Genomic DNA, 124,850 nt, shown 5'->3' with positions numbered 1-124,850 from the left:
GGTAAAATCCAAAGTAGAAACAAATATAAGACTAAAATGAGGGAATAAACAAACCTATTTTTATGTTATTTTTATACATATGTTGTTGGATGAATTAGAGGCCAATTTTTCTTTTTCTTGTTATAGCAGCATATTCTACCAAGTGAGGTCTATTTCCACGCCCTAATTTATGAGGTCCCAATTTTGCTTTTTTATATATAGATTTTTTAATAAAATACAATATTTTTTGAAATAATATCATTTATACTGTGAGTATTTTTTTTCTTTTAAATATATATTGGTCTCTTTTTAAAAAAATTATTGTAAACTCTTTTTTTTTCTTTCTTTTTTTTACGGTTTATATAATGATCTAACTTTATTCTTTTATTATTATTATTATTCTTCTTCGTTATCATCTTATTCCTCTTATTCTACTCAAAACTACTCTTTTTAGTTACTTTTTTCTCTTTCTTACTTTTTTTTTCTCTCTCATTGGTAATAGACTGATAAGTAGGCTACTTCTTTTGTTTTCTCCACTTCTTTTTAAATTTCTCCCAAATAGAATAGCTACAAACTAATGGTTAAATCTTATCCAGATAAAGAGGATAAAAATGTTGAGTTGAAACTAAGAACATTCAGATTTCATCATCAAAACTCAGTTGTTTTTGTTGTGGCCAATGCATGCACAAGCTTAAGGACTATGCAAACAATGTTATAAAGCTCTTAACGCTCTTGTGATTTCAAAATAAATGTCAAATGAATAGTGGGGTTGACATTTTATGATTAGAAAGATTAAAAGAAAGATAGATGAAATAATGATATATATGAATATGTTGGAAGAGTAATGGGTTCTTCATTTTTTGCTTTCTTATAGTTGACTATAGCTTTTTTTTTTTTTTTACTATCTTTCAAGAAAATGGTGAGTCATGTATTATGGGTGTTTGACAGACTAATTTTATTTGAATAATTATTGTTGTATGTATTAATTAGAAGAAATTTGTGAGGATACGATTTGTTGATTTGTAATAAAAAAAATAGATGATTGCAACTGATATTTTGAATATGTACTTAAGGTGTTTGATGAATTTTTTAAATGAATTTTGTTTTACTCTTGGTGATAGTTTTAATGGTTGTGATGTTGATGGATTTGATATTATACTCGAAATAGTATATATATACTTTATATATATGAAGAGATATCAAAATATGTATATAAATACTAATTTGATATGCTAGAAATTTTAATGTATATTGTTCATGCATTATTGTTTCTTTTTATTTCTATGTTTAGAAATATATAGTGAAGAATGAGAGGAAGGATAATGAGTTTATAGAACGATTAAAGAAAGAGTAAGTGGATTATTATAAAATTAACAAAGAAATGAGATGGCATGAGGCATTAATTCAAGACTTGTTGGCTAGTTATTTAGTTTAATTCGCTTTTTTTTTTCTTGTAATGGTGCTACCTATATATGGACAAGTAATGAAATGACCATTTGAGTTGGCCAATGAATTGGATTAAATATGATTATTATACATTGTGATGTTTATAATATACTTGTTCTAAAAAATTGGCTAAATTTTTAAATAACGGTCCAACTTATAATTGTGTAGATTCCAAATATATAAAACATAAATTAAATAACAGTTTTAGATACCATTTATATATCATACGCATACCAAATATATATGAAACATATACCACAGTCTATGAAATTTATACTATTTACTGTAACTTTTATTTATGTTTTTGTAAAGATATAAATATAGTAAGTATACCATATATAAGAAGCATCTATTAACATAAATTAAAGATATTCCATCACATTAATGAATATTGGTATTATATCTATTACTACTGAAAAAAAAAATCGAAATGAAAATATATTAAATAAATTGAAATTTTGATTAAAAAATTATAACACCCGGAATTTTTTTTTATATATTTAATAGTGAGTTTTTATTTAAGCTAATTTTAGCTTTATTTTTATTCAAGTAAATTATTTGAGAAATGATTATATTTTGGTTATTCAAAATTTTCCCAAATGCATATTTATATAAGTAAAATTATATATTGGAAAATTATAGTAGAATTGTAAAGGATGTTTATAAAAGAATTTTGGAAAAATTGGTATTATAATTTATTAGTAGTATTAAATTTTAAGTTGGAAATTGATTATTTAATTTAATCGTGTGTTAGGACTAAATTGAAAATTTATTTTGGAATAAGGATTGAAAGTATAATGTTATTTTTATGGGGTTTTAATGGAAATTTGTGAGCTTGGTATTTTTGTAAATAAATATGTCGGTCAGGGGTATTTTTGTAATTGTGTATTTTCAATAATTCGGATTTGGCCCAAATTAAATAGTTAGGGGCTTAATTGAAAGGCTAAAAAGAAGTTTGGGGGTCAAATTGGAATTCTGCAGGATGAAATTGTAAGTAATTAAAAAAGTTGAGGGACCAAGTTGTAATAAGAAAACGTTTGGGGGCCTAATGTCGATATTGAAAGGAAAGAAATCGGGGAAGAAGAAAGGAGGAGAGAGAGAGAGTCGGGAAGAGAGTGAGGGGGGCGCTGAGCGGCGTCTTGTTGGCCGGCAATGACGACGGCAGCCAGCTGGGCAGCGGCTTCCGTGTGGCGGCTGGCCGTTCCGGCCTTCCGGCAGATCTTGGTGGCGATCGGCTCCCCTTGGAGAGCTTCCTTTTGGCGGTAGCGGCCGGTTTTGGTGGAGGAGAGAGTTCCGAAGTGGAGTGGCGGTCGCTTTTTGGGCTTTTCGGCGAGCTCCCGTGAGGATGGATGATCGGAGGACATATCCCGACTCTCCTCAGCTCAAGCTTCGCGATGGCACCGGTTTAGTGGCGATCGGATTTCGTTTGCAAATCGACGGTCGAGATCGTCCGCAAATCTCTCCGGACGATCGGGTGTCAGATCGGAAAATCGGAAGGTGGATCGTCATCGGTAGCGTCGTTGTGATTCCGATGGTGTGTTCGGATCGTCGATCGGACTCCCGGCCGGTAGTCGACCGAGCGATCGAGCGTCTCGGTAATTATCTTTAGCCCGTTAATTTTAGAAATTCTTGGTTTAATTGTGTCTATTGGATTATTTTGAGTATTTGATGATTTTTGTGAGTCAAAAATAATTGTCTGTCGGTTACTGCCTTGTATTTTGTCTTTGTGTGAGGTCGGAAATAGTGAAGTTTGGGGACCCGACTCCCGTTGTTTAAATTGTTGGATATTTGGAGTGTTTTTCCGGCAGTCCCGGACCCGTTTTACGGGGGTAATGTTCGTGTTGTAGGGGAGGTTCTGGGATTTTCTAGAATTCTCCCGAGTCGAGATTCTTAGGAGTCTAGACCTAGGATTAATGATCGATTGTTTCAGCGTTTTGATAAATTGTTTTCCGTGACTAGATTGTCGGTTCGTTCGGCTCGCTCCTACCGAGGCACCGGAGCGAGCTAGGAGGTCGCCAATCCCATGAGTTAAAGTCATTTAATCATTGCACTATTGCTAAGTCCGATTTAATATGCTATTTTGAAAGTTTATGCATAATATGGTTATTAGTATCGCAACGTAAATGATTTCAACTGGACTATTAATTATTGAAAATAATATAAATATTATTATTAGTAACGTTATAATAATACAGGATATTATTATTCGACACGAATTGCACGTTGCCTTATCCTAAACTTTTAATCTTTATTTTGATATGTGTTGAATGATTTCATTAGACAATGATATTTATTAAATGTGGTGATTGCGATTTGGAAAATGTGGCTTGTAGAACATGCCTTTGATGGGTTACAGAATAATCATGGACATGTAATAAGATTTTCATGGGTTTGCCTTGATCGAGCATGGCTCTGGGCTGATTTGTGTAAATTGCCGGGAGGTAAGGTCCCTGGTCGAGCATTGCTCTCGGGGCGGCTTATTTGGATACTTAAGTGACCGGAGGTAAGGTCCCTGGTCGAGCATTGCTCTCGGGGCGCTAGTCTTATTGGATTAAGAGAGCCGAATGACTACTAGATTTCTTATTTGGATACTTAAGTGACGGTGGAGGTAAGGTCCCTGGTCGAGCATTGCTCTCGGGGCGCCAGTCTTATTGGATTAAGAGAGCCGAATGGCTACTAGATTTCTTATTTGGATACTTAAGTGACCGGAGGTAAGGTCCCTGGTCGAGCATTGCTCTCGGGGGCGATCTTATTGGATTAAGAGAGCCGAATGGCTACTAGATTTTGGGGTTTAGGGTTCTACCGAGCCACTCATCCCGTAAAAGTAAAAATATATTTTTATTTATTCATTTATTTATTTATTATGGTATGATTATAATATGGATTGTATTTATGTGCATGGTTGATATTTTGATTCGAATGATTAATATTTTATGTGAAGGAAATAGTAGGGTATGATTATAGTATGGTTTGATATACTGATTTGAATAATCTATGTTTTCTGAGAAGAATGCAATAGTCCCAAGATTATTTGATTTTAACTCACTCTCGAGACTGACAGTCTCATTTTTACTGTTTTTCATATTCGTGACTGTTAGTTCTCCTGCGACTCTTATTCAGTAACCCGACTCCTTCATCATCGGGTGATGTATTTGATTTGGTATGTAAATTGGTAAATCTTAGATTCTCCGCAGTAGTAAATAGTAGATGTATCAGTTGTAAATTTTCTGAGCTTCGGGTCTCGCCTAGTTTTTCTGGTAGACCGAAGTAATTTTGTAAAGTGTAACTATTAAGATAATTTGTGGTTTTAATAATATTAATTTGAGATGAGATTTGTTTAAATTAGTGAGTGTCAGGCTTACTACGGGTTTCGGTGGCCTTAAGTCTACCCATTCCCTAGTGCCGGTCACGGGCCCACGGGTGGGGTCGTGACAAAAATACTTAGCATATGTGTTTTTTTTTTTTGAGAAATACCTAATATATACTTAACATATAGCTAACATACACATTTCATACCTATTTTCTAAGAGTTTCATTTTTTATTTTTATAAATCTGTAATCTATATAAATTAAAAAGTTGCATATATACCATATATTTGTTGAGCGTATACCATTTGCTGTTACTTTATACTTTCTTTAAAAGGGTAAATATTTGAAGTATACTATAAATATATGCAATGGAAACTAAAATAAGTGCAACGTATACCATTTTTTGGGAGTTTTACCTTTCTAATTTTCTATATATATATATATATATATATATATATATATATATATATATATATATATATATATAAATATTTCGGATATCAAATATATATTTAATGTATTTCATATTTGTCGAATTGGTCTAATTTATTTCTACCTTTTTATTATATTATGTTGTATATACAAGACTTTTAATAATTTTATTATATAATAATAAAATAATCATCATAATATCATTTTTTAATTTTTAGAATAGTGAGATTATATATAAATCTTAACTAAATCAATCAATTAAAATTTGATATTATATCTATTACTATTTGAAAAATATTATTGAAATTAAAATATGTTAATTAAATAAATTGAGATTTTGATTAACATATACCTAGAATATACTAACATATATTTTTTACTTTAGATTTATAAAAAAGGTATTTTTATGACATTTTTCATATTTCTTTTTAAAATAAAATTAACTTATACATAAAATAAATTATATTCTTAATAAATTAAATAATAATATAAACTCAATTTGTAATTTAACATTAATGATTCATAAAATATTTCAAAAAAAATTTAAATTTTATAACATATATAAAAGTATACCATTTTCTGCGTTTTTACAGAAAACATATACTATTTTTCTGGGTTTTACATTTACCTGCAATTTTTAATTATGATCTTCAAAATCCAACTTAAAACCCTTTAAACTACTACCAACATCCTATTATGAGATTGATTTATCAATTATAACTCAGTTTCGACCAAAACAATCAAAGATCTACCTAAGAGAAATTGAGACTGTTGTTACTTGATCTATCTTTCAATGAAGAAAAATAAAAATCTCAAATCTAATTATTTTTTATTTAATGATTGACTTTCATTCAAAATCATTATAAAAAGTAATATTAATAAGTAAATCAAAGAAAAAGGATGAGAGTATAGAGTTTGGCTAACGTGAAAAAAGAAAGATAGGAAAACTTTTTGAAAAGATGGAAATGGAAGTATTGAAAGAGTTAGAAATAAGATAGATGTGTTATCCACGTATTTTTTAAGTAAAATCTCTAAGTTCTAGTATTTTTGAAAGAAATATTTTTTATAGTAAAAATAATATATTTAATCTTTTTTTTGAATATTTGTGAAAGAATTCATTTTTTAATTGATTCTCCATGTTGATTGATTAGGTGGTTATTTTTAAAAATCTAACTAAATATATATCTATTTATTAATTTATTAATATCTAACTGTTAATATCAGTTAATTAATTTTTATTGATCGATTTTTTTTATCAATAATCTAGAATCTCATTAACTTCAAACAATATAATTACAAGCATTAAAAGGCAGAATTTGCCTCAATTGTCTAAAGAGTTTGATTGATATTTTTTTCTAACAAGAATGAAGATAATTCAATACTAAACAATTTGATACTTTCAAAGTCTCTAATTAAGGAGGAGATACATTGATTTGATTTACATTAAAGATTAAGAACAAAGAAAGCACAAAAGATCCACCAAGGCGAGGATAATAATTTCCGTAAGAATCCACTGTAAATCCAATTTTCTTCAAGATGATTTTTAATAGAGTTGAACTTCTAATGTTGCTTCTCCAAGCAGCTTTCCAAGAAGTGGCAAAATACCATAATTCTAGAGATGTCGAGGATATAATCAGATTGCTTGACTATTCAAGTTGATTTCTTGTAGAATTAATTCTCTTTTGTAGCTTCTTTTAAGGAGCTTCACATAGGTGGTCGAAACAACATAAGTCTAAGGATTTCAACAAGATCGACTAGATTCTTTGGCTCTGCATCAAGATCAAAACTTGTCATTTGAGATTTTTCAGAGTCATCCTTCCTTGAACTAATCAAAAACTACTTCACCATAATACAGATTGATAAAGGCAGAATGAAATCTATAGCTGGTTTTGAATAATCAATCTCAACTAAGACACTAAAAAGGAAAATAATATCTTTTCAACAACAAAATAGAGCAGTGAAAAGAAAAAAGAATATTATTTTGACGATAATAGAGAAAAGAAGATGAGAAATATTGAAAATAAAAAAAGGTAAAGGGGAGAGCATTTTGCTCAATTTCAACAACAATTTTGCGTTTAACCACTGCAGGAGATCAAAATCCATGTCAATTTTTTTAGATTTCTGATGGATAATGTTTGCTCATAAACCCTAGCTTTAAGATATGCCAAGGCAGATTCGTAAGGATAGAAAGTCCAGCATCGGTTATAAAATTGATAGACCAACTTTAAATGTGCGGACATTTTGGTACATATTCATAAAATGACATGGAACGCACAGGCTTTCTAGAGTTTAGTTCCGAAAAACATTTTTTAACCTTTGAACCAAAACCCCCAACTAGAGATAGAATTCTTTCACTCGCTGAGAAGTGAAACCCTCTGACTAGATCGTCCTGAAAATGGATGGAAGAAATATTTTTGTAAGAACAACATCATCTTTATTGATTAAAACAGTGATTTTCATTAATTTGAGTGTGAAATTAAGTTTCTTTACGTGTTAGCTAATTAGAGTACACATATGTATACCAACCAGGCATTGCCACATGGCAAATCATATAAGGATAAAATTATAACAACACCCAAAGTATATATACTAAATTATTACAATTTGAATATATATATTAAAGTTTATAATAAATGTGTTCCTTAGGCCAAAAATAGTAACATTTCTTAAATCACCAAAAAGGATTGCAAAAGAAATAATAATTACACTCATGTTTTGGACTTAAAACCCAAAACATATTTTAACAACATATAGTAAGTATATTTCTCAAATGGAATAATATTGAGGTTTTGCTTACAATATATTTTTGTCAAATTTAATATTATTCAGGATTCTTTTAGAATAATTTATATTCAAATTGTACATTTTTCAGTGTGGATTACTGTGGTATCATACTAATTAATAGTAACATCAAGATTGGATCAGGAAATTGTCAAGAATTATACATGATATATATAAGATGCTGACGTTACAGCCAACAAGCTGGAATAGCTCAGTTGGTTAGAGCGTGTGGCTGTTAACCACAAGGTCGGAGGTTCAAGCCCTCCTTCTAGCGAAATGAGATTTTATTTTTTCATTTTTTTCCCAAAATAACATAAGACTTATATCCCAATACTATTATTAGACTATGAAATTTCATTTTTCCATATATATATATATAAATTTGAGCACTTATTATAAATATTCTAAAACTTAATTCTATCTTTTCTTCCCATTTTCTTCCTTTTTTTTAAGGGTTTTATGCCTTATAAAGAAAAACTTTTAGAAAACATTATGTTTTAAGTAAATTGATCTTGTAATAAAATTAGATCTCGTCACGCGTCAGATTTACACATAACATGGCTTTGCTTCGAATTAACATTCCAAGAGCTGTTGTCACTGCTCATGTACACTATTATGATGCACTAAAAATTTCCCTTTCTTGCACAAAAACTTAATATATATTTGATGGTGACATGAAGCTTATTACATGGGTTTTGGAAAGAAAGGGACAATTAGAATATTGGGTGGTCGAATGTCTCCCACAAATGCTTAAAATCCTATCAGCTTTGTAGGTTGTATCTTCACTTTGTGGCCAAGAAATAGAGAAGTTTGGATAGGGCTTTCATGGCTGGTTTTTGTGTAACATTTTCCATCTCTTGGGAGCAAATATTTCTTGCCCTTTTGAACACTTGGAAATTTAACAAATTATTGTTTGTAAGATTATACCATATACTCTTTTAATGTAATTCTACTTCATTACACATTAAAAATACCAGTTATTAATGAAAAAGACTGAATCAGACAATGATATAAAAGAAAAATAAAATCGCACTCCAATTTTTTAAAATAAATAAATGATTTAATCAAAATTGCAAAACTCATTTGGATTATGTAATTGATTAGCTCAAAAATAAATACATTATATTTTGTTATTTATCTGAAAAAAATTAAAGAAAGAATTCAAGCTTTTCTCAGGGACAAAGCACCAAATAAATATTACTATCTAAACTTAAACTGAAAATAAAATGATTCTAACAACACAAAAGACATTGTTATTTTTTTATTAAAAAAAGGTGTAGAAAGAGTTGGACCAATGAGAATAACTGAACCAGTAGACAACAGTGAAGCTGGCGCGACGGTGTGACGCCACGTCACCAATTCCCTTCTCAAGCCAGTAGCCACGAAAACACACTGAGTAGGGATAACGAGATCATCATCCACCAATTCAGGACGACGACGACATCACCACCACCACCACCATAATTTTTCCTTTTTTCTTTTTATTTTTTTCTAAAATAAATCTTCAGCCACCAAAAACCCATCTTCCATCACCAGGTACCAAAGCCAAATATTCAAATATAACAAAACAACACAAAGAAGAAAAAGCTTAGAGGCAGAGAGCAAGAAAATGGCAATGGCAATGGCGCTTCGGAGACTATCTTCTTCCATTGACAAGCCTATTCGTCCTCTCTTCAATGCTACATCTCACTATTACATGGTTCTCTTCTTTCTTTGTTGTTATAAGTTCTCTTCTTTCTTTCTTGATATACTTTCTATTCTTTTAAAAAAATATATTTAACTATGGTTTCTTCTTTTTTTTTTTTTTTGTTCTTTTGGCAGTCTTCTTTGCCTAATGAAGCTGTGTACGAGAAGGAGAAATCTGGTGCCACTGTATGTTCAATTGCTTTCCTCTTCTTCTTATTATTATTTTTTTAATATTTTTTTCAAAACTTTTGGTCTTCAATTTTTTTCTTGACTGAGAATTCTTTATTTAAAAGTGGCCAAAGCAACTTAATGCACCACTGGAGGTTGTGGACCCTGAGATTGCTGACATTATTGAGCTCGAGAAAGCCCGTCAATGGAAGGTTTGCATACTCATTCTTTGTATAAACTAATAACCGTTTCTTTAACGATAAATACCAAGTAAGTGAGTAACTAACTATCCACGTCTTTGTTTACTCTGCTAGGTTACTGATATTGAATCATCTTAATATTAATACCTTTTATGACTTGGAACTTTGGAAACGTTACAGTATTCTGTTCATGAATAGTGTTTAATTAGAATTTAATATCTAATTGAAGAATACTTGGTGGATAGGGTCTTGAACTTATACCCTCAGAGAACTTCACTTCTGTATCAGTGATGCAAGCTGTTGGATCTGTCATGACCAACAAGTACAGTGAAGGATATCCTGGTGCAAGATACTATGGAGGAAATGAGTAAGCTTTTTGCTTTTATTTCTTATTTATGCTTATTATACTTTATGTAACATTTTTTTAATTGCAGTTAACAAGCAAGCACATAAATTCCTATAATTATCCCCTGAATCTGTTGTTTCTGAGATGCCCGATTAATTGAGTCACTGGATACGGAATTTCAGGTATATTGACATGGCAGAATCCTTATGTCAGAAGCGTGCATTAGAAGCATTTAGATTGGATCCTGCTAAATGGGGAGGTACATATATATCTCCTTTGCTTTTCTTGGTTAGTCATTTATTAGTACTTGTTGATTTTGAATTACTTACTATTTGATTTTGATGACAAAGACAAAGGGAGAGACATTATCTTCTTGGCTGACTAAGAAGGAAGTTCTGATAAACTGCATGCCTTAAAAGCATTCTGTAAAAATCATTCCTCTTTTGTTTTGCAGTGAATGTGCAGTCTCTATCTGGATCTCCAGCAAATTTCCAAGTCTACACTGCATTGTTAAAACCTCATGACAGAATCATGGCCCTTGATCTTCCTCACGGTGGGCACCTTTCACATGGTTATCAGGTGCTTACAACTCCCCTAATTCTTTTCATTATTGATTTCGTTTCTTTTTAATTAACATTGTAAAATCTGCAAGGAGTTTGAGACCATGAATGGTGTTCATAATTTGTTCTGTTGAGTTTAAGCAGTTTTAGTGCATCTTAAAGATACTTTCTGTTATTTTAATAACAACATCATCATCGCCTTCCTATCATGCAGACGGACACCAAAAAGATATCTGCAGTGTCAATATTTTTTGAGACAATGCCATACAGATTGAATGAGAGCACTGGCTATATTGACTATGATCAGGTAGGTAGTTCCACTCCTTGCTAGAAATTTGTTCTTATTTATTGTATTAATTGTCCTGCTAAGGTCATGAGTGCAGGAAGAAGGCTTCTGCATAATTTATATAAGAAAATGGTGTTCGATTTTTTTTTTTTCAGATGTTGTTGACACCATCTATAGCACTTAAAAAGTGAGAGATTTGTCTCTTTCATCCCAGCCACCTCCACATCGATATGGATCTTGAACATGCTTCCACCATTCAGGCCTTAACCATCAGAACCTTCTAATGTTGTCATGTATTTTTGCATACAGCTGTGTTGTTCATAAATGCAAGTGCTCCAAGTGAAATTGATATAGAGCCAGCAAGGGTTTTATTTGCAAAATATGATAATTAGATGAATTTTACCAGCATATTCTTTTCCCATGGCTGCATCAGAGTATCAACACCGCTCACTTGTACATAGAAGACATGCAGTAGAGATGTACTTCACATAGTTATGAGCATACTTTATGCATTTGCATATTTTTGACAATAAGTAAGAGGAATGTTGTAATCAAAACTGCAGCTGGAGAAAAGTGCCGTCCTCTTCAGACCAAAGTTGATAGTTGCTGGTGCTAGCGCTTATGCTCGTCTATATGATTATGAACGGATTCGCAAGGTAACCTCCTTTAGATAAACTTATAGCATTGTAATTAACAATCAAGATAGCCATGTGTCAGAGCTTGGTTTTTAGTCGCTTGGTAGTTTATAGGGTCTAATTTTATGTCTTTAACAGGTTTGCGACAAACAAAAAGCTATACTGTTGGCAGATATGGCACATATTAGCGGGTTAGTTGCAGCTGGTGTCATCCCATCACCCTTTGACTATGCAGATGTAGTGACCACCACCACTCACAAGTCCCTTCGTGGACCTCGTGGAGCTATGATTTTCTACAGGAAGGGGGTAAAAGAGGTTAACAAACAAGGCAAAGAGGTGAGTACCTGAAGGAAAAGTTACATTTTAATAAAAAATACACATCCTTGTCTTAGTAGCATCTCCTGGATATTTCCTGCTTCTCTCCTTTTGCTGAATTCTCGGATTTTTGAAGTGGAAGTAACATTTGTCTTCTGAGCTCACAATGAAGGTCTTGTATGACTATGAAGACAAAATCAATCAATCTGTTTTTCCTGGACTTCAAGGGGGCCCTCACAACCACACAATTACTGGTTTAGCAGTTGCTCTGAAACAGGTCATTTCTTTTACACTAGTGTTCTTTTGCCAATCACTCTTTGCCAAACAATTTTGAAGGTATATATAATCGCTTTTTTGAACAGAAGAATTAATTCAATAAAGACCCAAGTCTGCAGCATAATGAGATACAAAATATGAAAGCATACATATTAGTGGGAAAAATGGATTAATAATTAGATGGAGAAACAACGGGCCTTTATGGTGTACTAACTTTCAAAGACCATGAAAAGAAAGGGATTTTTAATAATACAAAAAAAGAAACAGGCCGGTCGATTACACTAAGCAAAAGAAGGAGTTCCCTTATAAAATAGAAACTCTTAATTAAGCAACTGTAAAATCACTTTTCTTTTTCCCATTCCGACCCTTCTCTCTTTAATGTCAAATGAGTACTGCATTCACTTTAAGCACTCCATATCTCTTGTTCATATATCCTCATAGTGCTAATGTACTTGTGCAGGCCACAACCTCAGAATACAAAGCTTACCAAGAGCAAGTTCTCAGTAATTGTGCAAAATTTGCACAGGTATGTGGCAATATTTATTACTAAAACATGATTAAATAAGCATAAGTTTGTCTCATTGCTGAGAACTTTTAAGACTGCAATATTCTCTCATCAAAGTAGTTCAAAACTTGATAGCTTGTAATTTTATTATCTTTGCAGACGTTAGCTCAGAAGGGATATGAACTCGTGTCTGGCGGAACTGAGAACCATTTAGTTTTGGTGAATTTGAAGAACAAGGTAGAATGATTTTCTTTTCTCTTATTTGACCACCTGATGGAAATGCTTTTGAATATCAACCAGTAAGGGGTTTAAGGTTGTTTTTACCTGTGCCATAGGCTATGGTGTGTGAGGTTCATGTGATTATTGTGAATTTTATTAGTCTTTATCATGAAAAGAAGGGCGGTGCTAATTCTTTCTTTGTTTCTTCCCCCCAAAATTTGCATGGTATCAGGGTATTGATGGCTCCAGAGTTGAAAAGGTGCTGGAAGCTGTTCACATTGCTGCAAACAAAAACACCGTTCCTGGAGATGTATCTGCCATGGTTCCTGGTGGCATAAGGATGGGTAAAGACCTTTCAACAGAATGTGTCTTAGTTAGTTTGTATTGAATTTCCTTGATGAACCCATCTACATTTCAGGAACCCCTGCTCTTACATCTAGGGGATTTATTGAGGAGGACTTTGCTAAGGTAGCAGAATTCTTTGATGCTGCCGTGAAGTTGGCAGTCAAGATCAAGGGTGAAACCAAAGGTTAGTGAACTGCCAGATATACAGAGTTACATTCTCCCAGACCTACTGTATCGGGGCATTACTGCCTGTGCTCGGCTGCGTATTGCATTTCCTCATAACACATTATGGTTGATTCTGGTTGTAAATCTGCTAAATGTGACTGCCTCCTGTTATTTTATGTGAACCAGGGACAAAGTTGAAGGACTTCTTGGCTACAATTCCTCAGTTCCAATCTGATATCACAAAACTTCGCCATGCTGTTGAAGAATATGCCAAACAATTCCCAACTATTGGATTTGAGAAAGGAACCATGAAGTACAAGAACTGAACATGAAAACTCGACTGCTTTCAGGTACATCTAGCTATAATAGCCTCAGCATTGTCAGAGTTATGGCCTTTGCATTTGTTTAAAGTGGGATCAAATCCTGCAGCAACTTCTCCTTCATTTCTTGGATGCTTGACTATTAACATTGATACAATATACCATATTCATGGTGATTTTAGGAAATTCAAAACAAAAGAATGGCTTTTAAATCTAGAATGTTTGTTATGACAACTTCCTGTATTTTGCAATTAGAGTAAACATACAGTATACTTGAAAATTATTACCTTCTCTCAGACACCATCAGGCGGCATGGCAGAAGGAATAACAATGGAATGGAGATGACAAATAATTAGCTAATAATCCTTGGAGAATAATAAACTACTAACATGCGTACTCTATTAGTGGAAAGAAATGCCACTGTCTATTCTCAATCTGTTAAAGATATGCCTGCAGTTCTATATCTTGTTTGCAACATTCTTCTGTTTAAATAAAGTTGACATCTTTGCTTCATATGTTTGCTGATACTTTATTTATACACGATCAGGTTAGCAGATTCCGAACCGAGTTTTTCTATTTAGTGGGCGAGTGCTGGCATTTAGTTATGGATCATATCAAGGTTGTGAACTAAGGGCATTTTATCCACTTAAATCTTGCAAACCTTGATCTGTATCTGGTTTAAATGTATATACTTACAGATGTTCTGAAGCCAAGTAAAGCAATAAACCCGCGCATTCTAAACTTGACCATCTTTCTACTAATGGTCTAATCTGTTATCGATGCTATTTGCCACTTCAAAAACACATATACCCTATCAATTGGGTTGGCTTGCTTTTCTAAAGATAGAATTGAGTTTTCCAGCAACTATGTTATTGTCCAAACACCAAAACTTGACTAAATAATATTCAATTGAACTGAATATTTGCAATTTAAACTTTTCAAACAGTATGTAACTGATAAAAATCTAAGGTGTCAAAAATATGAAAAACTCATACTAGTGCACATTGAAGTCCTATTATCAGCAAAATCTCTTACCACCATTGCAACAAAAAAACAATATTTGAGTAGTACTAATTTTCTAAACATGAAAGATAATGGAATATGAAAAAGAAAGAGACAAAAGCACCATCTAATAGAGGCAATGACACCAGTACAGGATGACAAAAGCTTAGCTATGAAATCCCTGTCAAATCATCAACTTCTGTTTTAATTTCCCATAATATCTCTTCCTTGTACTCCTCAAACGAGCCAGGAAATTTCCTGACAGTCCCATTTTCTGCGATCCAGATTTCACTCCTTTCTTCATCGTTGCAAACACGAGATATAAGCCTAGAATCACCAACACAACTCCACCAATTAATTCATCTATTGCATCGGCCAATGCATCAATACTCTGCATGTCTAGATGGTTTGTTGGCTCATCCAACATCAAAATGTGTGGCCTCGACATGGAAATTGATGTAAATACAACCCGTGCTTTCTGCCCTCCTGATAGGTGTGCAATTTGAGTATGATGATTGTTTTTATTCAGTCCAAATTTACCGAGCTTGGCACTAACAGCCTCCTCCCCGGAAGGTCCCTCTTGATCTGGATGGAGTCGAAGAAGATATTCAACAGGTGATTCATGCATTGTTAATTGGTTCACGAAGTGCTGAGAGTACCTCCCAATGCGCAACTTGTGACTTCTTCTTACTTCACCCTCAGTTGGAACCAAATCACCAGTAAGAAGATTAAGCAGAGTAGATTTCCCAACTCCATTGGCCCCAACAATGGAGACCCTAGTTCCCATATCAATGCCAAGGTCGATATCTGAAAGCCTGAAACCCTCCCGTTTGGGATAGCTGAAGCTCACATCAATCAGCTGCAAAAGTGGTGGTGTCAGTTCTGTAGGTTCAGGGAAGTTGAACTCCACTCTATAATCCTTCCATTTCTTGGGAGCCTCTCGCAAGGGTTCATCATCATCAACCTTGCGTTTGCTCTTGTTCTTTAATGCTTCTTTGGCAGCAAATTTCCCACGAACCTTTTCCTGCTGATCAAGATTTCCTCTTCTTTTAGCAGCTTTTGTTTCCTTCTCATACATCTCAAACTTCTTGTTCATCCCTTTGCGACGATTCTCACAACTACTTTCAAAATCATCAAAATTTCAACGGTAAATATGAAGCTCCAAGTCATGAGGATGAATAATTTCCTTGCACACAGTGTTAAGGAAATCTCTATCATGAGAAACAACAAGAAGAGTCTTTTTCCATCTACGAAGGTACTCCTCTAGCCAAAAGACAGCCCTGAGGTCAAGATGGTTAGTGGGTTCATCCAATAGTAGAAGGGTTGTCTGTAAAAAAAGTGCCCTAGCCAATGAAATTCTCATCCTCCAGCCGCCGCTAAATAACCGGGTAGCACGGCACTGCATTTCCTTGTTGAATCCCAACCATGCCAAAATCTTTGAAGCCTGAGCCTCAGCAGCATCAGACCCAAAGATCTGCAATTTCTCATATAACTCGGAAAGCTTCTCCCCAACATCACGTCCGTATAAATCGTCTCCATCATCAGAGATTGAATCATGCAAAGAAGCAACTTCTTGCCTAATTTTGAGCAGCTCCACATTAGCTTCAACAACAGATTGGACTGCAGTTTTATCATCACCAATCACTTCTTGTTCAACCAGAAGGACATCAATATTCTTAGGTACCGGAATCTTCCCCCAAGCAAGGAGCTTAAGCAACGTAGTCTTTCCCATTCCATTGGGACCGATCAAACCATATTTGTTTCCATGTGATATCTTGAATGACGTATTCTTTAACAATTGGTTCCTTCCTGCTGCCACAGAGAAACTACCTACCGTTATATCTTTGACATTAGCATGTGCTTCGTTTAGGCATTCAAGAACTGAAACCGGCTGCCAATAACAACTATGAAAGCGTCGCGGTCATCGTCAAGGGCCTCTTTCTTGGCATGACAAGTTCGCAGATCATTCTTTTCTCGCGTTTTGAGTTGTTTGAAGGTTACAGATAGTCCGAGTGGCTTCACTGCATAATCCTTTTGCTGTGAATTCAACCGTGAATTCAACCGTGGTGGTCTTGCCACAGCCTGATGTTGTTGGTCTTCTTGAGATTCAGAATCATTGTCTTCGTCAAGAGGAGCGAGATCAGTCTCATCAATATAACTTGAAACTCTCGAAGTGGGTCTTTTAGTTGATCCCATATGATCTAAGTGAAAAAAAAACAATATGAACAATTAGGTTAGATACGGGATAATTAGCTCAGCTCGTACCAATTCCTCGCACTATATATTAATTTGATATTAAAATTTTAATTTGAATCGATTTGATGACAAATGTACATAAAACTATTTTAATTTAGTCCCAACGGTCAAATTTCGACAACCGGTGGTGATGTGGCATGCTGAGTAGGAATATTCCGGGTGTTTTACCCGCTCAGCGTGTACCATGTCAATTAATGACGCTGACTCACCAAATTCCCAAATTAAACTCCAATTCCCTTAATTTTCCCATAATTAAACCCTAATTCTATTTCCCTCTCTTATATTCCCCTTTCCTCTCCTATTCCCCTCTCTTCTTCCCCGCTCCTCTTCCCCATAACTCCCGTAACTTCTGTTACCCCCACTGTCACAGCATTTTCGCATTCGAAAATCTCTCATTCTTTTTTAGTTTGTTGTCGATTGTTTTACATTGTAGAGTGTGTTTTACATTATACATTGTTGATCGCATCGCATAATGTCTCTTCAATGAAGGCGAAGGGAAGAAAGCGAAAGGCAGTCCGTATACTGTAAGTGATATAACTTGCATTTTGTATTTTAGTTTAGCTTCAGTTAAAATAATGATAACTTGCATTTTGTTTTGTGCTCTATATATTGTATGTTGATAGCTGTACTTGGTTTTTGGTAACTTGCAAAGAATGATCTTTTATTCTGTGTTTTGTTGTGGGAGAATGGCATTGATTTGTTTTATCCATTTTACTATATGCAGTGCCTCATATAGAGTACTTTAGTATAGAATGGCATTGTTTTGGGGTAGATGGTAGGGGTAGGCCAGAAACTAGAGATGTTGGGAGCATAGATTTTTGTTCTGCTGATATGATGTCAAGATTAGAGATAGATGCAATGGCTAGAGAATTGGGTCTGGTACCTGCATCATTTTCTATGTTCTGGAAGCATCCAAAGAAAAGTGACACAGATGGTTTGAGAAATTTAGATAATGACAGTGATAGTATTGAGATGTCTTTAAGTGTCGATGACTCAAGAGTGATTCATGTTTATGCTAGGGATAAGGTAAATATGCAACAAGATCATTTAGAACCAACTGAGAATGTTGTGCATGCTGATAACCATGATGAGATTGATCAACTCCATAATGATCAACTCCCTAATGACCCTATTGACCAACTCCCCAATGCCCAATACTTAGAAAATGATCCAATTGGGACTGTACAGGTAATAAGTTCATTTACTTAACTAAATGTATTTATAATAACCTAATGTACATTTACTTTAACTTATGCAGGTGCAAAATATAACTCCTTCACTGTCAAGCCAAACTGAGTTTGACATACCTGGTCATCTAGTAGATCTAGATGATTTTAATCTTTATTGGACAAGTTTGTCCCAAATTATTGCAGGAACACAAAGACCTCATCAAAATACAAGAAGCACCAATGAGTTGCTAAGTGATATTCCAACTCAATCAAGTGGCCTGAATGAAGACTCCCAGCAGAGTAATATGAACACAGTTAAGAAGAAGGGCAAGGGCAAGACAGTGAAGAACAAGGGCAACAAGCCATTTCTGCCTCCTAGATCTGCATCTCTTTCAACAGCATCAAAGAAAGCTTCTGGATCTAATCCTACTCCAAATGAAAGTTTGGGAAAGGGAAAAGATAAAGTGCAAGCAATAACTCAGGAGGCTAAGAGGAAAGAAAATGTTGAGACTGCAACCTCAAAAGACAGATTTTTGCTAACTCCATAAGATAGATTTTTGCTAACTCCTCTGTCGTTGTCTCCAGTTGAGACTTTTAGTTTAATGAAAGTATATAACCACAAAACAACTTCAACCACAATGTATACATCCTTCTTCAGCTGCAAAACAGAACCGTACCAACTTCAACTCTACAACCAACAATCCAAGTTTGTCTAAGCTTCAATTCAGTCGGGTCAACTATGCTAACTCAGTCACAACTCCAAGCCTACAACCACAAAACCAAAGATTCATCACACATTCAGAACAGAAGAAAACGCAAATTGATATAAAACTCAGAACAACAGAAGAACATCCTTTGCAACTAACATACATAATGGAAGAATAAAATAGAACTTACTAATACTTTAACCGAAGCTAAACTGCCACACTTTGTTAAGGCTTCTGACGAAGCTAAGCAAGTAGAGGATCGAGAACAAACTAGACATAGGACACATTTTCAGTTACAAGAAAAAGAAGAGATTTTCAAATGCGAGAATGCTGTGACAATGGGGGTAACAGGAATTATGGGAGTTACGGGGAAGAGGAGCGGGGAAGAAGAGAGGGGAATAGGAGAGGAGAAGGGAATATAAGAGAGGAAAATATAATTAGGGTTTAATTATGGGAAAATTAGGGAAATTGGGGTTTAATTTGGGGATTTGGTGAGTCACTGTCATTAATTGATGTAGCACACGCTGAGCCGGCAAAACACCCAGAATATTCCTACTCAGCATGCCATGTCACCCCCGGTTGTCGGAATTTGACTGTTGGGACTAAATTTAAATAGTTTTATGTACGTTTGTCATCAAATCGATTCAAATTAAAGTCTTGATATCAAATTGATATATAGTGCCAAGGATTGGTACCAGCTGGGCTAATTACCGTTAGATTAGCTTTCTTTTGATTTTTATTTGACCCTATTTCATAGGAGTTTTTAAGGTTTTGGAAACTCTAATCCTCGTTTGGAAGGATATCCTGATTAGAGTAGGTTTTTGGAGAATCTAAATACCTTTGTAGCCTAAAACCTTGATTTTTGTTAAAGTGAATTTTATTTTCTTAATTGTTATAATATTTTATTATTTCCAAATTAAAAAACCTACGGAAACCCTAAAAGTATCTAAGGATCCTTGTTTAAAAACCAAACATCCTAATGGCAATGGCAATGGGCGGAGCAACTCAATCTCTTTGCCTACCTCTATGTAATCTTGTCATCAGGTGGTATCTGTCGTGTCCTGCTTCTCAATTGGAGGAAGCATGCACGCATGCATGTCCATTGAATCTTTCGGGTTAAAAAGTGCTTCTCTTTAATGCTGTTTCTTAACCTAATAACAAAATTATTGGGTGCAAATCATTCTGTGTTATTCTTAGCATTTTCCTAAGGGCAGTAAATTTTATTGAATTATTCTGTATATCGGAAACACTTTTGTTGGTTTAGTTGGGTTCGCTGCAAATTCTTGAACGGGTAGACTACTAGTAGCTTCTTCTGGTTTCAGCTTTTAATTTTTATTCACCACAATTTACTTGCAATGGTTTTAATAATAGAATACTATAATAACAATTGATACATAAATTATTTTATTAATAATATTTTTTTTTAATTTTTATAAAAATTCATATTTAATTGTTTGAATTCCATTATAAGTATATACAATGTGAATAATTCATTAATATCTATAGAATTAGAAATGTATGTAAAATTTTGATAGAATTTAGATTGGATTAGATTAATTACTAATTAAATTTATTAAATTAAAAAAATATATATCACTAATTAATTCTCTTAAAATTAAAAAATTAAATTAATTATCTATAAAATTAGAATAAAATTAACAATGGCACTCTTTAGTCAATTTAAAGATTTTCTTTCATGCTTTACATATATATTATATATTATAGATTATAAATTAATTGTGAAATTAATTTTCGAATGACTTTTCATCTGGAAAATATTGTTTTAAAGAATTGAATAATAATGGCTTTATATTTTTAATTCATGTATTTATATATATTTTTGACAAAACATGTATTCTATAGAATTATAGAATAGTACCTGCGTCACATTAATAGGGTTTTGTATTGCAAATCTAAAATCTTATGGACTGGTAACATTGATCCAAAACTAAACGAGTGTAATTTAGCCCTTATCAAAGACACATTTTTAGACTAAACACACGAACAAAATTAGCCAAGGAAAAATGAAAGCAATACTTCGCATCACAAAAAGAGACCAAATAGCACCAATTCTCCTACTTATCAACATTCTAATGGCGTCGCGTATGTCCTTCTCCCGCTCAATCCACCCAATCCTAAAACGCTCTCCATTTTCCCGTATTACCCCTAAGCATTTCCCAAAATCCCATCCTTGTCCTCTCTGGTCCGCTTCTTTCTCCTTTTGCCTTCAATCTCTCCATAAATCTTCTACTCCTATTATCTCTGCTGCTCCTTCACTCTCTTTTTCACCTTGCTATTCTTCGCTATCTTCAATGGCCGCTGCTACTACTACTGATATTAGTCTTCAAAGCAATCCTCTTTTACAGGACTTTGAATTCCCTCCTTTCGATGTTGTCGAGGCTGATCATGTCCGACCTGGGATTCGAGCTCTTTTAAAGAAACTTGTACGTGGGCTTTTCTTTTTTTACTGTTTTTGGTTACTGGATTTTTTATTTTATTTTTACAGGGTCTTTCTCAAAGTCAAGTTTTTTGAACTGGATTTTATGGTTTCTGATCTTTGTTTCGTTTTTTTAGTTTCTGGGTTTCATCTGTTTCAGTGTTTTGGTTATTGGGTTTGTTTTATCTTGTCTGCTCTTTCTGAAAAGTCAAGTCTTTTTGAACTGGGTGTTATAGTCTCTGATCTTTTGTTCTGTTTTGGTTTTCTAGGTACATCTTTAGTTAAGTTTATTTTATGTATGAAATTTGAAATTTTACTGGCCTTTTTTTATCACTAAACTTGGTTTGATCAGTCTGTTTGGGAGTCGGGCACTTTCGTTGATAAGATTTGACTCTTAATCACTTGGAGCTGTACTGTCTTTGATGTTTGATGATGTCTGTATATGTGCTGTGATTTTATAGGAGAATGATCTGGAGGAATTGGAGAGTACTGTGGAGCCATCATGGCCAAAATTGGTGGAGCCACTGGAAAAGATTGTGGATCACTTGACTGTTGTTTGGGGGATGATCAATCATCTTAAATCTGTTAAGGATACAGCTGAACTCCGTGCTGCAATTGAAGAAGTTCAGGTGAATTGTTATATCACATCTCTCTTACTCACACTACTGTGTCAATATGTTGTGCATGCATTGAACTTAATATGTGTACAGCATTGATAAATTCTTATCTGTTAGGGAATAATTTGAGAATCTAGTATAATGCATGTAAAGAAAGAAATCATCTCAATTGAAGTAACCAGAGCAGAAGTTTCTAATGACTGTTATGTTTCAGTGTATAGTAAAGTCACTAAGCTCTTAGTGACATTTAGATAGTCTATCTTGAATTGTTAAAGTTGCATTGGTACATTCATTTGTGCAGAATTCTCCTTGTTTCTAGCACTTACAGCCATTTGTTTATTTCTGCAGCCAGAAAAGGTAAAGTTTCAGCTTAGATTGGGACAAAGTAAGCCGATTTACAATGCATTTAAGGCTATCCAAGAATCTTCTCAATGGCAATCACTGAGTGATGCTCAGAGACGTATAGTGGAAGGTAAGCATTTTAAACTAATCTTATCAATTAAAACGGTTATGGTTTTATCCATCTTGTTACATCTGGACCCTTAAAATTATTTCTTGTGTTTTTATTATCTCTTTGAGTTGGGACTAAAAGGTATAGTTAAGTTGAGCTAAGCTGAGCTCAGCTGAGTTGTCATCTCATTAGGTTCAGTATGATTTTTATTTTTCTTATGATTCTATCAATCTTCATTTTAAATTGGCTTAGTGATTAGTGAATGATGCAATGTTCTCAGAGTAAGTTGTTGCATGATTACTCTTGATCATTGGCCTTGGTATTATGTGGGTAGGTTTAACATGGTCTATCATGCCTTGAAGAATGAAAAAGAATTCACTTGCAGGGATTCTTTGCACGTTTGAGTTGAAGGCTTCTTGTTTGATTTATGTATTTAATTTTTTCTTAACTGCATATTGATTAATGTTAAGAAAGTTTCTATCACATTTAGTATTAATTAAATTGACCAACAAACTCCCTGGGATTTGCTCTGAAATACATTTAGTCAGAGTTCGTTTGTTTTATTGTTGATTACTTTGGCCCTTCCAGCTGTGAAAGTGCAAGGATGAAGAAGAAGAGAATTTAACATACACTTTACTAAACCCACTTTAGGCTGGATACTAGTTTAATAAAAGGGAGATACTTGATGTGTCTCTATCCTTAGGAAATGAACTGTACTGTTCTATACCTGATGGTTGAGACATCATTTTGTAGATTTGTAAGATTGCATCAAATATGGGGTCGGGATATGGAGAGGAGAAATATGGTCAAATGTAAGACTTGTATGGATGTGGAAAGTACTTTCAAGACCTTAATCGCATGTTGGTCTTGTCGAAATGTTCCTAGCTTAATAATGCTCAATTACTTATCATATGTCCTCTTGTATTGAATTTGAATTACAAATTACAATTGTACATAGGCATATACTCTTATTTTATGTTGCATCAGGAGTTGTTATATCATTTGTAATGTACTGACTTTTTAACATGCCTGACAACTTCTGTATTTATGCCTGCGCAGCCCAAATTAAGGAGGCAGTTCTTAATGGTGTTGCTCTTGAAGATGATAAAAGGGAAGAATTTAACAAAATTGAACAGGTCTGCTTCTAATAAGGATAGGAGTACTCATTTTGTTCTGTGGAGTGTTAGAGGGTGTCAGTTAGGCAAAATTTTTCATTTTGAAAGCCTCAAGTTATCTGCTTTTTCTCCTTTTCATTCTCCTTCATTTTTGGGGTGTCATAGTTTCTTGTTTGCGTATTTCTATTAAACAGCATCAGTGGTGAAAGTAGTAACATATACTATTTAATTATAGCTCTTGTTATGTCTACTTTTCTTGTTCACTGTACTTCAATCATGAGTAAATTTGCAGGAGTTGGAAAGACTGTCTCAAAAGTTTGGGGAGAATGTATTAGATGCCACAAAGAAGTTTGAAAAACTTATTACAGATAAGAAAGAAATTGAAGGATTGCCTGCTACAGCACTTGCATTGGCTGCACAGACAGCAGTGTCTAAGGTATTGCATATTTGTGTGTCTGTGCTCATTTGTTTGATTTTTATCGTAGCTCGAATCATAAAATGTAATACCAAATGGTTTTAATTTTATTCTTATTGTATCAGGGGCATAAAGATGCAACAGCTGAGAATGGACCATGGATGATTACATTGGATGCCCCTAGTTATATGGCTGTCATGCAACATGCTCGAAACCGTGATTTGCGTGAGGAAATCTACCGTGCTTATGTAACACGTGCTTCAAGTGGTGATCTGGATAATACGCCAATTATTGACCAAATATTAAAACTTAGACTGGAAAAGGCCATGCTCCTCAATTACAACAACTATGCTGAGGTATTATTTTATAGTTATGCGCATCAATACCTTTGATATCGTTGCTAACTATTAATAACAGGTAAGTATGGCGACAAAAATGGCAACTGTTGAGAAGGCAGAGGAACTCTTAGAAAAGCTGCGAACAGCTTCCTGGGATGCTGCAGTTCAAGGTAACATATTAAATATATTTGTTAATGTGTGCAAGGGATTGCTCCAATACATTTTGAGCTTAAAGTGAAACTTTGTGCCAGAAATCTTTCAACTTTCTGGAATTGTTTTATTAACCACGTGTATCTTCAAGCACAGTCATATATCCCAACAGATTTATGACTATGCTATATGAGATTATTTTCTATGCAGTATCTTAAAATGGAAATCTAGTCTTGATTGACAGAATCTAGTGTTTTCCTGTTTCTTTTGGTCTGATAGGTCAATGCATTATTTTTATGGCTGGTGTAAATTATAAGGTTATTGTTGGAGATGCCTTGCTTTCTCCAACTTCCCTACACTTGGATACATTAATGCTACCATTTCAGTAAGTTCATTTTAAATTGAAATGAGGTGTTTACAACCAGTATCTTTTACTTTTGCAGATATGGAAGACCTCAAAATTTTCTCCAAAAATCAAGGTGCAGTGGAAGCAAATGATTTAACTCACTGGGACACTGGCTTTTGGGCTGAGAGGCTTCGTGAGTCAAGATATGATATTAGTGAGGTTATCTCTCTCCTCTTTCCAAGGCATATCTCACATTTCAAATGTCAATTATGATGTGCTTGTGTGATTTGGGAAATTATATCCCAAGTGATGTTATTTTTTTGGTCTGTTTATGATGCTTTATTAATGTGTTAATCATCTATCTTGGTACACATTGTTTTGCCGTTGGCTCTTTTTAGTATGATTATAGTAGACAAGTAACTGTGTAAAGGGATATAGGATACAATTCAGTACCCTTTTTCTCAAATTGTCAAAAATAAAATTGAGGTCTTTTTTGTCTACTATTTAGTTAATTGGAGTTTTTCTCTGATAGTGGATATCATTGTTGTTGTTTGGAATGCATTCTTGTCTCACTTTATTAACTTCTTGGAACTAAAGAATGGAAATGATGCCACATGTTTGTGCATATTTTTATTGTACAAAAACTAGTATTTGCATGTTTGCCATGTGTGTATATTTGATCAGAATTGCATATGATTATTTTAGTATTATATCAACTCCTCTCTGTGACTGGCTTACTTCGCTTTTTGTAAAATTTCTATTTCTCATGTAGAAAAGCTCACCTATTTCTCATTTGTATTTTATAGGAGGAACTACGGCCATATTTTTCGTTGCCAAAAGTTATGGATGGCCTTTTCAAGCTTGCCAAGACACTTTTTGGAATTGATATTGAATCAGCTGATGGTTTAGCTCCTGTAATATATTCTATTTGCTCCAGCTTTTTGTATCTGGTTTTCTTCCTCAAACATTGGTTATATGTCTTGCATGCTACTAATGCATGCTTCTGGTTTTATAGGTTTGGAACAATGATGTCAAATTCTACTGTGTCAAAGATTTGTCAGGCAGTCCAATTGCATACTTTTATTTTGATCCATATTCTCGTCCATCAGAGAAAAGGGGAGGTGCATGGATGGATGAGGTAGTTAGTCGAAGTCGCATTCTGTCACGCAATAGTACTGCTCCAAGGTTGCCTGTAGCCCACATGGTGTGCAATCAAACACCTCCTGTTGGGGACAAACCAAGTCTTATGACATTTCGAGAGGTCCGTTTATTTTCATTTGTTTTGGCTCAATGGCTATGATTTAAATTCAGCGACACAAGTGTTTTCTTAGACATGCATTTACCCTATAAAACATAAGCACAAGGAGGCTACCATTTATCTGTGCATTTACCTAAGGGTGCTTCATTTATTTGTTAAATAGATCTAGAAGATAACATCCTTATGACTACTTATTTTAGTTATATGGAAGTGTATTCTCATACAAATTTTTTTCTATGGATCCCAAGGAGCAAAATTATCTTACCATCATATTCTTAGTTTTCACAAAATAAAGAGGATATATCCTTTCTATTACATTAATTGCTTGATTATTATGGTAGTGTATATCATGTATCTAAGAAATAATATTGGGTAATTCTGAATGTGTTGAATGCCATAGTTTGATATTTTGAGTATTTGTAGATGTGAAAATTGACGGCATTTTTGCAGGTTGAGACTGTTTTTCATGAATTTGGCCATGCCCTTCAGCATATGCTAACCAAGCAAGATGAAGGTCTTGTCGCTGGAATTCGGGGAATAGAGTGGGATGCTGTTGAATTACCCTCACAGTTCATGGAAAATTGGTGTTATCACAGGTAGTGTAGCATGAATTTAGTGATTATTGATCATTTACAATGTTTGGCCACACAATGCTTTTAAACGGAATATTGTGAGAAAAATTAAAGACAAAGAAAGGAGGTATCAATTTGCTTAAAAGTATTATAATATAGTAGAATGGTCAATTCTTTTTCTTCTTTTGTAATGTTCTTAGCTTTGATTGTTCCACAAAAATTAATAAGAAAAGAGACATGGACATAGATGTGAATTCCAATGAGTTTCCCCTTGCTTGATTGAACAACTGGAAAGTTTGGGTCAAAGGCAAAAGCTATTTGGTTGTAAGCATTCATATCGGTATATTATTGCTTTCCTTTTCTCTTTATTTTTATTAATATTGTGACACTGTATTTCTCAGTGATATGCTATGAGTCTTTGTATTATTATCATGCTAAGATTGGTTGTATCAAGTTTCTCAAAAATTTCTTACTTCATTCAACAGAATTTGTTTTAAATTTGTGCAACGTGCACATGTTTACATGTGTATTGTGCAGGGACACTTTGATGGGCATTGCAAAACACTATGAAACTGGGGAGACTCTCCCTGAAGATGTGTATGTGAAGCTCCTTGCTGCAAGGACTTTTCGTGCAGGTTCACTGAGTCTTCGCCAGGTTTGTTGATCATGATGGTGTTTTCCTTGTGCTCTTATTTGTTAATTTATTTATATATAGTTGTTTCTGTTCTGATTACATTTTGATTGGGTCTTAATTTCACCAAGTGTAGTGTTTTCTTTTGTCAGGTTGGTAGTTTTCTTTCCGGTTGAGATGCAGATTTCTTCCACCCTGTTTACACTTTATAGTTTATAAGCAGTTGCTAATAGTTAATACTAAATGCATATGCTTTTTCAGGAGAACTAGTTTTTAATTCACATGCTATGCATGTGAATATTAGTAGTCTGACCTGTTATTGTCCACATAAATAGAAATTAAAACAACTACTAAATTTAAAAGGAAACTAAACATTTTTGGTGTTTCAAATTGATATAATATTTAAAATAGAGTATTTATTCAAATTTTAGCTTTTTTTTTATAAAATGGATTAATGCTTTTACGGTTCAAATCCTATTATACCCAAATCTAATTCTAATCCACCTAATTATGTATTTAGTATTTTAATCAAATTGACCTAATTTAAGTAGAAAAATAGAATAAATACTTATATTAAATTAAATGTTAATTAATGCTTGCCAATACTTTTCTTTTTCTTAATTTTTAATAATGACTTAAGTAGTTAATATAAACACAGAATTAAAGTGGTAATTAATTTTTATAAAAATAATTTTGAATTAAATTATGATTGGTCTAAGCATGAACCGTAAATAGGATGGATATGTATGCATATTTACATTTTATATATTTCTGTTTTTTAGTTTTGGAATGAAACTTAATTATACTTAATGATTGAAAATCTTAATATGTGAACTTCTAAAATCAGATTTGAAATTAATGAATTATAAATATTTTTTATTATTAAATTAAATTATGGCCAATTTAAACCACTTAAATAAAGAATTAGTAATGCCCTATTAGTAAATTTATACGCCCCCTCCTTTGCACTTTTATATATATTATGATATTATTATTTTCTAAAGTCTCATAAGTTCTTGAGAATGATGACTGGTATTCAGATTGCTTACATGATCATTTTTGTATTTCAGTTAAGGTTTGCAAGTTTAGATTTGGAGTTACACACGAAGTATACACCTGGTGGGTCAGAGTCCATCTATGATATTGATCAAAGGGTCTCTAAGAGGACACAAGTGATCCCTCCGCTGCCTGAAGATAGATTCCTTTGTAGTTTTAGCCATATCTTTGCAGGTTCCCTTTCCTGTGCAATTACTTGAATTTCTGAACATTTCCTTTTACTTTGTTAGTTGCAGTCTTTCATATTTAACCTGTTAATCAATTTCTTTTTGTGATTATTAGGTGGATATGCAGCTGGATACTATAGTTACAAGGTACATATTCTTTAATTCTAAGGGATAAAATTTTGCACGTTTATCTTGCTACTGGCTTGGGAAGCATTTATGTTCAAAACATTTGAACGTCTCAAATGTTTATTTTCCCTCCCTCACTATGGTCCACTGATCAGAAACCCAAACATTTAGCTTTCTAGAGCAAACACACCTCATCTTGACCTTGTTCTTTAAACTTCCTTTTATATTAAACATTTCCCAAAATTTCAAGAGAAGAACAGGCACCACTTTTTGGTTATCCATTGTTGCATCTGATTGTAAAAGTTGTTTGTTGCAGTGGGCAGAGGTGCTTTCTGCAGATGCATTTTCTGCTTTTGAGGATGCTGGACTGGATGACAGCAAGGTATGCTTGTGGAAAATACTTTCAAGGACTGACTTTAACAACCTTGTTACTGATAATTTTTAATTTATTATCCTTCATTTATGTATGGTCTGATTGATTATTTTATCTGTTCTTGCTTATGATGCCCTCTCTGGTCTCATGAGAGAAATGTTTGAATGCACAATTTTGCCACTGAAAATGAGATATTCATCAGGATGTTTTAAGATGCTATGAAAGCCTTATGGATGAATTGGGTAGGGCATGTTGGTCAGACTACTCTAGATATGCGAATTGGCATATGATCCTTATTTTTTAGATGGTATTCCTTAGGCTTCCTTTCTTCCTTTTTGCTGAAACATTTTTCTTTTTCTCTAGTCTTTGCTGCATCTAGAAAAATTGGTCAACTAAAAATATCTTCCTAGTAAAAGGGATTAGCTATCTTTTAATGTAATTTTCAGAATTATGAATATTAAAACTAACTGATTATCTGTCAATTAATATATCAACTACCGCCAATCACATCTGACTACCACCAGTGGTTACTGGATAGTCATTGGAAAAAAATTTCAGCTTTGATATTTTTGTATAAATTTTCTTTTGTATTTAATTATAAATTGAAAATATGAAATCCTGACGAGTTTAAATATTTCAATACTCTATTTATCAAAAAAAGGTAATATTTTCCAGAATGCTCCAAACACTAGAAAATAATCTCCTTGTGATTTTCCATGTGCAACCAAAGAACTAAAAGTAAGTTATTTATCCTGAAAAATGTTTTTTGTAGAAAACATATTTCAGCAAATTATCTTCCGTGAAACATATGTGGCCTATGTCTTGTTTTATGGCATAACTTTAGAAGCAAAGCTTCTTTGTTGGCAGTCTAGGTTACTATTGCCTGGATAATTGAGCTCTATCATTTCTACAGGCTGTTCAGGAAACAGGGCGAAAATTCCGGGAGACCATTCTTGCTCTTGGAGGTGGAAAAGCCCCACTAGAGGTAAGTCAATATAAACTATAATTTTCTCCTCATATTATTTCTTATTGCTGATGTGAAGTTTGGATGATGCCCTCTTCTCTTTGCCTCTAAAACCTTTTTCCCCTTCATATATATATATATATATATATTTATTGTATATATATATATATTTATTGTTTGTGTTTTATTTTAAGAGTTCATAGGAACCTCAGAGCTTGTCCTTTACACTTTAGTTTTCCATATTCTTCAATTTGACATTCTTGACAATTTATGATGTTGCATCCAGGTTTTTGTGCAATTCCGTGGGCGTGAACCTTCACCAGAGCCACTGCTCCGACATAATGGCTTATTATCAGCTGCAGCTTCTGCATGAATTGTTACTGCACGTCAGTATTCTGTCGGCATACAGCGATCCTAAATGATATGCAGGCTTTCTCTTTAGGCCTTAAAATTATCTTCTGTGTGCACGCGCAGAGTGTAAGTTAAATACAGAGAATTTCCTCTGATCCCCCGTGGGATGTTCAATCAATATACTTTTTGGTGTAAAAGAAACTTTCAAGATGAAATAATGGTTCATTTATGACATACTGTCTCGCTTAGTCCTTGTTGCTTTGCTTTCGCCTGCTGCTGGAAACTTTTCTTATTCCATTTTTCATGTTCCTTTTTGGTGATGTTGAATTGAAATGGTTACCACCCAGCGTTTAAGAGTTGTTATCGGATGAATCTGAAAAATAGTATGGCTACAGAGTGGATCCTGGAACCTGAACAAAGCAACCGTTTGAAACAGACTCAAGAAATACAAAAAATGCAGAGCGTAGTTGAGACAGAATCCAATGCTGTGCGCAGGACGGGATGCACAGTTCCAGGATTCAGAGTCTTGTTTTATAGAATATGGGCAAAATATATCACCAAAACACCTGTATTTCATAGAAATAGTCAACTATCATTCATATTTTACGATTTACCTATTAAACACTTTTTGCTAAATTGATAATATGTAAACATTTAGAGCGTTGATTCAATAAGCTAGTGTAACTCATGCAGACTCAAAATATCAGAAAAAAAAAAAGAAAAAAACTTACGCAGTTTTTATAGTTTTGTAAAATTATCTTTTTCTTTTTAAATTTTTTTAAATATTTTATATTTTCTAAATTATCTTTTTAATCCTTTAAATTTTTCAAATAATATTTTTCTTTACGTATAAATGTAACTCATATTTCGTTTTCTTATTTAGTTTTCTCCAAATAAACATATTATCCAAAATTCTACACCTAAATAAATATACTTTGAGAAAGTTAAAAGAAAAAAATGTTATTTTATAAAAATATAAAAATATTTAAAAACGATTATAGGAGTTAAAAGAAATATTACATATTTTAGAGTAATGAAAGTATTTATAGAGGATCAGAAAATATATTTTAGAAAAAATTGAGGATTAAATTGAAACTTTATTACAATAACGGGCGTCAATTTATTTTTTAATTTTTTAAGTCTGACGTGAGTTACATTTATACCAAATTAGTACTTAGATGTTTATATATAATTAATTTAGCAAGTAGAAGTGTCTCATTGATAAATATTGAAGAATGAGATACTAGTTAACTATTTCTTACAAATATAAATGTCTAGGGATGCATTATTCTCAGAATATGTGTAGATTCTGCTGAAATAATTCTTGCACATAGGCTGGTGAAGTCAAAGAAATACTCGCAGAATATGCATTCTTTTCAGATACAAATTAAAAAGTGCATCTAAAGTTGCTGCTTTTTTTGTTTTAATCCTAGTTACTTCAAATTCATCTTTTTGTTAAAATTAAATCTGTCAAGCAAATTGCTTGATGTATTATTAAAATTTGTTACATTTTTTTTTTAAATTTCATATTATAAATGATTGTGATTATGCTTTATATTTCATAAGAAAATAAATAAAATCTATAAATAAATTATAAATTAATAAGATTAAGAACTAAGAGGAACTTTCATTTTTAAAATATGAAATAGGTAAATTTATCTATAAATATATAAATAATAAAATTTATAGATTGATTTGCAAAAATAATAAAGGTATAATTATAAATTTAGTATCTTAATTTTTTGATTTTTTCTATTTCAGCATTTGAATTATTATTTTTTATCCAGTTAAACGTCGAACCTGCTAATTTATATATATTATGATATTTTTTATATATTTTATAGGTTAAAGTAATAATTCAATTCATTTTTCATATTGAACAATCTAAATACTTTTATTCATCATGATTTACAATTTTTTTTTTTATAAAATCTTCTTAGCACTAAAATAAATTTAGATTAAATATTTTTATTTTTATTTATTTTTTAGATAAATTTATTCATCATCTTTTAATTTCTAAAAATTAATATTTTATAACATTCAATATTTATTTTTCTTATTATTATTTTGAGATAAAAGAATATATTTATTTTTATATTTTTTGAAGTGAATGTACGAAAATAAAAAAAAAAGTAAATGATATTTGATTTTTTAATTTTTATTTGAATGAATAAAAGATAAAATAAATTTTTTTAATTTTATGAGAAATGAATTAATTTTAAAAAATAGTATTGAAAATGAATAAAAAATAAAAAATAAAAAAATTTAATATTATTTTAAAAAAATATTTAAATTAATTTATTATTTAAAATAAATTAAATAAATATGTTAGTTTATAAAATTATTGTACTGAATATTTTTAATAAGTTTAAGTATTTAATTAAAAAGATAATTTTAGCACTAAAATAACAAAAGAAAAAAGTTAAAATATGAAATTTGTAATTATGCCGAAGAAAAAACACGAAGGAAATAATGAGAGCGTGCCTTAACGAAATGGAAAAAGAAGAGGTCACTCGTCCAACTACCAGCTACCTGAAACCAGCTCAAAAGAATCAAAAGAGAGAAAAGAATCGAAGCCAATTTAAAAAAAAAAAAATCTTAGCAGAGACAAAAACTAGGGATTTTGAAGTGGTAGAATGGCAAGAGCAGGAGGAATAACGAACGCAGTAAATGTAGGAATAGCAGTTCAAGCGGATTGGGAAAATCGAGAATTCATTTCTCATATTTCTCTCAATGTCCGTCGCCTCTTTGATTTCCTTCTCCAATTCGGTACCTTTTCTTCTTCTTTATCTCCTGACATCCTGTCGTTTCAGTTTTTTTTTTTTTTTATTCTTCATATTTGTTGTGTTTTTTCAGAGGCAACCACAAAGAGTAAATTGGCATCGCTAAATGAGAAGCTTGACACGCTGGAGCGACGTTTGGAGCTGCTAGAAGTTCAAGTGGGTACTGCTACTGCTAACCCTAATCTTTTTACTACCTGATTGATCACGATAATGCTGTTATTATTTGTACTCAATTCTGATTAATTGAAGCGCTTTTTGTTCTCTGTATTGCTATTTTGAAATCAAGCATGCTTGATCTTGTATACCTTTTGGTCCGTAATATTATATATATGCACGTGTGTTCTTTATTTTGCCTTTTGCTCTTTTATTTGTTTATATGTGTTGCTTAGCATCTGTTAATGGGCCTTTTTGGAAGTAAATGATAAAATGCGAGAACTCAGTTGAAGTGAATTCTTTTTAGCCAAATGCTTGAAGGGTATTATATTAAATGAATTCTAGCACAAGAATCATTCCAGATAGGGATGAAGGATTTGGGTGTAGGTAATGAAAATTTAAATGGAATGGTCCCTTGATGATGTTTTCTGCTTTAGGTTAGCTTGACGAGGAATTGATGCTCAAAAAATATAAGGGTCAAGAACAAAATTCTAGAGAATATTGAAATACTAGCAAGCGATAGCATTCTACACGGCAGAATATTGCATAACCATGTTCTTTGAATGGTTGATGGAAAGAATTTCTGCCACTAACCCCTTCAATTTTCAATTCAATCACTCTCGATGACCTTCATCCAATTCTTGCAAATTGAGCATTCTTGTGCATGGGAGACACTTTATGATCATCACAAATATCTTCCTTCATATTTCATTACAACTTAATTGGCCACTCTATGAAGCAGTCTTCTACTAGCATGAACCCTAACATGCTGGCTAGGATTCGTATAAAGTTTTAATGCAGGACAAGAACATTGGAATAAGGAATTTAAATCTTAATAATGGAAGTAAGAGTTTTTTTTCCTCACTTCTTGGTTAAGAAGTTTATATGTAGTTGTATTTTGGAATCCTAATATCATTAGGAGTATTTAGAAGTTATTTTATTTCTATCCTAGTAATGTTAGGATTAGTTTTTAGTCTATAAATACCTAGGCTTGTAATTTTTTTATTTTCAATTTTCAAAGTTTTGAGTTTAATATTATGGCAGATTTGCTATTATTAGTTGTATGATGCAATTATCCTAACCTAGGTGTGATGCCGAAGGAGCCCTCGGTGGGCGTCCATGTACTTCTAAGTGTGACTTTTAGAAGCTTTCTATCTTTTTTTTTCTCCCTTATGTTTCTACATAAACAGATCTGAATATCTTTCAAAGCCAATATTTTTTCCACAAATTAAATGCAGAACAGTTTTATACTAAAGCTATCCTCCATCAAGTTTGAATGATAAGCCACTTTGTCATAGAGCACCCAGGGCATCCGATTTGGTTATTTCATCATTGATGGAAAATTCTACTTGAAGTTGTCATCCTTTGGGGGATTTGTCACGAAACAATGCACTTGGTGTTTGTGGTGCTGAAAATATGATGGCTCTGGGTTAACTGGTTAGTTATTGCACTGCTGGTATTTTTGTTGCATGACATTTGAAGAAAATGTGGAACTAGAAGTGCTACTGGCACTGTCAAACCATATTTTGATTATCTAAGGGGAAATGACATTCACGATATAATAATAGGTCACCATGTTGTGAATTACCTCAGGTTAAGCTTCTTCTGTACTGAAGCACCGTGAAAATACTTCACAAACAAGTTGTTTAAATTAATCTTCCTTTGTTAAATTCTCGTGGTGCACGTCTCTAATTTTTTTAAAGGCTAGGTTTCTTTTAATGTTTAAGCTTATATATACCTTTTGTAGAATGACTAGGTTAGTTATGGGTTATACTAACAACTTCTGGGCTTTGAAGTATCATTTCCATTAAAGAAATGCAGCTGAGGTTAGGGTGCTTATACATGTTTAGAATTAGAAAAATGAAGTCAAAACTATATAAAGTACGTGAAAGTACATGAGATGAACAAAAGATGTTTACTTGGTTTACTTTTCATCACATGGAGCCAAGATGATCGGTCGTATACTGATAGTGACATGTGTATAGTTTCTGTAAAATCTAACCATGTCTGGCAATCAGTTTCTACACACCATAAAATTGCTAATTCCTAAGAGAAATTCCAAAGCTTCTCCATATTTTTGCATAACAGTTTTGTGTTTCATCAATTATTAGTTTCGATTCGCTACTTAAGTTTTCAATAGAAAATTTGACTTATTTTAGTTTGTGAAGAATAGAAAATCATTTTTCAAATTTCTTGTCTTATTAAATTTTTTCTTCTATAGTTGAGAGTATATTTATTTCTTACTAAAAAATGTTCTGTATAACACTGTAACTAAGTTTTACCAATAAAAAAGTGGAAATAATGTTGCCTTTCTATGGTGAAAATTTTATAACATCTTTTATAATTCTTTTTAATACATTTGTTACAAAATGAGAGACCATAAAAAAAGGCATTAGAAATTAAAAAAGTGTTGTAGTGAATAAAATTGAAAAAAGTTTGCAATTTCATGGAAGATATCTTTTACTTAGTTTAACAGAACATTGTTTTAAAGCATTTTTTATTTTTCTGTCATGTGAAACATTGTAAAGTGGAGAATGAAAAGTTGGACTATTTAGTAGACAAAACAAAAACGAAGTCGTACAGGGGAGTAGATTGGTAAACAAGGCATTTGTGATAAAGGAAAACTATGGATAACATCTTAAACCTGTTTTAGGGTGGTCATTATGCTGTTGGATACCATTTGGATATGTGATTTTTAACTAGAACATTCCCAATGTCGTTTTTTGGTCTTGAGGTACTTGGGGGGAACTAGAAAGGGTAATTCTCAAGTCAGAAAGCAAGTCCTTCAACAGTTCCTTTTTTGGGTTAAAATTAATAAAGATGCTTCAACTACTATTTTTGTGTTGTTGTCCAGATTTAAATTTGTTTCACTATTTTGGCAATTATTCCTAATTCCTATTGTTGTAATCATAATGTAATGGAAGTATGGACAGCATCTATTCATGTCTCTTAGACAGATTGGGGGTGCGGCTATTTCCACCTCGCAAGAAGTAGATTCCTTAATAGTCAGGACAAAAAATGGGCACTTATATATAAAATACAGCATTTGGGACTTATCGTCAATTTTCTCTTATAATTTTGTCACGTGATGAAACAAAACTGATAATAGCTCATTAACATCACATAACCTGTCTACTATCTTGGCTCTGGAGGAGCCAAGGTTTGTGTGTTAATGGGTGATGGTGTTGTTGGTGTTGGTGTGGGTGGTGGTAAAACATTCTTCTTATCTGTGACTATTGAAAAGCGATTTGACCCTCCAAAGCTGTACCCTCCTATGCTGTCTATGGACCTCATATATTCAGATGCATTGTTTTCTATTATCAAAGCATCCTCCAACTCCCTGACAATGTCGGCCATGCATGGTCTATATGCAGAGAAAGGCTCAATGCACGCCAGTGCAGCTTCTACTACTCTCCACATCGCCTCTGCATGATAAGCTCCTTTTATGCTAGGATCCACAATTTCATCAATCTTTGACTCCCTGATATAGGGTTTTGCCTGCAGGAAAAAATTGTCTTCTGTCAGTTTACAATTAAAGTGGGGGCGGGGTGGTGTGTGAGGGGGTGTGGGGTGAGGAGGTGCTTTGCTGGCACTCTAGAGGGATTAACATTACTCCTTTCAGGTTGGAGAAAGCTTGACTTTAAACATACCCATTCAACTAAGCTCCACTCGTTTCGTGGCCTCTTAATGTTGAGAGGCTCCCGACCACTGACTATTTCGAGTAGAACCACCCCAAAGCTAAAGACATCGCTTTTTGCTGATAGGTGCTGCGTTGAATAATACCTGAATGATAAGAGATATTAAATATGACTCAATGTTATGCACTTTTTGCAGTTATATTTTCATTTTGCTAATATGTGACCAGCATTGAGGTCCCGTTCAGCATTATAAGCTTTCTGAACAACTGCAGTTGGTCACTACATAAAGAATATCCAATGTGCATTTGCTTGTGGAGAGGGTTACGTAAGAGACAATTGTGAAATCAAGCAGTTTATATCTTTCTCATGGTACAGGAGTTATGGAAACAAACATGAAACTCATAAAAAACATGTTAAGGAACTCAGGAATCTAGAACTGCATGCTGTAGTCTGTATATATAGGGCTATTTCAGTTGAAATTATCAAGTTCTTGCATCGAGTCGTATGTTGCATTTGGGTGAACCATAAGCAGGTCTGATGTTATATACATTCTGGCTCAGGATCCATGGGATTTAGAGTTTTCAGCTTTGCTTGAGAGCCTGGTTTTAGTATCTTGGATCTATTGGATTTTGATGGGGTATATATATCTGTGTATGTATATCTAACCTCTCAATAACTGACTGATTAGTGAATTGAGAAGATTTTCCAAGTTGCTGTTTGGAGTTGCCTGATGTAATTCTACTTTAGGTATGATATTGATGGAACCTTGGTTGTGATGCATTAGGAATTTTAATGTGAGATTTTAATTTTTTTTTTCTCAGTTTCACAAGTTGTAATGCTAGTAAGATGTTAAAATTCTCTTTATTGCCTTCTAGTGCCCTACATCTGTAACAATTGTTAATTGAATTTCAAAATTGAAACTTGAGATCTGTGAAAGCATACTTACTCTGGATCCAAGTATCCAGCAGTGCCTCTTACTTCCAGAGAAGCACCACTATCCCCTTCCTGAGGAGCATATTTTGAAAAGCCGAAGTCTGCAACTTTGGCATTCATGCTTTGATCTAAAAGTATGTTGCTTGACTTCACATCCCTATGTATCACAGAGCGGCCAGCAAATGTATGAAGATGTGTCAAACCTGAAAAAAGAAAATATTCTTAACATCCTGATATAATTGTTAATTGTGGATAAATAAAGGTAAAAGGGAATAAACTAAAACCAATAAACACTGCTGTAATCAAACTATGCAATTCTGATAAACCCATGTCAGAATTTTTTAGAAACTGGAATTTGATTTTGAAAGACTAACCCATAACTAGTGTATGATGTTAAATTGTAGACTGTAATCCATAACATAGTAAATGCTGTTAAATTGTACTATACTAGTACCCTTTTCATCCTTTACTCCCTACCCATGAGATTGTATTTTCAGGCAACATAGTTGATTCTCACAGAACACCTGATTGTGATTGTTGTCTGACAGAATATTCTCTGATCTTTGATTTGTGGGTCTCCACCCATCTTTTCACCATTAGAACAATTGTTCTTTTTGTGCATGTACTAACTATCCTGACACTTTCTCATGAACAGTTTTCCGCTTTCTGATAGTCATTATCTTACTGAGATCAATTTCTCCTATATGGTGCCTGAGGAATTCACATTCCTTAGCTGATGTAACTTGTTACTCAGGGTAGTTATTTTGATTAGCCAAGTTGCTGATTTAAGTAGATGTCAAAGTAATGGTCTGCCTGTCATGCTCCATCAGCATTTATATTATAGTCAAGCAACAATGATCATACTGTTTGATATTACTTTTGATCTTCATGTAACTGTGGTAATAGTACAGTTGAAAAGACATTTATTTTTCCAAAATCTATCTCAACATTTAGGTTTTCAAAACTATTGTTGAATAAGAGGGTGCATGTGTCACATATGAGTTACAAGGTTTTCAGATTGGCTTTGACTTCTATAAATCAATAGATCGTGGTATCCAGGTCTAGAATAATGGCCTCTGGTTAAGGCCTGTTATTTTGTTTGAACCACCTTAAGCGCTCTAAGTGGCATTTAAGCCATTCAGAAGCTCCATTGGGTCAAAGAGTTCCATTTCATGAATATAAACTACTTTGAGGGACGCTCATCTATTTAAGTGGACGGATAGCATCGGAGCAGCACTGACATGTGCTCAAGTCTCTGTTGACACTGAATAGATGATATCTAACAGTTTTTTTAAATTGCCAGCAATTTGTTGAAAATCTTCAAGATTTAAGTACATCTACTATTTTTTTCCCATTGGAGTTTCAGTGCTCAGGTCCTTGAGGGGCACTTCTAAAAATTGCATAATTCTTTTGAACTGAGACTTTTGTTAGTTTGTTGATACCATAATAACACCAGACTTGGAAAGAAATCCAGCTTCATTTTTCATGTCAGATTTTGGGTTTAGATTGGACAAAACCCATTATTAAGCCCATGAATTTTTCAGTTTTAGTGAGCCCTGAATTTTTATTAAACCATTATAATGCATTTTGCCTTTAGATTGAGCACAACAACAAATAATGCTTAATATACCTATTAGTTACATACCTCGAGCAGCACCAAGAGCAATAGAAAGTCTGGTTGGCCAATCTAGAGTTTTTCTTTTTGCTGCTTCCCCTGTTATGAAAACGGTTGTTAAAAATAGATGAATGTTGAAACGATTTAGTGGGGAATTTAGATGAAAAGTACCATATAGGCGATCTTGAAGAGAGCCATTGGACATAAATGGATAAACAAGGATTTGTTGGTCATTTTCACAGCAAAAACCTAGAAGGGGGACCAAATTCTCATGACGGATGGCAGAAAGCAGGTTTAGCTGTAGCATACATTAACAACAGCTGTCAGTAGGCATTAATACTGAAATCATATTTGTGGAGTTGTGCAGAATAGAGATCTTCTACTGTAATTTTCTTGTAGTTTCTCTGGTAAAAATACACAAAAACTGCTCAGCTATATAAACCAAAATATGTTCAGAAGGCATGTTATTTCATATAATTCAGGATGCATGTTAAGATGTAGAAATTTTTTATTGGACATTAAAGACAAGGACAATAGTGAACTGGAAAGATATAGGATAAGATTCTGTGTATCTATGACAGAGTCTAGCATAATTTATCTGTTTGACACTTTGAATAAAAATTGAGAGCTATTTTGAAGTAGAAAGCAAATTACAATACAAGGCTTTTACCTCATTCTCAAATTCCCGAGTTCCTTGACTCGAGGTGGTCGACCGGACCTTCACGGCTACTTCTTGTCCATCAAGGAGTGTGCCACGGTATACAGATCCAAAGCCTCCTTCACCTATCAAGGTTTTATACTTCTGGGTGGCATTCTCTATGTATTCTAGAGTAAACATTTGAATATTTATCGACTTTAAAGCAACATCATCTGAGCTAGGCATGGAGAAAATGGCATCTGCAGTTTGTAGGAAACTTTAGTTAAGAGATGCGTATTTTGCTGTAAAACATATCGGAAAAGAAGATATAATTGACTAAAACAACCTGGTGATAATTTGTCATAAATTAGAACGAGTAAAATTGTAATACATCGTATACCTATTCACATTTATTTATATGCCATATGCAATGATTTGTCTCTGAATTCATGCATGCATTTGGATATACTTGCTTATTAATCATTGTGAGTGATTTCTGTTCTACATCACAAATGATAATAAGATCTTTGTTTATGCTATGCATGCATCTCTCTTCAAAGTTTTGTTTTAATTTTTTTTATTGCATCGCATCCAAATTTCAGAGAAATTAAAGGAATTTTTGGCAATTATATCCTATAAATGACATGCTTTTGCATGCGCCACATTTGGCTGCAACATACCTGAAAACAAGGTGAATCAACTAACATAATGCATTTGCTATAAACAGAGACTGATATCATCTTATCTTGAAGATGTAACCTAAGAATTAGCTTCCGTAAATTGAAACTCTCAACTAATAGTAAGGGCATTCAGTTACTTACTCTTTGTCATTGGCTGTCGTTTACCATTAAATTTCCCTAGTGCCACAAATTTGTGTCTGTAGATGCAAACCAAACCAAGCCCGATAGCTAATACGAAGGATCCACCAGTTATGGTGCCTATGACAATTCCTTGTATTTTACGAGTTGTTCTCTGTTTACATTCTCCATAGCTGAAATTTTAACAACCTAGTGTAAGATTTTTCATTCTTAGATAGTGGATTGTTATACACTTTAGAGGTATAGATTATAGTTTCGTACTCTGTAGCAATTCTTGAGCTGTTGAAACTGGAAGGAAGCTCGTTGCTGAACTGAGGATTGCAGCCAAAAATTCTAGGGGAGGAAGGGCACAAGTCAATATAAACATTGAACATCGTTTTGGAAGTCCCATCTATATAGATGTTCTTTTTCAACATATGAAAGAAAGGAAAAAAAAAACTATAACTAGTTGGACTTACAGTGTTGTCAAATTTGGAAGTAAGGTCAACCAGTTTGGAAGACTTCCATTCAAATCATTGTGGCTCAGATCCCTGTCAATTGAATGTAAATCAGATTTTCCAGTGTATTACGACATTTGCAACACTGTAAAAATTTCTACTGTGAAACTTAGTTTTTTTTTTTTTAAATGAAACTTAGAAATTTTGTATTAGTACCTTTCTAAATTGATAATCTACTAGTTAATAGCCTCTAATAATTAATGAAAAATTTATTGAAACCGATCACATTCTATATATATAATTGAATATTTCTGCTATCAAATAATTAATACAAATTGATCAAAAAATAATTAATACTAACTATCAAAAATATGTAATCTTTTATTGGAGACACATATTCCAATAATTAATAATCTCTCATATTCTTTGCATTCGATTTTTTTGGATATATGTATCAAACTCATTGGTTACCTAACAAACAATAAATATGTAAGACTCAATTAGCAGGACAAAAACTTTCTCTGGAAGTATGTAGTGACATTATCTATATGAAGTGTTTTTTTCCAAATAGATTTGTGCAAATTAATAATTTCTACTATTAATAAATCATTTTTTTTCTCAAAATCATCTTTATTAATTTAGGGAGGTATTCCGGTAATACATAGTGATTGAAGTATGCATTTTTCTCTATAGGCTCCTTGCAGTTCTCTCTTTTCATTTCTTAGATTCTTCAAAATTTCGATGTACTAAATGTCAACAGAAAACTATTAGATGTCTAATAGCTAAAGGATGGAGAAAAGAAAATTACACTGATGTTAGCATGGAAGATGATTGGAATGGTGGTATGCTGCCAGTGAACTGGTTGTAGCTAACATTCCTACATACCAGAAGCAGGGTATAACTTATGTTTCTATTAAGGAAAACATAAACATAATAAGGGTGCTGATCCAGTAAGCACATGCATGGGGTAAATTGCCTAGCTAGTACCAAATCTTGGGACTGTATATCAATTTGATAACAAGACTTTAATTTGAATCAAAATGGTACCAAAAGTACAGAAAAATATATCAATTTAGTCCAAATGTCCAATTTCTGACAACGGATGGTGACGTGGCAAGTTGAGGAGGTATATTCCGGCTGTTTCCCCCCTCATCATGTGCCACGTCAATTAACTTTGTCTCCTCAGCTTGCCACGTCACCATCCGTTGTCGGAAATTGGACATTTGAACTAAATTGATATACTTTTCTGTACTTTTGGTACCATTTTGATTCAAATTAAAGTCTTGGTATCAAATTGATATACAGTCCCAAGGTTTGGTACCAGCTGGGCAATTTACCTGCACATGCATATTTCTTCCAACTGTCTGATGAAAGTATTTGCTCTCATCAGATGGTTGCAAGCTCTTTTTATGTGCATGAGCTTACTGCAGTATTTCCATATAACAAGTTATAGTGCTAGTAGATAATCATACAATTGTCTTAGGTTGGTCAGCCCAGCAATATCAGGAAGTGGTCCATGAAATTGACTTGAGGAGATGTCCCTGGAAACCATGATAAATATTAGAATATTGTACTAGATAATGAATGGAGAAAGAGGGCCCTTTAGTGGGAATATACAGAAGGGCCTTCCAGTAGAAATATGGTTGTTTCTTTGAAGGAAACTGGAAGTACTTACAGTATGGTGATCACTTGGGACCCACTCATCGGTTGGCATGTCAGACCTTTCCAAGAGAGAGGAAGACATGGGTCTCCCGACCAATCTTTCAACATATCATTATCTTTGTTATGCTGAAGCAATTTATCTCTCATCTGCTTTATTACATCCACTGAGAAGAGATGAAACTTAAGTAACACGCATAACAGACTCCCTGTAGTGCTACAATTAATCAAGTATAAATGAAGTGAAATTTATGATTAATATGTTGCAACTATTGGACTTACCATCTTTCTGGTTGGTTCCTTGAACCCATGGCTGCACTTGTAGGATCTCATAAGCGTTTAAAATGGGTCCAAAGTCATACTTATTTGTGACCTTGACTAGAGTCAAATTTAGAGACCCTTTTGCTGTGACTGTCAGCACAACTTCCTTATAGTTTGATCCACTGGATAATATGTCAATTCCTTCCTGCTTAATCTCATTGTTGATGAAGATGCTAAACAGCCTTTGTGTAGTCTTTACAGTGGAATTGAGCTCTAGAAAGTAGAGGAACAAAGTGTAATTGTAATTTTCTGAATCAAGGTTTTTGTGTAGGAACTCTAATCGATCTCTGTGTGTTAGTGCAGTTTGGAGAACTTCAGTAGGCACTGTTGTGCTGGCGTTGTAGATACCAGTGTTGGATCTAGCTGGCACTGGATCTGGGGATATAGAAACTATACTGGGATCCAGAATTTCCCAGATTCTGTCAAATTTGTCATGTGGGTACCTGAAATTGGCAAGTGTAAAGATAGGTAATATGTCTGAGAACTTGGAAAATCTTGATTATTATAAATACTTACTCTAAGAAAAAAAAAATTTCCTGCTGTAATATGTAAAGGAAGATTCTTATAATTCTCTTACATCGGCTTTAAATTCAGTCAACACATACATTTTTGTTTTGAAGGAAAGTTTATCACTCGAGTGCAGTGTAGAAATGGTTATGGTAGTTGACTTGGCTAAAATAAGTATAGGAAAAAGGGGGATGAGGTTTGAAGCCTGGAAGGTTGTGCAAGTGGAATAACTTGCCTCTTGTCATTTTTAATAATATTAGTAGTTGTGTAAATTTTGCTTACTATTCAACAACTCGCAACATTTAATGTTAGATGGACTGCTGACTTAATCTCTTTGGCTTGAGAATAGCGTTTTTCTTTTATCCTACACAAGGCTGTGAATAGTTTGTGAACCTATGGTGTTCCTGGAAAACAAGCAGTGCCATTGCTCTTATTAGTGGAAAAGGTAAGTGAGCATGGAAAACAACATCCGACAAGCAGCAATAAACATTTTGATACCTTATTGGCTGTTAGAGTTTAATGTGGTTGTAGTTTCAGGTAATGGTAGCCATGACATTGATTGTGTTTTTAAGAAATGGAGAGAGAAGGCAATAATAGAAGTAAGCATGCACTGTTCTGAAAAGAACTAGTGCTACTGGCATGCTGTCATTTAGGTATTCTGAAGAAGTACCTATCATCTGAATTCACCACTCCAAAACTGCTGTGGTTCATTTTAATTTTTCAGATTCCATCAGATGTCAGAATGGCTATTGCTGTCTTTTAGCTTCTAAAACTTCTTTTTGCATCCATTTCAGCAGATTATCCTTATTATTTTTTTCCCGTAAAGGAACTATGGGATATATACCTGATAGCATCTCCTGCATTCCCTACATCATTTCGGCTAATCAATCTGAAAACACTCGAAGCACTTCCTTGTAAATACTTTGAATCTGCCAGAGGCCTGAGTTCAAGCTTTGAAATGTGTGGATGCCCCTTGTTGTGCGCTAAGCAAAAGTCTATATATTCGTTGGTAGCTCTAAAAACGCCCTCAACCTCCAAATCCTCAAATGAGGTCACTTTGCTTATTTTTGTGACCCCAATCAAAACATCAAAGGAAGAGCCCAAAGATCCCAGTAGATCTCCATAAAGGAATGTACCTCTTATCAGATAGTCTTGGTCTTTAGTTGTCTGCAAGTTGTAACATCTCTTGCCTGATTTAATGTTGAAAAGCCGAACTTTATCATAACCTGTATAGTTTGCTGCTGCCCGTGTTATTCTCTGGCAATGTCCATTATCTGGGAGCAGTTTATCATCTGATGTCCAACTTATATTGTTGTTATCTATAGAAAATGATTCAGCACAGCATTTGATGCTTTTGAACCCTGCAAAAAATCCACATATTTTTAGGTCATCAAGATTTTGCTTTTCCTGTGAATGATTTGAACATTGTCAGAAGTTGTGTATGGTCTTGTATCTTGGAACTTCTTCAAATGCTATAAAATATTCAAATCACTCATGAATTGCATTCTTTGTCAGAACAGTTCAAGATCATGTCAGGTACACTTCTATTATACTAAATTTTATTAATTGTTTATTTTAACCGAATGCATTAGATTATGTGTCACATCTGTCAAAGTTCTAGTTTCACTAGTTATCAGGATCATAGGTTCTCTAGCGGATTAGCTGCAAACTCATAGTTTTGCGATGTATTTTTATTGGCTGACTAGAATTGTCATTTTAACTCTAGAGCATAAACATTCATAGGGGTTAGGTTTACCAGTTGAACAGGTAGAACAGATTGTCAGGTCAGTAAAAGTTTTAATAGGATTAATCGTTGGAATTTTGCAATCAGTTCTGCAGAATGATACTCCTCCAGGCAATTCACAGAATGTAGATCTAGATTCCAGGTTTACAGGAAAGCAAGATTCGACATGATTAAAGCTGATCTGAAATTCTATGCAAGTTTTAGCAAAAGACCAGGTTCCATTTTAATATATTTAACAACCATTATACTCAAATTACATGAATACTAACCTTCCTGTGCAAGAGTCGACTGGATGAGTATGAACATGCAAAGGAACAAGCACTCAGCACCTCTTATACTCCAGTTATGCTTGCCTCCCATCATCTTCTCATCTTAAACGCAGCTCGCCCCATATCGGCTCATCAGCCTCATAATCAGACAGCTATTTCCTCAAGTTGTGAGTTTCCCTGAACTCCACTAACTCAAGCATGTCTCACCTGCAGTTTTCTAGCCTAAACCAACATAAACATATACAGCCAGACTTGGCTATTCTCTGCTACTTGAAACTGAATACAACAAGAAGTTGCAACTTGGCCTAGAAACACAATATCATTTGAGCAATAACTCCAGCAGATTTTCACAAAAGAAACATCCTCGAGCCACGACAACAGAAGGGTATCAAAACGAAGGGAAAATCCTGAAGAAAAAGGGGGTTGATAGGATAGGTTTTCGGTTTGACTTGAAATGTGGAAGTTAGAGGGGAAGCATAAGAAGGAAGATGATGAAAGGGAGTTTGAACGGGAAGAATACAAAAATGATTATCAGTTGGTATATTGAATACATTGGCGTTAAATTAATATTAAAACAAAGTCTTGGTTGGTTGGGTCTAAATTATATATGTTTTTTTAATTAATTCAGCTTTAAAATATAATTGGGCGGAGCAACCCTTCAATTTCGTTTCTCTCCTTGTCTGTTACCGTTGATGGAACATCATGACAATGGAATTTGGTGTCTATAATGTAAGACTCCGTCTCGCCGTTAAATGTTAGTTAACAAATTGTTCATGGTGAACATTTGTTTAATGCATAATCTAGCTGATTATTCTGCTTCTGTTTCCCTCCATCTAGCAGTTTTCTGCATCATTGTATTGACTATTTACCAGTAATATACTAATAATTACTTCTATTTGATAAATCTAAATTTATTGATTTCATATTTGGTTCAAATCCCGTATACAGAAAAATTTACTGCAAATTTGGTTGAAAATGATTTTCTTCTTTTTTAAAAATCTATATAGAATTTCTTTAAAAATTGATGTAGAATTTAAAAGCAAAAACAAAGAAAAAGAAAGAGACAAGTGAAAGAAGCAAGAGATGGATGAGAGATGAATAAAGTATTCGAATTAGGGGTGTTTTTTATTATGATATAAAAATATAATCTCATATGCTTCCAATTCATTTGGAATTTATTAAATTTGATAGAATTTGGTTTAGTTATGAATTTAAAATAAATTTTAGAAAAAAATTATGAAATTTATTTACCAAATTTAATATAAATGCTTATTCAATATTGTTTTTGTGTAAAAATGTTGTCTTTTCTTTTTTCTTTTGGGTATGGTGATTTGTTTTGTAGGTTTTGCATTCTAGAAACATTTATGGAATTCATTTTACATCAATTATAATGTAAAATATTTCTTTTATTGTTTTTCTTTCTTTTTAGAGGAAAATATTGGCTTTTTTTAGAATATCATGATCTGTATTTTGTAGATTAGGAACCTTCTTCAAGAAAAATTGACTATTTTATTATTATCTCGATGATATGATAAAGTTGGTTGGTCTAAAAATATGTTAAGAATTGATGAATTAATATTTGTTCTACTGTTAAAGTAAAATTAAAAACTTCAATTTCATTACTTTACAACAAGAACCAATTCACCTCTTAAGAATATATATATTACTTTTTAAAACAAAAAATTTTGATTTGATTGATATAATACTCATAAAATTTTGAACTCAAATCTATTCATTCGACCTATCAATATTCGTAAGAATTTATTCCATTTATAAATAAAATATATAATGAGAAATATATAAGAAAATAACTATTCTATCATATTATATACAATTACGATTCATTAGATTTTTAATAAAATTTTTTTAAAAAAATTATTACATTACATAATATATATATATATATATATATATATATATATATATATGATAATTAAGCATCTTACCTGCCCAGTCCAAAATCATTACCTAGAAGTTATTGTAGAACAGGATTATCAGTAGAAACTAATTGAGTAAAAGACAATACCAATGAGTTGTAATACCATCAGCATTTAGTAGTGGTGGCAGGCAGCTTATTGGGAAGACTGTGTTTGACAGATAGGAAAGATGGAGAAACTTGCCTCTGACATAGACATGTAAATGTTTAACTTGGTCAATTTTACATTGTATCCACCAGTTATTTTCTCTTGTCGCAATCTTTTGACTCTTTTTTTTTTTTTTTTTTCTTTTTCCCAATACGATTTTTATGAAGCTTTATGGCAAACTTCGTTGAAGGTTCTTCCAAGGTTGAAAGACTGCCAATAAACAAGTGTACTAACAGTTGATTTTGGTCTTCCAATTTGATTATAATTATAATTATAAGAGTATTCTTTCTCATTACCTACGTTAATACGAAATAGAAGAACATAAACCAAAATCAAGACTAATCAAATATGATATATATTCGATTGTCAGGTTTTAGGGTGTAATCATGATAATCATTCTGAATCCCACCCTTCCTCTCAAACTCAAGGTGGATTAAGTGGAAGCCACCCTGAGTTTGATGCAGAAATGACGAGGAGAGAGAATCAGCTCATCCAAGATTCTGAATCATGTGCAGGTTTTGTTCCTGAAGTAACAAATAAGCAACAGGAGAAGGAGAAGCTGGACATTCTAATTGTACTGACGTTGAGTAGATGTTACCTTACCTTAGGCCCTGGCGGTCGAGTTGGCCAAGAATATGACCAAGTTCATGACAACAGATGCAACCCAATAGTTGGACAGCTAGCAACATTGTGGCCATTCTGACGACAATTCTTGCAGCACTTGGTTCCTGATTTCGGCTAGTATGGCTTGGAAGAGTATTAAGAAATTTGAATTGATTTGATTAAGGTGGGAGTTAAATGAACGAAAGAGTGTAGGATCTAAATAATAGAATTGGGTTTGAGTCCAACTAATATATAAAATGACTACAACTAGCCACTTGGTTGGTTGGACTTCAATCCTTATAAATTGTTTGTATCTCTTATTCAATAGTGAGGTGGGATCTCTAATAAAAAGTGACAAGAACAACTTTGATATGAAGAGTTCTTATCTAGCCTGAGTCTTGTTTCCTCAAAAATAATTTCTTGAATATCTAATGTCAAAAGGGGATTCTGATGCAATAGAGAGAGGCTTTAACATGTTCATATTCTGTACGAAGAGCCATAAGAACTTGAATGAGGCGGAGATGATCTTAGCTTCAGGCAAGAAAGTCATTTACTGATTAACTTAATTCCTGAAAAGCTGACAATGGTGGGGTAAACTGATTGGCTAGAGTATCAAAATGAGCAGATATGGATCGAAGGAATAGAAGTGTTACAGAATCATATAATGGCCTGGTGATTTTTTACTATTCCAATCTTCAAGTGGGTCTGCAAAACTTGGCATTTCTTATTCATCTTTCACTTGGAAGATAAATAAAAGTAGAAAACTATATTTTTTAATTGAACTAAACTTGAATTTTCAATCAAACTTCCTGCATATCCCTTTCGAATATAAAATCCAGCTACAACCTTCTTTACTAACTAAAATTCAATTGATTACATATAATTTTATTAAAAATTAGGCAGAAACTTCCATTTTAAAATTGGACCATAATCCCATCAAATTCAACAGGACATACATAGCCCCATTTTCGGGCAATATAATCTCCATTTTTCTTTCAAAATCTATCTTCAGAGTCAATATTATAGTTTTTCTTTTTTTATACACACATTACTCATAGAATATATAAATTTACACACACATTATACAACTCAAGTCAATGATTCCTTCTTAACAAACATTCTGCAAACTAGAGGCATTTCAAGAATAAACTAACCTAAAGAAGACCATTTGAACAAGTCCATGGATTAAACCAACACTATTAAGTTCCAATAAAATCAAAAGAGAAAACTCAATACTTTTTTGAAAAGAAAAAAAACTTTTCAACAATAAAATATAATTCCCTGAAAACCTTTATTGATTAAATTAATATTTATTTAGAGAGTGCAACTCACGCTAATTTTTAAATTTGAGCCAAAAATGATAAGTTATAGATGTATTTAGTCCAATAATTTATTTCAACCTGTGTTTGAATTTGTGTTCCAGATTCAGGGATGAAAGTGACCCTTTATCCTTACTTTTTTTTTATTTATTCAAGTCCTGTTGTTCAAGACTATAGGCTATAGCAGCAACATATAAAAAAAAATCTGTGGCTAATTATTAGAACTTTCTTTTGTATTATCAGCCCTCATTAATAAACACAAAGCGTAGAGTTTATTTACACCATGTAGTATACAATTGTATAAAGCATTAGAGGAGAAAATTTATCTAATGGTTTAAGATTTTCTGAGGTAATAAATGGATGAGTGATACATAACTGAATTTTTTATATTCACATGTTGGATGAATGATTTTTTATTAATTGTTTAATGTATTAAACATATATCACTTATCGATTAATTTTATATATAGATGATATATGCATATAACTATATTTTTTAAGGTCAATTACTCTGTTGGTATAAAATTTTTGGATCTTGTATCCAATTGCAATTGATATTTTAATTTTTTTTTTAGGTAAAACGATTGCAAATACCTCATACTTTGATCATTTTCATGAATCTGCCGTCATCTTCAATTTGGTCCACTATCTTTGCGTATTGTATCATATCTACCCACAATCATTTTGGTGTGTGCCACTCATGACATGGCAATGCATACGTGGCTTATTTTTTTGATTATATGGCTTACAACTTAAAGAAGTTCAAAACTCACCGTTTTATGCTTCAATAAAGGACAAGAAAAACCATCTCAACTACCACGATCTTTTACTATTTTTTCAAATATATCCTCACCTTATAATTTTATCTTTTTGGTCCATCATCTTTGTGTTCTATATCAAATCTATCCAAGTTGTTTCAGGCGTGTGCCTATAATGACGTGGCACGCATATGTGTTTTTTTTATTACCAACATACATCAATTTGTTTAAAAGGAAAAGAAAAGGTGGTCGGATCCTATAGGACAATAATACCAAAGACTAATAAGAATGCAACTTTGGTGATTCAAGATGGGTAGCATGTTCTGCCAAAGCCTTCCGAGAAGTTTAAGAAATTGCAAGTGCATATGTGTACTAAAAACAACATTGAAGCATTTGTTTTTATTTAGATTCATTGAGTAGACATATATAATGCATACAATATTGACTCGAATAACTTTTTGTAGTATTTTTATTTGACATTAATATTATATTTGTCTGAATTTATTTAATATCATCATAGGCACATGCTTGAAACAACTTGGATATATTTGATATAGAACGCAAAGATAATGGACCAAAAAGATAAAATTATAAAGTGAGGGTACATTTGAAAAAATGGTGAAATGTCATAGTAGTTAGGATGGTTTTTCCTTTCCTTTATTTAAGCATAAAACGGTGAGTTTTGAGCTTTTTTAAGTTATAAGCCATGTAGTCAAACAAATAAACTATGTGTGCATGCCATGTCATGAGTTGCACATGCCAAAACTATTGTGGGTAGATATGATATAATACGTAAAGATGGTGAACCAAATTGATAAATTTTAAAGCTGAGGGTAGATTCGTAAAAATAATCAAGGATCGGGATATCTAGGATCGTTTTGCCTTTTTTTTTTTTCCAATTTAGGATACCTACAACTTTTATGACTAATTTTTGCTGAGATAGCCATCGAAATGGAATATTCCTAATTCATTCACAACATCAACAGTGTCAACTCACTAATAACTTATCCTACTAAGAACATAGTACCCATATTTAAATGTGTGTAGCTTGAAAAATAAATTTACAGATGTGTTCCACATGCTTAGTAGGATTAATGAGTTGACATTACTAATATGGTAAATCAATTAAGAATATTTTATTTTATGTCAGTAGAAATAGACTGAAAAAATTATAAGTATTCTAAATTGAAATAGAAATAAAAAATATTGGTACTAAAAGAAAAAAAAATTAAAATATTAATACTAATTAGATATTAGATCCAAAGATTTAGTTTCCTACCCCTCTATCTAGGAGAACAGTAACCATGATTATTAATCAGTTAACTGTCATGATCCAAGGGAATGCAACTATTATCCATGATAAGGAGGTTGTGTCAATCATAGAAGAATGTAGTAGTAATAGAAATTCTAGAAGTAATATGGCCATTCAGGAGCAGCCAATGATGGGCGAGAGGTTGAAAGAATATTAGAGCTCGCAGAAAAGTTGTTATCTGTCATTTGTCCTTATTTATTATTATCATTTTATAATAGCTGTCATTCTAGCTGTTATTTTGTCTTTTTGGTTTGCTGGTAACAAAATTTAGAGACAAATTAACCTTGGAGGGAACAAGCCTCCAAGTAATGGAATTCTTCTTAGCCCTGTTGTTAATAACCTCAAAATGCCTGTGGTAGGAGAGTCTAGTCAAACTATATCTAGTACAGGTTGCTACAAAGATGCCTAAGATTGAACTTTCTAATTTTGATGGACAAACTCCTAGAACTTAGGTGACGAAGTGCCAAAAATATTTCTAACTTTACAATATCGTGAGGAATAGAAAATAGACATTGCTAATCTCTATTTGGGAGAGAAGGCAGATGTGTGGTTTTAAGGCTGGTTTATGCAGCAAAGGAAAAAGAGTTAGGAAATGTTTACTGAAGATTGATGTAAAAGATTTGGGGAGCTCACTATGAATGATGTGGTTGAAGAGTTCAATAAGATGAAACAGAGTGGATCGGTGGAGGAATACTTGGAGAAATATGAAGAGCTCAAATCATTAATATTGAAGTATCACCCCCTGGCTGGACGAAACCTATTTTGTCTCTAGCTTTGTTAGTAGGCTCAGTGAAGAGCTAAGAACTATGGTGAAGATCTTTAAACCTACAACCTTGTTATAGGCCTGTGAATAGTCTAGACTGCAAGAGCAGTCCACAGCAGCTATCCTGAAGAAACAGAAAACAACACCAAAGATCAACCAATAAACTATTAACCCTCAAACCACCAATTACACAAGAAATACCAACACCAACTCCACTTACCATTCAAACCAGATAACAAAACAGACTCTATCACAAAGAAACCTGAAACAGTTACCCCAACCATAAAAATGTCTAAAACATTAACCAATAACACCAATTTTAACCCAAACTTAAGGAGGAACCCTGAACAATGTTTTAGGTATGGAGATAGGTACTTCATGGAATATGTCTGTAAGAAAAGACAATTAAATGCTTTGATAACCATTGAAGGGGCTGAGATATTAGAGAGTAAGGTAAAGCAGGAGGTTGATACAGAAGTTGAGGCTAGTGTGGAGTTTTTAATGTATGCCATTGAAGGCACTAAGTCTACCAACACTTCAAAATTAAAGGCCTGTGAATAATAGAAAGATAGTGATTTTGATTGCTAGTGGAAGCACTCACAGCTTTGTTGATGAGAAATTGGTTAAGCAGCTTGGTTGTGCTTTAACTAAAGGAAAAACCTTAAAGGTAACTGTGGCTAATGGTCAGAGTATGAACAAGTTCATTTGTGAATCTTTCAAATGGAATATGCAAGGGCATGATTTTAAGTACAGCTTAGTTAGGAGGGTAGGATATAGTAATAGGGGTGGAATGGATGAAGCATCACAGTCCAATTCAGTTTGATTTCTCTCAGATGAAGCTCTCTTTTATCAAGAATGGCTCTACAGTGGAATTGTATGGTATGACAGAGATAAAAGGTCTTAAAGTGTTATCAGGAAAAGGGTTGCAAAGTTTCCTCAAGAAGAATTGGCACAAGGCCACTGCTATTATTTACTATTACATGCACCAATGAGATTGAACCATTACCAAACTCAATACCTATTCCTGAAGTCCTTCATTTACTCAACCTGTATCAAACAGTGTTTCATGAACCTAAACACCTACCTCTACCAAAAACTCATGATCATACCTTACTCCTAAAGGAAGGATCTCTACCAATAAACATAAGACCCTATAGATACCCACATTTTTTAAAAACTGAAATAAAAAGGCAAATCAAAGAAATGATCCAAACCCCACTTATACAACCAAGCTCAAGCCCTTTTGCCTCTCTTGTGCTCCTTGTCAAAAAGAAAGATGGGACATGGAGATTGTGTGTTGACTATAGGCAACTTAATTTCTTTACCATCAAAGACAAATTTCCTATACCAATAAAGTAGAGTATCACCAAAGACGATGATTGTCCTCACGCAATAAGTGTATAGCAAAGTGTAGTTCCATGATCAACCGGTGTTGATCAGCGCATTCGTTTTTTACTTCTAGAAGTTTGAGACCTCCTGGATAAGTTACAGGGTGCAAAGTATTTTTCAAAGATGGACTTAAGAGCAGGGTATCATCAGATTAGAATGAAGAATTCTGATGTGAATAAAATTGCTTTTAGAAATCATAATGGGCATTATGAGTTCCATGTCATGCCTTTTGGCCTAACTAATGCACCTGCCACTTTTTATTCTCTCATGAATCAAGTTTTTGAAGAGTATTTGAGGAAATTCATTCTAGTATTCTTTGATGACATATTAGTCTATAGTAAGACAATGGAGGAACACTTGCAGCATTTAGAGATCACTCTGCAGTTGTTACAACAACAAAAGTTGTATGTTAAATTTTCAAAGTGCATTTTTGCTCAGCAACAGATTGAATATTTGGGGCATGTCATCTCTAGGAATGGAGTTAGCACAAATGATTCTAAGGTTGTTATTATGAAGTCTTGGCTTAGACCTTTGAATTTGAAGGGGTTAAGGGGATTTTTGGGATTGATAGGTTTTTATAGGAAATTTATTAAGGTATATAGAGTAATCAGTAAGATCTTAACTAACTTGCTCAAAAAAGACTCATTTCATTGGAATGAGGAAGCAGAGGTTGCATTTGTGAAACTGAAGGAGGCAATGTGCAATTCTCCAATGTTGGCACTTCTAGATTTCTCAACCATTCATTTTAGAAACTGATGCATATAGCAAGGGAATATGGGTTGTACTTATGCAAAATCATAGACCCCTAGCTTTTATAAGTAAAGCATTGAGCCCCAGAAATCAAGAACTGTCAATATATGAGGAGTTCTTAGCAATACTCTTTATTATTAGTAAGTGGAGGTATTACTTGGAGAATGCTCACTTAATTATTAAGACAGATCATGAGATCATTAAGCATATGTTGGAGCAAAGAATAACTACTAATGTTCAAAAGAAAGGGTTGACAAAGTTGTTGGGTCTTGTTTATAATATACTATACAGAAAAGGAGTTGAGAACAAGGTGGCAAATACTTTATCAAGAAGGGAGTGGAATTCTGGAGACCAAAGTAACTTGTCTAGTATAGCTTATTTTGTGCTGACATAATGGATGCAGGAAGTAATGGATAGCTATAACAAGGATAGTGGAGCTCAGTAAATTATTCAGGCTTTCATAATTCAGCCAAATGCTAAACCTAATATTACTTATCTCCAAGGTATATTGAGGTATAAGGACATACTATTTATTGGAGACAGTTGGGAGTTAAAGAAGAAAATCATGCACACTGCACATGATTCTTCCTTAGGTGCGCATTATGGTATTATTGGTTCTTATAACAGATTGAAGGCACATTTCTTCTGGTATAGGATGAAGATGGATGTCTACCAGTGGGTAGTTCAGTGTGAGGTTTGTCAAAGGTGTAAGGGAGAGAATGTGCCTTATCCTAGGTTACTTCAGCCCTTACCTGTGCCAACTACTTCTTGGGAATCCATTTCCATGGATTTCATAGAGAAGCTGTCTCGTTCTGAAGGTAAAGATACAATTATGATTTTAGTTGATAGATTTACAAAATATGCACATTTCATTCCTATTGCACACCTTTTTACTGCCTCCAAGATTGCTAAGTTATTTCTGAATTGCATCTATAAATTGCATAGATTTCTAAAGGACATTGTCTCAGACAGAGACAAGGTTTTCACTAGCATCTTTTGGCAAGAATTGTTCAAGCTGATAGAGGTTAAACTTAACTTGAGTACAACATACCACCCCCAATCTGATGGACAGACATAAAGTGTGAACATATGCTTGAAAAACTATCTAAAGTGTATGTGTTTTCAAAGGCCAGGAACTTTGTATAAATGGTTGTCATTAGCTAACTGGTGGTACAATACCAACTTCTATTCCAGCTTGAAAATGACACCTTTCCAGGCTTTATATGGAAAAGTTCCTATTCAGTTTCTAATCCTATCTGGCTTCAACACCTCAATAACAGTTGTGGAGAGTTTACTCCATGAAAGACAGCAAATGGCTCAGTTGTTAAAAGATCAATTGGTTTTAGCACAGAATCGACAAAAACAAATTACAAATGAAAGAAGAACTGAAAGGAGTATTGAGGTGTGAGATTTGGTGTTCTTGAAATTGCAACCTCATAAACAAGGTTCCCTTGCCATCAGAAAGTGTATGAAATTGGCTGCCAAGTATTTTGGACCTTTTAAGGTATCATCCAAGGTGGGACTAGTAGCTTACAAGTTGGAATTACTTGCTAATTCTCAGGTGCACCCTGTATTTCATATTTCTCTCTTAAAGAAACATGTGGGAGACGACGTGCCAGTCACTACTACCTTACCTCCAAACCACAATTCTAGGGAATTCAAGATCGAACCAGTAGCCATTTTGCAGACTAGGTGAAGAAAATATAAATGATGAATTTATTGATATATGATTCTAATTTTTACAATTGATTGAGTTGGTATATATATGTGCATGTCCAACGGTAGCCTATTCTACTTGGTTGCCTTGGTATTTCTGTCCAACGTCCCTTTCTTTTTCTGGGAAAGGTTGGAGCGGCCTTTCCCTGCTACAGGGATGGTTGCTCCCTTTCTCAAGGCCTGTGATGACTTGCCCTGCACAGGCTTTTCTGCCTGTGCAGTGTCTGAGGCCATGCTGCTTTACTTCCTCTTTCAACACTCCCCCTCAAGTTGGGTTCATAGAGGTTGATCGAACCCATCTTGCTTAAAATTGAATGATGCGTCTGTTTGTCAAGTGCCTTTGTAAGGATGTCAGCTAGTTGGTCCTGGCTCTTGATATACGGAGTTTCAATTTCTCCCTTTTGAACCTTTTCCCTGATGAAGTGGCAATCCACTTCAATATGTTTAGTTCATTCATGAAACACAGGGTTTGATGCAATGTGACGGGCGGCTTGGTTATCACAATGCATTGTCATAGGGCCATTAATTTCTACCTTCATATCTCTGAGGACTTGCTTGATCCAAATGAGTTCACTAGCTGTTGATGCCATTGCACAGTACTCAGCTTTTGCGCTAGATCTAGCAACAACGTTTTGCTTCTTGCTTTTCCATGTTACTAAGTTTCCTCCCACAAAAACACAAAAACCAGTGGTTGATTTTCTGTCACAGCTTCCAGCCCAATCTGCATCAGAGAGTCCAACTATAGAATTAGAATGGTTATTTTTCATCCAGATTCCCTGTCCTGGGGTACCCTTTAGGTATCTAAGAATCCTATCTATAGCTTCTAGGTGGCAGGTGCGTGGGGCATGCATAAACTGGCTCACCATACTTACTACGAATGATATGTCAGGTCTAGTGACAGTGAGATATATTAACTTTCCTACCAAACGTTGGTAATGTCCTATGTTGGCTAGAGGTTTTTCATCTTCAAGATTGAGTTTGACTTTGGTTTCCATAGGAGTGTAGGCAGGTTTAGCCCCTAATTTTTCAGTTTCTTTTAATAGATCGAGGATGTATTTTCTTTGACATAGGAATAAACCTTTGGTAGATTTTTCCATTTCTATGCCTAGGAAATATGAGAGCTGCCCGAGGTCCTTAATATCAAACTTTTTCTTTAAACTTTATTTGACATCCTTTATACCTTGATCATCATTTTTTGTTATTATGATATCGTCAACATAGACAAGAATAATGAAAGTGTGTGTGAGATTGTATTTAACAAACATGGAAGAGTCAGAATCACATTTAGTAAAACCAATTTTTAATAAAAAGAGGCTTAGTTTGGGCGTACCATGCTCTCGGAGATTGTTTAAGCCCATAGATAGCCTTTTTTAGCTTACATACCATGGGGGCATCTGTGGCTGATTTGTGACCAAGGGGGAGAGTCATATAAACTTCTTCTTCTAGATTTCCTTGTAAAAAGGCGTTCTTCACGTCCATTTGGAATCGGCTCCATCCTTGATTAGTTGCAACTGAGATAAGGATTATGACCGTGTTCATCTTGGCGACTGGAGCAAATGTCTCTTGGTAATCAACTCCGTAAGTCTGAGTGAAGTCTCTAGCGACGAGTCTGGCCTTGTATCTCTCAATGGTCCCATCACTATTATACTTTATTTTATATATCTATTTGCATCCAACTGGTTTCTTATTTACATGAAGAGGAACAATATCCCAAGTGTCATTTTTTTCTAGCGCTTGAAGTTCGTCTTTAATGGCCTTACACCATTTGGGATTGGTGTTGGCTTCATAAAAGTTGGTTGGCTCAGGATGGGATGAGATCTGGCTTAAGTAGCTATGGTATTGACTTGATATGTTATCATAGGAAATAGAACTTTGGATAGGATACGATACCGAATGAGATACATAATCTCTTAATTTCAGGGGGGCGAGTTTGACGAGTGGACCTTCTCAAGGCGATTGCTTCCTCCTGAGGTTGAGGTTGGCTGTCACTAATTTGAGATTGACTTTCAGAGGTTGTATCTCCAATTGTATTGTCTCCCCCTGAAGGAATCGACCTTGAGACAGTAGACAGCTCCCCCTATATAAATCCTGAGTAGGGCTGCTAAGAGAAAAATAAGAGTTAGGCGGAAATACTAGTGAGCAAGGGGCCCCTGAGGATTATCATGAGTTTGGGTGGTGTAATAAGGAATTGTCTCAAGAAATGAGACATCACGAGAGATGTAGGTTTTATGAGTATAGGGATCATAACATTTATATCCCTTTTTAGTGGAGGAATATCCTAAAAACAGGGTCTTGACAGAACTTTTATCGAGTTTGTGTTGGCGGTTTATGTGAACATAAAAAATACAGCCAAAGACTCGGAGGTGACTTAAATCAATTTTCCGACCTTTGAGAACCTCTAGGGGACTCAAATGTTTTAAAATGGCAATGGGAAGTCTATTGATTAGGTAGGCAGCAGTTAAAAGGGCATCAGACCAAAAAATCGATGGAATATTATTTTGAAAAAGGAGAGTCCAAACGACATTGAGAAGGTGCCTATTTTTTCGTTCAGAAATACCATTTTGTTCAGGGTGTTGATACAAGTGGTTTGATGAACAATCCCTTTTTGATTAAAGAATGTAAAAAAAGTTTTGGTTTATGTATTCTGTGCCATTGTCGGAGCGAAAAATTTTTAAAGTAGCATTATATTGGTTTTGTATGACATTATAGAATTCTTGGAAGCGAGAAAAAACTTCATTTTTTCCTTTTAGTAAATATACCCAGGTAGTACGGGAGTAATCGTCAATGAAAGTGACAAAATATTTAAAGTGATTATAGGAAGTAACAGGGGCAGGTCCCCAAACATCTGAGTGAATTAAATCGAATGCTTTTTCAGATACACTGGAGGATAAAGAGAAAGGCAATCGAGTGTGTTTAGAAAATTTACACACATCGCAATTGCTGGAACTTAAGTTGTGATGAAATAATTTATTTAAAACATTGTCGGATGGATGCCCTAACCGCTGATGCATTAACATGCCTTGGTTAGGGTTTGATGACAAAAAACATTTCTTGGGAGGGGCATGAAGGTAGTAGAGACCATTTTCTAGTCTTCCTTCACCAATCGTCTTCCCGGAGATTTGATCCTGAAAAGTGACTGAGGTAGGTGAGAAGATAACATTGCAATTTAAATCATAAGTAATTTTTCCCACGGATAATAGATTGGATTTAAATGCAGGCAAATATAAAATATTTTCAATATGTGAGTTAAATAAATTTGAAGTGCCATATCCCTGAATTTTGACTTTTTCTCCATTGGCAACAGTCACATGGTGAGAAGGAGAAATCAAATTCAGGTTGGTTAGGTTTTTTGGATCCCAGGTCATATGATCCGTTGCCCGTGAGTCAATAATCCAGAAATTTTGACAAGGTTTTGAAAAATTTTGTAAGGAATTTAAAGCAGTGAGAACTGAACCTGACCCGTCGGGTTGAGTTGACCCAAACCCATTGGGTTGGAGGACCAAGGCCTGCAATTGGGCCAGCATTTCGGCCACTTGGGCCTGATGCTTCTGCTAGGCTTGAAGTGCCTGGTGGGCCTGCTGGACTGGTTGGATCTGGAAGGTCTGTTGGGCCTGCTGGGCTTAGAGGGCCTGCTGGGCCGACTGGCTCTACTGGACCTAGTGGCTTGGGCCGGATTTGGAGGAGTCGGGTCGGGTCCAATGTTGGCCTGGGTCGGGTTGGTGTAACCCTAAAAGGTCGGGTCGGGGCGTCATATAACAATCTGCATATGACGCCCAGCCCCTGAATTCCTTTTTCTCCCTAGGGTTCCCTTCGGGCCTTCTTCTTCCTCCTCTTCTCACCCCTTCGCCGCTCCCCCTTTCCCAACCTCGGGTTGGCTTGAGCTCGGGGTGAAGGTGCCAGCAGGCGGCCGTGACCACTGCTTCGGTCGCTCTCCCTATTTCTTTCGGTGAGATCGGGGCGACGCGATGCGAAGGCTTGGTTTTTCGCGAGTTCAGTAGAGGCCGAGGGATTCATAAGGTTCCTTCGAGTCTTCTCACGCTGGACTGTTGCGATAACAGTGTCGATGCTCGGTAGTTCTGGGGACAGGAGGATTTGAGATCTCAAGCTCTCGTAGCTTGAGTCCAATTCTCCCAGGTAAGTGAATACTAGATCATTGTCGGCTCATTTTTTAATTTCTACCGTGTCTGTTGAAGGAGGTAGGTAAGTCTGAAGTTCTTCCCACCTTGTCAATATTTCTGTGGCATATTGCGATCCTGATTTTGTGCCTTGTGTGATTCTGGCCAATTCCTGTTTGAGATTAAAAATGTGAGCAAAATTTTATTGATGGCCATATAGGCCTTTTACCTTGTCCCATATTGCTTTTGACGATTCCAGCAACATGCAGAGCTTGGAAATTTGGGGCTCCATAGTGCTGGTAAGCAGCGACATGACCAGGTGGTCTGTCGTCTGCCATTCTTCAATTTTTTTCTACTTCTTCTTCTGTCAGGGTTTCTGGTCTAGTAGGTTTGGGTTTGGGTTTAGTCCCAGTGATGAATCCCAATTTCCTTCTGCTACTAAGCCCTATGTAGACAGCTTTTGACCACTCGAAGTAATTTTGATTACCTCTGAGGATTATATTGGTCAATCTGTTATCAGTTTGAGACATGATGAATTTCCAAAAAGGAATTCTGAGAATTTGGATTTTTGTTTGCTTGATTGATACTTCACAGGTTTGAATCCTGCTCTGATATCATGAAGAAAATATAAATGATGAATTTATTGATATATGATTCTAATTTTTACAATTGATTGAGTTGGTATATATATGTGCATGCCCAACGGTAGCCTATTCGACTTGGTTGCCTTGGTATTTCTGTCCAACGTCCCTTTCTTTTTCTAGGAAAGGTTGGAGCGCCTTTCCCTACCACAGGGATGGTTGCTCCCTTTCTCAGGGCCTGTGATGACCTGCCCTGCACAGGCTTTTCTGCCTGTGCAGTGTCTGAGGCCATGCTGCTTTACTTCCTCTTTCAACACTAGGGAAATTCAAAGGAGAAGACAGAAGGTTCTGTAGGTATTGACTCAATGGTTGAATATGACCGAGGAAGAAGCTACTTCGGAAGATATGTCTTATATGAAATCTCAATTTCCTACTTTTTTCCTTGAGGACAAGGAAAAGGTCCAAGGAGAGGGTATTGTCATGATGCAAGGAAATGCAACTACTATCCATGATAAGGAGGTTATATCAATCATAAAAGAATGTAGCAGTAATGGAAATTCTAGAAATAATGTGGTCATTCAGGAACAGTCAATAATGGGTGAGATACTGAAAGAATACTAGAGCTGGCAAAAAGTTGTTATTTGTCATTTGTCCTTATTTATTATTATCATTTTGTATTAGTTGTTATTCTAGCTGTTATTTTGTCTTTTTTGCTTTGCTAGTAACAGAATTGTGTTTATTTGCCAATCATTGGTATATATAGGCAAGACTGTGTAGAAAGATTATCAATGAATTAATACAATTTTCAATTTCCTTCTCATCTATATTCTGTGCTCAACTTCTTTCTTCTTCCTCTCCTTTTCTTCTTCTTCCTTTCTACTTCTTCTTTCTTTTTCCTTACCTTCTTCTTTTGTGATTCTACTCTCTAACGAGCTTACAGCCTACCATTCTATCTATTCCTATTTATGCACAGTACTAACATTGTCCATGAGCTTGGTACATGACATTAACTAGTCTACTTAAATCATATATTCAATAATCTAGTTCAGAATTACTATAAAGATGAGACTTTACAGAACTTAATAAACTTGCTCAGCTTTTAGCTAGAGATTGCTTTGTGGTATCTTAACATATTTTCAGTTCTAGCTATTAGATCATGCTTTTATAGAGAGAAAGATAATTTTTGATCCATTTACAAGAATTTCTTGTTAGTTACTAACATCGGATCCCCTTTATCCTGTGATTTTTAATACTAAATTGGAAAAAGAGAGGAGATTTTAGCATTTTTTCTTTTCTACCTTTTTTGAAGGATTTGATAGAGTAATTAAGAACCATTTGTCAACTAATTTCAGTTGATTACAGAAAATTATATATATCATATGTCAAATGCTACCATATAATAATGCATGGTTCTTTCCATGGCCACTAATATGATTCTATCAATGCTATATTTTAGCACTATGGACACGATAAATTCAAATATAACCAATTAAAAAAATATGAAAGAAGAGTTCTTTTTTTTCTTTCTAATCAACATAAGAAGTTTGGTAAGAGTAAATTAATTCAACATATATTGTCTTAGCTTCCCTTCATGTGATCATTTTCTTCTATGACCTTTGGATCTTAGAGAAGAATCGAAGGATTATGTAGAAAAATATCCTGTAAAGAACTGCCCATCCCAACATCACGAGCACCTTCTCCCATTTCTTCGATTCATTTGTACTAATGTTGAGTGACCCCAAGATGGTGGTGCCATTTATAGGGTCACCAGCAGGTGTGTACCCAAAAACATCTGATGTCTGATACTCATTCATCAAAAGCCCTTCATAAGGATATGACATTGTGGAAATCGTGTTCATCCACTTCCAATATGTGGGTATGTCATGGCTATTCAAGAAGTAGCCACAAAACAAGAAAAATAGAGCAGTGAAGGCAATGACAGCTGCATAACCCAGAATGTAATTTGGCACAACTGAGCTAACAAACACCACAAATGAGTTTGTTGAAAGAAGAGAAACATAGAGAACAAGCAAGAAATAATAGAACGGCCCACGAAGCTTCAAGGCTTTCCAAACAATGGCAGCATAGACACCAGATTGAAGTGCAAGAAAAGGAAGGTAAGTTAAAAGGCCAGCAATAGTGTAGGAAGAAGCTCTATAAGCATTATGAGAAGTTTCGCGGACGAAAATGAAGCGTTCTTGAATAAAGGCAGGAACAGCATCGTTAGATGAAAAGAAGAAGAGACATACTGTGAAAATAAAGAAACTAAGTCGATTAGTGATTCCTTGAGAGTCTTCTTTAGGGTTCATGAACATGGTGGCCATCATGAGTCCCATGATGGTTAGGACCATAAGTCTTGAAAGGAAAAGCTCAGGAGTTCGCCTGATGTTTATGAAATTCCTGCGCATGAGAACCCATGTCTCGGAGAAAAAGGAATTGGAGAATTTCGGACCAAGATGATATGCCATATGATTTGGAGCTATATTTGGTGTCAGGTAGTCATTTTCATTCACTGTGTAGTCACTGCTGTGAGGTGTGGGTGTGCTTGGCAGGATCTCACTTGAGTATGTATAGTATCCAGGAGATGAACTGCATCAAATCATCCATCCAAAGCGTACAGAAAATCAGCCATCCTCAACCTCATGCATATGTAATAGTGATTAAAAATTGTCAATACTTAATCATATCACAATTGTCAATACAAGCACAGGAGTTAAAAATAAGAAATCAACTTTACCTCATTGGATTTTGCAGTTTCTTGTCATTCCTTTGACGAACAGGTGTAAACCTGAGGGTTTGCACAACTCCAACATGACTGCCACTCCAAGAAGGGCTCCTCAAACTATGCTCAAACTCACTAGAATCCTGTGTACTTGTTTGTAATGGAAGGCGCCTCCCATTCCCCGAAGCACCTAATTCCACCTGAGCGCGGTTCTGACGTGAAGGAGGTGGCGTTGGTGCAACCGTGGACACCGACATTTCCTCGTCGGATAACTTAGGCGGTTTCATTCCGGTAAGTGCAAATTCAGCTAATGCCTCAACCCCATGATCAGACTGATCATACTCTTGTATCACATCGATTAGATACTCTATCGAGTTTTCACCTCTGGGGACTTTTCGACCCATTCGGCTAAGATGGAGAGTCACATCTTTAGGCGAGCCTTGAAACATGAGCTGCCCGCGAGCCAGGACAGCGAGATGGTCAAGAAGCAATTGAATTCTTGATGATGGTTGATGAATTGTAAGTATCACAGTGCTGCCTGACCTTGCAATGTGGTGAATCTTTTCAACTACACTATGAGCACTGGTGGAGTCTAGACCTGAAGTCGGCTCGTCAAGGAAGAGTAAGGATGGTCCATGGATTATATCCACACCGATGGACACTCTTCGGCGCTCTCCGCCAGATACTCCTCGTATACCTTCATCTCCTATGTAGGTGTTTCGCGAACTCTATAAAACAAAATTAATTACTACATAATGATAAAATTAAATAATTATCTATCTGTGAGACGTGTTTTATTACGATAATTCTAACTCTTATTGAACAATTATAAAGGAAATTATAACGAAGGTTATATCACTAACCAATAAACCAAGTTGTTCCATAAGCTTCTCCACTCGCTGTTTCTTGTCAGCTGTAGAAATCGGACCCAACCGAAAATCAGCAGCAAACATCAGAGTTTCGTAAACAGTAAGCATAGGAAAAAGCTTATCATCTTGCATAATATATGCAGAGGTTCTCTTGATCAAGCTTGGACTGACTTCTGTGCCATCAAATGACACTCTACCCTTTAAGCTCCCACTGGCAATGCGACCGGCTAATCCATCTAACAAAGTAGATTTTCCTGCACCACTAGGACCCATGACTGCAGTGATGCAACCTTTGGGTGCATACCCAGTAATCGCATGCAGTAAATCAACATCCTGGCTCAACCATTTCCCTTCAATCTTCTTCTTTTTAGTCACTGTATAAGTAAGACTACAGAACTCGAGTCCTCCAGTAAAGCTGACAGGCTTTCCTATGTCGATTAAAGTTTCATGACGATGACCATTTCTCTGTGCCATGGTAAAACTATCAAGAGATGAAAATTTTTATTGCTTTCTTTCTTTCTTGCAGAAAATTCTAAAGCATAGAGATGAATGATTAGCGTTCCTATTCTTCTCTTTTTGTTGGGGTTGTTCCCAATTGGTGATGACGGGACAAAGTGATGTTAAAAAGGAGGGAAAATGTTGAGAAAGGAATTTGAACAGCTAAGAGGCAGATTGAGGAGATAAATCCGAAGTTCTTTATGAGGGTGCCTTCATCGTAGAATCCGGTTTTAATTGTGTGGATCGAAAAGAAGGAAATGCCATCTTGTTATCTTCAGCCTCTTCTTTTAACTTTTATCATCTGCATGTTAGCAATGTACTTTCATGCATCTTCAATCCTACTTCTTTGGACTCTTCATATATGGTTGATTCCAAATTCCTGCAATAATAATTATGAATTGCTTTAACTTAATTAACATATATGTGTAGCTTTAATGTAATCTTATTAAATCATTTTCCCATGAATACGAGGGAGCAGTTTATGTTTGGCCTCTTCATATTTAAGAATATTACACTCTATGTTAACCACTTAAATTATTAAATACGAATATATATATTTGGACTCAAATTTAATATTTAATTTTTTTAAGAAAGACGTAAGAAAGCTAATTGCATTATTTCGCTGCATCTGTCCATTAGTATTAACTTTATCGTACAAGGTTTGGCTGTAATAATCCAAAATTTTGACAACTTTAGCTCAAAGTAACTTGATTAGAGAAGGGATTTTGTGTTTTATTTTTTTTTTTTTTTCCTTTTTTTGGTGCTAGAATTCGTCTTGTTTCTCAGCTTACATTACAATGTGGGTTATCTTCTTTCTGTGAAGTGGTTTTATAAAAATGTTTTGGCTGCATTCTAAGAAGCTTGGTTGTGAACAAAAAGCCAACGGAATTTAAAGAAAAAGAAAGTTGGGAGAATTCAATGGGAATGCAAAAGGTTGCTTCAGTTAGTATGTTTCAGTGTGTGTGTGTATATATATATATATATGGCAGGTAATTTAATTTGTGTTGTGGAAAATAACGATTGTAACAATGGCAGTGTGCAGAGTATATAATTTTCATTCGAGGGATGCTAGTAATATTTTCTTTTCAAACACTCTCTTAAATAATTAATTTTTTTATAAATTTTAAAGTGATATTAAAAAGTCACTCTATTTACGGCATTTAAAATTCACCCAAATTTATATAAAATATTTTATTATATAACTTTTATATACAATTAAATATTAAGTTGCTTTTATTTAGATTTTTCAAGAAAATACTTTTTATGTAAATTAATTTAGAATTTAATAACGTTTTATTGAATAAACACATAAAGATATAAAAAATCGCTATAAACTATGTCACCTTAGAATTTATTTATTTTTCTATTGGTTATTTTTTCCAGTTTTTTAATCTAATAATTTATTACTTATTTAACAAGTAGAACTAATTTTATATTATTTTTTAATTAATGAAAGTAAAATATTTTTTATAAATAAAAATAAAATAAATTTATTTACTAATGAAAAAGTAAATCTCTTTCATATACATAATATATGTTATAACTTAAATAAAAATATTTTTAAAATTTTAAAATATTTTATCACATAAATAACAATATGTTTTAATTTTAAAATTTTAAATAAAAATTTGAAATTATTAAAATAAAAAAAATATTATTTTTACCTAATAAAATATTGTTAAAATTGATTGTTAATAAATAAATTTATTTTAATTTTATTTATTATAAAATATAAAATTAGTTTAATTTGTTAAATAGATATTAAGTTATTATGTCAAAATATTAAATAAAATAAATCAAAAGGAAAGTAATAATCTAAGAGAGTGTTTAAGGGAGAGTGTTGATAGCGTTACTTGTATATATTTATGTTATGTTTGGTTAAAATTTATAAAATATATTTACAAATTTAAAGTTTACGTGCAGTGAAAATTAATTTAAAATTTTATATAATCAAATTTATGTGAAATTAATTATAACAAATTAAATTTTAACAAAATAGATAAAATTTCTAAACAAATTTTATATTAATAAATTAAAATATTTTATAACACTAAAATATCACTTTCAACTTTTAACTTTTTTATTTTTATTTTATTTTTTATATTTTTTTCAAATAAAATAAATTCTTTAATATAAATTCCAGTTAAACATAACATTAAAAATATTAAAAAAAATGGAACTGCAAAATAATTAATTTTGTTTTTCATATAGAATAGCCGTTTTATCTTTCAGAAACCCCTTTTGTCAAAAGGTATATATACAATTGAATAAGGAGGTTGTGTAAAAATGTCCCTTTCTTTTTCTCTTTTGAGCAAGTGAACCATATGATGCAAAATTGCAAATCCTAATTTCAAATTGTTCATTTGATTTATTAAAATAAAAAACTTGAAATTCAAATCACTTCATTCACCATTTACAATCAATATTTATAAAAAATTTAAGAATGCAACAAAAAGAAAAACAGCAGATTCTGGTAATAATAAAGAGAAAAAGATGAGTAGCTAATATTCCAGCACCACTATGAATCATCAAACCACATATGCCATTCTGGAGTCCATATTACAGAAGTATAATTCCTCAAACCACACCCAATTGTTTGATTATTTGTAAAATGCCATAGTTGTCACAAGCAACTAATTTTGAATCTACATTTTCATTCATTTTATTTTATTTTTTTTCAATTCTCAAAAGAACCAGCATACTTAAAAGAAATATTTTGCTTCTTGTTGAACTACTTTTGCTGAAATCATAAATCTAAACCTATTTGTGAATCAAGTTTTTTTCTATGAAAAAAAATAAAGAAAGAACAATTTCTCTACCTGCATTTTAGTGAATTTTTTTTCCAGAAAAGGAAAAGTGAGGGTTTAATTTTCTTAAATAAAAGTTCAGGGACTTATTATTTAAACTTGAAAATTTCATGTATTGTCCGTGCCGTGAGTTTTTGAAGATGCTGAAATTATTTGGCACACGACACCGTTGAAATCATTTTGTTAAAAAATGTCAAAAAGGAACTTGAGGCATTATCTACTTCTGCATTCTGTAGATATTTTCTTTGTATAACAAAAACACCATTTGTTCACATTTCTTCTCCGCTCTGCACCAAAGCAAAGACTAAACCATGAGCAATTGCAGCTTCTTGCAACTTGACCTTTTAACCTCCGTAAGCCAACCTCCTTTCCACTCTTTCAATGAAAAATTTGCCCCTGCGACAATTTTCCGATTCCCCTCTGTATCCTCACCCAACAAACAAAAGACAAAATCTTTAGCTCACTATTTCAACACCAGTAAGTACTCTTTTCCTTGAATTTCCAATCTTGGATTCTTTTCTTTGAGTCTAGAAGTACCCTTTTTCTTGAATTTTCAATCATGAACTTTTCTTTTTTTCTTTTCCTTATGGGGTTTTGTTCAGGTTGTAAAGCAAGTAGCTTGACAAATGTTGAAGTGGAAAAAGAAGAAGAAGTGGAAGTTGTAAAAGGGCACACTATTACTCAAGTTTGTGATAAAATAATTGATGTGTTCTTGAATGAGAAGCGTAGAGTTAAAGAATGGAGAAAGTATTTGGTTTTTAGAGAAGAGTGGAATAAGTACAGGGAAACATTTTATGCTAGGTGTCAAATGAGGGCTGATATGGAGACTGACTCAACTCTGAAGCAGAAATTTGTTTCATTTGCTGCTAAAGTGAAGAGGGTATGATAGCTATGCCTTTCCTTAAGTTTTTGCTGTTGTTAGACTTTTATTTGCTGATACTGGTTTGTTCAATGTCCAGTTTTAGTATCTTAGTCCTTGGAAAGTTTGAAAATGCAAGAGTATAATTAAATTTTATTTACTCACTTCTCTTTGAAAAGGTCTTAGTTGCTAGAAATTCAATTCTCTAGGACAAGGCATTTCACAGCATTTCTTTTTTGGAATAAATCATGTGCAAGAAATCAGTTATGTCACTTGTGGTAAAACTCATTTCATTTAAAATGCATTCACAATGTCTTTTCTTTTTTATTTAAGTTGAAAGAATTGCATCTGTCAACTGTTACCTTTTCAAAAATGAGAACTGATTTAACTATAACTCAATGGAATTAAATCTTGCACTTTTAGACTTTCCAGAACTATTTAAAGGAAATAAAATCATAACACAGGTGTAATTGATTTGCAAGAATTCAATATTGATTCTTGAGCATGAATTAGTCCAAACAAAGCATTTAGGCATTTTTTGAATGGTGAGCTTTTGTGTTTGGTTTGATTTCTAAGAATTAAGAAGGTAACACAATCAAAATTACCAAACTTGAGGGTTGATCACATATAGATGCTCTCTTTTTTGTCTTTAAAACTTCTTTTGATTCTGTGTACTGCAGATTGATGAACAGATGGAAAAACACAGTGAACTTCTTAAGGAAATTCAAGACAACCCAACTGACCTAAATGCAATAGTTACAAAACGGCGCAAGGAATTCACAGGAGATTTCTTCCGTTATCTAACCCTTATTTCAGACACTTTTGATTCTTTGGAGGACCGTGATGGTAATTACTTGAGCATTTGGCTGTCTGATATTTGATTTCTTTGATGGACTGATCACTTCTTATTTCTAAATTGCTTGGTTTGTGCTAATGCTGATTTTTGCTGGACTATTTAGGTTATCATGGTTGAATTATCTTCATTTGGTGAATTTGTTATTACTTCTGGATAAAAGATTGGTATGCATGTATGTGCTTTCTCTATGGTGGATGATATATAAAAGCAATATTCAAGCTTGAAATTATTAAAATTTTAAACATATGCAGAGAGTAGCTCCTTTATAGGTGTGAAAATACCAAGGTGTTTGTCATTTTAAGAACAGAAAGATACCTTGTAAATAGCAATTGTAAAAAGCTATTAAAATAAGATTGGTCATGCATGATAGAAGCTTTTGTGCTAAAGCCAGTGGATGTAGCTCCATGACGAACATTACAATTGACTTATATGATTTGCTAACCTGCATCTACATAATAGTATTATAGTAACGTGTCATATGATAAAATCTATAATATTTAGACACGTTGTAATGAATTTACTGGAAAGAAATGATTACCTATAATGCTAGCTTTCTGTCACTCTCTTATCTGGATGTTTATTTATTTGAACAGCTATAGCCAGGCTAGGGACTAGATGCTTATCTGCTGTCAGTGCTTTCGACAAAACGCTGGAGTATGTTGAGACATTAGATACTGCACAAGCCAAATTTGATGACATTCTTAACTCCCCTTCAATCGATGCAGCGTGTGAAAAAATCAAAAGTTTAGCCAAGGCAAAGGAACTTGACTCTTCGTTAATCTTATTGATAAATAGTGCTTGGGCAGCGGCAAAAGACTCTGCTAATATGAAAAATGAGGTATAATCTGTAAATGTGAACCTTGTATTAAGCACCTGTCCTGCACTGGATCTTGGTTTACATATTTTTTTATTTGTTTTCGGTCTAATTAATCAGCACATCACGTATTTTGCATGAGCAAGGTGGTTGAGAGACTAAAGTAATTTTAATTGTCTGCCTACCATCTCCAAAGCATATTTTCTTTCCTTTTTCCCAGCTAAATTCATTAATCAAGCTACCTAATCTTTTCTATGGGAGATATGAACTATGATGAAATGGTGGTATAATTCATATCATCCTAAGAGAGTGTCAAATTCAACAACTTGCACGAATTAGAAGAGTTAGAAGCATATGTACTGAGACAATCCATGTTATGTCTTAGCTTTTGGAATTCAAAGGATGAAATATTCAGTTAAAAAATATTTAAGAGTCAAATCTTTGTTTCATGCAATTCAGTCCAAACTCCATATTCGGAGCATACTGTTATCTGCAGAGCATTAGCATCTGAGATGTTCTCTTCATTAATATTGCAAACACTGATAAGGAATTGTCATGGATACTTCACTCCTCAAAAAAACCATATATATCTATAGGTCAAGATGATTACAGGGAAATATAAACATCAAATCTGCAACATTTATCAATTTTAAATGCTCTGTAGTGGAGGTTTGACTGCATTTTTTGTTGTGTCTTACATGAACTTTATGTGCTGGTTTTTCTGTTCTCAAGTTATTGACCTTGGACATCTAATTTCAGGTTAAAGAGATAATGTATCAAATATACAAAACCACTAAGAGCAGCCTTAGGAGCATTGCCCCAAAAGAAATAAAGCTACTTAAGCATTTGCTGAACATTGCTGATCCTGAAGAGCGCTTCTCAGCATTAGCAACAGCATTCTGCCCAGGCGATGAACGAGAAGCCAAGGACCCTTATGCGTTATACACGTAAGCAAGCTTCTGACTTCCTCAATAATTTAAGATATTCTGGTGTTCTCTTGCTCTATACTGATTTTGTATTGCTACCTCTTTGTGGTTGGAAGTACACCAAAGGAACTGCATAAGTGGGTCAAGATCATGCTTGATGCATATCAGCTTAACAAGGAGGACTCTGACATTAGGGAAGCCAAACAGATGACTCAACCTGTTGTTATACAAAGACTATACATCCTAAAGGAAACTATTGAAGAGGAATACTTGGATAAAACTACTTTTCGAACACAAACAGAAGAGGACAGCAAATCAGAGGACTGATGAGGTACTGTGCAGTTTTTTTGATACGTCTACTAAGTTCTTTTATTTTTCTGATGCAGAGATGTAGTTTCTAAGATGAAGCCTCAATTTGTGAATTGTCAATCAGTGAACCATAGGCTTTTTAGTATCCTCTTATTCTGAAGGGATATCATCTAGATTTTGTTTCCGACTTTGTAAGTGAGGGCCTAATATTTCTCAACTGTAGGATGCTGCCTTTTTAGGTCTCTTCTTCTTTCCTCTCAAGGATGGGGGTTTATTATTAAAAGAAAAATCTTCTATGTCATGGATGCTTACTGTTGGAGATCTAACATCATAAAAGTTTAGCAGTTGACTATGAAATTAAGTCATCTTTTCTTTAGATGAAATGAAGCTCCCCCATAAGTAAGTTCTTTACATCACAAAAATGTGCTAGTGGCACTCCCTTCTGTCCAGAGTGCTCTCTCCTTATGAACATGCTCACAGTATTGACTCTTTTCGGATAATATTTAACACTTCTATATGCAATCATTGAAGCAATAGGTGAAGATGGAGACAGAAATGGTGTTTGATACTTGTATATGCATGCAGCTCGTGCAAACAAATGAAATTAAGTTTGCAGCAGGGAATTCTCTAAAGAGAAATCAATGCAGAGATTAATCTAAACTCTACTCTACCAATTTACCACGAGAAAAGAATTCCATTGCTGAACTATGATCAATCAAGATGAAAAGCCAAGGAAAATCGATATTCCTATTTGCTTGATACCAGCATACTATATTTGGTTCAAGCTATAGAAATTTCATTTTCTTCCCCTATGATGTTTCAAGTGATGAGAGTTCTATTTCAAATTAATGTAAATAAGAAATAACGGCACATATTAGCTTAATCCTGATTTAGCCAAGTTACACCAATCCCCCACATGTTTTAATCCTTGGACTTTAGGAAGGAATAAGTAAGTTATGCACCATGCATCAATGTAAGATTTGTACCACACCTAGATTCAATATGCAAGTATTTACTAGCAACATAGTAGAGGCTTAACTCCTTGAACCCCTTCTTGTTTCTTTTTGAATAGGCTTAACTTATGACAACACAACTTCTCTGACACAACCATGCATATACAGAACTCATCAAGAGATAGAGACTACTGTTGAAGATTTTGGTGCCTTCCATTGTTGGGTTTTTTTTTTTCTGATCGCTAAAACTTTCAAATGATATAAAGATCCAATAGAAATGAGATTAATTTTTAACTTCTACAAATTTAAGCTGAGTCGTGGTTTCATTTGTTTATGATGTGCACAAAGATTATCGTACACATTGTACATGTTTTAGCGCTGTCATCATTTGTGTTGGCAGTGGAAAATGGTACTACTGCACTTCTTTTTGTACTAACAGACCTCTTTCTATATGCATTTTTATATAACGGATGTTTCGTACAAGTAATTTAAAGAAAGGAGTGTACCATTAAAGAATTACTTGTTATAAGACAATAAGAACAAGCATCTTCTATCATTATGAAAACTCTTTTTACCTGCTTTTATTTATATATCAAATTAATAATTAATAATAATTAAAATTTATTTATTAATTTTAAATAATTTAATATGTATTAATTATTTAATATCAAAATATAAATTATTTTTTTATTTATTGTAGTGTATATATTGGGTAATGTAAATAAGAATTACCTTTATTAGGGAAACACGTTTCTCTCCATTGGTCTGTTTCTAAAATTGTACTGGAGTAGAGATCATTGCCAAAATGACGAAACAAAATTGTACTAGAGATTACAGAATGGGCAAAATGATCTCAGCTAATAGAACTTCTTTCGACTTTTAAGCAGTCGATGGCCGCCCGCCCAACAGAAAAACAGAAAGAACAGATAGTTCTTAGGCCCACTCTGTTTCCATGGAATATTTATTTGGTTTTGGGTGAGGATAAGGCAGTTTTCGAGAGGTCAATTACAATTTTGTACACATAGTTATGGTATTAAGATATTTTTGTTTGTAATAATTGATATTTGTCGGAAGATTTGACTTTTTTTGTTTTGTTTTTCATATGGCGTGTAATAGACTATCAACTATAAAAAGAATTATTGATCATGAAGATGATAATACATTTGGTACGACAGAGAAATTTAAATTTAATTTTTCACCATCCATTGAATCTTAAATTAAAAAAGGAAAATATAATTCACATTATTTTATACTTATAAAATAAAAATTGATATTTCCAAAGAATAAATTCATATTATTAAACTAAAAAATCATGTAGCTGATAAACATAGAAGATGTAAACATAATACAAATAATACAGACATCAATGAGTACCAAGAAAATAATTTGAAATATAATAGCGTGCAAATTAAAATCATACCTTTTGCTTTTTATGTAGCATTCCTTTGTAGATAAGGAAAATTAAATATATATAAATAACTTTTTCTAATGAAATTGAATAATTAAAGAAAATTATCAAAAAAAAAATTTGTTTTGAGCAAGATATATATATATATAAATGAGATGGTTGTCGAAAATAATAATAATAATAATAATAATAAATATTTTACTTTTTATAGTCGGTTTGTCCTTATATAGAAAATAGATTAAACAAAATTGATTAATGATTATACTTTTTCTATACTAATATATTTATTATTAACTTAATTTTCTTAGCTTTCATTTGTAATCATGTGAAAATGCAATTGTCATGAAAATTTAATTAAACATCGTTGTCTTTTAAGGTTTTTAAGCATAAAATTGTCAAAAAAAAAGGTATAAAGAGAACAGTTGTTTGAATTAAAACCTTCAATTTTACTTATTTAGCATAGTGAAAAATAAGATCACTTATATATATACAGGTTTTTTTGGGCTATAAGACAGACGGAAGCAAGCAAAGCTATCACTTGAGAATTTTCATCGCATAATAATTACACGGTCACACTGGTTTGTTTTATTAATATAATATATTATATATATAAAATTATATTTAATAATTATACCTAGAATAAGTAGTTTAAGTTTATTGGCCTCCGCTTTGGCGAATTCGACCCTATGGGTCATAAGCTGTCTACAGTGCGCCCACCAATTCGTGACTCCCTCAGGAATGATGTCGAAATGCTGAAGCATCTCGCCCGGAGGAGCACCTGGAATATAAAGATGAGGAGAAGAAGTACTCTCTCTGGCTGCCATCCATGATAATAATATCTTGCTTATATGGTTGTGTGATTTGGTGCATCTTTCCTCATGAACCAGTTGACAACACACTCTTGCCCTTGGCTAGATCATCGGCGTATCGAGTCGATTGATTGGCTAAGGGACAAAAAAAAGAAGCTTAGTTAATAGAGACCAAAGGACCAGAAGAGGTTATCAAAGGTACAGTGGAAGTGGAAGGCGAGCTATCGAGTTGGCTTTCGGTTCCTTCCTTGGCCTTAGCTTGTGCGAAAAAATTTCGTGTCAAGCGCCTCTCCCTTTAACCGTGGGTGGAAGCCTTTTTCGTCCCACTGTAAGGAATGAGATGCGATCCTAATGCTTGCTTGGGCAAAGGATTTGGCAGCTCCTGGCGTGGGCTTGCCTGCGCGCCTCTACTCATGCGGGACCTAACCACTGGACGAAAGGGAGCAAAAAGCCATTCTTCATATACCTCAGCTATTTATATATATATAATTTTATCACAATATTATTATTAATTTTTTAAATCACAATATTATTATTATAGTAACAAGACATCAATAACAAGTGCAATAAAAATTTTTATCATAATCCAAAGCAATGTTTCCAATTTAGCAATTTTATAATCTGAGAGCTTTTAATATATCCAGTCAGATTTGGTGCAGTATTTTAATCTAGTAGCAAAATATAATTATTTTAAAATTACAAATAAATTAACAAACTTAGTTTTTAATCTAATTATATATAAAAATAAATTTTATATTATAATAAATTATAAATTTATATTTAGTAATGTTTATATAATTATCTTGAAAAAATATATATATTATAATATTATTATGTCTTACTATATTATAATTTTATCTCATCAATTTTATTTACATAACATAAATATATATTATTTTATTTTATTTATCGTCGTTATAATCTAATGAATAAAACTAAATCTTAAGTTAAAAAGAATTTTAGTATGTATAAATTTTTTATAACTATAAATTTTACTTTATTTGATTTTAAATGTGTAACTATGAAAATGTTTTATTATATTCTTAGCTTTATTTTTATAAGATAAAATAATTATTGCTTAATTAAATGTCACTTTCTTTAAGATAAAAAGATTATTCCGAAGGGTAATATGGTCAGTTTATCTAGCTCTATTGTTGCTAGTACTGTACTGCTAATATCTAGCTCAACTATAAATACCTGTCTTGATCATTCCTGTCTTAAAACTGCTACTTGCCCCGAGCCGGAGCATTCGCCGGCGATCTGTGAGCTCTCTCCGGTGACAGATCATTATACATTCTGGTAATGTTCGGTGAAATTGAAGAAAATTTCTGCGTAATTAATTATTTGATGATGAGGAGGATTATTATTATTATTATTATGATGTGCTCTCTTGTAGTTTACTTTACTTTACTTTACTTTCTAGTACAAGCTTCTTAAAGATTTAACTGTGATTATTTGGTAAATCAAATGCAGTGGAACAGTAAAAAAAGAAAAGTTGAAGTTAATTTTGGTTGAAATTTCTTTAGAAACACAAAAATGTTGATTTGACCAGATATAACTTATAATTTGATGAAGCTAAATCAAAAGCCAAGACTTTGAAACTCTCTGTAGAGTTCTGTTTGTATGTTTGTATTGTATAAGGAATCGTATGATTGGCATAAACAGAATGGATTCAAAGAATTAGTGGTGCTTTATTATATTGTGAAATTGGTGAGTTTGGTTAATTTTTTTTTTTTATCCAGTAAGACAAGAATTAAGAGATGGAGAAGGAACAAGAATTGGTGTGGGTTGAAGCACAAAAGATTGGAATAAGTATTGACCTTTTGGCAGCAGCAAAACAGCAGCTTCTGTTCCTCGCTGCTGTTGATAAGAATCGCTGGCTCTATGATGGTCCAACTCTTGACCATGCCATCTATAGGTAAACATCTCTAATCTAATTCCCTTGTTTTGCTGCCTTTCTTTTCCTTCTTTCTTTTTCTTTTCATTTTTAATGTTTCTATGGCCTGGATTTGTCTATTATGTCTATTATTTAATTGAAAGTTACTTGGAAGTTTGTAATATAAATTTTACATCTTTAACTTGGTTATTTGATTTGGTGTTTTACAAAATTCTGAATTTTAGAGATGTTAATTTCAGGTATAATGTTTGTTGGCTTCCCTTGCTTGCCAAACACTCTGAGTCACCAGTTTTTGAAGGACCGCTCGTTATTCCTCTTGATTGTGAATGGGTTTGGCATTGCCACAGGCTCAATCCTGTAGGGTCCTAAAATGATCATTTGTATATATGGATTTACAAATAGCCTTAGCATTTTACAGTAGTATTGAGTTTTTAAATTTCTGTTTTACAATTAGTAGCGAGGTTTTAAATTTCTGTTTCTTTGGCTCTGCGTTCAGGTAAGGTATAAAAATGATTGTGAGGAATTCTATGGACGAATACTGGACTACTCTAACGTTGTATCTTCCCTTAAAGGAATCTGCAGAAAGCATACAGAAGAAATTTGGAGTAGAATGTATCCAGATGAGCCTTATGACTTTGACTTGAGAAAAGTTTATTGTGCAACTAATGAGAAAACTTTGGGAGTTGAAAAATGCACCACATATGATTTAGTTTCAGCAGTTAAAAGGCAGAGTCCTTTCTATTATCAGGTATCCTAAAATTCTTGTCTTCTTAGACCAAAACCTTTGAATATTGTTGACAGGCCGTTTACCTTACATGTCTGTAAGTTCAGATAAAATATGCACTGCTGAAATAGTTATGTGGATATCTAAATTTGTTTGGTTTTCATCATATTTAGAGAAAACCGTTGAATTGATGGTCACTGGACTACCTACTTTATTATGAAAAGATAGATTGATAACTTACATGTTGTATAGTCTTTTGCATCATGGCTGTACATCTCCATGGTTGACTAAAATTGGCTTACTTTAACTTTTATAGAGAAAATTTGGATCAGGATATGTAGTGTTTGATTATCTAATTACCTGTTCTAGAATATTTAATCCAATATAATTTTCTAAAATCTGATTAGATATGTAATTAATACTTTAAGAAAGTATTTAAAAGTGTCCCAATTCTTACTAAAGTTTCTCTATATGTTGATTCCACAAATTTGAACTAAGGCTATATATAATATATAAAAGGGACCATTATTTATGAAAATTTGTTTACTCTTTGTTGGATTGGTGTTGAGACTTGTGAGGATGTCTCAAGGACCGTACTAGGCAATAAAACTTTTGAATAATCTTAAAATCCACTCCCAGTGCAAGTGATGTTGTTTGAAAAGTTAAAAGCATAATGGATTTGTGAATTAATATAGTTGGTTTGAGTGGCAACAACTGTAAGAAAATCCTTGTTATATGCATGATGCTTCACAAGTGCACATACATGTCACATGGTTTTCATCATCCTGATGTTTTCTTTATATTTTCTTTCTACTTGATATTCTTTTACACTTTTGCTCTAATTTTTAACAGGTATCCAGACCCCATGTGAGTAATGATATTTTCCTTGAAGAAGCTGTGAACAGATATAAGGGATTTCTGTATCTAATTAAGAGAAACATAGAACAGTCCGTAAGACGCTTTTGTGTTCCTACTTATGACATTGATCTTATCTGGCACACACACCAGTTGCATCCTATCTCTTACTGTAAAGATTTAAGTGAAGCACTTGGCAAGATATTAGAGCATGATGACATGGATTCAGACAGGACTAAAGGAAAGAAGTTGGATGTTGGATTTTCTGGAACTACCAAGCAGTGGGAAGAGACATTTGGCACAAGGTACTGGAAGGCAGGTGCAATGTACAGAGGCAGTGGGCCATCTCCTCTCACAATCACTTCATTGTTGCCAAATATCTTGAGAAAAGATGTATTAGCACCGAATGAAATCCAGAAGATTATTCAACTTCCGGAGGTGAAAATTGTGGAGGTAATCTTCAATCACCTTTTTATCATCTGTTTCATATGCTCTATGTCTAGATGAATTTAAAAGAACTACCCGAGTTTGTGCTTAACTTGGGTCTTCATTCACATCGTTAGATTGGCTATGAGGAATACTCTTAAAGTATTTTTCCAAGAGACAACGATTTGGAAATTTTCTATTGTCATAGGCTGGATTTACAGCTAAAAGTATCTTAAGAGGAAATTACTGTAGCACAAATGGCAGTTGCTTTCTAGCATCTCTACACCAGTTGATGATTTTTACTGACTAGTTGACATGATTAAAACAGCTGTAATTTTTCTAATATTTTTTTTAATTTGTCTTTACTACATCTGCAGGTCCTTTTGGAGATTGTTGGAATTAAAAACTTGCCAGAGGGGCTCAAGGGAAGCCTCTTTGTCACATTTAGTAAAAAGCAGCCAGATGTGTTCTTTAATGTTAAGCGCAAGTTAACTATTCTGTCTGAATCTGGAGAGAAACAAGTTGCCTCTTTCCAGTGTGAACCCAAGGGAGAGCTGCTTTTTGAACTTGTTACTTGTTCGCCTTCTAACTTACTACTGACCAAGGCATTTAAAACAATGGGTACTTCTTCATTATCTCTGCATGATTTCCTGAATCCTGTATCTAAACTTTCTGTTGAAAAATGGGTGGAATTGCTGCCAAGTTCTGGCAATCTGAGCTCAAAGCCAATCCGCCTACGAATTGCTGTCTCATCTACTGCTCCTGTACAAGCACCACATGTCCTCCACATGGTTCATTCCCGATCACTGTTAAAAAATTCTTGTTTATTCCCTATTCCTGGGAGAGTTCAATATGCTAAGAGCTGGACACACATTGTTGATGAAAATGGTACTGAGATCATCAGCCTGAATATGAGGTATCCTTGTGTCCCTCTCTTATGCTAGTAAACAAGCTTAATCCTATCTTTAGGTCCTTTCATGTTTAGTGAAATCAATGCATATACGAGTCGAATACTACTGTGAAACCTTAAATCTACTAATTAAACAAATATAATGTTCAAAGATTACATCCACAACAGCGTGATAAAACAAGCTAGTAACGATTCTGCAAATGTTCTCCTACTGAAACTTCACATACGGATACTGTAATTCATCATTGTAATCTAGCTGGTTTATTACTTCTGTTGATCTGTATAATTCATATGCACTAGATAAGGAGAATTTGTCCTTTTCTGTTAACATTGCATTGGAATATTTGCAAGATGGGTTCTAATGAATTATCAGAATCATTTGGTACATTGCTATATTGATACATTAATATGTTTTCTGAAAACCATTTATTATCATTTGCTAACTTGGATACATTCCAGGGACTCAACAAAAGAAAAGGCGAAAGACAAGAGCATTCAGAAGAAGCAAGTAATTGGTGCAATGACGTCTGGTGAGACACTTGCACTCGCAGAGTATGTTGGGACTTGGTGGTCTTTGCTGGATTCTCAGTGGTGCCTTCAGCTTATCGCAAAATCCAGCGAAGATGGTCATGTCCTTGAGCTCATGGGCAGTAGGATGGTAATCATCTTTTTCCCACCACATTTTCCCCTTAAAGAGTCATCACTGTTCATTGTAAATGCATTCTTATTCATAATTTTCCTTTTCAACCATAGACAATCTGAACATTTGGTATTACATCATACATTGGGTACTTGACATCATGAAAATCTCTCCAAACGGGAAGTCAAACTGTCCCAGAAGCTTGAGGTTTGCATAATACATAGTATGGTCATCCCTAGTCACATTCTCATCTACATGGAGTATGCTTTCAGTTCATAATATCCTTTATAAGTTTAACTGTGTATGAGCTTTCTTTAAGCTGAGGATAGAACTTGTTAATATTTCAGTCGTGGGGTCGACAAATTATTTATTGTATGCATCTGCTTGGTTCAGATAAGATTGTTCCAGGGCAGAAAGCTGGATTTTGAGCCCAAACAATTAGAGAAGCAGAGAAATGAACAAGATTTTATGACTGCAGTTGAGTTTTCCACAGAGGATCCATATGGCAAAGCAATGGCATTGCTCAACTTAAAGTCTGGAACTGTCAAGGTATATTTATGCTTTATTATTAAACCTGATTAAAATTTCTTGTTAGAGCATCGTTTTGCCCCCTTTTACCGCCTCACCCTTAATTTGAAAACAAATTAACAGGTAAAAGAAGAATGGTTGGTGTTGCCCATGATCATTTCAGCCTTTATACTTGCTAATATTCTGAAGAATGAAGGATATGGAGGCTTCATATTAAGAGGAGGAAGTTTGAAGGAGTTGGATGGTGATGTGGAAAAGGTCAGCGGTCTCCATGAGGAGGCCGAACAAATCAACCAGTCTAACTCGACTGAAGTTATTGCAAGGTTGAATGTGGATGCAGTAAAAAGTGGAGGATGTGGTGGCGGCTGTGGCAGTGGATGTCGCCACATGGTAAAAAGTGGAGGCTGCGGTAGTGGTTGCGGTGGCGGTTGTGGCGGATGTGGAAGCATGGTGAATAGTGGAGGCTGTGGTAGTGGTTGCGGTGGCGGTTGTGGCGGATGTGGAAGCATGGTGAATAGTGGAGGCTGTGGTAGTGGTTGCGGTGGCGGTTGTGGCGGATGTGGAAGCATGGTGAATAGTGGAGGCTGTGGTAGTGGTTGCGGTGGCGGTTGTGGTGGATGTGGAAGCATGGTGAATAGTGGTGGCTGTGGTAGTGGTTGCGGTGGCGGTTGTGGTGGATGTGGAAGCATGGTGAATAGCGGTGGCGGTGGCAGCTTTGCGCTTGGAAATATGGTGGAGAGTGGTGGTTGTGGTGGCTGTGGGGGCAGCTCTAGCAATAACAACCCAACATTTGAAAGCACTGTCGGTAACTCCCCCATTGAAGCTTGCCCAAAAGATTCATCCATCCATGTGACAGAAGCAGTGGTTGTTGCTTGACCCGTAGGGAACTTAAAAATGCATACAACTTGTAGAATACAAGGAATAAAGCATCAGTATTGAACTTATAAATGCCTACAGCATGTAGGGCTACAAGGAATAAAGGAGTTCTAAGAAGGTTTGCTAAGAAATGGAAAAGCTGTATATTGAAAAGAAGAATCCAAATAAGGTTTTCATAATCATGAATGTCATGGAGGAATAAGGATCTTACAGTTATGGACGAGTTAAGGTGTCTGCACATATGGTGTCTCTATTACTCAAAAGTTCTTTCGTTTACCAAAGTCAGTGTATCCTACTGTATACCGGGTGTGGTGATTATTTTAGTTTGTTGTATCTTGTATGTTATGCCTGGATGCTCCTGAAAATTGGCAGTAGAATATGCATATATCTAATTCCTGTACTCAGTGACAAGATCAGTCTGCCTTGGTTTGTAATACATGAAATTCCAAGTATGTTCGAGTGGTTGAGTTTATGTATATTCTACCAAGATTTTTAGCTTTTCATTTCCTCAGTTATTTTAGTTGGCAGCAAAAATTTGTGCTCTGCATTTTGTGCAAAGAACTGTACTTCACTATGCTGGGTCAATAAAAGATATAAAATATTTCAGTGCGTATGAATACGTGTCAGATACTTGTCTAGAGCTTATTAGGCATATGCCCATGTCAGGATAGTACAATAATCAGCCATTTTATACATTTTCTTTTTAGAGAAGCCATTTTATACACTCTTTCCCTTTAATTAATGAGATAACTTGTTTGCATCCTGCCTTAGTGTACGGATTCATTTTACTTCCAAAAATAAACCATTTACCTAACCAAAAAGAAAAATGCATTTATGTGAATATAGATATGTCAGGATATTAATAAAACCCATATATGTGAATACAGAAAAATGCATTTTTGTTATTTTTTAAAACCCATATATCTCAGGATATTAATAATTCAATGTATGTAAATGTATTTCACATCTTTAGAGGGCAAACTAAAATCAAACATAATCCTTCCATCAAACAGAATCATTTTGAAATTAGAAATTACTTGTGTGGCTAAAAGATACCCCCACAACTTTTTTTTTCTTAGAAGAGTTTTGTCATCTTCCAAAGCAAAATTCAAAGTACCTGGGACCCAAATGCCACATTCAAATCTTGACAAGATTTTTGGTCCCATTTTTAGAGCTCGGGACCAAATACTGTTCGCTTTCATTGATAAACCAGGAAACCCCTTCAATGCTTTCAGGTCTTTGGATACAAATAAACATTAAAAGAGAAAAAGAAACAAAATTTCCATCAAGTTATGTGAACTTCCCGAACTTTGCCCTATAATCTATGGAGATAGAAAAGAATCGCAAAGAGTTCCAAAATAAAGAGAGTTTTAGTACTAAGAAACCAATTATAGCAAGAAGTTCAATGGAAATCTAAAAAAAGAAAAAGAATGAGGAAAAAAGAGGGAACACTAAGGATATAAATTGCAGAATATACTGAGAAGTAAACAGACAAAGATCAAAGTAGCTGCATGATAAAATAGTAGAAAATTAGATTGAAATATTCCTAAAGAAACAACACCGCACATGACATTACATTTGTATCAAACAAAGTAGAACTATTTGTGCAGCAAAGTTGCAGCTTTCTTTTCTTTCGTTTTTTTTTTTTTTGGTCATATTCTTTCCTTTTGTTTTGGTTACAAGTTACAGCTTTCTCAGCTAACAAAGATGATGGATGGGTCACAGCAACATTCATCAATAAGGCAACAGCAACACAAAGCTGCAAGGCTGTAACACAACAAAGAATTCAAAACAAAAGCATCAAGAATTACTATTTGTAGTATACCAAATAAACCCACTAAAAAGAAAAAGAAAAGCTAGAGGAAAAATAGAGAAAAAAAGGTGACAAAATCATATAGGTAATAGAGAAACTACCATCCTTCAAGGAAACCAGGCTGTCTTCTGGGTGGAGGAGCAGCATATTGCGGAGGCGCCATCACTGGAGGTCCTTGATAATAACCTGCCAACAAAATCGAACTCCCAAGATATAAGCAGCACAATCTTTTATAAAAAGAAATGAGACAGAAGAACAAGAAGAATCGGAAGAAACTCTGTAATAGTTACATCATACAACAATTAATAAAAGAAAAACCTAAAAGAAAGATCAATTACTCTGGGAAAAAGCAAGAACTACCCAATAGAGAACTCCAAAATTGAAAATAACAGACCAAACAAGAATTAAATAAAAGATCAAGAGAGACCCTTGACACCTCAAAATCTAAAGAAAAAAGAAACTAATAAAAACATGCATGCAAAATCAAGAAAATGTAGTACCTTGAGCAGGGTAAGGATAAGCATACTTTGGGTCACTCATCTTTGCTAAACAAACACCAAAAGAGACAAAAACAAAAAAAAAAAAAAAAAAAAACTTCAGTATCCTGATTAATAAAAGTTCAAAAGACTGTATATAGAGATTAAGGAGACAGAGACAACAAACAAGAAAAATAGACTTGTTTTGGGGGGTGAAGGAAAGAAAGACCTGTTGTGAGAATGTGTCTGTTTTAAATGGTTATATATCAAAACAAAACCCTGTCAGTTGGCACCTTCGTTTCAAGGGCATTACATAGAAACCACCTTCTAGTGTTTTCTAAATTTTTCTTTTTTGTTTTTTGAAAAAAAAAAAAGGTTTGCTTTTCTTCTGCTGTAAAGCTCCTCTCTCGTTCTTTTCTTTCCTTTTTATTTTCTTTCCTTCATTAGTGGGCCAAGTGACAGCTATGGAAATCCCACCATTGGCATGATCTTGACTGATAGTTTAGTGGGTCATGGTCGAAATTTTCCTCAAGTAAATAAAAGATTAGGGGAAAACAAAGTTGGAGCAAATTATTGTATTGGAAAATGCAGTTGGAAGGAAATTACATACGCAAGTTTTTGTCGGGAAGAGTTTGTTGATAAACAATGGAGTGGATTAGGTGTGCCGCCTATTACACCTCAAGACGGTCACCAATGGCAGAATCAGTGAATTTTTTTATTCATCCCATAGTTAATAAGTATATTCATCATAAACATAATAGTTTATTTAATACAAAAACTAAAATTCTTACTTTTAAAAATAAATATTCTTATCTACTTCAAGCGGATTTTAAATATACAATAAAAAAATGAATTGGTAATATTTAGCATTTGAATAAAATATTTAAAATTATATATATATATTAAACAATGCATTTTCAATTATTATCCGTATCTTAATCAATAAAAAAAATGTTAGTATCCTATAGTTTATATTTAACATTCACACACTTTCTACCTTTATGAATTTGGTGTTACATTCAACATGAAATCAATATAATTAAACATCTTTATAAATTTAGTTATTTATGGTTTATTTATATGTTGCACAATCATTATTATTATATAAAAAAATTTATAAATAAAATTAATAAAATTATATTTAAAACCAACAGTAACTTAGATATTTTTAATTGTCTTTTTTAATATTTTTGATATTTTAAAATTTTATTAGTATAATAATATAAAAATTATTCTAAGAATATTTAATAATTAACTCTAATATTATATAGATGAGTACTATTAATGTAACTGATATTATTATTATTTTTAAAATTAAAAATTATCCTATAATTAAAAATTAATTTATTAGTACATATAGTATTTAAAAATTATTTTCTAAAAGTAAAATTATTATCTAATTAGAAAGCTAATTTATTAATTAATATAATATTAAAATATAATTAATATGCTATTTTTTAAGATAATCATTATTTAATAAGAAAACTAATTTATTATTAATGTTATCTCTTAGAATTAGAATCGATATTTAATTTAAAATGTTACTTATTGATTAAAAATTTAATAGAAAAAATTACAAGATTATATATAAATTTAAATTTTATATGGCAAACATAAGTATACATATAAAAAAGGACACATGCCAAAAAAATTTTAAATCTCAGAAATTTTTATATATATTATACATGCTTTCATTTCCAAAAAAATAGTATTTATTCAAAGCCGGGTTTGATATAATATGATATTATTTAAATGTGTCTCATAGTAATAATTAATAATCTATCAAGCTTTTTATTTAAGAAATTATATTTATTTTTTAAAGACTGATTAAGACCAATTAATTTTGATTAAATAATGATTAAAAATGTCTCTAAATTTATAAAATTGCAGTCATCGAGACCATATCATGCAAAAGAGTTCTATGAATATATGTGAATGAAAGTTAATATTTAAGGCCAGATATCTACTAAATAATAATAATTTAGCTCTAATTTATTTAGTTACTTTACAGTTAAATATTTATTTGGTTTAGTATTTTGTATTTCAGTATCGAGCATTTGAATATTTAAATAATTTATATATAAACTGTTAATAAATGCTCTTTAAAGATTAGCGCTTAGAATTTTATAATTAAATAAGTCAAATTAAAAGATGAAAATCTCAGTTTTAAAATAAAAAGTTAACTACTAAGTGTAATTTACTTAAATACTCTTAATTTTCTTTTATTTACAACTATCAATTGATAATGAAATGAATTTTATAAAATTATAATTTAAAAGATCAAATGATATTCTTTTATGTGCAGTACTTTCTGAATGTAGAAAATTAATAAAAATCATTTGATAACAAAATTTGTTGTAAAATAATTTTAAAAATTAATTAATATTTTAATTGAAGCACTCAATTAAAGATTATGATTTGTTGTATAACTACTTTATATTTTAAAGAGATATATTCATCATAGCTATTAGCATGTGTCAACTAGAAAAAGAAATTAAAGTATAATATATTAATTTAAATTTAAAAAGTAAGAAAAATATAATTTATAAATAATTAAAATATTAATATTTTAATTTTTATAGATATTATAATCTAACCGTAATTTTGATCAGTAGATTATTAAAATTAGACAAAATATCAGTTGTTTATGGCTGATTCAAAAAGGAAAAAAGCCTATGATACAACCAATATCAATTCTTTTTACGAGCTTTTTGCCAACTATTGACATTTTTTTTTTTTGCAGAAGAAAGGAGAATATTACGCCCTCTAAACTTTGGATTGTCTGATAGGGTAATAATATTGTAAAAGGCAAATTGCCTTGTTTGCTCCTGATAACATTTTGTGATGAAATTCTTAGAGCATATTTGATTTCGCTGATCAAAATATTGTTGATATCATAGCTAATTGTTAATAAATTAAAAAATTTGATAAAATTTTATTAGCGATGCGGCTGATCAATGCAGCTGATAGCTGGTGGCTAAGAACTGGTAGTTGATTGTTGATTAGCGGTTACTATTAGTATATTAGATGACTATTGATGATATAATTTATCGTTAAATATATTTTATTTTATTATATTATATTCAATGGTATAAATTAATAAAAATATTTTATAATAATTAAAAATATTGTAGTTAACTTTTTAGCTCAACTATATTTATTATTAAAAATATTTATAGAAATAGAAATTTAAATTTAAATTATATTAATAAAAATTTCTAATCTCAAATACTATAATTATAAATATTATAATTATTTATCTATTAAAAATAATTTAAAATGATTATTATTTATTATAAAATATAAAAATTTAATTAAATGAGATCCAGTTAAAGCAAATTATTATTAATAAATTTTAATAAAGATAATAGTATCCAAATAAATATATAAATCAAATAAGTTATCATCTGATAAGAAAAAAAAAACTCTAAAATAGAAATGATACAGTCAGTAGCTAATTGGGACTAGATCAAATCAGTTGTTGTTTATTAAGTTTTTATTAAACACTTTAATATAACTGTTCAGTGAGAAACAACTATCAGATGCATCAAGCTTTGGAACCAAACACCCTCATTGTTCTTGACACCTAATTTTAGAATTGAAATCTAAATTCTTAAGGCTATACATTAAAGTATTAATCTAGGTTAATATTAGTGAAATTATTATTAAAGACTTCAATTGTCACGACCCCACTCGTGGGCCCGTGACCGGCACTAGGGAATGGGTAGGCTTAAGGCCACCGAAACCCGTAGTAAGCCTGACACTCACTGATTTAAACAAATCTCATCTCAAATTAATATTATTAAAACCATAAATTATCTTAATAGCCACATTCTACATAAATACTTGATGCCTTCAAAAAAAACTAGGCGAGACCAAGGCTCGAAAATTTACAACCGATACATCTACTATTTACTACTCTGCGGAGAATCTAAGATTTACCATTTTACATACCAAATCAAATACTTCACCCGATGATGAAGGAGTCGGGTTACTGAATAAGAGTCGCGAGAGAACTAACAGTCACGAATCTGAAAAACAATAAATGGAGACTGTCAGTCTCGAGAGTGAGTTAAAATCAAATAATCTAGGGACTATTGCTTCTTCCTCGAAACATAGATTATTCAAATCATACTATAATCATACCCTACTATTTCCTTCACATAAAATATTAATCATTCGAATCAAAATATCAACCATGCACGTAAATACAATCCATATTATAATCATACCACAATAAATTAATAAATGAATAAATAAAAATATATTTTTACTTTTACGGGACGAGTGGCTCGGTAGAACCCTAAACCCCAAAATCTAGTAGCCATTCGGCTCTCTTAATCCAATAAGACTGGCGCCCCGAGAGCAATGCTCGACCAGGGACCTTACCTCCAGTCTGGTCACTTAGATATCCAAATAAGAAATCTAGTAGCCATTCGGCTCTCTTAATCCAATAAGACTGGCGCCGAAGAGCAATGCTCGACTGGGACCTTACCTCGGTCACTGGTCACTTAGATATCCAAATAAGAAATCTAGTAGCCATTCAGGCTCTCTTAATCCAATAAGATCACGAGAGCAATGCTCGACCAGGGACCTTACCTCCCGACAATTTACAAATCAGCCCAGAGCCATGCTCGACCAGGGCAAACCCATAAATATCTTATTACATGTCCATGATCATTACCGGTGCGCACGCGGTCCTGATGTAACCCATCAGGCGGCATGTTCTACAAGCCACATTTCCCAATTCGCAATCATCACATATAATAAATATCATTATCTCACTGAACTCATCCAACACATATCGGAAATAAAGATTAAAGATTTAAGATAAAATAACGTGCAATTTGTGAGGGGAAAAATAATAACGTTTGTCTTATTATAACATACTAATAATCATATTAAGCACAAATTCTAAATAGCATATTAAAATCGGACTAGCAATAGCGCGAAAGATTAAATGACTTTAACTCACGGGATTGGCGACCTCCTAGCTCGCTCCGGTGCCTCGGTAGGAGCGAGCGAACAGATCATCTAATCACGGAAAACAATTTATCAATACCGAGACAATCCATCATTAATCCTAGGTCTAGACTCCTAGGACTGTCTAAGAATCTAGACTGAACTACCGAAAATTCAGAACCTCCCTACAACACGAACATTACCCCGTAAAAGCGGGTCCGAACCTGCCAAAAACACTCCAAATATCCAACAATTAAAACAACGGAGTCGGGTCCCCAAACTTCACTATTTCCGACCACACAAAGACAAAACACAAGGCAGACGATTATTTTTGACTCATAAAATCATCAAATACTCAAAATAATCTAATAGACACAATTAAACCAAGAATTTCTAAAAATAACGGGCTAAAGAAAATTACCGAGACGCTCGATCGCTCGGTCGACTCGCCTCCAGCCGCCGGAGTCCGATCGACGATCTGAACACACCATCGGACTCACAACGACGCGCTGATGACGATCCCCGCTTCCGATTTTTCGATCTGACACCCGATCATCCGGAGAGATTTGCGGACGATCTCGACCGTCGATTCGCAAACGAAACCCGATCGCCACGAAATCAGTGCCATCGCGAAGCTTGAGCAGAGGAGAGTCGGGATATGTCCTCCGATCATCCCTCCTCCGCCGGATCTCTCCGGAAAAGCCAAAAACGCCGACTGCCACCATTTTCTCTCTCCACCGTGAATCTCCGATTCCGGCCACCACTGTCGACACCGCTGCCGCCAAAACAAAGCCGAGGCCGAGAGGAGTCGATCGGCACCAAAATCAGCGACCACCGACGCCGGAAACGCCCGCACGGCGGCAAAGAAGCTTCGGCCATCTTCCTCCTCGCGCGAGAGCTGCTGCCGTCGCCCGCTGGTGCCGCTGCCGCTGCCGCCGCTGACGCCTGCAGCTTCGCCGGCCAGCCCCGCGCCCCGGACAGACGGCCCCGACGCCGCAGCTCCTTCCTCCGCGCCTCCTCTCTCTCCCCCGACATCTCTCTTCCTCTCTCCTCCTTTCTTCTTCCCCGATTTCTTTCCCTTCAATATCGACATTTGACCCTTGAACTTTTCCTTATTACAATTTGGTTCCTCAACTTTCTTAATTACTTACAATTCCATCCTTTATAATTTCTTCCAAAATTTTCAATATATAATTTTACTTATATAAATATGCATTTGGGAAAATTTTGAATAACCAAAATATAATCAATTTCCAACTCAAAATTTAATACTACTAATCAATTATAATACCAATTTTTTTTTTTTTTATAAAAACATCCCTTATAATTTCTTAAAATTTCAAACTAATTGGGTATAGAAAATAACTCATTTATTAAATATATAAAAATTCCGGGTGTTACATCAATAATATACTTATATGTATGTACACATATTTTAGAAATATATATGTTATTTTATATATATACTTGTTTTGTTTTGATTTTTATTTTTAAAAAATATAGTTATGCGACCGATTCTTGGCTCTTAATTCAAGAAATTGACGGTTAACTGAATTCGAGCAATAGTTTTTACTATTATCTTTAATAATATATATATATATATATATATAATTTTTAAATTATATATTTTGAATTTTTAATCTTTTATATAATTTTTAAATTATAATCATATTATAAATAATTTTTAAAATTTTACGGGTTAGTTAAAACATTGGTGAACCAAACTCATTTTTTCTCCTTCTTTCACATATTTTTTTTTATATGTTAGGTTATTAAAAAAAATAATTTTTCATTAAATGGAACTGATAGTTAACTAAGTATTTAATTTGAATTTTGATTAAAAGAACAAAAAGCTAAAACTAAATTATCACTGTTGGTGGAAAAATTACTTCCATCATTATTTATGTCAAGTCTATCAGGAGCTGTTTTTAGAAAAAGATAACACTATATTTAATTAAAATTTATTAGAAAATTTATTTTATTTGAGATAAAAAAAAATTAAATTAAAAAATATTTTTTAATATTATAAAATATATTGATAAATTAATATAAAATTTATTTAAAAATTCTATCTATTTTGATGGAATTTACTTTAATTATAACTAATTTTACAATAAAATTTAATATTTAAAATTCTAAATTAACTTTTATTATATATTCAAAAAATATAAATTTTTTATGTATAAACAAATTTTATAAATTTAATAAAATCTTAACCGAACACAGTATAAATTTAAATCTAGATAAAATAATAATAAAACTAAAACATTTGAATACGTTTTTAACTCTCTTTATAATTAAGATCATTTATAAAAAAAAACTGATTCCATCGTGTTATAAATTAATAAAATTAATTTTAGATATTAGATAAAAAAGATAAATAAAAAATTAGTCAACCAGGCTTATCTATTTGTGTAGCCTATTTTATTTCTTGGATTGTTCTTCAACAGTGATATCTCTGGTTATTAATTATTTTTAAATCCATCTCAAGTGCTTTCTGGGATCACTCTTGTTACTTCATACCACAAATCCTGCATTTCCAGAACATAAAAGAAAAAAGAAAAAGAATCTTTTTCTTTTTCTAAGAGCACCTTGTAGAATTTTGTGGGTGTTTAATTTTTTGTAGAATTCTCTGGGCCATTATTTTAGGGTTCAAGTGGAAGGCATCAACTTCATTTCCCTCATAAACTTCACCATAATCCTAGTTACTATTGATTCTTATGTTAATAAATCTCCATTAATTTTTTTAAAGATATAATCATCTTATTGTAAAGTTAAATGGAAAGTATTTTATATAAAAATTTTGAATTGAAAAAATAAAAAGTATAATTTTATCAATAATAAAAATAAAAAATTACCAAAATCAAGAAATACTGAAGAAAAATCTCACTTGTATTTCCTACAATAGTGTTGGCAGAATTCTTTTTCTTTATAATTTGAAGATTATTTTAATTACAAATTGACTCTTTAGTCTTTAAATGGATGTGGTTGTAAAAATATTAATAAAAAACTTATTACTATCAACGCTGCTGCAATTCTATAAAATTTTATAAATGTATTCATAAAAAAAAAAAATCCATAAAGAATATAATCAAATTTATAGAAAAAGGAAATAAAAAGAAATTCTAAAAGAGAGAAGAAAACACATAAAATATATATGTTGATATATAATTTCTAAAAGTAAAATTGAGTGAGAGAAGAAGAAAAAGTGAATATATTAAATTGAAGTGGAGAGATCAAGAGCTCGAAAAAGGCATCGTTTTGTCTTGGATGTAGCAAACTGACTTTTACATACAAAAGTTGAGTCATATTCCTCATCTTTGCACCGCCACTGCCATGGACAAAAGCATCCAAAATAAAAAGGCTACTAAATCAATATATACAGCAAAAGATACGTTACCTACCAAAACTGGAAGCATTGGCATGGAAAACTATTGCATAGGGTAAGATGATACTTTGATCTTGACATCTCACCAAAACCATAATCCCTTGATGAAAAATAAACTTTGGCACCATCTTTGAATATGTTAATGTTGGCTGCATCATCTTTAACAACTCCTCTTCTTTCCCTACCCACTCTTTATATTCTATGATCAGATACAGATGCACAACTTTTGAGTTTTATTTTATTGGAGTACTCTAATTTCCATTCCATTCTTTTCTCAACGCTTATCAAACATCATCTTTTCAATTTTCGCAGACTAATCATCCTTATAGATACAAAATACATACTGATATAGATTTTGTAACTTGCTATCTTCTTGCCTAGCAGGTAAAGATTTACATTCGTGAAAAGGATGATCTATTCAGATGAGGATCCAACTACATATTGCAATGCCGAATCCATATTGTATATATGAAAGAGGGTGACCTTTTTGCTTCTTTTATGATACAATTTTATATATATATATATATGCTACAAGCATTGTTTAACTTGGCTTCCTTCTGATTGGAGCTAGAGAGGAGTTCCCTCCAAATGTCTATTTTCTGAAATTTTCTAGCCTTGAGCTAAAGAAATGAAATGGTTTTGCACCATGTTTCTTCCCAAGATATCATGTTTCTTCATGCATTATATGACTTATTGGAAACAGTTATTCATTTGAATCACAAATGGCATTAATAAGCCTCAATTGTAACAAAATGCTGTAAATCTCCTAACAATAGAACATGACTGCCTACCGGCATTATCCTTTTTCCTTGCCCATTTGCAATGCTAAGATGTTTGCAAGGATCTAGCAAGATGCTTGTTTCAGTAGATTTATGAGAAACAGTATTTATGCGCTCAAATCCAACAAGTTGTTTTTCTGGAGTGCCTTCAGAAACTTGTGGCACTCTGGAGAACAACATCACAACATGACTTCCATCCATGTCTCCAACATTCATGACAGATATCTGCACAGTGAATCTCAAAGAATTGCAAGAACTTATCTCATCAATGAATATATAATCAAGCCTGTCTCCTCTCTGATGCAATATTCTCTTTCTGGAAGTAGCTGTCAGAGATCCTGAAAGACTCAACTTGCTTGGTGCTGACAGGAACTTGTAAGCATAATTGGTGTAACTTAAGCCTTCACCAAATCCATAGACTCGTTCTCCAGTGTAAAAACGGTAGGTTCTTCCAGGATAACCACGATTAGGATTGGCTCGCATATTCATATCATTCATTGGTACATTGGTGAATGACTCAGGATACCAAGTCATTGGAAGTCTTCCACCTGTAATTTCAATTTGCAAGCATCAAGCAAAAGTTCAGCACTTGAACAAGAAAATGATAACAGAAAATGGAATAACCCATAAATGTTTTCTGTGGAACTTGAAGTTAATTGGAATGTTTTTTATGGCATTTAAAATGACAAATATATTTGAAATATCTTAAGAAATTACTTATTTCCCACTGCATGTAAATTCTGGATGATGCGTTTGTGTCGTCGTATTGCCAGGACAATTCCATCTTCCTGGAGAGTCTAAATTCTTTCTATCAAACCCAAATTTACCATGTAGGTTCTACCAGAAATGCAGCAAAATCTTTCTTTCTTGTTTTATAAAATTTACCACATAGGTTCTACCAACCTGGATTATATTCTCCAAAGATGATGTCTGCAAGTGCTTTTGCACCAGCTTCACCAGGGTATCCAATCCAAAGAATGCTAGCAATTCTAGAATCCCTTTTGGCAAAAGATACATCAACTGGTCCTCCACCAGTAAGAACTAGAATCACTGGCTTTTTACTAGCTGCTGCAACATAAGATACCAGGGCCATCTGTTTACCAGGTAACAGAAGACTAATTCGATCACGATCTTCAGTTTCTTGTGACAAATCAATTCCAGCAACTACAATTACAAAATCAGCAGTTTTTGCAATATGTATTGCTTCAGGAAACTGATCATCAGAATCACAAGACACATTAGAGCAACCAACTGCATAAGATGTCCTTTTTATGTAGGCTTGAACTCCATCGTAGAGGCTCTGTGGATTACATGAATATCCTGCAAAATTAAGAAAATCAGCTTATTGAGGCATATATGGAAGTTCAGAACTTGTACAAGGTGGACAAAACCCTGATAGACTCATTATTTATTAGATTGAATGGAGCACCTAATTTGGAAAATGACATAGACTCATTATTTATTAGATTTAAAAATCCTTAGATCATAATGAAGTGAGTAAAAGCTCCTGAGAAATAGTCATTAAAATGAAAGTTTTGTTTAATTCAATCTCTTTGGTGTATGTGATATATTTCCTCTGTTTAATTTAACCTCCGCAAGAAGACAGTTGATTACTATCTCAGGTGAATAAGCAACAAAAGTATCCATGACATTGGAACTCAAGCTAAATACACTACTAGTTGGAGCAAGTCTTACCAGTGTAATCACCACCCAAACTGCCTCCATTATTTGCCAATGGACCAATAATAGCCAAGGAAGAAACAGCTTTTTTATTCAAAGGTAGGAACTTTTTTTCATTTTTTAGCAGCACAATCCCCTGCCTTGCTGCTTCAAGTGCTAGTTTCTTATGCTCTTCAGTGCAAACGTCTTCAGGTCCTAGTTTACTAAAATGCCCATTTATACGGTCTCCGTCAAAAAGCCCGAGTCGGAGTTGAACTGAGAAAAGGTTGAGAAGAGCTCTATCTATATCTTCTTCTCGTAACTTACCTTTATCAACCGCAGATTGAGCATTGCGAATCGCGTATGAACCACAATTGATGTCCATACCTACAGATTAAAATTGAAACCCTAATGTCATGATAGGATCAACATACATATTTTCTATTGCTAAGAATTGTATTCAAGTTCAATAGAACAAGAGGCAAAACATGCCTGCTTTCAAAGCAATAGCAACTGCATCCTCGGCACTTTTTGAATAGTTCTGATACTCGAATATTGTAGCCACAGCATCACAATCTGAGACAATGTATCTGAAATTTTTGAGGGATCATGCATAATTACAAACAAGCAAGTGTCAAGTTTCACATCACTTCATATGATATAAGCTCTATAAAATCATTACCCTTCAAAGCCCCATTCTTCTCGAGCTTTTTGTAAGAGATCTTCTCTTGCACAAGCAGGCACCCCATTAACTTCATTATATGAACACATTAAGCAACTTGCTTTTCCTTCTTCTATACAGCTACGAAATGGAGGTTGATATGTATCCTCTAAATCTTGTTCTGTAACCTAGACAACAATGACAAAGTGTGCCATTGAGTGATTGAGTTGGCAATTCTACTTGATCCCAGACTTAAAAATTTCTATAAATGACCAAAATTTGCTCTTCACAATTATGTCAATTTCATAGAATACAACCCTAACTCAATTAAAAATGGTTAATATACTGAAAAAGCAAAGGAAAAGAAAGTCCTTCCACCGACAAATTTTCTCTATACCGTACTAACAATTTCAAATTAAGCCTAAACAAACTACACCCAGTTGAACTTTGTTAACCAAAACAATCGCCTTTTGCTCTAAAAACTATTAAACAATCAAAAAACTATCTTTCTTTAAATGAATTAAAGACTTCAATGCAAATAGAAAACTTACCACAGCATTGAATGAATATCTACTGAAATTGCCCCATTTTTCAAGATCATAAGCAGTTAAATGTTTACAACAAGCAGATAACATAAGCCCATCGTCACCATCATCGTCTCTTAACATCCTCTTTTCTCCAAATCCATATCTACCGCTTCCACTTCCACTAACACCACTCTTCCAATTCCCACCTTGAAAACCCTTAACGAACTCAATAGCATAAGCAGAAGTAAGCATGGGATCTTCACCAGGAGTTTCTTGACCTCTACCCCATCTAGGATCTCTGAAAATATTAACATTAGGTGCCCAAAATGTTAAGCCAGATTGACCAACATTATGCATCGCTCTAGCTTCAATAGCAATAGCTGATCCAATCAAGAACCAAAGAGTCCTATTAAAAGCAGCAGCAGAGATAATAACTTGAGGAAAACCTGTAGCAGCAGAAACAGGTCCAATCGTGAAGGAAACACCAGGGCCATTAATGGCAATCCCATGAAGTGATTCAGACCACCATTCATAAGGTGGAATTCCAAATCTTGGAATTCCTGATGCATTATCCGATAATTGTTTGATCTTTTCTTCAAGGGTCAAGAGTGAAATAAGAGAGTGAGCTCTAGTGGGTACAGATAAAGACTGGTTGCAGAAAGTGTAGGAGTTATGGAGTGGTGGCTGACATGGGTACTGCAGCTTATGTGATTCGGAGTTAGAGACTGAGAGTTCGAAGAGAACTATGCAGGAGAAAAAGAGGGATCTCAAGTAGAGAGTCATTTAATGTCTGAAAGTCAGTTAAAGAGTATGTTTAAATACTCCTTTTTTTCTGCGGCTGCTTTTAAATATTTTTCACTTCTCTGAATAGAAGGTGAGGGTGTAAACGAGGGCAGCCACTCCAAATTGGGTTCCATAAAAATCTATTCCAGCTCGATTAATCAAAGTTTATTCAAATACTTAATAAACTAGTTCAAGATAGTAAGAAACTCAGCTTTGCTCAGTTACACAAGAATCTTAAAAGTAATGGATAAAACTATGATTAGTTTTTGTTTTTTGAACCATAAAAGTATATATGATTAGTTGGGTTTGAATAATTAATGATGATGATGTTACATCATTACATCATTTGATTTGGATGTTTTTGGTGTGTGATATGTTGGGATTGATCTCCAAGAATGCTACTGAATTGGAGCTTTTGATTCTATGTAATATTTAGTTTTATTTAACACAACTTCCTTTGCTCATTTTTAAACAATTCTCTGGCCAGCATTTGAATTGAACAAGTCCAAAATGTTTTTGGTGTTGCTACTGTAAGACAAGCATAGCAGCAACCTTTTTTAAGATTATATATATCGAGGATCTGACGTCAGATTTTTGTTTTGTGACACTTGGCGAGCAGGAATTGCATCAGAGGAAGGAAGGAGAAGGACTATTGGATTGGAACAGTGTAATTAAGTTAAATAAAACTGTTTATTATTATTTCAACTAAAAAGTTAAATTAATAAATAAATTTAATAAAATTTATAATATTCTAAAAATAATAGTAAATTAACTGTTTTTTAAAAAAAAGTTAATTATTTTTAGTATTAATTTATATGATACTAAGATTAATCAAAATATTTATTAATATAATAATATAAAATTATAAAAATATTTATTGATTAATCTTACTATTATATAAATTAATATTACTAATATAATTAAAAATTAAAAATTTATTATATAATTAAAAATTAATTTATTATTGAATTATAGTATTAAAAATATAATTCAAGATATTATTTTTAAAATTATAGTATTTTTAATTTGAAAATAATTTATTGATTAATATCATTATTAAAATATAATTGATATTCTATTTCTTATAATAGAAGTAGAATCATTATCTTATTATGCCATTATTTATTAATAAATATAATATTAAAATATAATTAATATGTCATTTTTATGATTAAAGTCGGTATTAATTAGGAATATAAAATATTAATAAAATATATAAATTTAAATTCTATGTGTCAGAAATAAATAAATATATTAAATAAAAATTTTATGTGTCATAAATTAACACAAATCAAAATAATTTTAAGTTTCAAAATTAATATATAGATTAATCATATAATTTTTAATTATTTTTATTAATTTTTATCAATGAAATATATATATATAGCTAAATTTTATTAATCAAATTCTTAAATTTATCGGTCAGTAATTATTATTAATTAGCTAAATTAAAGAAATTTAAGAATTTTTTTTGAAAAGGCAAGAATTTTTTAATAAGGTTGAAGGAAGGAGAATTGTCATGATACTTGTTTTTAAAGTAACATAATATATTTTGTTTATATAATTTAAACTATTAAATTCAAAATTCTTTGAAATGTTATCTGTTACTTTTATTAGTTTTCACTTAAATGTTTTTGGTCCATTTTCGATAATTTTGAAGTTATCGGTAGACTTTTATTTTTGTATTTTGAAAGTGTTTAGTTTAGTGGTTGAGAAGAATAGATAGTAGACCACTATATTTATAATTATTTAGAAATTCTTCTAATCAATAGTTGATAACTTAAATAAAGTCTAAATAGCTGATATGTAATCAAACGATATGAATTGAAGAATTTTAGAATTTATACATTTAGTCAAAATTCATGAATTTAAAATTTATAGATTTATAATTTATAATTTTAAAATATTTATCATTTGGACTAAATATAAAATTAATATATTTTTATTTAAAATTAAAAAGAGCTTTTGAGATAATAAAAATTTATTAAGAATAATATTAAAACAAAAATTATATGACAATCCATAATTATTTTAGAATGATGGATTTTGAAATTTTCCATCTCTTAACTAGGAAATTAAAATTATAAATAATAGAAATTTTAAAAATGAGAAACTTTTTAAAAACTTATATATTTAGATCACTTTTTAGTTGTTAAATAATGAATTTTAGCAAAATCTATGAATTTTATAAAATGAAATCCTTTGAATTCAAATAACTCTAAGCTAAATAGTATTTTTTGTACATCAGCTAGAGTTATTTTTTGTATTTTGACAAAAATAATATTTATAAGTTCAAGAAACAATAAAAAAACAAAATTTTCCATCTTTTTAGAATATGATAAGTATTTGTAACAATATTATCCATCAAAAGTACCATAAACATATAATTATATTTATTCTATACATTCTTATTTATTATTAGATATTTTTTAAAATATTTAGTTATTCATTAAAGAAATGTATTACTATTATTACTCTTACTATTTTATTAAATTTTATCTAATTTTAATTTATATAGTATAAAATAAATTATATTCTAATTGTAAATTAAATCATAATAAATATTTTACTAACTAATAACAACTGCTAAAAAATATTTATCACATACTCTATATAGATAAGCTATGGGCTATATGTATTAGTTAAATCAAACATATGCTTTATATTAGAATTATGATTTGATATTTCAATTGCCTATAATAGAAAGTTAAAGCAAGATAATTAATATATGTTACATTTAGAAAATTCTAGTTTATTAAATATTAAAAAATCTGAGTGTAGAGATAGCTTCAAACTTCAATGATCATTTATTTAAATATTAAAAAATTAAAATAATTCTATAATTTTAGACGTATTTAATATATATGAAAATTCAAAAGAATTGATATATTTATATATTTATTTAAAATCTAATAATTTCATAAAGAAACTTCAAGAAATAAATTATGAGAATATGATCAAATAGTTAAGGGTTATTATTTTTTACATTTATATATGGGAGATAGGCTATAGAATTTTATTCTTACAGCTTAATTTTTCTTTTAATTTCTTATGGTCTAAAATCAGAATTTTTTTTATTTTTTTAACTGTAATATAGTATTATTTTAATATTATTTTTATTAACAAAGTTCTGATAATATTATCTTAATTATTCATCCATATCCACTTTTTTATTCTCATAAATTTAATAATCTTATAAATACAAAACTACTATTCTTCTTGGTAACACTAGATGGCTTTTTTTTCTGTTTTGTTTTAATTTGATCATCATTTATTTTTAACTGTATTTTGATATTTTTTTATATTTTATTAGTATTAATTTGATATTTTTTTAAAATACATTTCTTTATGGTCATCAAGAAATACTAATTTCTATAAATACATATAATATCTTTCAATTTGTAGATAAAAATATAAAAATACAAAATAAAACATCAATTTATCTCACTTGGTTGGTTTAACGATGATCTATTTTAAAATGCTAAATAATATCATTTTAATACTTTTTATGTAACTTTTAGTATTCTTTATTGATGAAATTCAAAAATAAAAACTATATTAAAAAATACAAATAAATTTTTTCGGAAAATAAAATTATAAATAAAATAGAAGGAATCATATAAATAAATTTTTTTAAAAAATGTACCCTCAAATTTCATAAAAATTAACAACGCAACTGAAAGGCTCATGGCCTGATTCTAAGTGGGTTTTTTTAGCCACTTCAGGTTGCCTATGGATTACAGACTCTATTCTGCCTCATCTTTGGGCTTCAAAATAATCAACTGTCAAATCACTCAGGTGATGGAACCTGATCTGGGTTGGACATTACATTTGTAATACTTGACCCCTTAAGATTGGCAATTTGAGATGTATCCTTTCATGGAATTTTCAGTCAAGAAATTGTTTCAATATGTATGTCCTGCCCATGAACCCACCATGGAAATAGTGATCCATAATATTTTCATTTTGTTCCTCAATTGTTAGGAGTTGATGGTATGAATAAGTGCTCTTGCAACTAATTATGCATTTCTTATAATGTTTTTCCAATTTAATTACGAGCGGTCGAGATTCAAATTTAAAATTTTATTCAAATTAAAATATGTAATTATTAATTACACTTAATTATATAATTTCTTTTTCAAAAGATTTTATGTAGGAACTTGTGACCGAATTGTTAGTAGTTGATTTAGACTCCCTAATGGGAATATGCTCTTCTCACAAATTCCTAGAACCTACATAACAAAACAAAAGGCTTGCCTAAAGAATTGTAACAAATTAAGACAAAAACAGGCCATGAACCTTAACAGTTTGTTTTTTTTTCTTTTCTCCCCAAACCAATGCAAGAACAGAACTTCTCTCTATTTCTTTACATAAATTGTTAATTCAAATCAATGGATTGTAATGCTTTAACTTACTTATATTAGTAAGATTCTTGGAGTTGGAATGGAGTCAAGCTCGTGTTCTTTGTCCCATCTGTTGGATGCCTCTAACTTCACCAATTTTTTATTTGGATCTACCATCTATAGTTTTAAGGCTGAACCCATAAGAAAATGAAAAAAAACAAAATGTCAAAATGAACATGCAAATGAACCCAGAAGGAAGAGAATCTTTTACTTGTTATATAGATATGGAAAATGAAAAATGCAGCATGCTTATTAGCTGTGTTAATCAGAATATTTTCAGGAGTTTTTAATCATTAGAATTTTGATAGGACCTTAATATAACATGATTGGAGAATTTATGGGCTACTTCTCCGCACAATCTTGGCGAGGGCCTCTCCGAACACTGCCGGGATAGATGTGTCAGACTTAAAACTATATATAAATATATGTAAAGTGATACTTTATATAAAATTAATTTCTATATAATAATATAAAATTACGGTTCTAATTTGACCCAACTATAAATAGATATAAATTTTTTATTATAATAAATTATAAATTTTTTAAGTCTCGCTTTGAAAAAATATCTCTCTTTATAGTAATACTTATATATATAATTTTTAAAAATATTTATAATATTATTTTGTCTCATTAATTTTATTTATATAATACGACAAGATATTTACATATCTTGTCTCTATGTTCTGTCATTTCACAAATAATATTAAATATAAATTTTAAAAAAAATTTAATACTCGAACCTCAATTAAATTATAATCTTCTCATATTTATAAATTTTATTTGGTTTCAAGTATATGACTATAGAGAAAATTTATTATATATACTAACAGTCATTTTTCAATAGTTCGCTTAAATTAAAAAATTATTTACTAGACTTAATTATAAAAAAAGAACTAGCTAAATTAGACTAAACTTTTTTATAAATATTGTAAAATTTATGACACATATTCTAACATAAAGATAAAATAGAAAAGAAAAGAATTAATACTCCATTAGAAATATAAAAATGATAAATAATTATTTAAAAAAAATAATAATTAGTATGAAATGAAAAAGGATAATGCTGCCCAAGAAAGGATGTGATTTTTTTGTAACTTGGGCTACATTTGACCCACTAAAAGAGAATTTCCAATTTTTATTTTATGAATTTTAATTTTAAAGAATGTGTTTAAATTGTTGCAGCTATCAAGGCTCGCAAGTAGTAGGATCCAACTTCCCAAGAAAGATGTTGCAATTTCTGCAGGTCAAAAAAGCACTCTTGGTATAGAAAAATGTAAATAAGCCTTCGACAGCATTCCGTTTGTTAAGGATTTAATGGGTTGTATGCCACAAACGTAAACATATTTGGCGTACCATTTCAATAGGAATAAACATTGAATATGTCTCTAAGGTATAATATATCCAAATCCATAGCATTTTCCAAGCACTTGCTGATATCTACATATATAAATAAAGTCAACAAAGGTAGCTAGCCTCATATAAAAACACAATTTCTTTTAACTTAAACAAATAATTTTGACAGTGTCCGAAAGAACTTTACGTGCATTTTGATCAAATTCTTTCTCAATTCATCACGAGATCAGTCTGCCTAAATTTAGCTGCTAGAGATGTTAAATAATCAAGGTATAAAATTGCAATAACTTTTTTTTTTTTTCTTCATGTCGTATTAGGCTATATATAATGTTAAGAGACAAAATAATGCCATAATGTCAAAGTTGCTTGAAACTGAAGGGATGAATTGAATTAAAGCAATAACTCTACATATTTATCACTCTAGCCCCATATATAACAGAGGCATATATGTGTAGATTTTCTTGCCAGACTGTAATGCTCCAACCAGGAAGAAATTGACAAAAAAAGAAGAACATGAGGGTGGTGACTTATTATGATACTTTAGACAACTTTTTACACGTGAATAACAAACTTAAAACATATAAAAAGACATTCAAGTTCTAACAAAGTTTACATAACAGATGAAAGCATTTGCAGTTGAAGGTATAAATTTGATTGGCTATAGCTAAAATTAGGGTTTTAAGTATGCTGGAACCCTAGATTAATTTCCACCACAAAAGGGATGGTGGTATGTAAAAAAATAATCAATGGGTCTTATCAAAGTCTTGCATCAATTAATCACCACTATGGTAATACAAAAAAGAACAAAAGATGTGTTTACTAAATACAAAATCCCAGTTGGGGGTTTTGAAGACACAATATCACATGCTTATTGAATTAACCCACAATATTTGTAAAGACATCATGATCTTGAACATCTCATCCCTTCTAGTGTGTGTATATATATATATATATAAACAAATCCAACTTAGTTGGATGAGCATTAGCTTTAGCACTTTTTGTAGGAGTTTAAGTGGGTTTTAATGATTATTAATGGACACTGCAAATTAATAACTCATGTGATTAGATTTTTAACCTTTTTTTTTTTTCTTTTTTCTTGAATCTAAGCATGAATTACACATCACAGAATAGTGTGGTTAAACATTTGACTTAGCAAAGGTGTAGATACAGAGAGATATGAAACCTGTTGTTGAAACTTGAAAGAGGGTTAGCCCATTTTGACTTGGAACAGAAAAAGGCTAGCTAAGGTTAGGTATATATATGGGTGCTTTTTAGATATGGCAATAAACCCAATGATGATGTTTCTTTACCAGTTTGTTCTTTTTTTCTTTTCATCATAATAATTCTTCTCATCATTACAAAGCATAAAATAAAATGATTGTCAGATTCAGGCTGCTGGTTCTGAAAAACTCTCATTGAAGTTGCTCCCCACTATACAGTAATAGGAAGACACATTAATGTAGCCATCTATCCAGCCATGCACGAACAACACAACGGCAATGTGCTCCCATGCATATTGTAAGGTCTCTCAATTTTCTTTATTTTTCTGATAAGCCATGCCAATATATTATTGAGATTATTCTTTTTAAGAAAATAAAAATGTCAACAAGTGAGACCACCTTCTACATGCATTAGTGTATCAGTATATGTAAACAGCCAGTTCCTTTCTTCTTCTTTTCCTATTAAGAAGGGAAAATTAATTATTCTCCTTTTATATTCTTAAAATTTAAAATAGTGACAGTAAATTCTTAATATTTTTATATATTTATTGAATAAAAATTATAATATTTTAACTTAATTTATATAAAAATATTTTTTAAAGAAAAATTTGCCTAAAAATATTTTAGTATGTAATATTATATAAAATTTACATATTAAAATATTTTATATAAATCTGACTTAAAATTAAATAATTTTTTAAATAATATAAAAATATTAAAAAGTCATTGTAATTACGATATTAAAAATTCACCAGAATTAAATTTCATACTTAATTTCTTTGCATCATTACATAAACATATACGCTGGAAAATTTAGATTATAAATTATTGATGGGGTAAATGATAAAAAAAAATTATGAACGGGTGGGTCTAACTTTTGTTAGGATACATATTTATATTTAATTTAATGTGTACCGGATAGAACCTTTACAGATAGTAAAACATATTTAAAGTTTGAATTTGAAATCTTAGTTAAGCTAGAAGAAATTTTTATCATCTCATCTGTATATTTTTCGATTCAACGAGTCTAACTTGACTTGTGCATAGAGTCAATCAAAATTATCCACAAATTATAAAATACCTGAATTAATATTCTTAAAACTGACTTTTGTCAAAATTGAATTTAAAATGCATCAATTAAATAATATCTACAAAATCATAAAAAATAATTAAGTGGGTCAACTGAGTTTTAAAAAAAATTAAGTGAGTCAACTTACCTAGAAGAAATGCACATGGCCGTGACCAATAATCTTTTATATTTAAAAGATTATATAAATTTTGATCAAATACTAAATTAAATATTAGATAATAAAAATTTAGTAAAACACATATCCTCATGAATACCACGATGAGATTTAGTATTTTTAAACCTTTTCTAGTAGAATGGTTACTATTTTAAATTTTTTCTAATATTAATCGTTAATGTAATAATTATATTTATATATTAATAATAAAATATAATAAATATTATTCTATTTATGATTATAATTAGAACTTAATTAAAAATATGACGATCATGAAATTTGGTGATACATTATATAAATGCTAAAACAATGCTATTTGCATAGCGGTCAAATGACATATTAGTCCTTACATATTACTCTTTTAAAGTTGTTCGTTTTTCTCATATTCATGATATTAATTTACCTCATCATTAGTATTTTTTCGAATATATATGTACTCTGTCTCATAACTTTAATTTTCCGATTTAAAATTGTTCAAAATTAACGACTATATATATTATATATGTTGCAAATCTATCCTAGCTTATCTAGGCACGTGCCAAATGCTAGCCTGGAGTTTGACGTGGTCTGGATGCAGAATTCTTATATATATAGTGAACTTCTAAAAAGTGTGTTTTTTTTTTTTTGCAGCAATAATAAGTGGATCGTCCGTTCTATAAATAATCCTTATATATGTTTAGTTTACTAAATATTTTATACTATCTTTATCTTTATATAATTTAAAGCTACATCGTTATTTAAATTGTAATTATATATTTGTTAAAGTCCATATTTTATATCATTCGTAATTATAAATAATTATTTTAATATGTATTTCACAATTTATTATAATTAAGTATTAAAGTGACAACTAAATATTTATTTTAAGTTATATAAATAATATTAATATATAAAATAATAATACAGTAAGATAAAATATAACATATATATATATTTTAAAAATATATATATAAATATTATTATATAGATAAATATTTTATTAGAATAGAATTTAAAAAATTTATAACTTATTATATTATATAGTTTATTTCTATATAGAACTGGTCTAAATTGGAACAAGAGTAATTTAAAATTATATTAACTTGAAAAGATTGAAGACAATTTCTATAATTTGTATTTTATAGTGACACTTTAAGGTTAAAATTAACGGTGAAGTGAAAAATAAAAAGAAAGTCAAATTGATCCAAGATTTGGTCATGTAATTTAATTATATACAATATAAGTATATAGTTAGTGTAATAATGGCACTTAAGGACATTCAAAATTTAGTTTAAATAGAAATAACGATCGTTTTGGAAAGGTGGAGATCTTGAGTTCAAGCCTCTATCTTGACACTATATGAGATTTCACATTTACGACGAATATAAATGAATGATTATTTCTATTATGTAGCTCACGGACTATTGAATATTATATGAATAAAAAAAAAGATATGACGATACTTAGACATCTCCGGAAAATAGTAAAAGGATGGTGCAATTCTTAATTGGTTATATATATATATATATTCTTTTAAACTGCATTAACAATTTCCGTTCATCTAAAATACAGCCACATTCTTTAGAAAAAGGTGTGCAGATTACATTTAAGTTATGTTGAGCAGTAATAACTACTTCTTGCATATTCTTTTTCTTTTCTTCTTTTTCCTTTTTTTCTAATTTTTTATTCTTCAAACAAGTCTCTTGCAAAAAGTTCCCAAGGAAATCCCTAAAAATCGTTGTCTCATGGATGCAAAAGTGTTTGCCGTATCCTGTAAATATATCGTCCTAACTGAAACTATAAATTAAAGAAAAACAAAATATAAATATAAATAAATATCTTAAAAATTGTGAATTCAGCAATATAAACGGACGGGTCCGATCCGACCCGAATATGTCTTATTTAAATTTAACTTGATAAAATTACAATAATTATCTACTAATTTTATTTTAAATATATATTTATCTTATTATATAGATAATATATATTATTTATAAAGAATTTAAAAATTAATGAACATACGGACTAGATATTCATTTACTCAAAATTCGATCTAAATTCTTAATAAATATAAAATTAAATTAAGTTTAGATATAATATTTTCTAAGTAAATTAAAAATAAGCAAGATCCGAACCAAACTAAAAATCATTTTACACCATTAAGTGAACTCTCATGCCTGAATAGATAATATTTGATCAGAAACATACACTGGGCAAACAATGAACGTCCAGAAAAATTGATGGCCTCTGATCGAAGTGAAAGGTTTTAGCATAAGCTTTCCAAAGCAGAAAACCATTTTCCTTTCAACACGTTGCTATAAGAACTGCTGTGTGTGTGTAAAATACAGATTTATGCTTTTAAATTGGTTATTTATGTACAAAATATTTTGTCATGTATTGTTTGTTCTTTGCCTACCAAAATCTCTTCGTATAAATTCTTCATTTCTTCTTTTTTTAATAATTAGAAAAGAAAAACCCATTTAATTGGATTTAAAATTATAAAAAAAAAAAAAAAGAGGAGAAAACATGAACATGCTGCAATGTCAGCATCGTGAACAAGCAGCTACTGCTAGTTAGTAAATTTTGTTTGGCACGTCTTTTTATGGCTCTTTCTTTCTATTTTCTATTTTTTATTTTTTTTATTTTGGAGTCCCCTCGTTTTATTGTGATGTTTTGACTCACGAAAGACTTCACTTTTCTTTTCTTTTCTTTTTTTAATTTTATTTTTATGGTTTCCTTTTTCAATTTTTACTTTCAACAGCGACAACGGAGCCAGCTCCTTATATAAGATTGATTGTGGTACAAATCGGTACTCTCTCTCTCTCTCTCTTTTTCTGACAAATAATATAAAAAAACAAGAAGGGTTTTATTTATTTATTTATTATTATTATTATTATTATTACTCTTTTCTTGAGAATTTCACGTTGTTTCTTTTATATTTATGTTTAACTTTAGTAAGTATTGAATAGGGCCTATAGTATGTTTACATTAGCGTAAATAAATGACTCATATATGAGTATTTTAATTTTTTATAATGAATGAGTATTATTTATTTAATTTATTAATTTTTGTAAATGTATAAGTACTTTTTAAAAAAAATAAATAAAGGTTTGCTTATATAATAACGACACATTATAGTAATAGAATAGCAAGATTATAATTACTGTTTACCCTTGATTGCTTTAATGAGTTTTAAAAGAAAAATATATCTAACCATCAAAGCAAAAGAAAAAGAAATCTAAAAAGAAATGGAACTGCTTTCTCCATTAAAAAGAAAAAGAAAGAGATGATTTGAACTGCTAGAAATTGGCATTAAGAAAATCGGTACGCGAAGCAAGCAATGGAAAATGGGCGGGTCAAGCCCACTGAAATATGAGGTTTTTGGAGTGTTAATATATTTATATATGATAAATTTTTTAGAAATATCTTCAAATTAATAAAAGATATTACTTTTTTTATCTTATTCCCTTAATTTTAAAATATCAAAAAGTAATTTAACAAAAATAATAAATAATACATATTCTTTTCATTTTTCATGAAGCCATGCAACATTTATATAGCTTATGGGCTTAATTTAATAAAGCTGCTTATTTTTTGAACCTCAAGAAAAAAAAGAAAAAAGAAAAGAGAAGAGGCCATTTTGGGTATGCTACAAAATTGGAGGTTGAAGGTGGCCACAACAGTTGGATTCCTGAGGAAGAAGGAGCATATAATTGTAGTATGAATAAATCAAGATTCAAGAAAGGACATGGGTATGGTCAGTCAGTCAGTCAGTCAGTCAGTCAGTCAGTCCCTTCTCCATAGTCCCCATCTCTCTCTTGCAAATACAAGATCTGGACATGTGTCATCAGAGAATGGGACCCAGTCAAAGGACAATAAAGCAAACAATAATACCACCACGTCAAAAAAGAAAATTGGATTATTATTTGTTAATATTTCTGCTTATAAAATAAATTAATACAAATTATAAAAATTTGATCGATATTTTTATTATAAATAAAAATCAAAAGATGTTTTCAGTTTAAATTTCTTTTAATAAATTTTATAATATAAGATCTATGAGGAAACGACCGTCGTTTGCTGCATTCATGGATATATTAAAACTTCAAACGAATAAAAACAAAAGGAAGAGAGGGCGGGAGAGAAGTATGGGAAAGTGGTTTTGTAGGGGATAGTGAGAATATTGTGGGCTGCTACCTGCGGAATTCAAATTCATGCAAAAGAAACACCCAACTAACGTATGAATACCACACAATGTCTTCGACAGACAGCTTATTAAAAAAAAAAAAAAAAAAAAAAAAATTCAGTTACTTACTTCCAAAAAAACAAGTGACAGAAACAAACTAGTTAATAGATAAAAGACATGCCAATTTGTGGTGTCGTTTAATAGGGAAAGAGCCTGCGGTTTTTCATGTTACGCAGAGACAGAATCTCTTTCACCGTACTCTCGTGGTCTTTTCACACCTCACAACTCACAAGGGCCTTACTTTTCTGACACCGTCCAAATCTTTCTTTTCTCTAAGCTTTTCTATGCCATACTTCAAAACTTCTCGTTTTAAATATTCTTTTCACTTCTTTGTTATTATTGCGCCTCTTGTAATTTAAGGATGACTACTTTTTATTTAGTTCTTCAAAGCATTTGAGAGTAGAAAAATGTGGGAACAGAAGAAACGGAAGTTATGCAAGAAGAGGAAACCTTACGGACATGAAGTGGAAGCTGAAGGAGATCCAGAAATGGGGAAGTTGGATTGAACAAGTAGTGAAAAATGAGAAGAAAAATGGAAAGTAATTGAATGAGTGAAATGTAAAGTCCGTTAATGTGATTCAATTTTGATTCAACTAATATCAAAATTATTAGAATTAGCTATTTGATTGTTGAATTTAAATTTTTATAGATTGTTTGTAATTACTATTCTTTAGTCATGTGAAATTGGAATTTGACATTTATACTCAGTTGTCATTTGAAATTGAAATTATTTTTTTAAAATAAAAAAGTTATAATACCATATTAAAAATTTAAATTAATTAACTGAAATAGAAATTAAATGAATGAACGAAATATAAAGCCCACTAATATAATTTAACTTGGATCCAATTAAAATCAAAATGACTGAACTATTCACTTGGTTGACTAGACCTTAATCTTCATAAATTTGTTTATGATTCTTATTCTTTTATTAACATTGAAAATCCACCTTTTTTTGAATGCATTTACCTTTCTCTATCAAGTTGTATAAAAAGCAGATCACAGTGAAAAATGCAAGACAATTGACAATTAGATTACAACACAGTTCAAGCAATTAAATTTATAAGCACTGCATTCCCGTTTCATTATAAAATTGTTCAACAGCTTGTTCTAATGATGCATGTACTTTTTCTAATTTCAGTTCAGGAAACCACAATCTGCAAACACTAAAAAGCTTTAGTTATTCACTTGTTTACAATAAGTTCCAGCAACTTGTTATATTATTTTTCAAACCTAATTACAGTCTCAGTTCAACGAACCCTTAAAGATCTTCTTTTGACCCTACTATAATTAAGCACATTGTCCTTTGTTTCAGATTTCTTTAGCAGTATTGCATCATTTAGAAACCAAGTAGATTCATAATTGCTCCGATCCGAGTACCTACAATCAAGTACTAAAAAGAAAATTTCAAGTAAATTACTGTTTTCTTTTGTTACAGATAACACTGTTTAAGGACAGACACAGAAGTGGGGATGGCGGGCCTTAACCCGCCGCCCCTCGCCCCTCGCCCCCTCTTTCCCCGTCATAAAACTTCATAAATACTTAACTTGAAACAAAATCATACACACATTTTTGGACTGTTGTATTAGAGAATTTGACTGTGCAAATTGTAAATAAATTAAAACCTTAATTTTAGTGTTTTGTTACGCACATAAGACATCATTCCTGTTTATAATAAATCGAAGAAGGCCAAAACAAGAATTCAGGAAAGCTGAAACTAATCTTAATTGTACCTAACTATCTCCTGTCATTTTCAATTTTGAAATACAGCGGTATATCTATATCGGTGACGGATCAATCCAGATATTAACTCGTGACCCTCTCTTGAAATATTATCTATTTTTCGATTCATATAAAAAAAAAAAAAATTTTAAAGAAAAAAAATTGGTGTTAAATTTTATATGATATCGCGGCATATAATTCCTCATTAATATGTTTTTAGGAAAGGATTTGACATAATTTTAGTAATTTCATACTTAAGTTTCAACTAACTTTTCTCTCCAAATTCAAAGACAAAATTGTTTTGTTATCTTAATGATATGACCAGCAACTTTCAAGTAACTTACGAATTAGATTTTCTTTGGTTGATTTTCTTTTAGTAATAGTCTTGTGCTTCTTTTTTTATAACTTTTCATATTGTCTCTTGCTTTTTATTACAATCTTAATTTTTTTTTCTCTTATCCCTAAACAGGACTTAAACTCACTGGACTGAACTTGGAGATAACCGGATCATGGTACCTGATATTACCCTGAATTATTACATAGGATTTTGATATCAGAAACCTGTATAATATATACATATATATATATATATATATATATATGGTGAGTACATCACCAATTAACTTAATACATTATTAAGTTTGAAGCTTAAAAGGATTATGATTACTTAGTATGTTAGAATATCTTAAATAAAACTTTCAATATTCTTACAAATATCTTAATTAAATTATTGTTTTCTTTTTGTATTAAAAGCAATATGAAATTAGATCTAATCAATTATGAATTCTTGTGGACAATTCTAGCTAAATAAGATCTATCAATTTAATTTTTTTGATGATTTCTAAGAATCTGAAAAGTATTTTTGTCATGTTATATTTATTTTTCTAAAAGGTGTTTTTCTAAAAGGTATCAATTTAATAAGATCTATCAATTTAACTCGAGCCCAATAGTAATATCAATGGTGAGTTTCATAAAATTTTAGAATGAGCACAGATTTGCATTTTTGTAATACATATATTATCTGAACAAGAACTTCTTTTCCATTTCATATGACATGTTTATGCCAAAGAGGTGACATCTCTAACTCGAAGGAAACTCTCTTCACTGAAATTTAAGTATAATTAAAAAATGAAAACTATTTCAATCTTTTCTTGTATCAGAAAGTATGTATGCGAACACTGTTAGATCTGATACTGGGTACAATGTAATGTCAAAACCATAACTTAATTTGGTAGGGATCAACCAGCTAGATCACTTATTTTGTTTTTGTTTTTTTTAGATCATTTATTTTGTTTTTGGTTTCTTTTTTCTAAAAGGAAAACCTACCCAGATCATTTGAACTCGGTGTTTTTTTTTTAAAGTTTATTTATTTATTAAGAATTTAATAGAAAATAAACTACATAATACAAGTAGCTATTCTTTTAGATATTTTAAAAAGAATAAAATTTTACCGTACTAATATATAATAATTAAAATACTCGAATTTACAGAAAAATAATTCGAAATCAAATAAGTTTAATTTCAACTATTCTAAAACATAGATCCATAACTTCTATTTAAAAACTAAATAGATCCAAATTTTAACTAAAATTAATAAAATTGATAGCAACAGTATCAATGATGATTTTGCAAAGTCGACGGTGATAGTGGAAATAAAGATAATAATTGTTAATTTTGAAATTTTTTGATAAACTATATAAAATTTAATATATATATATATACAATTTAAAGAATTTAAGTTATTTTTGAAAATTAAAAATCAATATTTATTTAAAATTTATTTTATTTAACTAATTTAATAATGAATATAATAGACATATTTATAATTCTTTCAAGATCTTGATCTATTTTAAATAAAAATTATAGATCTATTTATTAAAATAGTTGAAATTAGACTTGCTTTGCAAATTCAAAAAAATAATATACCCTTTATCTAATTTAAAATATTTCAATTATTATTAGCGACTGATATTTTCACATTAGTATTAAATATGGTATCCCGATCTTGACTTTTTATTAATTTTTTAAAATACAGATATACATCCTTCATGGATCACTTCCATGTTTAGAAGCAATTACTAGATTGAGTACTAAAAATCAACAGGAAATAATCCTGATGAGGAGATAATTACTTAATTAGACTAGGGGATTAGATGAATTAAAAATGTAAAAAAAAAAAAGGAATATTCTTAATTAGGTGGATTATAATAATAAAAGCAGAGTTCGGATTATAATAAGGAAATAGTAGGGAAAGATTAGGAGGCAGCCTAGTGTAGGTAGAAGACACAAAAGAAAAAGAAATAATAATATAAATATAGTGGTAGGATTAGAAATTGGGGGTGCTGGTTAGCAAAGTTGGCGTATATGGAAACTTTGTTTGTACATAATAACAGATGGCGATGTGAGTAATAAGCCCACTTCTTTTCTTTTCAGGTGTATACATTCACGTGCTCCTTGACAAGTATGTCTTTCTTTTTCTAAAAATACAAAAAGAATGATCCAATTTATGTATTTACAGATTACCAAACTAAAAATGAATCTATGTATTTCCTTAATTTGCTCTCGACGAATGAACTTGTTAGGTCCAATTTGGCCTTTTAATTTATTGCAAGAGATTTAAGCAAAATCCTTTTAACTGCTTTTGATTAATTTAGTATGTCTAGCTCAAAATAATATGAATAGGTTGAATAGTGTTATAATGATACTTAAAATTGAGCCTGTGTCCTAGATGGATGTACTCTGTGAGATCTCAATTCTTCTAGCAAGCCTGATTGTATCTCAGCTAGAAACAGTCCCAGGATCTTACGTTTTCCCTTTGCAGATGATTCTCTCTTATTTTCATGAAGCTGTTGAAAATGAAGCTCATAGATCAATCAACTGGTTCAACAATTTTGCGAGGCTAATGGGCAAGTCTAGCAACTTTAAAAAAAAAAAAAAAAAAAGAAACCAGACAGTATTTCAAATACTAGGTGTCAGTATGAGTATTTAGGCCTGCTGGCAATGATATCAAATTCAAGAAATAGACTTTCGTAGAGGTTAAGGAAAAAGAAGCTAATCGACTAGCGAATTGGAACGAAAAATTATTATCAGTGGGTGGTAAAGAAGTGTTAATAAAAGCAATGGCTACAGCTCTTCTTGTTTACTCTCTGTCCTTTCTATCTGCCGATCGCCCTTTACCATAAGATCAACAGTGCGATAAGCAACTGCTGGTGGAGACGATGATTTAGGGATAAATGTATCCATTAGATTGCTTGGAAGAAATTGTGCAATCCCAATAGAGATGGTGGTATGGAGTTCAGGGATTTGTTCGAGGTTTAAACAGTTCTCTAGGCAAAGTAGTGTTGGCGGGTTGTCACAAAGCCTAACCCCCTTCTTGCTTTAGTCCTTGGAGGTAAATATTTCTATCTTCGAATTTCATGAGGTGAAAAGAATGAATTATGTGATGTTGAAACTTCAAGTGATTCATCCACAATCGAGACTTGATATAAGTTCAATCCAAATAAATACTCCTTCAGTTATAACAAAATTACTTTGAATGGCCTTTATAAAAAAAAAAAGTTGTTCATATGCAAAGCTCTCAACTTGTGTTGTATGAACCAACAATTGCACTTTATAAAGATCGTCCATGGAATTTGTTATAATTTTTTTATTATTTGTTGAATAAGAAATTATTATTATTTGATTTAAAAAAGGATGCATCATGAGAATTGTATTAACAGATTTAAAATAATAAAAAAAAAAAATCTACAAGACCAGATCTCTCAGCATATGAGATCGTTAAGCAGATAATTTTAAATTAATCTTTTATAAATATTATAAAATTTATTACACATATTTTAATATAAGAATAAAATAAAAAAAATGCTATGTTAAATATATAAAAGTGACAAATAATTTTTAAAAAAAATTATCTAAAAAAGACAGTGATAATAAATATGGATGGCATTAAAATGGATATACATATTATATCTAAACTTTAATAAATTAATTATTTAATTCCTTGAAAATGTCTTGTTTTGGGTTAAAGAAAATAGGTAAACAGCTTAGGTTATGCAGATAAAAGCGGTACATTATATATCAAAGGCTTTGTAGTGTTGTATTGGCATGTGTATGTAAATATTGTAGTCACATCCTGTCCTTGGGTGGCATGGACATAGATGCATCATTAAGAAAAAACACCTCGTAGTGGTCGGTGTTCATTGAATGTTTTTTATTAACAAAAATTATCCATTCAAATATAAATACAATTTAAAAAAAAAAGGAATTATAATAAAACTGGTCACTTAACTAAAAAATCAAAAATTAAAATTAAAAGATTTTCAACAAAAATATTAAAATCAAAACCATCAATTCAATTGACTAATATTTCTTTTTATTCTGTTTCGATCAATTTTTCAACCAACTAATGCTATCTTAAAGAAGGGTTTATATTTTTACAAGTGATATGATAATAAATTATTAATTTTTTTATTTCGTAATAAAAAAAATAAAGTAGTAATTAACTCTATCTCTCTAGTATCCATAAAGAGGGGAAGAAAAGAAGGTTGTCCATGCCAAGTGGTTAAGAAATTAAAAGGGTATGGGTGTTAAATTCCACAGTATCCCCTCATGTAATGTTGGGGAAGATCATTGACCATGCAGATAGATAGATCTTTTATGCCTGCAGTGCATGAATATTATTAATTGTATGGCACACAAGTTTAAGGATATGTCACATGCATTAGAAACTGAAACTGAAACTGATATGAAATGTTTCCCTCCATTAAATTTTCTTTATTATTATATAGGAAGTGAATTCTATATACCCATAAAAATATAGGGTTATCCAAGTTTTGTACCATTTCTTCTTAATAAGTAAAAAACACACCTTAATAATTTCATAATGAATCATAAAGTAAAAAATTAAATGATCCCATACATGTCAGGTGAATTATTTGCTTAGAAAAAGAAATATGAGGAAATTTATGTGTCTTCAAAATAAGTAGTCTTTTTCAAAAGGAAAATCCATTAATGGAAATTTTGGGTACATGAATAGTTTTCCTTTGAGCAAGGACAAGCATATTCAGATAACATTTGCTGGTAACAGAGAAATAAATAACCATACATAATACCAATTATTAGTCTCATGTGTAGAGACAATCAGGTATATTTTCCCATCCCAACCTCTGGAAAGGTGAAGCAAGAAGTTTAGAAATGGACCCAACTCACCTATATTTTCTTTTTCCTATCTTAAAAAAAGTAAACTAGATAGAAGGGATGAATGATCTCTGTTGGTCCATAATTATATTTAACATTTTGAAAAAAGAAAGGAAGGAAAGTATTCAATGTCTATACATTGGTTCTTTCTCTTATAAAGTTTTGGGGCTCCACAAATATATTTGATAATGAAAACTTATTTTGGGAGTATATGGACAGAAAAAGGGAGCATATAATTAGTAATTCTTATTTTTTTAAAATAATTCTTGACTGCCAGGGGGGATATTATTGATAGTATATTCACTCACTCATGAAAAAGGAAAAAAAGAAGAAAAAAAAAAAGAGTGATAAAATAAATAAACAGAGGAAGTTGATTGTCTATAATCCAAACTCCATCCTTTTCAGCTCAGACAGCTTTGTGGGTCAAACAAACCTTTCAGGGTATGGGATTAAATATTTACATGTTTGTCTGATTGATTATTTCATTGAAAAAGACATTAATTATTAGCCCACAGATAGTAGAGAAGAGAATAGAAAGCAGATTTCATTTTTTAGTTTTTATTTTTCCCTCATTATTTTTATTAATAGATTCTCAAACTTATACAACACATAGTAGCTTCACTCCAATTGAAGTACAAATTTCATTATATTAGATCTTACAGTTTTGGAGACAGATTTTATTGTATGCTATTATAAAATTAATTAAATTAGTCCTAATTTGCATCTTAGCCTTATTTGCTTTCTTTTAATATATACTATAATGCACTTTAATATATGTTTATATATTCTTCCCACTTGGTGCAAGTTGATGTTCTTAAGCATCTACTTTGGATTATAACTCACTCTTTAGCAATTTTTCAGGAGAGAGAGAGAGAGAAAACAATGGAGCTCTCTCAACATGGGTTCTTGGAAGAGTTACTTCAAGGTCCAAGAATAAGGGACACTAATAGTGGCAGTGGTAGTAGTTGGGCAACTTTTCCTATTACTACTGCTGCTACTGGGTCAAGTGAGTTCTTTACTAATGGGTGGAACTTTGATTCTTTTGATGAAAATACAAGTTTATCACCAGCACCAAACCCTTGTTCATTTTTAGGATTCCCTACTCCAACAGAACCTACCTTTGACTGCTCTTTCAATGACCAAACTTACCCTTTCTTTGATGGCTTTACTGCTGCTACTACTACTGTACCTACTGAGATTGATGATCACACACCTCCATTTCCAACCCAGGAAGATTACCCATCAATGGTTGAAGATGAAGAACTCGGTGGTCTTCTTCTTAGAAGTCATAGTTTTGAGGAAAGATTAAGCAGCACCAGCTGCAAAGTTGAGTTGGAGCAAGCAAGCAATAACAATAATAATGGTCAGGTTTTCAGTATGGGTTTGAGTGCAGAGAAAAAGAACAAGTCTAAGAAGTTAGAAGGGCAGCCTTCAAAGAATCTAATGGCGGAAAGAAGAAGAAGAAAGCGCCTGAATGACCGCCTCTCGATGCTAAGATCAATAGTCCCTAAGATCAGCAAGGTGATCTATTAGTATCACTTCTTTCTTGATTTTCTTGAACTTGAAATTAGAGTTATAATGCTGCATTTTCTGTTTTTCTGTTTCCTTTTATCTTTGTTTCTCTGGTTTGCTTGTTGTCGTGCATAATTTATATAAGAATCTTAATTCTAGCAGATGGACAGAACTTCAATTCTTGGAGACACCATAGATTACATGAAGGAGCTGCTTGAAAGAATCAATAAGCTGCAAGAAGAAGAAAGTGAAGACGGTACAACTGAAATGACCTTAATGACCAACTTAAATGAGATTAAGCCAAATGAAGTGCTAGTAAGAAACTCCCCCAAGGTATATCTGTCTAGCTACACAACTTAAAAATTGCAATTAGGATCTCACAAATAAATGCATAATTAAGTACCCAATTCTTTATTTTTTCAATTAATTTTTTGACCCAATTTTCTTTTCAGTTTAATGTGGACAGGAGAGAGATTGATACTCGGATCGATATCTGTTGTTCAGCAAAGCCAGGATTACTGCTATCAACAGTAAACACATTGGAAGCACTAGGCCTTGAGATACAGCAATGTGTCATAAGTTGCTTCAATGATTTTTCCATGCAAGCTTCTTGCTCAGAGGTAATTAATTAAGTATATCAAGATTGATTAGTTACTTTCTTTTTTTCTATTATTATTAATTTTTCTTTTTGGGGTTACATAGTAATATTTATTTTCTCTGAATCAGCTTTTCTTATGCATATGCACATGTTGTTTGCTGTTTTGTGTCAGGCTGATGAGCAGAGGACACTAATAAGTCCTGAAGATATAAAACAAGCCCTGTTTAGAACTGCTGGTTATGGAGGAAGATGTCTGTAGAAGAAAGAGAACAGGAAAAGATAATGAGTATGGACATTTCTAGGTTTGTTTTTTATGGAGTTATGCAAGTGAGAACTTGTAATAATTAAATATCCTCTTTAATAAGTATATGTTCATTTATTATCTCCTTCTACTCACATCCTGTTATAGAGTATATTAATTATATTTGGCCATTTGTTCCTTCTCTAACAGATAATCATTAAATGTATGATCTGGAAATAGATAAGAATATATGTCTAAATTCCTTGGAATAGTAGGAATGTCTTTAAAATAAATGTTTTACAATTTAGGGTTGGTAATGATCTTTCCTTTTATGTTATAATTATAAGCTTAATTAAATAATTAAACAATAGTTGGGTACTTAGATGTCTTATTGCTGCATCATCAGACATAAATACATCAATAATTGAAATTAAGAATTGCAGAGGACAATGACCCATTTGGTCCCAAAACCTTGAAGAATATCCAGTACATCAATAATAAGCACATAGAAACAGAACAGAAACAAAACTCAAATGGTCTGCTAAGCCAAAGAGTGAAGCAACTAAATTCTTTATAACAATTACTGTCCTGCTCAAGTTCAAAGCCAGAGAATACTATTCACAATGTTAAGACATACTTTATTAAATTTTACAAAATTCATTAAAAAAGAAGAAGTTTGTTGCTGTTTTACATCCGCAATGCACTCCTTTCCACTCATGTCTACTTCATGCTTAGAGTATTGATTTTCATCTTTATTGATACATTCCATTTTTTATAACAAACTGGAGGTTAGTTCATTATCATAGAGAAGCAAAAAATTAGTACCAACTGTAGAGATAGTTGTCAGAAACCAAAATGCATCCTCATACTGCCCAAACTGAAACCTAATTAATGAAATTTAAATCTACAGTTAAAGCCATGGTTCTAACCATGATGCAGGCATTATAGGGAGCAAGAACTTGAAACTGAAGACGAGGAACACAAAATGGCCTGTGTATGAATAAAACTTCTTATATAGTAAAAAATACCATAATCATTCTTCATGTTCATTCATCTTCTAGCCCGATGTAGAAGCACAAAATTAGAAGTCATGGTTGTGGAGGTCATCATTAATGTCGTTGCCACTCATATAATCTATAATTTCTCACACTAAATCTAAACTAGTCTAACTGTCAAACCTTCAACAACCACCATAAAGCAAAATCAACTCAGAAGCCACACAATCTCAGCCGTATAATACAATGTTAGATCATTCAGAAACATTAAGAGTTATACAAGGCCGCTTCTATCAGTTGTGCTAAAATGCTAATCTCAGAAACGTTTGTTACATTTCATCACTGTTAGAAGAATTTGTCAAAGTTGATCATATACGTCACCATCGATATTAACATAACCATCATCACTAATGTCAGAAGAGTCATCATTGGCATTGGTTTGCAGATGTTGGAGCTTATTAATAGCATCTCTTGCTTCAGAAACCAAGGCATTTTTTGCAGATCTAACCACATCTATCTTCTGAATGTTAATCTGCCCATTCTCCTTTGCTGCTCGTGCACATGCTTTCTTTCTTTTTTCTTCCCTGCAATGCAACTGGTCAATATATTTCTCATGCAACGCCATGTTTTTAACCTGCTTCAGTACTGGAGGGCTAACAAGATCCATCCTACATAGACTTCTAAACCTAGAAAGGGGCTTTTTTTGGCCAGATGAAGACCACTCATGGCACTTCTGAACGAATCCCTGTTTTTCTTGTAACTGTTTCGGGGTAGAAACAATATCATTAAGCTCAGAATCTGGTTTAAATGTCACGTTGGGCTCCAGGATGGAAAATAGGTCAGCTTCACAGTTTCGATCCACGCAGTTGTGCTTTTGCAGCAACTGTCTGACAGTTTTTTGTGCAATATGACTCTTCTGTTTATTACCGGTTAACCTCTTAACCTTCAGCCCAGAGGGGCTAAGCAATTTGCCAGCAGAGAGGGAAAAATATCCAAGAGGTGATGAGTTTGGTCTCTTTACTCTCGATCGAGGCAATGGTTGAGGTGGGGTTATATGGTCGTAGTGGACTCGGTCAAAGCAATCCTGTGCAGATTTTCCAGGCACCTGAAAAATTGCGTATACAGTTACAAGTGATACTATTTGAAGAAAAGATCCTATATAGAAACTCCATCTGCAAATAAAGGGTTCAAACTAATACTTCAATATTCATAATAAATACAAGACATTATCTTGGAGCTAACTTCTAGTCTTCTAGAGAAGATTTGTTCTATTTATAAATAAGGCTTTGACATTTCTCAAGAACTGGTACACTATATTCCTTTCTCACAGTATATAGCCCATTATATCAAACAAGTATCGGATGCATTTAAGACATCCATTTAATGTTACAACTGCACCAATGGGATTGGAATCTGGAATTAAAACTTGATTAAAACAGAACAGCAAATGATCTTTCAACTTGAATCTAAAACAACATAAAGAGTCCTAATGCTTACAGGAGCTCGCTTTTGTCCATACTGCATAAGACCATTCAAGTTAACATTTTCCAAGAACTTTAAATCAAAGCCTATTTATCATGTGAAGATGGCACTTGTACTTCCACTCATTGTACAGGATTATAAAAGGGAAAAAGAATTGTAAGACAATCAAAATGAGGTGATTAAACCATCATTTTTCAAGGAATTGCAAAGAACTTCAAAATCATTATAACAAAAAAGGCAAATTCAACTAGTCCAGGAAAGTATAATGCATACTGATGATTCCAAATTGTAACCCAGGGAAGAAATGAAAATCAATGCTGAGTTTAACTCTGAACTTCATCAATAAAAGAGGAAATGAAAAAATAAAACTTTAGCTAGGCTTCAGCGTTGACTTTCATCTTCCAACAGAATAAAGCAATGTCAAAAATGTGTTCAGAACAAAGTTAACTATTCTGATCATTTGCTATTTGTGCAAATTTTATGTAGCTCCTCAATTGTATAGTTTTGCCATACAACCTTGACATAAACAGTTCTGTGTTTAAATGGAATTTTTTGGCTGACCAAGTACTTCTGTTCAAATGTTGCATGCTGTGCTTCATTAGCAATTGATATGGTTCATTTCGATGAGACCATAATGCAGTTTTCTAGAAATTTCACCATCATGTAAAATACTTATATAACCCTAGACTGCGAATGAAAATGTAAACTGTTGGGCCTTTCACTCGCTCATATAATAGTTGAAACCAAGCTACAAGGAATTATCATTATCCAAATAACATCATTGCCCAAGCTTAATAAACATGATAAAATGCCACTTTACTGGGTTTGATTCTACTGTATAGTTCTGCACTATAAACTAGTAGATGCACCTTGAAACTAGAAATGTCAATGAACCCAAACTCTATATATTCATAACTTTGAGCCCTTTTCAATGAAATCATCATAAAAAGAGAACAAAAGAATTGCTATTTGTTTGTCATGGGTTTAACACTATTAATTGCACTGGTATCAATCAAAATTTGCAAGAACAATACATCAAAAGAAAGTACTAGAGAACTCCTTAGTAGCAATTTTAACTTTTAACTCTAAAAGGAAATTAGGCTTTTCTAAATTAACAATATTTCAAAGACTAGATGTAAAAGAAACCAAGAGTAGCATAGGAAAAATACCAGCTTAGAAACCTGCTTCCAGAAATTAGGAGTAGGCTTGGCAACTAAATAAGCTCTATGCAATGCCATTTCTTGTTCTTTTGTCCAACCTTCAACACTTGCATTACTACCACAGTCCTCTCCCCTTTTCCTCTTCTTAGTAACCCTAATTTCTTGTTTTTTTTCACAAAGATCTCTCCTTTTGACTGCTTTAATCCCAATCACCACTGGAAAATTCTTCCTTTCACTTCTCTGTGCAATCTTATTGCATGAATCCACACTCACTTGTCTATCTGTTTTATTTAACAAACCCCGACTATTAGGTCTCTTTTTAGACCCATCATCAGTGAATTTATTCAAAGAAGAATTTTGAACTTTCTTCAACTTATTGTTACTCTTCTTGACAACTTCATTTCTATTTTCAAGCAAAGAAAGTCTCAAAGATCGACGAATACTTGAATTCTCCTCTACCCTATCACTCAACTTATTAAAAGAAGAATCTTGAATTTTCTTTGGCTCATTATCACTCTTCTTGACAAGTGGATAACTGTTTTGAAGCAAAGAAAGCCTCGTAGATCGCCGAATACTCGAATTCTTCTCTACCCTATTACTCAATCTAGGAGATCTTCTATACTTAAGAACCGGAATCCCATGAATTGAGGACTTTTCATCAGATTTTCTTTCTGAGTCTTTTCGCGTGTAACTTTTTGTGGGTTTTCGGCTTTCAGTATGAAGACCTTGGGGATTTTGGTCGAGAAGTCTCTGTGATCGGCGGAGAGGAGTGGTTAGCTTGTGCTGTGTGGTGGAGCTAGTAGTCAGTTTTATGGAGTTTATCCGTCTTGGCATTTCGTCGAGCACTTGGTGAGCGTTTCTTGTCACTGCTTCACATTTGGAGAACCGGGAGGGAAAGTGGGGATTGTGTGCTGTTCAAATTTTGGGGGACTCGAAAAACAAAAACATCCGATACAAGTTTTGTGCCAGATCTAAGCCCGCGTCAGGAGCTTTAATTTGGGCCGTTAAGGATAGTATCCTGGGCGAAAGCCAAGCCTAAGTTCAGAGCTTTAAGTTGAGCCGGTTAAGGATAATCCATTGGATTGGGCTTTGTTCGGTCTACACGAAACTAATAAAAATGGAAATATATGATATTATTAAATACAATTTTATTTGATAATGGAAAAATCTAAATTCTACCAATACCATCTCATGATTTAATCAGCACATGTAGTTTTAAAAGTTGATCTCTTTAAATTTTTCGATGGTACTCAATTATTAAAAATATTCTAATGAATTTCTCACATCGTAATATTCATAATAGCAAAAATTAACTCTGATCCGACACCATTTTAATCAAAATGAGGCATATTAAACAAAAATTAAAAAAATTAAATACAATTCGACCAAAGGATATATATTCTAGGAAATTGGATCTTAAGAAGATAGTCTTGAGAATAAAATGACCCTTTAGCCTGTTGTATTTTTACAAATTCTAATCCTATGAATATCAAAGCTAAAATTGGAAATACTCAGAAAAGATATTTTATTAAAAGAATCTAGTGAGATAATGAAAAGAACGACGACTTCGAAAATAAAAAGAAACAAACAAATACAAAAAAAGAATATTAGGAACAGGACATGATATTGATTGAGAGGAGGCACTGAACATATTTCTTGCAAGTGATAATTTGTTTATAAACTATAAAGTCACCTCTTACATAAATATGACATAGCAAGATTTTTGGATCAATCTCTGAAGAATACAAGGAAAATTTAGAGTATTATCAAAAAAAAAAATTAGAATTTACTAATATTATAAGGAAATATATATTGCAATAAATAAATATTTATTAAGTCATATGATATTTTTTATTGATATAAATATTTTGTTACTAGAATTAATAAGTACGTTTTGATATAAAAAATAAAAATAAATCTTAAATATTAAGAAATACATATAAAAATAATAAATTATAGTTTTACAAAAATAGACAAATATAAAAATTATAGATTATGAATATTTATACTTTTTACATCAGATATTAATTGAGATAATTTCTATTATTTAAATAATAATTTTTAAAATAAAAAATTATTAAATAATTTATTTGATTTTAATTATGAATTTTCAAATTCCAATTGCATTGTAAATAGTTTACATTTAACTTTTAAGTACAGCAGGAGCGGTTCCAACTTCCAAGCACCTTTTGAGCTTTCAATAGTTTTATTGTTAATATGTCATAAATCCCTCTTACAATCCATTTTTAATTACTTTTTGGACCAAATACTCTCTTTTTTTTTTCTTTTTTCTTTTGTATGTCTACTCTACTAATTAGCCATTCAATCTTTATACCTTTTAAACATAATGACATAAGCTTTCCAATCCAAAAAAGCACCTTTTCTCA

The 124,850-nt window shown here is 32.2% G+C and overlaps 10 protein-coding genes, 2 long non-coding RNA genes, 1 other non-coding gene and 1 pseudogene across 18 annotated transcripts; 8 read left to right on the top strand and 6 right to left on the bottom strand.

Moving 5' to 3' along the window:
* Positions 1 to 8,147: 8,147 nt before the first annotated feature.
* Positions 8,148 to 8,221, top strand: TRNAN-GUU. Its single transcript has one exon. It is a non-coding gene; the product is annotated as a tRNA-Asn (tRNA).
* A 1,050-nt stretch (positions 8,222 to 9,271) lies between these two features.
* LOC8270249 (serine hydroxymethyltransferase, mitochondrial) lies at positions 9,272 to 14,716 on the top strand. 2 transcript variants are annotated; one of them, XM_048376986.1, is made up of 16 exons: positions 9,272 to 9,646; positions 9,769 to 9,819; positions 9,927 to 10,013; positions 10,247 to 10,368; positions 10,530 to 10,606; positions 10,802 to 10,926; positions 11,122 to 11,214; positions 11,757 to 11,849; positions 11,967 to 12,164; positions 12,316 to 12,420; positions 12,880 to 12,945; positions 13,084 to 13,161; positions 13,376 to 13,487; positions 13,562 to 13,672; positions 13,840 to 14,003; positions 14,271 to 14,486. In XM_048376986.1, the coding sequence occupies exons 1-15, from the start codon at positions 9,557 to 9,559 to the stop codon at positions 13,977 to 13,979; spliced, it is 1,548 nt and encodes a 515-aa protein (XP_048232943.1). In that variant the 5' UTR covers positions 9,272 to 9,556; the 3' UTR covers positions 13,980 to 14,003; positions 14,271 to 14,486. The 2 variants fall into 2 exon arrangements, with proteins under 2 accessions (XP_048232943.1, XP_002527226.2); XM_002527180.4 differs by lacking the exon at positions 14,271 to 14,486 and adding an exon at positions 14,521 to 14,716 and having other exon boundaries at positions 9,277 to 9,646.
* A 227-nt stretch (positions 14,717 to 14,943) lies between these two features.
* LOC8270248 lies at positions 14,944 to 17,207 on the bottom strand (annotated as a pseudogene).
* A 3,904-nt stretch (positions 17,208 to 21,111) lies between these two features.
* LOC8270246 (probable cytosolic oligopeptidase A) lies at positions 21,112 to 30,708 on the top strand. Its single transcript, XM_002527177.4, has 17 exons — positions 21,112 to 21,551; positions 22,006 to 22,173; positions 22,510 to 22,633; positions 23,672 to 23,748; positions 24,020 to 24,163; positions 24,268 to 24,498; positions 24,560 to 24,650; positions 25,074 to 25,195; positions 25,783 to 25,890; positions 25,992 to 26,237; positions 26,685 to 26,830; positions 27,344 to 27,461; positions 28,508 to 28,667; positions 28,776 to 28,807; positions 29,103 to 29,168; positions 30,073 to 30,144; positions 30,410 to 30,708. Exons 1-17 carry the CDS (start codon positions 21,132 to 21,134, stop codon positions 30,494 to 30,496), a joined length of 2,412 nt encoding a protein of 803 aa, XP_002527223.3. The 5' UTR covers positions 21,112 to 21,131; the 3' UTR covers positions 30,497 to 30,708.
* A 2,175-nt stretch (positions 30,709 to 32,883) lies between these two features.
* On the top strand, positions 32,884 to 49,000 carry LOC8270245 (protein BRICK 1). 5 transcript variants are annotated; one of them, XM_025158787.2, is made up of 3 exons: positions 32,884 to 33,243; positions 33,331 to 33,417; positions 48,588 to 49,000. In XM_025158787.2, exons 1-3 carry the CDS (start codon positions 33,111 to 33,113, stop codon positions 48,773 to 48,775), a joined length of 408 nt encoding a protein of 135 aa, XP_025014555.2. In that variant the 5' UTR covers positions 32,884 to 33,110; the 3' UTR covers positions 48,776 to 49,000. The 5 variants fall into 5 exon arrangements, with proteins under 5 accessions (XP_025014555.2, XP_025014556.1, XP_015579692.1 ...); XM_025158788.2 differs by lacking the exon at positions 48,588 to 49,000 and adding an exon at positions 43,772 to 44,130 and having other exon boundaries at positions 32,913 to 33,243; XM_015724206.3 differs by lacking the exon at positions 48,588 to 49,000 and adding an exon at positions 34,649 to 35,080 and having other exon boundaries at positions 32,913 to 33,243.
* LOC8270244 (nodulation receptor kinase) lies at positions 36,414 to 46,818 on the bottom strand. Its single transcript, XM_015724202.3, has 15 exons — positions 45,989 to 46,818; positions 44,820 to 45,336; positions 43,430 to 43,911; positions 43,164 to 43,314; positions 42,961 to 43,029; positions 42,297 to 42,365; positions 41,510 to 41,581; positions 41,313 to 41,384; positions 41,055 to 41,224; positions 40,267 to 40,493; positions 39,768 to 39,894; positions 39,627 to 39,695; positions 37,995 to 38,184; positions 37,061 to 37,193; positions 36,414 to 36,908 (listed from the first exon to the last, which is right to left on the bottom strand). Exons 1-15 carry the CDS (start codon positions 46,080 to 46,082, stop codon positions 36,546 to 36,548), a joined length of 2,805 nt encoding a protein of 934 aa, XP_015579688.3. The 5' UTR covers positions 46,083 to 46,818; the 3' UTR covers positions 36,414 to 36,545.
* Positions 49,001 to 62,947: 13,947 nt separating the features above from the next.
* On the bottom strand, positions 62,948 to 65,723 carry LOC8270240 (ABC transporter G family member STR2). The gene is made up of 3 exons (XM_002527171.3): positions 64,964 to 65,723; positions 64,116 to 64,828; positions 62,948 to 63,967 (listed from the first exon to the last, which is right to left on the bottom strand). Exons 1-3 carry the CDS (start codon positions 65,441 to 65,443, stop codon positions 62,986 to 62,988), a joined length of 2,175 nt encoding a protein of 724 aa, XP_002527217.2. The 5' UTR covers positions 65,444 to 65,723; the 3' UTR covers positions 62,948 to 62,985.
* A 2,751-nt stretch (positions 65,724 to 68,474) lies between these two features.
* On the top strand, positions 68,475 to 72,414 carry LOC8270239 (uncharacterized protein At4g37920). The gene is made up of 6 exons (XM_048377402.1): positions 68,475 to 68,751; positions 68,877 to 69,154; positions 69,814 to 69,979; positions 70,583 to 70,827; positions 71,563 to 71,750; positions 71,846 to 72,414. Exons 1-6 carry the CDS (start codon positions 68,586 to 68,588, stop codon positions 72,054 to 72,056), a joined length of 1,254 nt encoding a protein of 417 aa, XP_048233359.1. The 5' UTR covers positions 68,475 to 68,585; the 3' UTR covers positions 72,057 to 72,414.
* Positions 72,415 to 76,354: 3,940 nt separating this feature from the next.
* LOC8270237 (glycine-rich domain-containing protein 1) lies at positions 76,355 to 82,567 on the top strand. The gene is made up of 9 exons (XM_048376656.1): positions 76,355 to 76,507; positions 76,951 to 77,126; positions 77,345 to 77,462; positions 77,602 to 77,853; positions 78,682 to 79,137; positions 79,488 to 80,026; positions 80,480 to 80,678; positions 81,054 to 81,209; positions 81,312 to 82,567. The coding sequence occupies exons 2-9, from the start codon at positions 76,969 to 76,971 to the stop codon at positions 82,062 to 82,064; spliced, it is 2,631 nt and encodes an 876-aa protein (XP_048232613.1). The 5' UTR covers positions 76,355 to 76,507; positions 76,951 to 76,968; the 3' UTR covers positions 82,065 to 82,567.
* Positions 82,568 to 83,572: 1,005 nt separating this feature from the next.
* On the bottom strand, positions 83,573 to 84,589 carry LOC8270236. The gene is made up of 3 exons (XR_001535811.3): positions 84,378 to 84,589; positions 83,979 to 84,063; positions 83,573 to 83,831 (listed from the first exon to the last, which is right to left on the bottom strand). It is a non-coding gene; the product is annotated as an uncharacterized LOC8270236 (long non-coding RNA).
* A 7,441-nt stretch (positions 84,590 to 92,030) lies between these two features.
* Positions 92,031 to 93,350, top strand: LOC125370720. The gene is made up of 2 exons (XR_007216777.1): positions 92,031 to 92,758; positions 93,088 to 93,350. It is a non-coding gene; the product is annotated as an uncharacterized LOC125370720 (long non-coding RNA).
* Positions 93,351 to 93,352: 2 nt separating this feature from the next.
* LOC8270238 (probable beta-D-xylosidase 6) lies at positions 93,353 to 97,389 on the bottom strand. Its single transcript, XM_002527167.4, has 6 exons — positions 96,354 to 97,389; positions 95,824 to 95,990; positions 95,634 to 95,731; positions 95,178 to 95,528; positions 94,386 to 94,802; positions 93,353 to 94,030 (listed from the first exon to the last, which is right to left on the bottom strand). The coding sequence occupies exons 1-6, from the start codon at positions 97,110 to 97,112 to the stop codon at positions 93,432 to 93,434; spliced, it is 2,391 nt and encodes a 796-aa protein (XP_002527213.3). The 5' UTR covers positions 97,113 to 97,389; the 3' UTR covers positions 93,353 to 93,431.
* Positions 97,390 to 117,137: 19,748 nt separating this feature from the next.
* On the top strand, positions 117,138 to 118,967 carry LOC8288706 (transcription factor bHLH93). The gene is made up of 4 exons (XM_002528845.4): positions 117,138 to 117,996; positions 118,150 to 118,320; positions 118,440 to 118,607; positions 118,758 to 118,967. The coding sequence occupies exons 1-4, from the start codon at positions 117,250 to 117,252 to the stop codon at positions 118,842 to 118,844; spliced, it is 1,173 nt and encodes a 390-aa protein (XP_002528891.4). The 5' UTR covers positions 117,138 to 117,249; the 3' UTR covers positions 118,845 to 118,967.
* A 1,052-nt stretch (positions 118,968 to 120,019) lies between these two features.
* On the bottom strand, positions 120,020 to 123,528 carry LOC8288707. Its single transcript, XM_002528846.4, has 2 exons — positions 122,473 to 123,528; positions 120,020 to 120,926 (listed from the first exon to the last, which is right to left on the bottom strand). Exons 1-2 carry the CDS (start codon positions 123,295 to 123,297, stop codon positions 120,180 to 120,182), a joined length of 1,572 nt encoding a protein of 523 aa, XP_002528892.1. The 5' UTR covers positions 123,298 to 123,528; the 3' UTR covers positions 120,020 to 120,179.
* Between the last annotated feature and the right edge of the window lie 1,322 nt (positions 123,529 to 124,850).

Source organism: Ricinus communis, chromosome 7, assembly GCF_019578655.1.
Source record: "Ricinus communis isolate WT05 ecotype wild-type chromosome 7, ASM1957865v1, whole genome shotgun sequence".
Lineage (NCBI taxonomy): Eukaryota > Viridiplantae > Streptophyta > Magnoliopsida > Malpighiales > Euphorbiaceae > Ricinus > Ricinus communis.
Note: the sequence above shows the minus strand (reverse complement) of the source record. Positions and strands in the feature narration are given on the sequence as shown.

Excerpts from the sequence above, each read along its gene's own strand:
- LOC8270249 (XM_002527180.4), top strand. The coding sequence starts at position 9,557 with ATGGCAATGGCAATGGCGCTTCGGAGACTATCTTCTTCCATTGACAAG. Across the intron at positions 9,647-9,768 it reads CTACATCTCACTATTACATG|TCTTCTTTGCCTAATGAAGC; the intron begins GTTCTCTTCTTT and ends TTCTTTTGGCAG. Across the intron at positions 9,820-9,926 it reads AGGAGAAATCTGGTGCCACT|TGGCCAAAGCAACTTAATGC; the intron begins GTATGTTCAATT and ends TTTATTTAAAAG.
- LOC8270246 (XM_002527177.4), top strand. The coding sequence starts at position 21,132 with ATGAAAGCAATACTTCGCATCACAAAAAGAGACCAAATAGCACCAATT. Across the intron at positions 25,196-25,782 it reads CAAGATATGATATTAGTGAG|GAGGAACTACGGCCATATTT; the intron begins GTTATCTCTCTC and ends TGTATTTTATAG. Across the intron at positions 28,668-28,775 it reads TTTTAGCCATATCTTTGCAG|GTGGATATGCAGCTGGATAC; the intron begins GTTCCCTTTCCT and ends TGTGATTATTAG.
- LOC8270245 (XM_025158787.2), top strand. The coding sequence starts at position 33,111 with ATGGCAAGAGCAGGAGGAATAACGAACGCAGTAAATGTAGGAATAGCA. Across the intron at positions 33,244-33,330 it reads TGATTTCCTTCTCCAATTCG|AGGCAACCACAAAGAGTAAA; the intron begins GTACCTTTTCTT and ends GTGTTTTTTCAG. Across the intron at positions 33,418-48,587 it reads GCTGCTAGAAGTTCAAGTGG|GTTTTGTTCCTGAAGTAACA; the intron begins GTACTGCTACTG and ends AATCATGTGCAG.
- LOC8270244 (XM_015724202.3), bottom strand. The coding sequence starts at position 46,082 with ATGATGGGAGGCAAGCATAACTGGAGTATAAGAGGTGCTGAGTGCTTG. Across the intron at positions 42,366-42,960 it reads CTGACCAACCTAAGACAATT|GAATGTTAGCTACAACCAGT; the intron begins GTATGATTATCT and ends TCTGGTATGTAG. Across the intron at positions 36,909-37,060 it reads AGTGGAGCTTAGTTGAATGG|GCAAAACCCTATATCAGGGA; the intron begins GTATGTTTAAAG and ends TTTTTCCTGCAG.
- LOC8270240 (XM_002527171.3), bottom strand. The coding sequence starts at position 65,443 with ATGGCACAGAGAAATGGTCATCGTCATGAAACTTTAATCGACATAGGA. Across the intron at positions 64,829-64,963 it reads TGGAACAACTTGGTTTATTG|AGTTCGCGAAACACCTACAT; the intron begins GTTAGTGATATA and ends TTTGTTTTATAG. Across the intron at positions 63,968-64,115 it reads AAACTGCAAAATCCAATGAG|TTCATCTCCTGGATACTATA; the intron begins GTAAAGTTGATT and ends GATTTGATGCAG.
- LOC8270239 (XM_048377402.1), top strand. The coding sequence starts at position 68,586 with ATGAGCAATTGCAGCTTCTTGCAACTTGACCTTTTAACCTCCGTAAGC. Across the intron at positions 69,155-69,813 it reads TTGCTGCTAAAGTGAAGAGG|ATTGATGAACAGATGGAAAA; the intron begins GTATGATAGCTA and ends TGTGTACTGCAG. Across the intron at positions 69,980-70,582 it reads TTCTTTGGAGGACCGTGATG|CTATAGCCAGGCTAGGGACT; the intron begins GTAATTACTTGA and ends TTATTTGAACAG.
- LOC8270237 (XM_048376656.1), top strand. The coding sequence starts at position 76,969 with ATGGAGAAGGAACAAGAATTGGTGTGGGTTGAAGCACAAAAGATTGGA. Across the intron at positions 77,854-78,681 it reads AGAGTCCTTTCTATTATCAG|GTATCCAGACCCCATGTGAG; the intron begins GTATCCTAAAAT and ends AATTTTTAACAG. Across the intron at positions 81,210-81,311 it reads TAAAGTCTGGAACTGTCAAG|GTAAAAGAAGAATGGTTGGT; the intron begins GTATATTTATGC and ends ACAAATTAACAG.
- LOC8270238 (XM_002527167.4), bottom strand. The coding sequence starts at position 97,112 with ATGACTCTCTACTTGAGATCCCTCTTTTTCTCCTGCATAGTTCTCTTC. Across the intron at positions 95,991-96,353 it reads GATATTCATTCAATGCTGTG|GTTACAGAACAAGATTTAGA; the intron begins GTAAGTTTTCTA and ends ATTGTTGTCTAG. Across the intron at positions 94,803-95,177 it reads TTTGGGTGGTGATTACACTG|GATATTCATGTAATCCACAG; the intron begins GTAAGACTTGCT and ends TTAATTTTGCAG.
- LOC8288706 (XM_002528845.4), top strand. The coding sequence starts at position 117,250 with ATGTTTATATATTCTTCCCACTTGGTGCAAGTTGATGTTCTTAAGCAT. Across the intron at positions 117,997-118,149 it reads TAGTCCCTAAGATCAGCAAG|ATGGACAGAACTTCAATTCT; the intron begins GTGATCTATTAG and ends TAATTCTAGCAG. Across the intron at positions 118,321-118,439 it reads TAGTAAGAAACTCCCCCAAG|TTTAATGTGGACAGGAGAGA; the intron begins GTATATCTGTCT and ends TTTTCTTTTCAG.
- LOC8288707 (XM_002528846.4), bottom strand. The coding sequence starts at position 123,297 with ATGCCAAGACGGATAAACTCCATAAAACTGACTACTAGCTCCACCACA. Across the intron at positions 120,927-122,472 it reads GGAAGCAGGTTTCTAAGCTG|GTGCCTGGAAAATCTGCACA; the intron begins GTATTTTTCCTA and ends GCAATTTTTCAG.